The sequence below is a fragment of the Diceros bicornis genome, chromosome 6, assembly GCF_020826845.1.
Source record: "Diceros bicornis minor isolate mBicDic1 chromosome 6, mDicBic1.mat.cur, whole genome shotgun sequence".
Classification (NCBI taxonomy): Eukaryota; Metazoa; Chordata; class Mammalia; order Perissodactyla; family Rhinocerotidae; genus Diceros; species Diceros bicornis.
The window spans coordinates 83,982,628-84,126,806 of NC_080745.1; the positions used below are offsets into that span (position 1 = coordinate 83,982,628).

General features: G+C 45.7%; 1 protein-coding gene across 17 annotated transcripts; it reads right to left on the reverse strand.

Annotated features, from left to right (window-relative positions):
* Positions 1–5,669: 5,669 nt before the first annotated feature.
* Positions 5,670–110,876, reverse strand: FGFR2 (fibroblast growth factor receptor 2). Of its 17 annotated transcripts, none has more exons than XM_058544148.1 (19): positions 110,624–110,876; positions 106,407–106,696; positions 84,664–84,930; positions 83,721–83,798; positions 73,196–73,365; positions 63,504–63,611; positions 62,298–62,421; positions 46,359–46,549; positions 45,092–45,239; positions 41,283–41,479; positions 31,223–31,374; positions 28,197–28,318; positions 25,823–25,933; positions 23,960–24,150; positions 14,730–14,852; positions 14,079–14,149; positions 12,029–12,166; positions 10,328–10,433; positions 5,670–7,342 (listed from the first exon to the last, which is right to left on the reverse strand). In XM_058544148.1, exons 2-19 carry the CDS (start codon positions 106,570–106,572, stop codon positions 7,190–7,192), a joined length of 2,616 nt encoding a protein of 871 aa, XP_058400131.1. In that variant the 5' UTR covers positions 106,573–106,696; positions 110,624–110,876; the 3' UTR covers positions 5,670–7,189. The 17 variants fall into 17 exon arrangements, with proteins under 17 accessions (XP_058400131.1, XP_058400121.1, XP_058400120.1 ...); XM_058544138.1 differs by lacking the exons at positions 45,092–45,239; positions 110,624–110,876 and adding exons at positions 43,568–43,661; positions 107,354–108,094; XM_058544137.1 differs by lacking the exons at positions 45,092–45,239; positions 110,624–110,876 and adding exons at positions 43,517–43,661; positions 107,354–108,094.
* Between the last annotated feature and the right edge of the window lie 33,303 nt (positions 110,877–144,179).

The following is a 144,179-nucleotide window of genomic DNA, read 5'->3' on the forward strand; positions in this document are numbered from 1 at the left end:
TATCTTTCTGATTTTGTTTCAATTGTTTCAAAATGTAAGAACATTTCTCAGTTCACAGGCGGTACAAAAGCAGGTGGTGGGCGGGGTTTGGTCTGCGGGCCTGTTTGTCCATCCCTGATCTACGGAAGAGCAAGACAGGCTTCCCGACTCACCCCCAGCCCCAGAGATATTGTTACCAGTCGATATCACTGCCTGTTTTGTGGTTTAAATGTTTTGACTTTGCCTTTTTCGTTCACAGCTCTGGCTGCTACTGGGTGATGGCCAGCAACGAACCAGGAACTTCTGCATTTTGGTTAAATCTAAATCCAGTAGGAAGCTTCCAAAGGGCTAGTCTCATGGGGAGTAAGGACGAGGCCAGGAAGGAGACAGAGTCCGATTTCCTCTCCTGCCATGTTAGTGTATGCAAAGATACACTTAGCCTTGTTCCAGAAGAGGCAGCAAGTCAAGTCACAGAATAATTTTACGTTTTTAAATTTTTTTTTATGAGGAAGATTCGCCCTAAGCTAACATCCTTTGCCAATCCTTTTTTTCTTTTTTTTTGCTTGAGGAAGATTAGCCCTGAGTTAACATCTATGCCAATCTTCCTCCATTTTGTTGTATATGGGACACCGCCACAGCATGGCTGGTGAGTGGAGTAGGTCCGTGCCTGGGATCTGAACCAGCGAACCTGGGCCGCAGAAGCAGAGCGCGTGGAACTTTAACCACTTGGCCATGGCGATGGGCCCGACAGAACAATTTTAAAAGGCAGCTGCCAGTCTGCATACACGCTCCAGCCATCTTCTCCCATTTAAACTCCTGCAGTACACACTGCAGGAACAAGACTCGCCTGTAGTTGACCAGAACCCCTGATGAACTTCCCCACGGAACAGAAAGCGTGTACTTCAACCTTTCCAACCCTGTCGGGTAACTGATACTAATTTCACAACTCCCAAAGAGTCAGTGGACGGCCCCTGAACAATACACAATCGTAACCTTGGGGAACACTGCACCAGGCCTCCTCTATTTTTCCATGTGATATTTCCTTTTGTCACGGTACCCACTTTGATTTGCTTGTAACAACATTGCACGCGGAGCCAGAGAGCAGCTTCCTTGCAAAAACCTTCCCGAACTTTGGTTCTGTTCCGGTCTGCCTTTTTGACTCTGGTACTTAAACCATTCACCAGCTTGGTCCTTACAGTTCTAAAAGCGTTGAACTGTCCCTTAAAGCTCGTACAGGGCATCACCTGGCAGTGTTTATAGAGAAATGCTTGTTTAGAAAGGGGAACATAACAGGTTGAATGTTGTAAACACAATTTCATGATTTTTAAAAAATTTTGAGCATTACTTTCACTGACTTTAAACTTATTAAATGTTTTTTGTTTAAAAAGCAGGGGGAGGGGCCGGCCCGGTGGTGCAAGCGGTTAAGCGCACTCTGCTGCGGAGGCCCAGGGTTCGCCGGTTCGGATCCCGGGCGCGCACCGACGCACTGCTTCGCAAGCCATGCGGAGGCGGCGTCCCATATAAAGTGGAGGAAGATGGGCACGGATGTTAGCCCAGGGCCAGTCTTCCTCAGCAAAAAGAGGAGGATTGGCAGATGTTAGCACAGGGCCGATCTTCCTCACAAAAAAAACAGGGGGAGACACGGCTCTAGTGAAATTCACAACTGACTAGCAATTTCATGAATAAATTTCTTCAGAACTGACAATTATATATATATTATACATATATACACATACACATATTTTTCTTTATGTCTCTATATCTACGTCTACGTCTACATCTATAATTATAGATAGACAAATTAGCAGCAAATATTTAAATGCCATAGAGAGCAGGCAGTGTGTTCAGTGCTTCCCATGTAAAATCTCATTTAATTCAACAATCATTTGAGAAAAGGATCATTTGTCACCCGACTTACAGACCAAGAAAATGTTTCCTCCTCTAGTCTTTTCTTTGTTTTTTTTTTTGGTCAGGAAGATTAGCCCTAACATCTGTGCCCATCTTCCTCTACTTTATATGGGACGCCGCCACAGCATGGCTTGATAAGTGGTGTGTAGGTCCACGCCTGGGATCCGAACCTGCGAACCCCAGGCAACTGAAGCGGAGCACACAAACTTAACCACTATGCCACCAGGCCGGCCCTTCCTCTAGTCTTAATTTATAAATCCATAAGAGTCTCTGTCCCTTTCCAAGGACATCATGCTGAGGATTGTCACTTGCAAGGGATACAGGCAAGATTCAGCAAAGTGTCCTCAACCAAGGAATTAGAGGAAGAGAAAGAGCCTAAAAAGACACAACCCAAAAGGAGGCAGTGTCTGAGCCACAGGAGGAAAAATCACTTACCTGCACATGTATTTTAAGCCTAATTCTGTCACTGAGCTGCTACATACCCTAGGGTTCAGCTTCGCAAACAAGAAGAAATCCACTGCCTTTTATTTCAAAGGTCCCGAGAGGATGGCAGGGCCTGCTGGAGTTTCCAAATGATTGACATTGCCCGTTCTCATAGCCACTGTCTTCTCCAGCACCTCATGTGACCTCTGAGATAGGACTAGGAGGCAATTTTGAGGAGCCCATCAAAACCCCAGAAACCCTGAGGAAAAGAGGACACAAGAAGGGCCCCATTCCAGAATGTCACTAAAGACGTAGACGGCTTCTGCAGCCCCTGCCAACCAAGTCACTTCAAGGCTTCCTGAGGATGAAATGTGAGAGAAGATAAACTTTGCTTTCATCTTTAAAAACATCGAAAAATAAATAACATCAAAACGCAGGCTGGAAGAGGGCTCCGACGTGCACACATAAGTAATGGTGCAGTAATCAATTCCACTGGGTTGCTCAACTCACTAGACTTCATTTGGTATAAAACTGGGGAGATGGGATTAGAGATGAACCAAGCATCCCAGCCAGAAAAAATCTCCATCCCTTTGCATCACTCGGTAGCGCTTCTTTCCTGTCTCAGCCAAGAGGAAAGAGAGGGAATTCATCAATTTCTCAACCCCTCCACTCCATGAGGCTCCACGGGGGCCTCTTGGCTATCTCGGCCATTTTAGAAGTGGCAAAGCCAGGCCAATTAATTGAAGTTAAGTATCTTGTTCTAGAAAACCCCATAAGGTGTTATGTATCTTGATCCATCATCTGAGTGGTATCTTCTCAGCTATTAAATTCTTAGGAAAACACTTCACATCCACTAGGATGGCTATAATAAAAAATACGGATAATAACAAGTGTTAGTGAGGATATGGAGAAATTTGAACCCTCATACGTTGCTAGTGGGAATGTAAAATAGTGCAATAGCTTTGGAAAACAGTCTGCAGTTCCTCAAAAGTTTAAACACAGAGTAACCATATGACCCAGAAATTCCACTGCGAGGCATACACCCAGGAGAAATGAAAATATATGACTACACTTGTAGTTTTGTACATGAATGTGCCTAGCAGCACCGTTCCTAATAGCCAAAAAGTGGAAACAACCAAAATGTCCATCAACTGATGGATGAACAAAATGTGTTCTATATCCACACAATGGAATATGACTTGGCAATAAAAAAGGAATGAGTACTGAGATATGCTACAACATGGATGAATCTTGAAAACATTATGCTAAGTCAGAGCAACCAGACACAAAAAGCCATATATCATATGATTCCATTTATATGAAATGGCTAGAATAGGCGAATCTAGTCTCCTACAGGTAGCCCTCATGGTGAGACCACAAGGCTGGTGATAGCCAGTTTTACAACTGAGGAAATGAAGGTCCAGATAGAATCCATGACTTGCCCAACATCACTCAGCTCTAAGAAATAAACCAATCCAATTCTGTCCCAATCCACCATCCATCATCTTTCTCCTGTTCTGTGTAAGGCTGCAGTCTTGTTTTTTTTGGCCATTTCCCAGCCACATGACTCAGGAACCTCAAGCCGAGCCTCAAGTTCCTAATCTGCAATAGCAGTGATCTCTGTACCCTGCCCTTCTAGGGCCTCAATTATACGGTACAAGCCAGCAGCCCAACTTCTTGTCTCCAGAATGGTGGTGTGGTCCTCAATCCACAGCTGTTCAAGTCTGTCTGATGTTTTACTGGTAATTGCACATTTTAGTTTTCTGTGTGTGGGATCAAGGAACTTCCCAAAAGATCTATGAAGGGAAGCTCTGCAGATGCAGGAGCTGAGTAGTGGATAAGGGCGCCCTGTCCCAAGGGAATCCACTGAGCTCTTCTGAAAGCCCTACTTCTCCACCCTGCTCCTCTATCCTCCCCATCCTGCCTAAGCCACCACCAGTTGGACTTTCTATGGTAGCCTCTTGAATATGTCCTTCCCACTGGGAGATAGCAGGGCCAGGCACTACCCCTTCCCCACCAAGATGCCTGAGACTCTTAGTTCTTTGCAAATGAACTGATCTCACATCTCAATGACAGTCACACTGTGGTCCAACTAATTCCCATTGCTTTCCTTAGGTCTAGGAGAGAAAGGCCAAAAGACCCAGGACTCCTATCAAGCCCTGCCTCTGTCTAATTGGGGCAGGTCTCAAAAGAGAAGTATTTCCTGTCTTTCTCACGGATCGTATACCGCCTTCTTTCCCTTGATGACAAATCTCTCTCTCCAAATAATTCTAAAACTAAAAGGGCCAAAAACTAGTATAGGATTATAACCTACATTGTCTACTAAAAAGCCATAAACTGCCCCTTTAGTCTCCAAAGTATAGAACATGCACCATTGATCTTCACAGGGAAGAACCAGCATGGATCTGGAGCCCCAGCAAGTCCTTCCTCCAGCCTGGCCAAGGGGATCGCACGGGTTAAAATGCCCTGAGGGCTGCAGCATCATCATCCTGTACGTTTAGGATTGAAGGCTGCTTTCACATATCTTATTTTCCTAAATCCCATTATTTTGTGGGATTATAACCTTGCTCTACTGATAAGAAACGGTAGCACAAGAGGTTGACAAATGCAGAACAGGACTGCAGGCCACTCTCTTGATGCCTGGTGAGACTCCTGCTCTACCACTCAAGGCCTCAAACACAACCGAGACCAACGACGGCGCTTTTTAACCCATGGCCACATAAGGTTCTGACAGCATGGCTGAGGTTCAGGAGAAGTCAGGCTATTTCATCTCCCTTTCCTGGCGTGGAGGCTGGCAAACAGATCTAATGAAACCTTAAGAGTCAGAGATTTGCACTTGCTAACAGGCGAAACACAATTTCCCTCTCCAGATTGTTGGTGGCATGGAAATAAGTAAAATTATTTTAAAATGTGTTCATGTTGTCTTTTTGAAATTTTGAAGCAAATTCTACTCTCTGTACATCACAAGGAAGCCAGCCTAAAAGGCTTCAAGGTCCCCAGATCTTCTGAACATCTCCCCTCTCAGTACCTCCCATCCTTAGAACACCTCCTCGTTTGCAAAGCCCTCGCCCATGTCATTCCTCATCATTTGCTCCTCTGGGAGCAGCTGGGGCCCAGAAAGGAACACAGAGTCCCCGGGGACCCCAAGAAGCACCTGAGCCAGGGCTTGAACAAACCTCTTCTGATTTTCTATTGGATCGACCTGTCCCAGGTACTGCTGGTCCCGGCCAACCCCTCTGGCAAGTCACCTGTTTGTAGCAAACAACGAACCTTCCCAGCTCTGCCTTTTGTGCAATCCCACCAAACAGCACTGAGTCAACACCTCGAAGTACAGGAAACCATTTGGTAAGACACGAGGATTAAAAAGATAAGCTGCATGACATTTATTTTGTCTTGTTAACATTAATATCTGTAGAAACATTTTTATTGTCAGTATAAAAATTAACAGGTTTTATTAAATACTTTCTCCAATTTCGTAACACGTAAAATCAGTGTAATCTGCATTCATGTTGCATGGCTATAAGAAAGTGAGTAGGTGTTTTGAAAGCAAAACACAATACTTTAAAACAGAACGAACAACATGACGATATTCTGTCTGACATTGGTATTAGGCCAGATCTGTTGGTGAGGTCCTGCCAGAATTAGACGGAAGCAATCCCTAAAAAGATGGAAGGATCCCCACAACTATCAGCAGAACGACTCAGTGTTTCAATTTTCTATGATGAGACGTGAAGATCCTAAAAGGCTTCTCCACTGCCAATGAATCTGGAAGCCATTATCAAAATTCAGTGAAGAGAATACAGGCTAATCTGATTAATGTTCAACTCAGGGGCAGAAGGCCAGCTGCCAGAGAGAAGTACATTCTGCTATCCTCTCAACTAAGGTCCATCCTCAAGGAACGGATTAAGGCATCTTTTTTAAGAGGACGCTGGTACCATTTGTCTTGAGAAGTCCTGTTCAACCTTACAGGGGCCCAACGACAGAGCTGCATACCCAAACAAACACCTTCTTATTAATGGGTTCTTTTAATATGGGCATTTAGATGGTTTAAGAACAATTATCTGACAGCAGAGTTTAAACACAAATAAATCAAAATTTCACTTTCCGCAAATTAGTCACATCCTGTAAATATTTCTTTTCAAAGGATCTGATAACTAGTTAAGTCCAAGCAATCGATTAACTAGTCTGATGCGCTGCCTGCATAGAAATGCCACTTAAATTACAAAAAAACACTATAAATGATTAATTGTTTTGTATATTACCAATTCATTAATAAATTAATGTTATACCATTTTCCCTGAAAGCAAAAGTACTTTTCCACCTCTGCTTGGTGAAAATTAAGAAATTCTGTGTAAGAACAGCATTTAGCAAATAGCTATTAAAAAAACAGAGACCAATTTTCTAGGTGCATTGAGACATCCATTTAAAATCAATACAAAAAATAATTCCTTGTAAATATATAATATATATTTATACATAATTTGAATATATTTACATACATCCAGCACCTATGTACTGCAATTGTGCTCCGTAAGTGTGTGCTGACATATATTTTCTCCAATTATTACAAAATTCACAAGGAAGGCAGAACATATGTTTGCCTTGAGTCCGGCTGGTCCACAGCCAGTACCCACATTGGGTCATGGGCTCGTGGGGGCCCATGGCAGTTCATTGCCCCAGAAACATTCTTCTTCTCCTGGTGAAGATTACAAGTTCCAACTGTATAAATTCTTTACATGTGTGCCGATTACTTTTCCAATTATTTACTCCTCTGATCCATATATACAAGCGGAGACAAGCTCCTGGAGGCATGGCCTCCTTGCTCAGTGTAGCTAGGTTCCTGGTGCTGTCCTATTTGGGGACAGGCAGACAAGCTCATTCATGTTTTAACACTGCCGTTTATGTGTGGATACTGAGGAAGGCATGGGTCGTAACACAAGAAAACAGAATCATCTCCTGAAGAACATGAACTCCTTGTGTCAGGGTAACTAGGAGAATACTGTTCGAGAGGCTGACTGAGGTCCAAGTATTCCTGAAAGAAGGGAAGAGAGACGTTTTATTTCATCTTGGGTCAGGATAACAAGGTGAATACGGTTCGAGAGGCTGACTGAGGTCCAAGTATTCCTGAAAGAAGGGAAGAGAAGACTTTTATTTCAAACGCAGGCTCTGGAGATGTTGATTTTGGAGTTGGGACAGCCCGGGGGCACCCCTTGAAGGTTCAGAGACCCAAGCCCACCCTGGCTCCCACAAAGACCTCCTTGAGATTCCAACTCTATTAACTCGAGGCTACCCTTAACTTTTCTTTCACAACCCATCACAAATGATTGGCAGGTAGGGAGTGCTAAAACCTAGCTGGACTGTAGGCGCTGGGTGGTCAACTCCGCTTGCACAAATGACCTGCTTGCTCTGTGCCTCCTCGCTGGAGCACACAGTTTAAATCGAGCCCCAGCAAAATGAAAAAATGTAACATGTTGTGGATTCTCAGGCCCCCTTTAAATAGGTGAGACCACGAATATTTATTTTACGAATGACATTTTACTATTGTAGTTTCTAGGATAATTTAAGGGGAATATGTCTTCATTCAGCGGGTAATTTCACAGATGTGATTCATTACTCTCAGAAGCTCTCCGAGTTGAAAATGTAAACAGGTTCAAAAAAGGCTTGGATATGCCCGTGTATCTTAAACCTATAACGGGCTGTTAAAAAAAAGTTTAGGAAAATAGAGGTTAAGTTTCAAAGTTTTAAAGGTTTGAAATTCAAAAATGGCTCTTCTGCTTCCTAAAGCATCCATTAGTGTTGCTGTCGGAGAAGAGATGGCCCAACATCCATTTCCTCTGACTTATGACAGGGCGAGAGCCCACTGCCTATTCTTGTATGTCCCAGGAGCTAAGAATGGTGTTTAACATTTTTCAATGGTTGAAAAAAATCAAAAGAAGAAAAATATCTCATGGCATTAAAATTATATAAAATTCACATAAAATGGAAATTTTAGGGTCCATCAAGTTTTATCCAGAACACAGACACATTCATTTACATATTGTCTGTGGCTGCTTTCTCGTCTCAAAGGCAAAGTGGAGTTGTGACAGAAACCGTACAGCCCAAAAAGCTAAAAATATTTACTGAGTGGCCCTTTACGGAAAAGGTTTGCAGACCTCTGCTCTGAAACTATGAAAAGATCTCTAAACTGGGGGACTTCTGGGTCTCACTGCCTCGACTGAGCTGCCACGTTGGGGTGGCTCTGCTCACACACCCAGAAGCCAACAACTATTCTATGACACGTGGTTTTGCTGAGAGGGGCCAAAAAGTGCAGACCACAGCACAACCAGCCTCAGCGCTATCAGAAAAGAGCCCACAGAATGTTGGCAACCATACGATTTAAAAGACAAAAAAAAAAACCAACCCACTATAATTTATCACCAGGGTTGGCAAGAGAAAGAGTCCCTCTCTGAGAATGGGGGATGTGTCAGTTCCAACAACATCAGCATTAACCGCACAACTGGAAACAAACACGCCCACCACATCAAAAGAGAACTTTTTGCTTACAATGATAAAAATGAAATTTTGTCCTAAATGGAACCATTTTTCTCGAGCATATGGTAATGATTTTCAGAAGGAAAGAAACTTCGATTTTTATATCCGTTCGACAACATGGCATTCTGCTTTTTTATTTTAGGATACTAGATGTAAATTTCAGTCTGAACGGGCCCACTTTAAATGTAAATATATAAATAAATAGCATTGAGCATGGACATAGGATCGTTAAAACGGGACTTTAGTGCTTTTCCTAAATGAAGCTATAAATGTTTGGATCTGATAGGGAAAAAGTAGGGATATCAGTGGATTCCAAGTCTAGGGTTAAAAGAACTTATACTGGAAACAACAATTTTGGCAGGAGAAGAAAGTTGTTTTTTTTTTCCCCTTAAACTGTTCCTTTCCTTTCAACTTCTGAAGGTCAGCTGTATTCATTTAAATGCAATCTTTCCCTTTATCAGCCACAGTCAGACACACAAGATAATGTTGCTGGCTTAAGGCTTCATATCACAACATTTGATTATCTTTTTAAAAAAATCACTCTAAAACTATTAAATGCATTATTTAAAAATAAATGCATTATTTTCCCTCTAGAATATCTGGGTGTTTTTAACCTTTTTTGGTGTTGTTAAGACAACTGTGGGGTTTTTTTTTTCCTGTTTGAAGGCACACTGCTCTGTAGCTTCATTAAACATCTCAATTCACTCACTAACAATTTCTCTCTCTCACGGGTTTTTTCTGGCCTTGATGGGTTTATCATCTTTCCCGCTCAGATCATACTCTTTCCACGACCACAGAGACCACTCTATCTGCACGCGAAAGCGAATTCGGACAGTGAGCGACAGAAGAGTGCTTCTTTTGTTGGTGTAGATTATAAATATTTTATGGAAAATAAATATTTCAATGAAAGGTACAGGCTTTCACTTAAAAATCGTGTAAGTCATTCATTATAGGAAACTGTATGTTTACAGACACATAGATGGAGACCACAAGCCACACGCCATTACCAGACAGGGTCATGTAGGGCTGTGTCATGTGTTATTAGAAGCTAGAATCGCAGAACTTCATGGCATCTGATCCACCTCATGGGCCACAGGACACCAGCAGCTCTCACACTGTACCAGGGCACGGAGTCCCACCAGCACTAAAACCCACGCTCCTTCCCAGGCAAACCCAAACGCTGCAGCTGGACAATTCTTTCCTCTCCCCACACACACACACACACACACCCTGGACCCACCACTGAAAAGCCACAGGGAGGGGTGGCCTCAAGTAGGGCCCCCAGTCTTTGGTTTCCTAAGTCAGAACTCGCAAAATATAGTTCTGAGAAAAATCAAGATTTGGGAGGAACACATAGTTTAACTCTGTCTGACCCCTGTGGAAAAATGATCAATTGTACCACAGACTCCAGCAAGGGAGACTGCATTTAGAAAGCCGCGCTGGTCTCCCGAGCAAGGACCGCAAGCTTTGGGACGGAGGTTCCTACCTCATTGGTTGTGAGAGTGAGAATTCGGTCCAAGTCTTCCACCAACTGCTTGAACGTCGGTCTCTGGGAGGGCACTGCATGCCAACAGTCCCTCATCATCATGTACCTGGAAGAAATGGGTTTCCCTGGTGAGTTAATTTCCTAAGCACTAGGTACACGGCTACTAGCCAGTGTTAATAGGCAATATGGAGATCCATCCTAAATTACGAAAATGTATCACAGCTTTCCAAGCAACTAAATTAGGAGGTGGTTATTCATTTTCCCAGAAGATTGACTGCTTGGTTCCTCTGAAAGGCACTTTGATTTACAAAAACATCACTTTACCCAAAATGTTTTAGGAAGGTAGCTACACCATCAGGAAAGACACTTCTATATGCTTTCACTGCTGGCTTCTGGCAGCCCTGCAGCAGTGTCACATCACAGTGGTACCCCTCTTTCACGGCACTTCTGGATGTTGCAGGAAGAGCCACACAGCAGCAGGCGGGTCTCCAGTCTTCCCTCCCCACACGCCCCTGCCGGGACCAGAGCAGCTCTACTTTTACCTGCCTGACACTTTGGGTTTTGTTCCAACTATTCTACTGGACAAAGGTTCCTCAGTTTAAAAAAATGAAGTTTGAAAACCACAACTTTAAGGTAAGGTTTTTATGAATTAATCTGCCACCCTGGGCTGCACATTAACTTCCTGATTAACTCTTGGAGAGGCCCAGGTTCCCAGGCCTTATCTTGATTATGGGTTTTGACAGACCCTCTGTATTAGAAAAAGCAATAGGAATGACAGGAGCACAATAAATGCCTTTATATAATAGACTATAAAATGTGGCCATTCATCAGATGTCCACTGTACAGCAAAAAGCACTCATGGGATTACTGATATAAAATCCCCATGAAGCGACACACAATAGACCGTAGTCTCTGGGACAATCACGCTTCTTAGTTAATTCTGGGGGGCTGGGAGGAGAGACTCCTTTTCAAAGCACTGATCTTACTGCACAAACGCATGTCACAAACATAACATAATTCCACTTAAAGTGTGAGGTTGGTTTTTCTAGAAACCAGCTCAAGGTTTTATAGGCAGATCTGGTGCTCTAAGGATGGCACTCGGACAAATTTTTAATCTCTGGGTAAACTATAGGTAACCAGACACTAGATCATTTACTCTGAGGAAACGTGGTCGAGGTCAATCTAGGATAGCAATTTTCAATGGTCGCAAAGATGCTGCAGAAGCACCCACCCTTCACACACTGTCCTGGGGCCAAGCACAGCCAGTGAGGAAAGGCTGTGTCAGTTCTTTAATCCTACCCTCTGCGAGGGCAGCCCCCTGGTTTTCTAGCTTGTGTATGGAAGGCCAGAGGTGTCTTCCTGTCACTCTGAGAAGACAAGAGCAAGGCCCAGCACAGTGGCCCAAGAAGACCACCCCACTCGCTCTGTGAAGTCAGGAGCCCTAGGCCGGGCAGCCTGACACCCTCTGTGATTTAAAGCCCATTCCATACACCTCAGAATGATGTTCCCTCATTTGGACAGTCATGGCTGTCAGTGTAGCTATCTATCTCAGTTCTGGGATTGAGCCCAGAAAGCTTCAGCAATCCTTCTTCTTAGAGCACGTTTAGAAAATCAGGGGCCTCAGAAAACCGAAATAAGTCAGGAAAAGGGTTACTGGCATGGTGGGTCCACCACGGCATCAGGAGAGACAATGGCCCTTACAGTTCGTTGGTGCAGTTTGCCGGCTTGTCCATCCTGTGTCCTTCCTTAAGCAGCTTAAAAAGTTCCTCCACGGGAATCCCTGGGTAAGGCGAGCCCCCTAACGTGAAGATCTCCCACATCAACACCCCGAAGGACCAGCTGCAAAGAAGGGAGAAAACAACAGCATCACTAACCGATCTGAATCCAGAAACCTAAACAGATCCAGTTAAGAAAATAAACACCCACTCACTTCTACGTTCAAAGACAAATGACCTGAGGCCTCCTGCAGGTCATCCTACATGCCCTTCCCGCCCCAAGGAGCATCCCCAAATGATGACGAAGTGGGGATGTCCCGATGGAATCTTCTATCAACAGACAAAAAGGTAAACCATCATTACTCTTTTCTTCTCTTTGGTGGAGATTTGGGGTTGTTGTTTTTTCCATCACTCTCAAATAAAGTTATTCGTCTTAAATGCAGTATTAGCAACGTGAAGATCTCAACTCCTAAGCTTCAAGGCTCTTTATGCTCCTGTCTGACTCGTCCACCGGCCTACAGGCCTGAGCTGGGGCTGTGACCTACCAGTATGGACAGTGGACAGAATAAGGCCAGAAAGCTAACTCTGCAAGGTACTGGCTCCCCAATGCGGCCAGTGGAGCATCTGAGGGCACAAAAGGTGCACGACTTACTAAGGTCATCAGGCCATTGAGCACTGGGCTGGAATCAGCATGGAGGAATCCTGTGCCCCAGATGAGTTTCATACAACAGAAACTGAAAGCTTCTCACAGGGTACAATTTATGCCTGACCTCACAGAGACCCACAGGTGGACTTTCTGAGCCTCGTTCAGGAGACTCACAATTCTTGGGATAATTAAGCAGAGAATCCTGCATTTACCTATGTCATTGTGGCTTTGGAAATACACCCTTACTGACTCTATTAGGGTGAGTTTCAGAAATGAAACTGTCCCCAGTTTTGTGTGGAGGAAAGGCAGCAGCACTCACAGGAAGTTTGCTCGCTGCAAAAATGGGACTCAATGCCTTCCTTCTAGGACTGCCGAAGAGGACTGCTGTGACAGCACAGAACCAATGCCCACCCCAGAAATCCTCCTGCTCACGCAAATAAAAATAGCTCAACTGGGGCCAGCCCAGTGATGTAGTGATTAAGTTCGTGCACTCTGCTTTGGCATCCCGGGGTTCACAGGTTCGGATCCTGGGCACGGAACTACACACACTGCTATGAAGCCATGCTGTGGCGGCGTCCCATATACAAAATAGAGGAAGATGGGCACAGATGTTAGCTCAGGGACAATCTTCCTCAGCAAGAAAAAAAATAGCTCGATTTTTTTTTTTTTACTTTTTATTTTAGAATAAATATAGACTCACGGGAACTTGCAAAAACAGTACAGAGAGAGCCTCTGTACCTTTCACCCAGCTTCCCACAATGGTAACATCTTTCAACCAAATTTCTAAACCTAAAATTCCAAAACACCAGTTGAAGCTTGACCCTGAGAGTATTTTTAAGTGTATCATATTAGAAATATTACATAGTTTTCACTATGTTTCTGTAATGTTATCAAGGATGCTAAGACAAGATCAGAATCTTTTCAAAAGATCAACAGAGTGAGCAGGCCCCAAGATCATGTAAGCAGATGGTGTCCTACTCAGCCTCCCCTAGAAGGACAAACCTGGGATGGGGGAGATAGCAGAAACCACCCTCCAAAAGGAAAAGTTTCAGGATTCCTATTTTAAGGGAGCACAGAACATGCCAACAGCTTGGCACATCAGATAGTAGCTTTGTAGTTGTACGTCGTGAATAAGTTCAAGAGGGGGACTTCCGCTCTGGCAGGAGGCGGCTCGAGGTTCCACCTCCCATGCGCTTTGAAGCCAGGCAGATTAGTAACAGAGCATTGGTTACCAGCCTACCATAAAATCCGTCCTTTCTAAGGTCGGCTCCTGCACCGTCTATGAATGTGTGAAATGCAGCAGGCACCAAAGAATGAAGAAAGGCGAAGAACATCCAATACTATTGCAACTCAACCCAACGGAGAAGCCAGAGAAAAGGGAGTTACTTACACATCACTCTGATGGGTGTACACTCGATCAAAAAGAGCTTCTGGAGCCATCCACTTGACGGGAAGTCGCCCCTGTAGGTATGGAAGAAATGCAAAAACCAATATATTAAAACCAGTTTACTTTAGCAGGCTCAACAGGGCTGTGCTCTGCTTATTTTAAGAGCTGACACTCATGGTTTTCACTGGTCAGTCATTAGAGCAGAAATAAGCTCCAACAGGGACTACACATAATGTGTGAGAGGCACAGATACGGGCACATTAATAAAACATTGTTTCCTTGGATTCTCATTATCATCCATCTCCCTAGCACACAGACACACCCTGACCAACTTTTAGGCAAAAACTAACCCAGAAACTCCCAAGCTCTAATCCTTGCTAGGAAAGTTCTTGACAAAGAGTTTTATAAAGATCCTAGAGGCTGCTGATTATTCTATATAAGACTATTTCACATTTACTAAAAGTATCTTAAATATAGCCTAAATTTGCTTATTGAGAAGTTTGTACGGAATAAGGCAAAAGAATAGGAATGAAAGGTAGAGGAATGAGCCCTCATCAGTGCTTCTAGCTCTGAGCAGCTATCATCTTTCTTCTGGAACATTCCACACCACCCCACACCACCCCTCTTCCCGCGATATCACTGCCATAGACTTACATTTGTGGTCTTTTTGTAATAGTCTATATTGTTGATATCTCTGGCCAGTCCAAAGTCTGCTATTTTCATCACATTGTTTTCTGTTACCAAAACATTTCTGGCTGCTAAATCTCGATGAATACACTGAAATAGAGAAAGAACGCATTTCAAAATGCTTCAAGAATAAAAAGGAAACATACTGCTTACAACGCAGTCAGAAAATACATCTTAAGTCGAAAACTGGCATTTCTTTTCTAAACAAAAATACATAAAAAACCAGGGCCCCAACCATTCCACATTCTCTTTTATCTGCAGTTGACCAACACCGGCATCCTTCATACACGAGCTGTATAGATAGTCCTAAAATCTTTTATCTCAACACTTGCTCTCCTGCCCTTTACAGCCGAACTCTCAGAAGAGCTGGTTCAACTCCAGCATCACATCTTCTTCACCTCCTGGTCACTTCTCAAACACTCTAACCTATTTCCATCCCTCCCCCGCTGAAGTTTATGAAGAACCTCTTGTCAGACCCAAACAACCTCTTCCAACACCTCAATTTTTCCTCCCTGTAGTTCCGAACACTGTTGACTTCTGGCCCATTTTTGAATACTGTCCCCGCATTGAGTTCTCCCCATCTCTCCTTTTGGCTCACTCTCTCTCTCCCTCTCCCCACCCTCTCAGATTCCTTGGCTAGCTCCTCTCTTCCTCTGTCCCTCAAAATAGAGGAATTGTCCCACTGATTTTATATATTTCCATATATTCTCATGGCTCCAATTCTTAGATACATACAAAAGATCTGCAAATTCCTATCTCTATGCTGACCTGTCTCCTGGGACCCATGTCCTCATTTTCAACAGGCTATGGGACATTTCCACACTGACATCCTTTGGCTCCTCAAATTCAAGGTCTCTACTTCCCTAATTCTTACCCTCTTGGTCTCTCTCTGTCAGAGGTATACACCAGAATTTTTCACACACTCCTTCCAAGTTCTGTTGATGTCAACCCCCAAGTCCCTCTCCAACTATCCACCTGCTCTGTTCCCACTGCTTAGTGCAGGCCATCATCACTGGCCGCCCCCTCCCCGCAGATGGCCACGCCGCCTGTCTCACAGGTCTCCAGGTGTCCAAACTCAGCCCCATTGTATCTCCTACGCTTCCCACGAACTGTTTCTGAGAGAACTGGTCACGTCCTTTCCTGGCTTAGATCATGGCCAATGCCCATCTGTCCACAGTCTCAGTCCAGTCCTAGCACAACAGAAGAAGTCCAGTCCTGGCCCACAGAAGGCTCACCCTGTGTCTGCCACACACACAGGGGCTAGATGCTCAAATGCTCCCTACAGGACAGCTGGTCTGTGGTCCTAATACCAACTCTTTGGTCTTGGAAAGTTCTAGTTATTATCACTTCTGTCTTTCCTTTCTATAACTGATATGCTTTTGTAAGCTGTTCTAAGTGTTTTAGTTGCATTTTAATACAGATCTTTATCACAAGAATTTATCATGATACATGGTAATTAGTGTCCCAAATCATCGCCCCCTATTTTTGGAAGAGGTAAGGCATAACAAAGAAGCAAGGCATAAACAATCTAAGCACACGCTTTTAACAGAGGTTCCTGGCAAAGGTCACTATCACATGAAGGACGGAGCCCTAGCCATCCATCGACAAAGGTGACATGGGCTAATCTTAGAGAGCCCTTCACGAAACGGCCAATTCAAAAAGGAGAAGCCAAATGATCTCTGAAGAATAAATTAGCAATTGTTTTTTCTGCCCACCCCCAACTATTCCTTGCTTTCATACGCTCCTGTGGCCCCCTAGATGGGCTAAGAACAGAAGTGGGGAAGCAGGAAAGCCCTGTGCCTGGCCAGACTGGAAGCAGGAAATTCGACAGCTCCCAGAAGCCGCCTGGGGATCGGCCGGGGCGGGAGCCATGTTCCTGGTTTCGGAGGCCTCTTCAAATTGAACTTCCAAGCCCTGGGCCAAACTCTTCGGCAGTGTGCTCCCTGCTGACACGAGCTGTGTGTTTGGCAAGCTGTGTGGTCAGAAGAATCTGGCTTCTCATGCACTGGGCTCCGACCACACATTAGGGCTCCACTCGGACAGACACCCCGACAGCGACCTCTACCACCTTCTCGGCAAAAGCCAGACTCTAGCGCCACCCACCCCCCGCACCCCAGAGTGCCAGGAAACCCCGAAGCCCACCCTCTGGGCTGAACAAGAAGAGACTTGGAACTAATACCCAAGAAAAAGAAAATAATTAAAGTCAAGCCAAATTCCCATCATCGACAGAAATCTGAGTTGTTCTCCAGCACAGAGGGCTGACCATTTTACATGAGCAGGGCCTGGGACTGTTTGCTATTGCATTTTTTTTATAGGTGAAGGTCAATGGGTCACTAAGGGAAGGAAGACTAACATCCCTATGACACAGAGAGTGTGCTGGATGCCTCTGCACAGCTGATCGCATGAAATTCCCATGGCAACATATGAGATGGGTATTACTGTACCCACTTTACAGGCGGGGAGCAGAGGCTTGCTTTAAAAAAAAAAAAACAATAACAAAAAGCAAAAAAACCTGCTCAGGTTTAACACCCTGGAGGTTTAACTAGTTTTGGGATTTTGTAAAAAAAAGAAAAATTAGTGTACCTTGAACTAAAAATAACAAGGCTTTCAAAACTTGTGTAAGACTCAAATACCCCATTACCTAATTTTTTTTTTTGAGTTTTTATTTTTTTATTTTTATTTTTTTCCCCAAAGCCCCAGTAGATAGTTGTATGTCATAGCTGCACATCCTTCTAGTTGCTGTATGTGGGACGCGGCCTCAGCATGGCCAGAGAAGCGGTGCGTCGGTGCGCGCCTGGGATCCGAACCCGGGCCGCCAGTAGCGGACAGCAGCGGAGCGCGCACACCCAACTGCTAAGCCACGGAGCCGGCGCCCCCATTACCTAATTGTATTACTGTATACATCACGGTGTTTCTTTATTTGTGTGCCCCTCCACGCACACACCTGAAAGCTGCTGAGGACAGGCACTGCGTGTTCATCTCTACATCCCCAGCACTGACCACAGAGCCTGACCCAGCAAACATGTAGTGAGCTGAATTCACAATCACACGCCATCAGGAATGAGCCAGAGACCTCACTCAACAGCTCCTTAAGCGGCTCTCTAACAAGCTCATCACTACCCACTACGGGAACGGGGGTGGGGAGGCCAGGATCTGATCCTTTCCCTGCTTCTCCATCCATTCTCCACCCTCAGGAAGAAGCCCTCCATTTTTGGAAGCAGGTTCCTTCCAAGGGAACCATTCTTAAGATCTCCATCTACCACTTCAAACCTGTTCTATGGCCTTAATTGCAGGCGGCTGTCAGCTAGGGGCTCTGGAGCCCTGCAATGCCCTAAAGGCAACACACCAGGTCTACCCCACCCTGCCTGCCAGACACAGGGCATCTCATTGGTCCTCCCCTCAGTCCACAGAGAGGAGGGATCACCTGAGAGCAGGAGAGGCTGGGAGCGGGATGGCTGGGTGAAGAACCAAAAGGCCACATCTCGGACCAGCTACTCTGTAGACCTCTAAGTCCCCATCTCAAAAATAAGGAGAGTGACTCAGACACACTCGGGCTCAGAGCTTTCCTGGCACTGGCTAACAGTCTTCAGCATCCTTATTCATGAAGTGAGGATTTAATCACACCTACTTCAGAGCTGTTCTGAGGTTATGGCCATACCGTATGTAAGATGCTAGCCCCGCACCTGGCAGATGTTAAGCTCTCAAAAACTGACACTGATTAGTAATAAAGATAATTACTATCATCACAACACTATTAATAAGGGTATTTTCAGTCTGTCATCCTAAAAGGGATTCATTCACCCTATTTCAAAAAGTTCTTATTCTTAGTTCTCTCTCCACCACACGGAGTAGCTCCACAACAGGAAGGCTCTCAGAGCCCTCAGGGCTGGGGTGCGCTGCGGGAACCACCACCAGCTCCAGGAGCCAGATCCAACACACTGGCTTCTCTCCTCATTCTGAGCAGAATGACACACAGCTGACCACTCCCGTCTTCCTGAAGCTCCTCTGTGGCCTCTGTGAACACAGCCTGGGTTTCCTCCCATCTCTGACTGTGTCTCAGCCTCCACTGCCATTTCCTGTGCTTTTAGCCAATCTCTAGGTTTGAGAGTGTTCTTGGGGTTTGCCTCCAAGCTTCCATTTCCCCTCTTCTCTGCCTACTCCCCCTACCATGTCCTGGTCCATGGCTTGAAATTACACCTTCCTTTGCAGGCTCCCAACGTGTGGCCCCGCCCTCAGAGCTGAGCTTCAGCCTGCAGCCTCCTGCTCGACATCTGCCCTTGAATGACTCTCAGACGTGTTCAAGACGCACCTTGGATTTTCCACCAAAATCTATTTCTGCCATCCTCATCCCCCAACCTCCTCCTAAAGTCTTCCTCATTCTGGTAAACTGCACCATCATCCAATTTCTCAAGCTGGAAATTCTTGATCCTTCTTTCTCTTCTTCCTATATCTAGTCAATCCATTAACTATCCTGATAGCCAAACATCTCCGAAATCAATCTACTTCTCTAGGGTCTTGGAGCCAATCACCCCAGCCCAACCACCACTGCCTTTCCCAGGACTCAGAGCTTCCCACCAGCCACGCGGGGATCAGCAGCAAGAGTGATCTTTAGAGCACAACCTGCTCACGTTACTCCTCTCGGTGACTTCCTAACGCGTCGAGAGCGTGGTCCAGTGTCCTTGCTGGGTCTGCAGGGCCCTGAAGGAGCAGGGCTTGTCTCTCTCCAGCCACATCTCACACTCTCCTCTCCACACGCTGTTTCCCTCCCTAGAAACTCTGCACAGCTCATCCCTGTGCTCACCGCCACCTTCCCTCCCTGACCACCCGCGTCCCCACTGCTCCTCACCCACACCCCATTTCCTCCACGGCACGTGTCTCAGCTTTTCACATACTTATTTTCGTCCCCACATTTATTGTTGCTCTCCCCTGCTGTCACCCATGGTTCCTGCTCCAAGAGGTCAAAGACGATGTCTGTTCCAGCCACCTCATATGGAAGCCTGACCTAGGGTGGGAGCATCAGAATCAGGAATGCTCAGGAATGTTCATTAAAGGATTAACAAAATGACCAGGCCAGCCTCCTACCACTTTGGTATTAGCAGCAGCGCCCTGGTGAGTCCAAAAATGCTTCCCCCTCTCCCACAGAGGGAGGGCACAGAGTAACCAAGACCAGAGGGTCAGAACAGGCAGTCTGCAGACAGGCCACACTCTGCAGTGTTTTATTTAGGAAGATTTCAAAGTTACGGGAAAGGTGAACTAGTACAATGGATGTCCACGTCTGCCAGATTCACAGGTTATGCTTACTTGCTCTTTCTCTCCACACTCAACCTCCCCATACATAAATACACATGCGTGTGCACACCTTTTATGGCTAAACCATTTAAAAGTGAGTTGCAGACCTCAATGATACTTGATATCTAAATACTTGAGCATATATCACCTACCTTAACACAATACCCCAAATTTAACACTGATACAGTCATGTTATCTAACAAGGCATACCTCATTTTATTGCGCTGCTTTATTGTGCTTCACAGATATAGTGTGTTTTTTCCCACAAAATGAAGGTTTGTGGCAATCCTGCATCGAGCAAGTCTATTGGCATTATTTTTCCAAGAGCATTTCAAACTTTTTCATTATTACTATATTTGTTATGGTGACTTGTGATAAGTGACCTTTGATGTTACTGTTGTAACGGTTTGGGGCCACTACAAACCATGCCCATATAAGACAGTGAACTTAATCTATAAATGTTGTGTGTGTTCTGACTGCTCCATCAACCGGCCATTCCCCTGTCTCCCTCCCTATCCCCTGAGACACAACAATATTAAAATCAGACCAATTAATAACCCTACAATGGCCTCTAAGTGTTCAAGTGAAAGGAAGAGTCACACCTCTCTCACTTTAAATCAAAAGCCAGAAATGATTAAGCTTAGTGAGGAAGGCATGTCGAAAGCTGAGAGAGGCCAAAAGCTAGGCCTCTTGCGCCAAACCATTAGCCAAGTTGTGAAGGCAAAGGAAAAGTTCTTGAAGGAAATTAAAAGTGCTCTCCAGTCAACTCATGAACGCGAAGAAAGCAAAACAGCCTTACTGCTGATACGGAGAAAGTTTTGATGATCTGGATAGAAGAGCAAACCAAATACAACATTCCCTTAAGCCAAAGCCTAATCCAGAGCAAGGCCCTAACCCTCTTCAATTCTGTGAAGGCTGAGAGAGGTGAGGAAGCTGCAGAAGAAAAGCTGGAAGCCAGCAGAGTTTGCTTCATAATGTTTAAGGAAAGAAGCTGTCTCCACAACATAAAAGTGCAAGGTGAAGCAGCAAGTGCTGATGTAGAAGCTGCAGCAAGTTATCCAGAAGATCTAGCTAGGATAATTAATGAAGGTGGCTACACTAAACAATAGATTTTCAGTGTAGACGAAACAGCCTTATATTGGAAGAAGATGCCCTCTAGGACTTTCACAGCTAGAGAGGAGAAGTCAACGCCTGGCTCCAAAGTTTCAAAGGACAGGCTGACTCGCCTGTTAGGGGCTAATGCAGCTGGTGACTTTAAGTTGAAACCAATGCCCATTTACCATTCTGAAAATCCTAGGGCCCTTAAGAATTATGCTAAATCTACTCTGCCTGTGCTCTACAAATGGAACAACAAAGCCTGGATGACAGCACATCTGTTTACAACAGGGTTTGCTGAATATTTTAAGCCCACTGTTGAGACCTAGTGCTCAGAAATAAAAGATTCCTTTCAAAATATTATGCTCATTGACAGTGCACCTGGTCACCCAAGAGCTCTGATGGAGATGTACAGTGAGATGAATGTTGTTTTCATGCCTGATAACACAACATCCATTCTGCAGCCCATGGATCAAGGAGTAATTTCAACTTTCAAGTCTCACTATGTGAGAAATACATTTCGTAAGGCTATAGCCGCCATACATAGTGATTCCTCTGATGGATCTGGGCAAAGTAAATTGAAAACCTTATGGAAAGGATTCACCATTCTAGATGCCATTAAGAACATTCACGATTCGTGGGAAGAAGCCAAAGCACCAACATTAACAGGAGTTTGGAAGAAGTTGACTCCAACCCTCGTGGATGACTTTGAGAGGTTCAAGACTTCAGTGGAAGCAGTAACTGCAGATGTAGCAGAAACAGCAAGAGAACTAGAATTAGAAGTGGAGCCTGAAGACGTGACTGAATTGCTGCAATCTCTTGATCAAACTTAGATGAGGAGTTGCCTCTTACGTATGAGCAAAGAAAGGGGTTTCCTGAGATGGAATCTACTCTTGGGGAGGATGCTGGGGAGATTGTTGAAATGACAATAAAGGATTTAGAATATTACATAAACTCAGTTGAAAAAGCTATGGCAGAGTTGGAGAGGACTGACTCCAATTTTGAAAGAAGTTTTTATCGTTGATAAAATGCTATCAAACAGCATCGCATGCTATAGCGAAATCGCGATAGCAATTTCACAATAGGAAGAGTCAATCGATGCAGCAAACTTCATTGTTGTCTTATTTTAAGAAATTGCCACAGCCCCCCCCAACCTTCAGCAACCACCACCCTGCTCAGCAGCCAACAACATCGAGGCAAGACCCTCCACCAGCAAAAAGGTTATGACTCACTGAAGGCTCAGATGAAGGTAAGCATTTTTTAGCAATAAAGTACTTTTTAATTAAGGTATCTACATTTGTTTAGACATAATGCTGTTGCACTTAATAGACTACAGTATAGTGTAAATATAACTTTCATATGCAATGGGAAACCAGAGACTTCACGTAACTTGCTTTACTGCGATATTCGCTTTATTGTGGTAGTCTGGAACCGAACCCGCAATATCTCCGAGGTATGCCTGAATACAGTCCACATTCGAATTTCAACTGTTCACAAATGTCCTTTATTAAAGCTGTCCCCCCACCTCCCAGCCCAAACAGGACCCAGTCCAGGATCACACATGTACATTTAATTGTCCTATCTCTTAAGCCTCCTTTAATCTGGAACTGTCTCCCCAGCAGTTTTTGTCTTTTGTGACGTTGACATTTGGAAGCAATGTCTTGTCTAATGTCCCACATTCTGGATCTGATTGTTTCCTCATGCCAAAGACTTTTCCACTGGCAAACTCCCGTGTGTACGTGCACATGCCCACAGTCACAGATATCTGAAGAAGCCTTAAACTCCAGACTCTCTTGAAAATAAAAAACAAAAGAAAACAAAAAAACAGACCATGTGGCAGCTCTGGCCATGTTCCTATGTGGCCACAGACAGCAGGGCTGAGGCGAAGCTACACCCCTCACCCCTGCCCCCAAAATCCCTACACTCTGCGTGATGTGACAGGGGCTGCCTCATTCATCACGTGACTGGCATGGTCACGACCCAGCCCAGGCCCCCAGGTGACAGAGGGTCCGGGTCCATGTGTGCTAGAGGCTCTCACTTCTCTGGGGACCTGAGAATTCCTGAAGCTCCATCAAGCTCCATCACAGGCAGAAACAGGCCCCATCTCTGCCCAAGGAGGTAGGTCGACACCTCCCCCTCTCCAAGTGTGGGCTAAGGAAGGGTGCCTTGTCATTCAAAATACCCCAGAGGCCATCTGGGCACCTGTCTAACTGCTTTCAGAATAACTTAGATGCTTCGAGTTCCACTGCACAGAGCATGCTCAGAATGCTGGCGACTCACCTCAGGGGACCTGGCCAACTTCTAACCGCAGTGGTCACCCCGCCAAATGAGACAAAATAAACTCGGATAACATCCAGGACTCCACGTTACTAAAATACCCCTTCACTTGATCTTTATTCTTAGACTATTTAATGCCGTTTCAAACTCAAAACTGTAAACACAGCACTCAGTCTATGTCCAAAAACTCAATAACCACAAAACGAAACCAAACATCACCAGAATTAGAGGCAGCACTCCCTAAACCAGCTGTTCTCTACCTGGAGAACTGAATCCGGGGAGGGTCACACCCAGCGCTGTCTCAGAGAAGAGACATTTTTCTGCTCATCTCTGTAGTGTCCTTGTAGGTTTATGAGGCTGCTTCAGCTTTAAAGAGTTCGTTAAACCCTAATGTGAATAACGCAATAAATATTTTCCAGGTTGTCGAAGACATGCAAGGGCTTGATTTAGCAAATGAGCATGTCCAAACTGCCCGTTGTCTTCAAAGACATTTTCCACTTGAATCCACCCAACCAAGGAGAATGTGAAGGACTCACTTTTTGGGAGGCCAGGTACTCCATGCCTCTGGCCAACTGGTAGGTGCAGGACACCAAGTCCTTGAAGGTCATCTGCTCCTCGGGAACACGGTTAATGTCATAGGAGTACTCCATCCCAGGCGGCCTCCGGGCTCGGAGGTATTCACGGAGGTTACCTTTCGAGGCATACTCAACTATGACGTAGAGGGGGCCTATTGACGGAGAAGACAAGCTCGCTAAGTCAGTGAACCCAGGATCTCCCCTCGGCCAGCTCAATAAAGCAGTTTTACTTATCACAACCTAGTAATTTATTTTTTTACTTATTTAAACATACAGAAAATCATACACAAAAATATAACACCTACATTCTAATCTCCTCAAAATGATAACCGACACCTGCTCAAGACAGTCTCAAGTCTTTAAGAAATAAAACAGAGACACGGTGAGCATCCTTCCCCTCTCACTCCCATTCTCTCACCTATGCCCTCTTAGAAAGCAATGGCTATCACAAATTTGCTCCTTCCAGTTCCTTTTAACTATTTTACCTATATATATGTATCAACAAACAATATATTATTTTTAATCACATAAATGAATAATAAAGATAAAGCTCTGCCTCATTCTTCCCCTACATATTATCCTTGTAGAAGCCAGTTAGGCTGATAAAAATAAATCTAGATCTGAGGCCAGCCCGGTGGATTGTGGTTAAGTTCGTGTGCTCCACTTTGGTGGCCCGGGGTTTGCAGATTTGGATCCCAGGCACGGACCTACACAGTGCTCATCAAGCCATGCTGTGGCAGCATCCCACATACAAAATAGAGGAAGATGGGCACAGATGTTAGCTCAGGGCCAAGGCTCCTCACCAAAATAAATTAATAAATAAATCTAGATCATTCCTTTTATCAGCTACACATATTCTGTAATATAAATACAGCCCAGTTTATTGGGCTGTACTCGTGGGCATTTACATCGCTTCCAGGTTTGGGCCATAACAGTGTACAATGAACATTCCTGTGCACGTTTCCTTACCCACTTGTGCAATCAGTTCTCCATGGTATAGACAAGGGGTTGGCGAACTACAACCCGAGGGCCAAATTCCGCCCACTGCCTGTCTTTGTAATTAATTTTACTGGCACTAATTTTACACGGCCAGGTCCGTTCATGTCTGTATTGTCTGTGGCTGCCTTCTCACTACAACAGCAGAGATGAGCAGTTGCCACAAAGACCGTAAGGCCCACAAAACTGAAAATATTCACAATCACCCTTTACAGAACAAGTCTCCCGACTCCTGGTATAGACCTAAAAGGGAAATTGCTGAGGCAGAAACATAGGCATTTTCAAGTTTATTAATTATCATCAAACTGATTCCCAAAGGGCCAGTTAGCTACCCAATGAGAGAAGGCAGAGGTCTCTCTCCCCTAAGGAAGATGACGTATCCCTTCACACTACTTTCTCTTCCTGAAGCTATTCTTGGGAGCCCAGCCACCTGCTGCCCACAGCAGGACATGGCTCCCTCAATCCTCATTTTGTCAACCAAAACATAGGATCTTATTTTGAGAAATCCCTCTTAACACTTACAAAACAAAAACAGAAGGAGATTGCCTTTTCCAAACACCCTCCATGTTATGACCTAACCAGCAGGACCCTATAGGCCCTCATCCAAAGTCGCCCAACGCCCACCTTGCCCCAGTCCCCTAGGTATGGTTAACCAAGTCCCCTTTACGTTCATGGCCGGGAACACCCTCCCAAGGGGATTTTAAACAGAACTTTAAACATGTACTCGAGGCGCCCTAGGAGCAAGATCCAAAATCCCACCGCTTCTAAAATGATGCTAACATTGAGCTGCAGATTATTTGAATGAAAGCATTTCTTCCTCTTACTTACCATCCTGAGTACAGGCTCCGAGAAGATTTATGATATTTTTGTGTTTTCCAATCATTTTCATCATCTCCATCTCTGATACTAGATCAGAAAGGTCCTTCTCTGTGGCATCATCTATGAAGATTAGGTACATTAAAAATCAGTTCATTTCCTCTAACCTGTTGGTTGCCACTGCTAGTTGCTGAAAACTTAGTTGAAACAGCATGAAATTGAATTTTAGAACCAGAAAGGACTTTCCAAATCATCTCCCCCACTTTATCGGTGAGGGGGCAAAGGCCCAGATGGGGAATTACCTTGCTCCCTGTTAAACAGCTAATTTGGGGTCAACAGGGTCAAAAGTCAGGACTAGAACACAGGCTTCTGACGCTAAGGCCACTTCTTTTCCAGCAAACCTCACAAACGTGGGGGTGTTTGACTCTATTGGGAAATAATTCCATCCTCTGGCAGATCTAAGGTGCCTGAGAAAACCACATCAAACTTCACGGTGCCTGAAAGCAAGTCTGGGGACATCAGAGAGGAGGAGGAGGCTGGGGGCATCACATCACCACAGACTTCTCCAGAGCAAGTGTGCTAACCCCAGCCCTTGTAGCCCTTAGAGCATTCAGACCGGGCACCCTGTAACTGTGTACAAAAGTGTGTGTGCATGTGCATTTTGAGCAGGTGAAAGTCGGTGCCTTCTTTGGGCTTCTCAAAGTGGGCTGTGATTCTCATCCTAAAAAAATAAAAGTTTTATAAACTTCTGCTCTAAAATTTCAAGCAAGAATGGCTTAGGCTCTGCAAACATGGGCTTACAGTTAGCTGTGCCCCTCTTCAAGCTAATTCAAAATGGAAAAATCTGGACTTAGTAAAAAAATGAAATAAGGGCATGCATAGGAGCCATGTTGCAAAGAGCTTTTTAGCTTCACAAAAGGAAGAGCGATACAATTGACTGGAGCGGAAAACCCACACTGACGTGCTTGGAGGACTGAGCTCCTGCCGTGCGGGGAAAGGGGGCACACGTGTGAGCACACTGCTCAGGGTGTTCTCCTCCAGGCTCGGGGCCACCCTCTGGCCGTAAAAAAGGACACTGCACAAGGGCTCTGGGCTAACGTCCGTCTCCGTCCTGAGAGGGAAGGCCAGCCTGGGCATAACCAGTGATAGAACGCCCAGAGCTCCCTTTCTGCGATAAACCCAGGTAACCCGGAGCTCATAACCCAAATCCGAAGTTCTGCCGAAAGAGACTCCAAGTTCGGGCCTTCCCCACACGGCCCAGCACACCTGCCACACAGGAGAGCACCCACGGCAGGCCCAGGCCACGCAGGACACAAGCCGGAAGGCTGCCTCTGTTGGTGGAGCCGAGATGCACGGGGTGAGAGGGCACAGTCCTCCCTGGCGGCAGACTCCAAGGTGGGGAGCAGCTCAAAACACCCTACTTTTCCTTGGGAGCCATTCAGATCAATAGCTACAAAAAAATCACCATCTTTTTGACTATTTCCACCCGCGACTTCCTCTCGGGGACGAGAGGAAGTGTTAACTCCCACGAGTTCCACGAGAACTCGCGAAGTGTTAACTCCTGGAGTGCCCTCGATGTGTCAGGCACCCCACATCCCGAGAACAGACCTCTCTGCCTCGACACGTGGGAAAAACTCAGCTTGGGATGTCTTTCTGAGATCCCTACAACAGGATTTATAATGTGACCGTTTCCTATAACTCTTCTCATAAAAGAATACTGCGAGAAAAAGAAGTTAATGGTTAAAAGCTCTTTAAGCTCCCTGGACACAGGCATGAAGCAGGTTAATGTAGAAATGTTCGGATTCCCACGAACGCCACTCGATGTTTATATCTCGGGGTAATTGTTTATATGTTCCAGAAGGTTCTGCCCCAGCACCAAGCCTGGTAGGTCCCTTTTAGCTGTCTCTCCTAAACCAGTGTCATTTCTGCTTTGTTCCTTTTGCAAATGAGAAGATGTGGCCTCTTCTCCCTATGCCGCCTTGCTCCCTCCAAAAATGCCAATTTTCCTTTATTTGTGAGTCCTTTGGGTCCGGAATCCAATATACCAACACTTGTCTAAATTAATCAGTGATGTGCAACATGATACTTTCTAAGCACATACAAATATAGAGAAAACGAAGAATCACAGTCATCCCCAAGAAGTCGAAGAATAACATAGTCTAGAAGGCTTCCTAACAAAACCGGCTTTTCTTTTTTATAAGTGCACACAGCTCAAGATAAATAGTCTGTCCAAGATGCTGATTTATACTGAAAACTTCTCAACCCCCGGGTCAACTATGTGCTCTCTGACCCCCTGCCATGATAGAGTTCACATGCCACAAAAGGAACATTCTTGATAAGACTTTCCACCCTCCTCCCACCCCCACCTATCCCCCTCCCCACTCACCTTTCAACATCTTCACGGCCACAGTGACTGCTTCCTTGGGCTTCTCTTTGTCGATTCCCACTGCTTCAGCCATGACCACTTGCCCAAAGCAACCTTCCCCCAGAGGTTTGCCCAGCGTCAGCCTAAATGTGTAAACAGGGGATTAGTGCACAGCATCTGGTGAAGGGGTGTAGCGAGGGACATTCCAGAACCAAATATAAAAATCTTTCAGCGGCCTGCATAAGCATGGAGCATTTATCATATGGAACTAATGAGACGGGGTACACACGTGCTGGAGTATTTTCTTAGTGACGTCTTAGAGAATGTCAATTACTGGTGGAACAGCTATTAAATTTCACATTTGTATTCTCGATTTATTTTCTTTATGGACAGTATCCCTGCTAGTGAGGCGGTCGGCTTTCCTAAGTGCTAACAATGAGGAGCTTTTGATCTTGAGCCAATCGAATATTTGTAATTTAGAATGTCTCAAAGAAAACCTTAAAGCTGTTCTTATTTTTTGTCTCTGTTAAGAGATGTCTCTAAAATCAGTATTATTCAAATACCAATGGATTTTATGGTCACATTCCTGACCAAGTTACGCGATATAAATTGTAAAGGCATTTCAAGGAATCTCTAATTTTTGAGTAAAGGAAAACGAAAATGCTAGAAATTGGGGGGAACTTTTTTGGATGTAACAGTTTATAAAGCCTTATAACTATCCAGAATTAATAATGAAGAAACTCCAAAGTGAACATAAACTAAATTTCTAAGCCCAGGAATTCTAAGTACATCATACGAATAGTCACATATCCTCCTTGGGCATTCCAGAAACCAACAGACTGGAGAAGTCTTTGGAATACTTATGAATGTGGTTTTTTCACTTAAGCATAATACAGCAAAGAACTGAGCTGCCATTAGTACACAGTATTTATGGCACGTACACAATGGTTTGCAAAAGCTAAGCAAAGATTGTGGTCAGCATATGCTATGCTGAGGTCATTTGCTTCTATCCAGAACTAAAATTAAATTTAATATCTTGGCAGAAAATAAACATTTGCATTGGAAAAATGGTTAATTTATGTCCTATTGCCCCACTACTCCAAGCATAACAATCCTTTCTTTGTGTAACTTCTGCCTCAGATCTAATAAACTGCTTCTAAATAGCCTTCATTCATTGGAAATCTGCTCCACCTACGTTTGTGCTAAAAACACTGTTTTGAAATGCTTAGCGCTCAGATTTTCCGCACTCAGGGTACCCCCGGGTGGGAGCTAACGGTTCGGCACATACAGACTCCCACTGTTGACTGTTGACTGCGAGTGTCACAGGTGGCAAAAACTAGGGACTGAACCTGAGAGCCGCAGTTTCCTAAAATATGATCACAGCTCCCCAAGTCAGTCCTATATACATAGGAATGTGCACGTGAACCCAGCTACTTGTATAACCAAACCAGGGAGCTGGGAGGGCTCATGAGAAACACCCCCTTTCTCTCTCTACATTCTACAGGTAAAGAAACCATTCTTTGTGTTTTCTTTGGCGCCTCCCCAGTAAATGTTCAGTAAACAAGTCCTGAAAGAATGAATCAATGAATGGTCTTTTTACTATACTATACAAATGAGCTGGAAATTACTTTCATTAACACTAAGAGAATGATATCTGTACAATTATTTGGCTCTAATTTACAGTGCACATTAATAGCTCTAAATTGGCTGTTGGGAAACAAAACTGGTTGGAGTCATGTGAATCAAGATTACAAGCGCTATGTAAGCTACCTCTCTGTCCCAGCAGAGCTCGTCATATTCAGTCTCTGGAAGAGCTTATCTGTGTATTTCCAAATTTGAGTATAGTTCTTTCTATAGTAACTAAACACTTCTCCGACATAATCTCAAGGAGATACTGCAGATGTCAAGACAAATAGGCTAGCTATATATAAGCCAGTCAAGAGTTTATTCCAGTTGATTTGACGCAGATGTATAGTCAGTGACTTCCACCTTCCATTACTCTCAAGCTATTCGGACTCTAATTGCTATAAAAGGTACCCCAGAAGCAGGCTGACGGCCCTTCAGCGACCACCATACTTCACTTCTGAAGGTGGGTCTGGGGGTTGGTCCTTGCCTAGAAGATGGAGGGCTGGTAGCCCAAGATCTGTCCCCCTGACTTCACCTAGGCACCACTATCTTGCTGAGGTTCACAGTTCAGGGCTCCCAAGTTACCAATACATGTAGGGAAACGGAAGGGAGGGAAACTCACATGAGCCAAGAATTGTGCTCGGTACTGAGAGGTCTGTACCTTCATTTTATAGTAATGAAGTTCAGAGCATCAGGTAACTCACACAAGGTTGCCCAGCCACTGGCTAGCAGAGGCAGAATTCAAATCCAGCCCGACAGAGCCCGAAGTACATGGACTTGAAGCCAGACCAAGAGAGAGCTCCTGACCGTGCCCTCACCAGAGCCCAGCTGGTCACGCTTTCACTGAACATCTGACTGGAACACCTCTATGTCACCCAATAAGGAAAATATTAAGGGCCACAGGAAATTCGATGTCAGGACCATATTTGAAGCTTTTTTGCCCAATATTACATTAATAAACATTAAAAAACAGCAACATTGAGTACAGATTATTAAGGTAATTTATATTCTACACCTAATTTCTCCAAAGAAATGAACTACAGAACAGTCATGTTCTAGCGACCAGAAGCTGGAATGTCAGATCTGTTTTTTAAATGGGATAATTCCACTTTCATTCCATTTGACTGGGTTTGAATTGTCTAGAAAGTAAAAAAAATGCTGACAAGGTACCATCTTGCTTGGGGACCAGCTATGGCTTAGTAGCTCTGTTTTAAAAGAACTACTAAAGAGAGAGAGAGAGAGACAATCAATTCTTTTCTTTTCCAGGAGTTGGTTATTTAGAAATACAATCTCACTCACTCCTACTGACATCATCAGAGCAAGATCTTTGCAGTTAAGGGTCATAAAAAGAAACTGTCAATCCAATATCCCTGTTTAGACCTAAGCCTCCACCCAGGGATGTGCCCAACAGAAGTACTCACTTATCTCTTGGAAACTCCCATTTTGGATCTTCCGGCAGTTCGTACTCAGAGACCCCTGCCAGCATGGGGGTATCTGCTGTTGAGGAGAGGCGTGTTGTTATCCTCACCAGCGGGGTGTTGGAGTTCATGGAGGAGCTGGACTCGGCAGAAACCTGGATACAAAATTCAAAGACACAGATGTAATCCTGGCCCCACCTGAGAAGACTGGAAGGCAGCCAGAGCCCAGCCAGAGGGTCAACTCTTACAAAGGAAGAAAAATGGAGGCTTGTCAAACTCATGGATGTAGGACCAAATCCATTGGATTCCAACTCCTCCGTCCTCCCATCTATGCAGTACTAGATTTCATCTAAATTAAGACCAGATTGTCAAACAACATTTTCAGACAGTGCCTTATCAAAATTTAAATCTTTCTGTCTTAACTCCTCAAGACAGTCACTTGAGGACACAGAGATAGACCCCACAGGCTTCATTATCGTCTTTTTGCTCTATCTGTACCGGAGTCCCAAATAATCAATATCACCATAGACCAGCTCAGATCATGTATCAATTCTTTGCTTATGAAATTCCATAAAAACTTATGAACAATCAGCTCTTCAATATTTTTTCTGTCCTTTGAAATGTAAAGCAGGATATCCCAAGGAACCTGCTCTAGGATTTGAATGTGAGAGGCATCCCAGTAGCTCCAAGTGCCTTTATTCAAAGGAACCTGAGACCCAGGCACCTGGGGCCATTCTCCGCTTCTCGCCAGTCCATCTGGGAACCGGTTGATGCCCAGGCCATTCAGTAAAAATCAACTGTCTCTCGTCAACTTTGGTTTCAGAAACTAGTGGATTGAACATGGGGGACAAAGAGTCAAACACATCTTTCTTCACAATCACAGGGGAAGTTCCTCTCCCACCCGGCAGCGTGCAAGGCTTCAGTGAGTTTTCTCGTTTCCCCTCTGTCTGCATCTGATAAAATGGTTATTTCTTAAATATAACGTCTTCTCTTTGCTGGTTTCTGTGAAGGAAAACGTGTGCAGAGCCCACTTGAAGGCCACTGCTGAGGAGTACTACACAATCTTGGCCCAGCCATGGGCTGCTTGAACACCACCTTCTCCTAAATCATAAACAAGACTTTGGCCCAAGAGAGTTGGATTATGGGGTTAAACAGGACCCGTCCATGCAGCCCACCTGCCACCTCCGTTCTGTCCCCTGCATGACTCCCCAGGTCAACCATACTCCCCAGCAGTGCTTACAAACGCCTTTTAAATCAGGGAGGCAAAGACCAAGTGCAGGTGAACCAATTTAGCAGGGATGAACTTGCACAGGGTGGAGCTTGGACCGTTCCCACAGGGAACCAAAGACCTACACTTCCCAGGGAACGTCCTATTCAGAAAGCCTTGATTCTTTCCTTTGGAAACCCAGATTGCCCTTAATGCAGGTGGGAAACCCAAGAAGATGCCCAAGAACAGATTGAGGGGGAAAAAAATCATTTTTTGAATAGGAAGTTGGGAAAAAATCAATTTAAGAATAGGAAGTTGGTTTCAGTTTTAAATAAGAAGGAGGCAACTTTTAACACAGAATTTCTACTATCTTTTAAAATGTACATGAGTACATTTCTGAGACTTCTGAGCGGTCTTTGGCAGGGGAAGTTATTCCTAAATTTTATCATGCAGATAGTATGAGAAATGTTTATTCATTGTGAGCATCATAAACAAAAGCTTTTTCAAGAAGAAACTGAGGAATCGTTAATTTTGGAGCTGAGAGGTGTCATGGACAAACTAGGCTCCAAGAGGCTGAGGTCTCACACCAAAGTGTCTGGGCCGCAGAAGCAAATGGCAGAAGCAAGGAGGAAGAGACAAGAAGGTAAATGTGTGAACACCTATGGAATTCACCTCTGCGCCCCACTAATGATACAGATGAGGCAGGGGCCCCACCTTGGCCAAACAGACAACAACTTCAAAGACCCCATCCACAGACTCCACATGGGGCCCAATTCACTGGTAATGCACTGACATTGGCCGCAGGAGCCCTCAGAAACCAGGATCTTTCAGAACATTATCAGGATCTCCACATTCCCCACTGACCACATAACCATCGTGAGCTCCATCCACAAGGAAGGGCTCAGAAAGATTCGGGAATGGGTTTGGCCAAAGATGCTTCCCAAAATCTTAATGTTCTGCATCAGGGCCACGTGCTATGGATGCAAAAGGAGGCTGGTGTTTCCAAAGACAAAAATCTAGAAGATGCTCCCACAAGAAGAGGCAAAAATCACCGCTCACTGTAGTGAGAACTTGTGCTTGAAGATCACAAGCAAGAAGATTCAGAAAACCAGTACAAGTTAGCCTCCCAGGGAGAAAATACAAACCCCAAGTGGCCAAGATCCGGTAGATTTCACAGCCAGAATAGCCCCTGCAAGTCCAGCAGCATAGCCCATCTCCACTGGACTCACAGGGCTTCCAGAATTCCACGATCAATGCATGGCGTACTGTGACCAATGGAGAGGAGGAGGAACCAACGGGGGCACAGTTCCAGGTGAAGAGGCATGTCCCTCTTCCCTGCCTTGTTCTCACAAATCACCACTCTCATCAGGGAGCTGACACAACATGATGTGGGAAGGCCGCCTTCTTTCCCACGGTGAGGTATGAGAACACAGGATTTAAAAAAACTTTCAGGAAGGATATATAAGAGACAGCAATGGCCACCTCGGGGGAGAGAGATTAGGGGTTGAGGGAGAGAGTAGAAAAAGTCTTATTTCAGAACTTTCTAAACCATTTGAATTTCATTATCATGTATATGTATCTCTTTTACATTTAGAAAATGTACTTTTTCTAACCATAAAAATATTTTTTAGGGGCCAGCCCGTTGACATAGTGGTTAATTCACGCACTCCACTTCAGCGGCCCAGGGTTTATGGGTTCAGATCCCAGGCACGGACCTACACACTGCTCATCAAGCCATGCTGTGGTGGCATCCCATATACAAAGTAGAGGAAGATGGGCACAGATGTTAAAATGACGAAATCCTTGCTTTCACCCCTTCCCTGAGCCACCAGGCTGAGTTTTGCAGTATCTCTGCATCATCCCATGCGGGTACCCCAGTGACTGCCCCCAGTCAAGCAGCCAACCCTAGTTGGTGCCCTTCCTCTGCTAATTGTTGATGATGTAGGCCTCCTCGTAGGGTGGCGGCATCCTGACCAACTGCATCAATGTGGGGCTCTGTGGTCCAACTGTCGGGTCCGCATCCCAGTTCTGACTCTCGCTAACTGTGAAAGCTTCACGAAGACACCTAACCTTCCTAAACTCGAGTTAAAGGAGACAGGAACAGTTCCTACCCCACAAAGGTTACTGTGGGCTGAACCCATAAAGTGTGTAGTGCTGAGCCTCGCACCTGCTAAGAACTCAGTTACTATCTGCTACCCACACCACAATCGTTTCTCTTAGCACCTTTTTAGAATCATTTGCAGCCCAGATCCAAGGAAGCTTATAATGGGCACCTTCTCTGGGGAACCCAGAGCATTTGGAGCCTAGGGCTGTTCTGTGTGTGAGATGCTGTCACACTGCGTGCAAAGGGATGAAAGTAAGCCTGCCGGGGTGAGGGACTGACTGCAGAACAGGATATGCTTTACTGGCTTGGAAGGTGAGACCCTCTGCTCTCAGCCAGAATGGGCTGGGGCTCCAGCGAGCAGAAGAACAAACCCAAGAAATATAGGATCCTCGAGTCAGGAGGCAGTCCCAGGGCAGGAGGAAAGCTGGAGCGTAAAAACGTCCTCTTGACAAATACGGCTTACAAGCTGCTTGGGAACAGAACAACGCTAGTCAGAAGTTAACCGTTCTGCAGCTGACCTAGGACCCAAAAGGAACCTTTGCCCACAAACCTGTGGCAGAAGTTCACAGTCATACACGTCTTCCCCCAGAGTGTTTCAACAAGGTTTCAATGTGAAAGCTTTTAACATGGAAAACCTTCACAAACTTTGTTGCTGTGATTAACATAAAAAAAAATTGTATTTACAAAAAGGATTCCTTATGGAAATTTTGTTGAGATTAAGTGTAGAGGTTTAGAGTTAATGTACAGATCTGGAAAATACTTCTGTAAAAAACAGAAAAGGAAAAAAGGTAAGAAAACGCCAAAAGTATAAGAAACTGCAAAAGTCAATTGCTCTGTCTATGGAGGTATATCTTAATTTTACCTCCATGCATTTTTACTATGCTTTTAAAATCCCCTCCGGGACTGTAAAATATGACTGGCTTTCTCTTCACTCCGCTTTACTCCCAGAGCTAACGTGTTTCCAGGGCTTGGCACGATCCCTCACAGGCGATTCCACCGTGAACACCAAGCTTCCTTCCCCCAGATCCCGCCCCTCCAGTAATTCCCACTGCCCACCTTTGAATCCTTTTACTAATTTACTATTAGATTATCACTTTTTTTCCCGCAGAAAATCATAATCTCCCCTATCATATATTCTTTTTCAATTCCAGGGTTTCCTTTTTTATCTAATTCAAAAATATTCCACTGACAGTGATGATTACATTATTTATAAACAATAAATGCTAACACTCTAATAAACTGTCTTCCACTCCCAAAACCTGGTGGGCACTTTTTAGCGAGTATTTTCAGTCTCCAATTCAGCTTCCTCACTTTCCAGAATCTCTTTCCCATGCATCATAAATCAAGCTTTTGACTAAATGTGCTGTCTGTATATTTCCACAATACATATGGGAGATTAAGCATGGAGGTAGGTTTTTTCCTTTTCTTTTTAAAGGGCCACCAAGAAATGGTGTTATCTCTTTATACTAGATTAGACTGAACAACCAGGGGACCTCAGAAAAGCAGGCAGAAACAAAGATGTCACAGAGAGAGGGATGAATATTTGTGTTTATTCCTGAGGACTACAAACACCCGAGACCACAGCCAGCTAGAGAAACCCGCTGACTCCCAGGCTGTGGATTCACGCTCCCAAACCAGAACATAAGGCTCCAGAATTAATATACTTTTGCTCTAAGCCCTGCCCACCACTCCCCGATGGCCAAACAAAATGCTTTCACCACCTCAAACCAGGTGGCTGAGACAAAAGGTTCAAGGGGTTTCTGGGGTTGGATGTATTTTTTTCCCCTCCATAACAAAATTTAGGTAATTAGGCAAGGTACTTTATCAGACACTCGCTTTTCTCCCTTACCAAGTCTCCACCTCCCCCAACATCCTCCCAGGACTCTAGGAGTAAACCTATGAGAGCAATGGCTCACCAGTCCCGGACGGGCTGGTTCTTCCCGGAAGATCGCATCAGGCAAAACGCAAGTCAGATCTTAGTCAAACTGTCCTGTCGTTTGGAGGCTGAGAGGAGAGGACGGCCAAACAGAGGCCGGGGAGGGAGGGACCCTCACACGAAAGGGCAGATTCCAGTTAAGCCAACCATGACCACTCTAATTACCCAAATGTTTTCTGGAACCAGTGAGGTTTCATTAGACCTCTTGATTGACCGAAATATGGAGAATGTTCCGAGATCACGCTGTTTAGCTGCTAGGTAGTAAATGAGCTTCTAGAAGTGGAACGTCCCTTCCCGGAATCTGGGGTGTTTAATAACCACTAATACATGGCCCCAAGAGCTGGCTCCTGAATCACACACACCTGCCTCCCCGATCTTCGCCCTGATCATGACATCCCTGGGAACATGCCATTTGCCTCAAAGATGTTGTTATAAAACATGACCTTGATTGCCCTTGATTTTTCTCCGGTTTTCAATCTACCGGTATCAGCAACCAAGGAGGTAAAACTAAAGACTGAGAAAAAATAGCCTGCAGCCCCTTCTGAGATGCTGATGGTGGTGGGAGAGAGTAGGTGCTGCATGCACGTGTGCGTCTCCCCACGCTAGCTGTTTATGGAGACAGCTAAATCTCCACCCTGCCCTATGGAAACCGCTAGCACCAGAAAAAGAACCTAACGTACTCACTTTCTGAAAAACCGATTCAACAAACCCAGCACCACAAGCCTCCTGAACGCCCCCCCGCCCCGCCCCCGCCCAACTGATTTGTGCAAAACACGGACAGTGGAGCCCCTCCTCGTGCATGTGCAAAGGCTGCTTCACAATGACCACGCTGTCCACTGGCGGCCCTGGAGACCTGTGTGAGAGCTGACAAGCTCACAAAGACACTTGACTGACAAACACCCCAGGACCACAGCCAGCCAGAGAAACCCTCTGACTCTGGCTGGTCCCCCTTTAACACGGTGGATGTGAAAGGAGTAGGAGCAGGTAAGCAAGTGCCTGACAGAGTGGCCGAGCACCCAGCACTGAATGTGGGGTTATCCCTGTCAAGCGAAACAGGGAGAAGCCCCGTGTCACCCACCTTCCTTCACCAAAAAGTTGTTTCTCTTTTCTCAAGCATCATAGCGCACACAGAGTCTCAAAAATTCATGGTTACTGGGAAATGATCAAGATTTCTTCTTAGGTACTGGAGAAAAATATTTTTGTCTCGGAAAAAAACAACAAACTGAAATGTCTGTCTTACACCAGTAAGTCCAGTACGGATTAGTAAATGTCAAGAAGGAAAAACTCACAATGGGATTAAAAAAAAACAACTTCTCTTGTTCTAAAAGGAGAACAATGACTGAGTTGAGTGAAATGCTGTGTGTATGCATGTCAGGGATGGGGGAGGATAGGGCCAAGAAGATAAAATTCGGACTCCATCATGAAGACACCGAATGCTACCTGGGCACAGAGGAGGTTGGGCAAACACAGCGTGAAAAGTGGCCTCGTAAATGCCTGGGAACAACTCATCCTTAAGACATCTGATTACAGGCTCACCTGTAGCCAGGTAAAGGCATGCTTGGCATCCCTGTGGTATTTTCTCTGTCATCAACATATCTGCTGGCCTTTCTGGGACTTTTCATTCCAGCTACAGTCCAATAACTCCCTTTTTTCCAGATACCTGATAGGCATCTCCTCTAGCAAAGGGGCCGTGCTCACTGACGAAGCGCTCTTTGTGAAATGAGCATTTGTGAAATGCATCCCATTTTGACATATATGAAGAGCAGAGGTATATCGGCATTCCCCCCAAAAAAATCAATCTCCCAGAGATTTATTTTTCAGGGGACTGGTATTTGCCCACTTTCTCTGCTTCCCTTATACTACTTGACCCTACTGAAACACAAGGCAACTACATTTCAAATGAAGGCCCCCAAAAAACCCTGGAGCCACTGGCAAATGTGACAGGCCATGTCTTCCACGGAACCTGGGTTAGACCAAGTACTCAGAAAATCGTGATGAAGGGAGGAAGGAGGGAGGGAGAAAAGCAGGAGGAAGAACCCTAATGTCCCCTTCAGTTACACAGGGCAGTAGAAGAAAAATTACCGACTTAGGTGGATGCGGACAATGAAGAAAAGCCAGTCGGCCAGAAAGAAAGGAAAACATGATGACCAGGGTTGAGTCAAGGGGATTCTAAAGGCATCTGCCTCTTTCATATTAAATAAAAAGAAGAGCTTGCAACATTTGCAGAAAAAAAAGAGGAGGAAGTAATTATGGGACAACGGTCTAGCTACACCAAATTACAAGTTTCCCCTAGAAGGTAGCATTTTTCCCTATTAAAAAAAAAAATAGGGGCTGGCCTGGTGGCATAGTGGTTAAGTTCACGAGCTCCGCTTCATTGGCCCTGGGTTCACAGGTTCAGATCCTGGGCGTGGATCTACACACTGCTCATCAAGCCGTGCTGGGCCGGTGTCCCACATACAAAATGGAGGAAGACTGGCATAGATGTTAGCGCGGCGACAATCCTCCTCAAGCAAAAAGAGGAAGATTGGCAACGGATGTTAGCTCAGGGCCAATCTTCCTCCCTGAAAAAAAAAAAATACTAATAATAGAGACGGGAACATCAGTCCCTTTTTCAACTCCCTGGGGCCAGGTTCTCAAGACAGTGCTATAAGAACGGCCCAGAGGGGGCCGGCCCAGCGGCGTAGTGGTTAAGTGCGCGCGCTCTGCTGCTGGCGGCCCGGGTTCGGATCCCGGGCATGCACCGACGCACCGCTTGTCAGGCCATGCTGTGGCAGCGTCCCACATAAAGTGGAGGAAGATGGGCACAGACGTTAGCCCAGAGCCAGTCTTCCTCAGCAAAAAGAGGAGGATTGGCATGGATGTTAGCTCAGGGCTGATCTTCCTCACAAAAAAAAAAAAAAAAAAAAAGGAACAGCCCAGAGGCAACTGGTAAGGAGGGAGGGAGGGAGGGAGGGAGGGTGGGGGAGGGGTGGCTATACCATCTGAAGGTCACTGAAGGCATCATCTAGCCGTGCCAGGCAAGCAGCCCCATCACTGCTTTCCTGGCCCCAAGAATGACAGTGGTGTCATTTTAAGAACAACAGCATTCTTGGTGGCAGGAGTAACCCAATGGGCAGCTTTTTTCCCTCGCTCTTAACACAGTTCGGGGATTCACCTGTGCTTGACATACATTCCAAATGGTATCCTCAGGCCCCATGAAGAAAGACTTGCTTAAAACATGGCTTCAAAGAAGTCAGCAAGGACTCATTCAGCCCGGAGTTTGGAGCTGAGTTGAGAACAGCCAGATCCGTGCCAAAACTGCCACTAACCAACTGGTTTCTAATCCTCCCTAAGCCTTGTCCAGAAAATGTTATCGCCACCTGAAGTCCCAGGAGGGGCATGGCTGGGATTAACCCAGAGTTTCTCAAAGTACATTTCAGAATCACCTAAAGATTTGCTTAAAATGCAGATTTCTGGCCCCATTCAAGACCAACTGAACCAGAATCTCTAGGGCTGAGACTAAGAAATCCTCAATTTTAACAAGCACCCTGTAAATTCTACTAAAATGCACATTGCAATAGAGCTACTGAACTAGCCATTGTACCCGCTGTTTCAAAAAAACACCTTTATCAGAACCAACTTCCAAATACTTCTGTAAACACTTTGCATTCACATCCGCCTTCCCTTTCCATCTTCAGGAAAACAGAGGAAAGAGTCGAAGCATTTCCTGTCCTAGTCAGCTTTGCAGGGCTTTAGTTTAAGGCAGAGGTGTAGGCTCCATCTTCTATCATCTCTCCAAAGCAAAATTAAACCACATACAAGCAACAAGTTACCACCAAAGACCAAGCACAAGGTTAAAAACAACCTATTGCGTATTCAACATGAAAATCATCCTACCACCAAATCCACAGCCGCACTTGTGAACGACTAACAATAACATAATATACGCATACAATTCTATTTTAAGAATCAGAGAGGCGGAGCCAAAATTCAATTTAGAAAGACATCATGGGCCAGTTTAAATCAAGTAGTAATTCAGATTCACCTCTGGGACAAAGGTTTCTGACCTCGATTTAAAAAAACAAATTAAAGAGAACTAGAGTCCTTCCCTTTCCAAATAGTGGCATAAGCCTACCTCAAAAAAAGCTAACATCACAGGTGACACAAGTGGCCTATGCTCGGCCCTGCGGCTTAGCGGTTAAGTGCGCGCGCTCTGCTACTGGTGGTCTGGGTTCGGATCCTGGGTGCGCACCGACGCACCGCTTGTCCAGCCATGCTGAGGCGGCATCACATACAGCAACTAGGAGGATGTGCAACTATGACATACAACTATCCACTGGGGCTTTGGGGAGAAAAAGAGGAAAAAAAAAAAAAAAAAGGAAGAGGATTGGCAATAGATGTTAGCTCAGGGCCAGTCTTCCTCAGTGAAAAAGAGGAGGATTGGCATGGATGTTAGTTCAGGGCTGATCTTCCTCACAAAAATAAATAAATAAATAAATAAAAAATAAATAAAAGTGGCCTATGCTTCGAAGAGACCACTGCACTTGAGTCTCAAACACACAACGGCATCGCCTCCCTGTGTTATTTCCAGTCCTGCTGGTGAGCTCTCTGACCCTGACACCACTGTGCTTTCTTGCCCTTGGAACTTGATTCGGTTGCCCCCATTGACACATCAGGACTCGACTCTCCAAACTCCAAACATTAACTGCATGGTCACCAAGAGACACGTGGGACGCTCACAGAAGTAATGTCATGGGAGCAGAGGAAAAGACCCAAGAGCTGGCTGGGGCACAGGGAGGAGTAAATTTCTTCAAACTCTTTATCTACTTTCTGTTACCTGTCTCCGCAAGGGGATGCGCTTGGTCAGCTTGTGCACAGCCGGCTGGCTGCTGAAGTCCGGCTTCTTGGTCGTGGTCTTCATTCGGCACAGGATGACCGTCACCACCATACAGGCGATTAAGAAGACCCCTATGCAGTAAATGGCTATCTCCAGGTAGTCTGGGGAAGCTGTAATCTCCTTTTCTCTTACGGGAGCTAGATTGCAGATCACAGGGAGGAACAGATAAGCAGGCCACAGAGTTAGGATACCGGACTGATCCATCCTGACATAATTAAAGGGATCAAAGGGACAGAACTATTCCCATGGATGGGCTTCCTGGTAACTCAATGCTGCAGAATGGCATGGTCCATGGCCCCGCCACACACCTCTCCCAGGTGCAGGTGAATAACCAAGGGCTCCTCGCTTTACCACCAGGGCCCAGGTGGTCACTATCTCTAGCCTCACTGGGCCTCTACAATCCAGCGATATATCAGACGCCACCAAGGTAAAAAGGGCAGGCTACGAGGCCACATTTTGTTAGACATTTGGGCAGAATAGGACAGTCAACCACACACACAACAAAAAGGCTGTCTTCCACGACGGCCTCTAAAAATTCTAAAATATGAACAATGCCCACTTTTGTTTCTGAAGGGACAGTGACAAGGCCTCCAGCTTATTTGAGTGGGCTCTTCCAAAGGAAGATGCGACAGGGTGATTCCCCAGATGAACATAGTTCCATACGATAGGAAATAAATATTCATCTAGTAGGCTGGCCCGAAAAAGTTTCAAATTCCTTAATATAGTCCAGCATATTATTCAACTAAACAAATTCATTTAATAGAAAGATTGAATTGCTTATAGCAGAGAATCATAATGTCCATACTACAAAAAGTTTGTAATATTCTTTAATCAATAGCCATTTAAATTTTTGTGTATCTGGTTACACATCTGGTTACATTGATGTTACTACAACTTTTCTCTTAAAGAAAATATAGAAATGGTATTGCATGCGAGTATACATATAATTACTTAATTTAGCACGTTCTTATATCAACTTCCAATAATATCTGCTCCTTCTTTAGTCCTCAACGGTCAATTTACAGGCAGTGTATTTCCAAACAGTACTTTTCTCAAACTGCATTCTTAGTTAATGCACTAGTCATGTCAGGCAAATTGGTCAAGAAGTGCCAATTAGGCACTTCCTTCTAGAATGCAGTACTGTAAGTAAAAGCAAGCTCAATGTAAGAGGCATCTAATTGTTTCAAAGCAAATATTCAGAGCAGACTCACAACAAAAGGAAAAATGGATGCAATGGTATTATTTAAAGCTTATACATTTTAATCAGAAAAATACTTGCAAGATAGTCAAAACTCTCAGCAGCACAGCACATGATGAAATGATCGATTCATTCTTACTAGATATAAAGTAAGCATGCAGGTAGGCACTGTACTCTAAAAATAAGGAATTAATAACTGGAGTGGAACATCATGAACTAGCAAACCATCATCTATGCAGTTTCACAAAGGAAATGACCAAGAGGCAGAGGCATCACAATAGATAGTGATTATCAAGAAAGTTTGGGATAGAGATGTCAGTTAAAGATTCAGACAGTAGCAATATTTAGGCAACAGGGCTTCGCAGATGTTGATTTCTCAGAGGGCAGAAATAACATCAGGCCCAAGATGGCAGGAGCATGCTTTGTAGTAAAGCAAACTGAGAATCCCTTCTATCGCATCATGCAGCAAGCCACCGATTCCCAGGGAGGTAACACACTGCTTCTGTACAGCCTACATTTCGAGGTGCTTCTTCCCAGGCACCTCAACATACATCCATCTATTTACATCTCATTAAAAACAGAAAGCGGAACAAAAGTAATAAAAGTACATATGGGATTGTAGCAAAATGGAATTCGAAATGAGAAAAAATTACTTTGAATTTTCCAAAGTAATTTCAACTTCTTCCTTAAAAGAAATGGGGATGGGTGAATTTATACATTGACTCAATGACTCACTAAAAATATAAGATCCCTTTGGGTTTTAAGGGTGAAATTTCACATAAATGTGAGTGTGGGATCTCATTGTAAGTGAATTTCCAAGGCACCCTTCTTATCCCTGGGGGATAATTTTAAACATTTTTTAAAAATCTTTATGTAAGGATAAAAGGGGCCATTTCTGAGAACAGAAGCTGTGTTAATTTTATAGCAATCAACCAAGAAAAGGAAAAAAACCATGGAGAGAAAGAGCAGTATATACCTGGCAGAACTGTCAACCATGCAGAGTGAAAGGAGATCCCAATAGAATTACCCGCCAAGCACGTATATTCCCCAGCATCCTCAAAAGTTACATTCCGAATATAGAGAACCTCAATCTCTTTGTCCGTGGTATTAACACCGGCGGCCTAGAAAACAAGGGAAGCAAGAGAGAAGGCTAGACAACAAGGAATGATTGTGGAGGGGGCCATGGAACCATGAGGCGTCGCACCGGAGGCTCCAGCGGGTGCTGGCCACCAGAAGATTCCGATTGCAACCCATCCACAAAGCCCACAACCGAGACACTGAGCAACACTGAGCAGCTCACCTCCACAGGCCCGTCACCACACTGGCTTCACCACCTAGACAGGCATGCAATCAAACACATGGAAAAATCAACCCACAGGAATCCATTCTTTTGCCCTTTGCTTTGGATTTGAGGGTGGTTTTCCAAAAGGATAGCACCCAAGAGGCTACGTTGGGTTCTGGTTCTGTTGGCTGCAGAGTCCCTCCTTGAGAAAAGGATGGTTCGGCCTAACCTGTTGTGTTGTAAAACAAACACTGCAGATAAGCCCAAGTGGACACCTTGCACATCCTTCCAGCTCTGTGGGAACCAAGCAGGATGGAAGGTCATGTTGGTTACCAGGGTCTGGTTATCTTTACCCCTGCATAACCATCTTAACTTACATTGCATTGAAAGAAAATGGAAGAAAGCATGATCTTGGTAGCAAAGAAACTGACTCTTATTTTCTTCTTTAATATAAGTATTTTTTTTTTAAAGATTTTATTTATTTATTTTTTTCCCCCCAAAGCCCCAGTAGATAGTTGTATGTCATAGCTGCACATCCTTCTAGTTGCTGTATGTGGGACGCGGCCTCAGCATGGCCGGAGAAGTGGTGCGCTGGTGCGCGCCCAGGATCCGAACCCGGGCCGCCAGCAGCGGAGCGCACACACTTAACCGCTAAGCCACGGGGCCGGCCCAATATAAGTATTTTGAATGTGAGTCATGACAAACTAAGAAAGTCAACCTGCTGCCTTCAATAGCATCCAGCAGTACATTCATTCAGTAAGATGGACAACCCCCAAATCTGGGCTAGCAAAGTCAAGGACAGTATTTACTATCAATCGACAACCAAGGAAATGATGCTTTGTTGGACAAATACTATCGTGCCAATATTTCTTTAAAAATTTGGGGCAGAAGGAGGTATGAATTCTGTTGATGCACAAATGCCACCCATTTACTAGGCATGCAAATGTGTACTTAAAATGGTGTTTAAGTGTAGTAATGATGGGAAATGTGCAGCCCAAACAAGATAAACCAGAAGGAACAACTTAAAAACTGGATGGAGGTGGAGGGTAATCTTTAGAAGAAATTAGAGCAAGCACTTTGAACATTGTGGGCATTTTTCCATGGCTGCTGGCATCCTGCCAGCTGCATCACCCAAGAAAGATGATTACAAATATACCAAGGCCACAGAGTTATCCTATAAGCTGCCTGCAGTCTCCCAAAGCACCAAGTCTTTCAGCTTCTATATCCAGCCTTCTTTTAAAAAAAACAAAAAAACAAAAACGTTGTTACCTTGCTGTTTTGGCAGGACAGTGAGCCAGGCAGACTGGTTGGCCTGCCCTATATAATTGGAGACCTTACATATATACTCCCCAGCATCCGCCTCAGTCACATTGAACAGAGCCAGCACTTCTGCATTGGAACTATTTATCCCCGAGTGCTGGAACAGACACAGGAGAACAATGTAATGGCCAACCGGGAAGGACTTCGCACTGTCTAGGGTCCCACCACCAATACACCACAAAAAAACAACCTCCATTACATCTAAACAGCAGCATTAAAGGGCTGTGGGTTTAGAAAGAACAAGTCAACTGGTGCACAGTGGAAGTGAGCCAGTGCTCTTGAGAGGGGTGGAAGGGTGTGATCAATACCTAGCAGAATGGATTAGCAGTACCCCAGGATGGTCATCTTTGTACAGCTCTTTTGATCCTTGGTATTCTCAGCTGGAGAGAACATCTCATTGGTTGAGAGTTCTTGGTTGAGCGACCTACGGTTCTATGGGAAGACTGTTCTTTTTAAGGACATTCTCTGTGAGCAACTAAATGTGGGAGACATGGTGGGCAGTGGGCTAAGAAGTTGTACAGACTTAGCTGCCGTTTGCTATCACCATCCTGAAGAGCAAGACAGATCTAAAAAATAAAGAGGCTGATGCTATTAACACAGGGACTTGCAAGGAACCAAATAAGAAATACAAAGAGAAAGAAAGTTTCCTGTTCAACATTTCACGAGCACAGAAACATTTTCTAAAGTTTATTGTCTAAACCGCGTGTGAATGAATCTCAAAGACTAAGAGATTTCCTTTAAAAGGAAAACCTAAATTGTTTCTAAAAGGTGGCTACTAAAATTTGACCCTAACGTCATATTAAAACAACAGCAGCGTAACAATCAACATTGGCACAATGCCTAGAGTTTACAAAGCTCCTTCCATCTACTCTATCCCGTTCACTCTGCACAACCGCCCTGTGGGGGAGATATCATCATGGTCCCCACTTTCACAGATGTGCAGCTAAGCCTAAACATCTCCTCTAAGATCTCAGAGCTGATAAGTAGCTGAACTATTCTGACTCCAACTTTAGGGGTCCTTTCACTACCCCAAAGTTCCGTTCTGAAATTTTACTAGCAAGCCTAATGATCTGCTAATTCTCCAACACACTCTCTACTAGCCAGTGAAATGGGAGAATCATCTTCTCTCAAATTCAACAGGAAATCAAAAAACCTGTGGCCAAACCCATTAAGGAGATCGCAGTTGTCGGTACCTTCGGATTCAGAAAGTCCTCACCTTCAGAACCTTGAGGTAGGGCAGCCCATCAGGCCCGTATTTACTGCCGTTTTTTTCCACATGTTTGATCCACTGGATGTGGGGCTGGGCATCACTGTAAACTTTGCAGACAAACTCCACGTCACCTCCGACCACGGTGGAGGCATTTGCTGGCAGTCCAGCTTGGAGGATGGGCCGGTGTGGCGATCGCTCTGATGGAGAGAAGGAAGAAAGGGGGAGCAGCGATGGGAGGGGGAGAAAGGAATAAATAAGTTGTGTTGTCCAGAAGGCTGTTCGTGAACTCAAGCCAAAAAGGCCTCAAGTCTGCTGGCTGACTCCTTTGAAATAACACCGAGGCCCAATGCATAACAAAAACGACTTCAAAGAAGACTGCTGGAGCACAACCCTTGTAAAAGGGTCTTATTTAGACCCTTATTTAGAAAACCGAGAGAAGAACTTATTTAGAAAACCGAGAAAAGAACTTATCATATCTCAAGTGATTGGTTGTCCATGGCCACCTAATGAACAAAGAGATTTTATTTTGACAATCTCAAAGACAAACGTCAGGGGAATGGGTGCCCCTTCACTTATTCCATTTGGGATAACACTGGAAACTCACCTTGACCATAGCTTAATGTCACAGGTAAGTGACAAGACTAACTTTAAGGTCACCCTGAATACCAACATGCTCCTCAATGCGGTGTCTCCCAATACACTTCGAAGATGCTCTAAGAAGACTTCCATCCCCTGTTTTAAAAAGAAAATAAACTAAAAGCTAAAGCCCAAAGTTATGAACATATCAAATGAACAACTAACTGGTTTCATCTCTTTACCGTGGAATTTACTCCATTCATTCTTTGTTCTATTCATCCATTCATTTCCTTCATAAATATTGTGTTACTGTGTGCCAAATGCTAGATGCACAAGTAGACATTCCTTAGCATATTGAGATGTGGCATCGAAAGAAACAAAGTGACATTGGTTAAGGAGGCCCCATAGAGGGTATGCTAGCAGTTACTTCCCACTCTCACTCGTCTCACCTTTCTCTCTAGGGAAAAAGTCCTCAACAAAGACCAGCCCCCCTCTTATCTTACGCCTGGAAAGGTTCCTCCCCAGTTTAGAGGTGGTCTCTGCAGAAATCTTGTAGAGTCAACTATGTCAAGGTGCATGAAAAACTACACACAAGGGTCTTCAAGAATCAAGTAACAGACCAGCCTGCTGTATGATTTTGTCCAAAAGGCACTATAATCACAAGTGGACTGGAACCTTCCTACATGGCAGCTCGGTCAAGAGCCACCCATACCCAATCATCTGTCCACTCACAGTTATCACCCCAGCCCCACATACCTGCACGTACCAGTCATCCTCCCGTCTCCCTCCCCACACTGTGGGTACCACGGCCTTTAACCTCCAGCTTAAAAAGTTGCCGAGGGAAACGACAAGATCCCAACCAGCCCAACACACCAAGGATGTCTCCACACTGCACCTGAGTATCCCATGCACTGGGCTGGAAACAGCAAACGAGAATGACAGATATCTAAGCCTTTCTATATCTGGGCCTTTCAGATTAAAATGTCATTTTTTGGAATTTGTTGGACAAGAGCCAGACCATGTGCAAATTGATTTTACTGCATAAGCCTGTCACTGGTCTTTAAAAATTTTTTTTAAAAAAACGAAGAAAAAGTGCTAGTGGTTACTCTTAGCACATTTCATTCCAGAATCTCCCATCACTTCACAGGCACCTACATTTTCACATTAAAAAGATCAGGATTTCAGAGCCCCAAAGAAGGCTTTCGTTTGTCCCACTATCATCCACATAGGTTGAGCAAAAACCTAAAAGTTGAGACTCCTAGTTTTCGTGGGCAGAAAAATCTCAAAGCTGGGATCCCTTCTAACATCACCAGAAATCCTCACTCTCTGGCTGATACACCATCCCAGCGATGGGCCACAGCGAGCTTCCTGGTCAGGCCTGGCAGCCAGCTGGATACCACAGGGACCTGCGTGCAGCTGGCAGGGATGGAGGTCTGGTTTAACCCCAGCTGGCCCCATCCACGTGAGAACAACAGAGTTAAGTCCATGCACACACTCTCCTCACCAGGCCTCCTCTCAAGAGACTTAACAGCACGAGGAGAGCTGTCCTCTGGGCTGGATACTGCCAGCCAAGCACAAAAACTATGCTTCTTTGTACCGATCAAATATTGAGGTGGTTTACTCCTTCCCATAGAGAAGTGAATTTTAGGTATCAATTCTTTCTCTGGCTCAGTTTTCCAGTTTTACGTGCATGTGTTTGCACGTTCAATGATAAACATTTACAGTGGACCTAAATATTTATTCTTAGAAACAAAGGTACTATAAAATCTTAAATGTCATAAGCCAGATCAACTGAATTTCAAACCAAGTGCTCTTTCTTAAACATACTTGTTTCTATAAATCGTTTCACAAGCAAACATTGTCCATGTAATACCAAATAGCGATGCCCCGCGAACAATGAGTGCTTTCATACGGCCCAACATCTCTGGCCTGAGCCAGCCTTCAGCAGAGAACTTAGTCACTGGAACAACACTGGCAGGACCCGCTACAGAGCTGCAGTCTTGTTTTACTTGTGGTCAACGTGCTGCTGAGCTCCAGTTATTAAGTTATTCCGTGGCTATCCGGACTATTTTCACACACACACGCAAAAACCTTTGCAATGGTTTCATGTTATTGCATTTGCAAATTACAGCATACCAAACGCTACCCGCCTGCAGTCTTGAATTCATCCTTTCAAATTTTCTCACCTTATACCAAAAAACCTCTTAACCACCCCCCTTCCCCCTCGACCCTTTCTCACTTTGGGTACAAAAACTGCAGGCGAGATCGCTCTGTAATCGAAACCTTACACCGTCTTCCAAAACTTATTACAGCTGCCTTCAGCATAAAATGAAACCTTAGAGAATGTTATTTAAAATGTTTTTAAAAAGTCAGTAGGCCTCATGTTTCGTTTCTCCACATCAGGCTTTGATTTCCTTTGCAACCTTATTCTCTGCCCTTAAACAAGTCAGAGAACGAGGCCTGAAACATCTTGGAAGAGGTCCTGGGATGCCAGCGTCTGCTGCGCATGGCGCTCCCCCCCACATCCGTCAGCCATCACTCTCCCCTTGGTGTCCATCAGACCCCTAAGAACAGCGATCACTAGTAAGTGGGACAACAGCACCTGGACTCCTGTTCTAACTTCTGAAAAATTGGGGTGAAAGCAGGGTGCAGATGGCAGCCGGCGGAGCAGGCTGGGTGGCACTCCTGCAGAGAGCGGCAGAGCGGGTGGCCCCCGTGGCTGGGCCCAGTGGGCACCTGGGAACCACTGCAGAAGCAGGGCAGTGACAGTGATAATGAAGACCCTCCAATGGCTAAGGTGCTCTCCCCAGAACCTCACCAGGCCCTGGGCAAAGTGAACCCCTTGGTTTGCAACTTTTTTTGGCGGAAGGCTAATATAAAAAGAATTGGCCAATGAGTTATCTCTGGATGAGAGAATAAAACCCAGAGCTTGGCCCATCTCCTGTTCTCCCATGTGATAACAAAAATTACATCTTGCCACTAGGAAGGATTTAGTTTTAGGCCAGGTTCTCTTAAAGCATGCTTAACTCGCAGATATTATACAAAACAGACTTTCCTCTTTACAGAGGGAGTGAAATAAACAGAGAGAAAACAGAGAAACTGGCGAGCAGCTCACCTCTGCGTCTTTACCGCAATTTTTAAAAATATATATTCTGAGTTCAGCAGGCTGCAGATGTACAGTACCTGGACCTGAAACAGGATGAGAACCTTTAAAACAGCAATTCTGAGCTCCCTGTGTGAATTCCAAATTAAGACAGAGTGGAAAACGGTCCAAAGGGTGGGGCAGCAGCCGACGGGACAGTTGGCTGCACTGCTGGAATGAGGTTCCACCAAATAAATGCGTAGTAAACACAGGCTGAAGTGCTCTAAAAAACACATTCTCTCCCGTGTTCTCTCTCTCTCTCTCTCTCACTCCCTTTCGTCAAGTGCTCCAAAGGAGTCCACTTTACTAATGCAGAAGGTCTGGCAGCTAGGAGTCTAAATATCGGGACAGACTCCCCCAAACTCTGCTCTGAAGCTGGGAGCCACAACCACGAGGGCAGGGGAAAAACAGCCCACTCCATTCCAAGGGGTAATCACTGAGAACCAGAGAGAGAGAGAAAATACCTGAGTGACAAAGAATAAATCTCTGTTAATTGACCATTGAAACTTTATAACATGCCAGTCCTCCTCTGGACATAACAATATGTTTGCTCATAAGAGATCTACAACTTTTGCTCCGACACAGCAAAGGCCATATAAAAAGGTCCACCGAGCAGAGAGGCCTCATGTCTACAGGCTCAGTAAATTGCATCCTGGGATCAGAAGGAGACCAGGTTCTTAAATTACACCTATAAATTAATCAAGCCCAGAATTGCTGGTTTCCCAGCACACACTGGTCTTCTGAGTATTTCTCCCCAAAAGTTAAGCAGCGCTTGCCACAAAGATCCATTTCAAAACCGCCCTCTCCGGCAGCAAAATACCAAGAGACTCAAATCACACTGAGTGCCCGGGACTGATCTGGAAGCAGCCAGTCTCCTGCTCCTGGGCACCCATCCATGTGAGGAGCATAGAGAACCCGCCTGCCTTGTCTTTAAATTAAAATCAAAATTTAATTACTCTTCCTCTAAAATGGCAGTTTCTTAACAATTCCAAGGGGCTGAATAGGGAAAGAACATTCTGCGATCTGGAGGACAAGGGAAAACAACCGAGAATTTTTTCTAAAGCCCAGCCTAGCTTTTTTTTCTAAAGAGGAGGCGGTGGTGGTTGCTTTTGTTGCATGAAAACGCACTAAACCAGTTAGCATGAGGCATGGTTATTAGGGGAGGCCGATCAAAGCCCTCTGAAGTCTGAGGCACCCAATAACCTGCTAAAGACCTCACGCTAATTACAATTAGTGGAATGAGTTCATTGCCTTGTCAGGACTCCACCTAATGCACTCAAACCAGACAGGCTCAATCCAGTTGGGGTGTGAGGTTAGTTTTCCCTAAGCTTTCTCCAGCCTCCGGAGACTGGCACAAAAGGAGGGCAGAACTAAAAATGACCAGTGGGAAAAAGTAAGGTTGGGATGTAGGCTGAGAAGGAGCACTACCCTTTCAGAAGGAATCAAAGTACCCATCACTGGTATTTTGGCTTGACATCTTCTAGAACAGACTAGTGGGGCCTGGGATGCTGGACACTTGAAATTATTTTTCTTTAAAAAAAAGGGAGAATGCCTTTTTGTAGAAAGTGACTGGTTTGCTGCTCTTTCTCCGTCCTAGGCTTAGCTGAGCCTCGTTTTCCTCCTGCCTGGACACTCGACTCTGGAAAGTCTTGCAGAACTGGGATGGAGATCCAGCTTCCTCCAAAACATACATGTTTCTCTGCAGAGAGAGCAAAGTCGGCGTGTGGAGCAAGCTTCTTTGGGGCAAGCCCAAGTGTCTTCCCTCCAGCACTGGGGTTCCTCAGTGACTTATGGAGGCTGCACCATGTGAAATGCTAGAAGCAAAACACCACTAATTCCTTTGTGCCTGCTCGATGAGGTGGAGAAGCCAAGTAAAGTGCTGGTTGAGGCGGGCGGCCTGGGAAGACCAGAGCAGGTGGAGGCAAAGTGCCTTCCCTAATTAAAGTCAGAGGATGTATTATTTGGCTGGGAGTTGAGTGGCTTCTACCAGCTGGGTGTCAATTTAGGTCTTCTTGGGCAAATTACAGGAGCAGGGCTGTGTGTTATTTACACCTCAAATGTTTACGATACCCTGAGCTCTATGCCTTCAAAAAGTTAAACCAGAACTGAAGATCCACTGGTGACCACAAAGCTACATTAAATTTAGGTTCAAAAATGCCTCTCCTTTTGTTAAAAGGAGACATGGTTTTGGGATGATGAAAAGTTCTGGGAACGGAGAGTGGGGATTGTTGCACAACATTGTGAATGTACTTAATGCCAATGAATTGTACACTCAAAAATGGTTAAAATGGTACATTTTATGTTATGTATATTTTATGACAATAACAAAAGGCGACAAAGGGCTGGCCCAGTGGTGCAAGCAGTTAAGTGCTCGTGCTCCGCTGCGGCGGCCTGGGGTTCGCTGGTTCGGATCCCGGGCGCACACCGACGCACCGCTTGGCAAGCCATGCTGTGGTGGCATCCCACATATAAGTGGAGGAAGATGGGCATGGATGTTAGGGGTCAGTCTTCCTCAGCAAAAAGAGGAGGATTGGCAGATGTTAGCTCAGGGCAGATCGTCCTCACAAAAAAATAAAAAAATAAAAATAAATACAAAGACTCCTATTTATAAAAAATAAAAAAGGCAACAATATCACAGAGTGAACAAGATATAGTTGTAGGGTCACAGAAAACCTGCCTTCTCAATTAGTTAAGTATATTCATCTTGTCCAGTTTATGAAAGGAGAGCTTTCCTCTCTCCTGACACCAAGACTCTGCACAGGATCCCTCCCTATATTGCGCACGGTTTTCACGCTGATGTAAAAGTCAGACGTCAGTCTCCTAGGCTCCCTCCAGAGGAGCTGGGGTAAACACAGCTGAGCAGTCACGCCGGGGAGCTACAGCCCAGAGGCCCAGCACCCTGCCACTTGCCACAGGGGGTGCAACATCTTTCAGGAATGCAGGATTATCAGCTGGTGTCTGCATAGCTGGGTTCCTTCATGGGAAGAGTATGCTGGAAACGTCAAAAAAAAAAACAGTCCAGGAATTAAACATACCCTCTTATTACACAGGCTGAACTCTGAATGAGAATATCTTCTCTTAAACGATTTGCAAAGAAACTAAAAGAGAGCTTCTTTGGGAGTCCCCAAAGACAGCAGCACTCAGAATGAGGCTCTTTCGGTTGAAAATGTTTTGTTGGACTCTATCGAAAAGGATCTAGTTAGTCCACCTCTAGAAATTTGTCCTAGAAAAGTATTCAGCCAGGTGCCCAACAAATAGGTATATGTGAAGCTTGCCACTGTAGCCTTTTTTGTAACTGGAAAACAAAAGACATGTACAACCTCAATATCCACCAATGGGAGAACAATTAAATAAATTATACTATGTCCATGACAGAACAGCATATGGACCACCAATAAGAATGAATGAGATCAATATGTACAGACACGGAAAGATGTCCATGGTAATAATGTTGACAGGTTTCATCAACTTTCACCATTAAAAAGCCTTACTTCTAGAGGAAGTCTAGAAAAATCTATCATGCTAATCTCTCAGATGCCTTATTTTGCTCCTGGGGCGGCTCAAGCAGAAGCCAAAGCTTTCAGCCCATCTAAGCAAACAAGAAATGCCTCCCTTTGGTACTGAACCACCCGAGAAGTTGAACAATAAATCCTCATTTGTTTTCTCAGAGGCAAACTCAGACACTGAGAATAAAAGTGATTCTAGATACCCCCTGCTAGACACATCATCTAAAGAAAAGCTTCAAAATAGTCAACCAGCTCTCAAACGCTCCAGTTGGATTTCCACGTCTCTTCTCACTGTCCAGGCCAGATGGGATGCCTCAAGCGAGGCTGCAGCCCAGCCCACTCCCTACTGAACATTCAGAGATGGTTTCACACAGAGAATGGTTTTCTTTGTTTCTTTTGGCCAAAGCGTAAACTTTAAAGGACTACATCCTTCACCTTTCAGTCCCAGTCCAGAGTGTACACTGAACCAAACAAAATGAGGACTTCCTTTTTCAAATAAAGCACAACTTCCAAAAGATCCTTCCAGAATCATATCCAATGCCTGCCTCGCAAAAGATCACTTTCACCCTGATACGATGGAGACTATGTCTGGGGCACAATCTGACCTGTTGATTTGTACACTTATTTGAGATGGACAGAATTCCTACAGGCCTTGTTTGAGAGACTCCTATAAGTGGGAGGCTCTGGGAGAAAGAAAGAAAAAGTAGAAGTTCTATTAAGATCCAGGAATCTCCATCCCTATTTATCATCATCTCACTGTGGCAGTTTGGGGTCTTTCATGCTGTAACATGAGAACTCCAAGACGGCAAAGCCCATGTGTCATTCAACTGATTGCCACGTCACCTCTAGGCCAAGTACAGGCTGCGCCATAGATAGGATTAATCATTACAATACGATAAACAGAGATCATCCCTGCCTGAGGGCTCTGTTCTGTACTCTCCCTCCAAACCAAGGCAGTGATGCTCTCACATCCTCACCTCTCTCCTCTCAGAAAGAATCAGAAAACCTCCCCCACAGGAACACCAATCACTCACCCTCAGCCACCTCTTCCCCATCCCGCAACCCGCATTTGATCCACTATGGTAAAAGATGTGACAGTGACTCCAGAAGCCACCTCTCCAACTCAAACTTGCCCTCTAAGTTGGAAGCACATCCCTGTTACAACACTAGGTCACTTCTGCCCTACCTTCTCCTCGACTGTGAAAATAAACCAGACACAAAAACCATGAATACAGCAGTGGGGTGTTCTAAGGGAGGGGTAATCCATAAAAGCAAACTGGTAGATGCATCATTTAAAAAGGCAAGAAGATGGGGGCCGGCTTGGTGGCGTAGTGGTTAAGTTCGCGTGCTCCATTTCAGCGGCTGGGGGTTCACAGGTTCGGATCCAGACACGGACCTACACACCGCTCATCAAGCCATGCTGTGGTGGCATCCCACATACAGAAAAGAGGAAGACTGGCACAGATGTTAGCTCAGTGACAATCTTCCTCAAGCAAAAAGAGGAAAATTGGCAACAGATGTTAGCTCAGGGCCAATCTTCCTCACGGCCCCCCCCCAAAAAAAGGCAAGAATATGATGGCATTTCTACACTCACAGCTTAACAAGAGTTGGCATAATACTTCCCAACTGGGGTCTTTCAGTTTAAAAAGGTGATCATTAACTGAAGCTGTATGAATAAGTGAGTTTAGAGAGAAACATTGAAGATTGCTTGCTTCAGAATTTGCAATATGTTAAGAACCACAAATCCCCAAACATAAGTAACTCATTAAACTGCTTTTCCATTATTTCAATTCAGCACATACTGATAGAAATCTCACTAAGTTCTAGCCCATTACTGGGCGCTGTGACCGCCATCAATGAATTCACCTCTTCATGCCAAGCTTGCTTGCCCGTGCTCAGAGAACAGCAGCCCTCTCCCTGCCCCGTGCCCCCACCTGAATTATCTCCAGGTCTGGTGAAGAGACCTTCTTCTTACAAAACACTGTAAGATATTAACTTGTCTGTAACACTTCTACATCCTCTCTGCCCACACCATAGACGATGCCAAAGACTAGATAAGAGATCAAATATTAGCCCTCTCCCCAGCCACCTCAGCCAGGCCGCCTGCCAGAATCTAAATCAATAAGGTTTCCTTCCTCACCCATGGGGCAGAGAGCAATTGACACCTTGCAGAGAACATGGCAAAAATGCTGATATTGCAAAGTTCTAACATGCCCCATCAATGCAGGCGTGTGCCTGCTCCAACCCCAGAGCTGGCACCCACAGACAGCACGTGTTCTCCATGCCTGGAAGGAGTAAGTTCTTGCTGGTACCAGTCCTGCAGGAAAGCACTTATCTGCTGGTCAATACATCTGGGGTGATGCAGCCACCCACCGACCAGCTTTTGCCCCCTGGAACCCCTGTTGTGAAACAGGTATGAAAAGCCACTCTGTAGCAACCAAAAGCTCACTAGACAGTAGCTACCAAAGGAAGTTTTGAAATCTCTGTCCTGAAGGAAAGGAAAAGATTGACCACTCCGTTAACCAGGGCTGGGCCTAACGTGCCTGTCTCAGTCTAGACATACAAGAGGAGGCGTGGGACCAAATAACAGCAACTAACAATCGCGTGGTACTATTATTTACAAGCACTGCCCTCCTACCTCATCCTCCCAAAGGTGCTACAAGGAAAACGTGTCATCACCCCCATTTTACAGATAAAGGAACTGGGGCTCAGAGGTTCCATGATTTCCAAGGCCATAGACTAGCAAAGGATAGAAACAGAATTTGAACTGCCCTCCCATGTAATTCCCACCAGAACCTTCAGAGGTGCTACCCGGCCCGGAGTGGCGATGCGGGAGGGTAGATGGGGTAGCAGGGGTGAGGAGAAAAGAAGGAAGTGGCTGCCGAAGCCACAAACCCAGCAACAGGACTTTGCCACCTACTTGATTCCCTCTCCAGTTCCACGATTCTATATGAGCTAGACAAGCCCACTGAAAAAGGCACTCGCTGTGACCTATTACCTGGCCTGACACCTCAATCCGTTCTCAATAGAGGGGCTCTCTGCCTCCCTCCAGCTAGATTTCACAACTCTAGAGCTGGCATCAGACACCAAGTCTTGAACTTAGAGCAAAAAATGGAGAAGAATCAGTTGGCAGCAAGATCATGAACATGGAAAACCAAATGAGACTGGCCAGGAAGTCTCTAGGTCAAGACGCTTCAAATTCAGGAGCCCAAGGGGCTCTGTGGAGCTGAGGCCTGGTGAGGGCCAGGGAAAGGCACAAGTGCTGCAACTTGGAACCCAAGAGTCAGGTGTTCAGTGCATTAAAATGTCCGGATACATGGTGTTGTGTAGTTTAAACACTACCGACCACCACAGCCACCCCTCACCCCACAGAGGAAACAAAAGCTTTGTCCAGAAGCCATGGTGTGATGAAAACTAGGATAGAGAAGGGACTTCCATAAGGAGCAAGTGAGCAGGAATGATCCTAATTTTGACAGCTTCAGTAATAAACCAAGTGTAATAAACCAATTAATTAACAAGGCCACATTTCCTCATTTATTTAAATGCTACTTTGTTCCAAACCCAAAGAGTCCAAAATCCACACTGGAGAAGTGTGGTCTGAGGGACTCTAACTTGCCTCAGTCCCTTCCTTCTGCTCAGGGATCACAGTGGAGCCTTTGTCTTCCCAGGACAGAGGCTGCCCCAAGCAGTAAACAATTCATGCAATTTCGCCTTCTCCCACTGGGGACGGGCTGCCAAAAGCTCAGTGCCAGGTGTCAACCCCACAGTCAGGCTTATCAGTCAGTGCTTGGAATAAAAGCCTCTTCATTCCTCCTCAACACACACCTGAGGGGGAGTCACCACTGGGACGGATTCCTTTGTGCTTTCAGGCTGTGTCCCATCATGTCCGGAGCCGAGTTACAGCAGATTTATGTCAAGGGCTAGACCACAGTGCCATTCTGGTCTGCCGCCAAGCAAGTCGGGGCTGGTGAGGAGACCTGAGTGATTTCTACCCAGCCAGAAGGGATACTTGGCCCTGATCGGCTCCCAACCATCCACTGAGACACTGTCTGTCGCTTACAGCTCTTGTCCCCCTGCAGGACAAATTTCTGGGAAGTTAGATTGATAGAAGGGAAGGCATGGCTGCCTCAGCAAATCCAGAGGCATTATTTCCCCCTCCACCGCACTCTGCACCCAACATATCCAATGCCAGGTGAAAAGCTCAAAAGTTATCTGATGGTGTCTGGGAATGCAGAACTGGACACCCACAAGGAGAAAAAGTTCATAATTCAAAGCCAAAGAAAGGGTCTGTATGAGTAAGAAGGAGCAACTGGTCTTTTGAACACTTCCATCTCTCCCTCTCATGTTTTTGTTTTTTGCAACAAAGAGCTGAACATGGAGTAGGGGTAAGAGCAGCCCTTTTTAGAGTCTTGCTGAGGCAGTCATTGCTGGTCCACACCACAGTAAACCTAAAACAGAGATGTCAGCCTGTGGTGCACAGAGCATTGCTCTAGGACTCAAGAAGACCAGATGGAAGTTCCAGCTCCGGAGTTCCTCCAAGTCCTCAGCAAATCACTAATCCCGCTGAATCTGAATTTCCTCAACCGTGAAATGGGATGAGAGGTGGAGGTGGAGGCCAACCCAATGACTTGGAGCCCTCAAACTCTATGATCCTCTTCTGCAAGTCCAGCAACCAGATCAGTCCTGGGACAGCCTTAATGACAGTATCAATCAAAGGTGGAAACCTCAGCTGGACACGTGAATGTCAGCCATTGGCCAGTTCTGTTGGTCCCAACGTGGCATTCAGTTTGCTTAATAAAACTTCTGATTGAGTCTAATAAAACCTATTAAAGATGCCTTCTAATTCACAAAAGAATCCAGGTTTGGAAGGGAGGAAACCAGCATTTGTTGCTGGCCACCTGAGTGCCAATTCAGTGTTTTCATCTGTTAACCCAACTAATTCCTCATAACTACTACAGTGGGTTCGATGGTGGCTCCCCCAAAATTAATAAGTCTGTGTCTTAACCCCTGGAACCTGTGAATGTGACCCTATTTGGAAACAAGGTCTTTGTAATTAAGTTAAGGATCTTGGGATGAGATCAGCCTGGATTTAAGGTGGGCCCTAAATCCAATGACAGGTATCCTTATAAGAGAAAGGCAGAGAGAGATTTGAGACATACACAGAGAGGAAGGCCTCAGAAAGACAGAGCCAGAGATTGGAGTAATACGTCTACAAGCCAAGGACTGCCGACAGCCACCAGAAGCTGGAAGAGAGGCATGAAACAGATTCTGAGAGTCTCCAGAAGGAACCAACCCTGCTGACACCTTAACTTCACACTTGTGGCTTCTAGAATTGAGAGAGAATAAATTTCTGTTGTTTCAAGCAATCCAGTTTGTGGTGACTTGTTACAGCAGCCCCTATGAAACTGATACAACCATCAGAGGAATGAGGTAAGTATCACCATTCAATTTTACTGATGAGGAGAGAGGGGCTCAGAAAAGCTCAATTATTTGTCCCAATTCTCTCGGTGCCCCAGTGCGTGGGCTGACAGCCCTGCCACTCTCTCCACAACACCAGGCTGCCTTTAATATTAATGAGTCTCTGCTCCCTCATTTTCAGAGACAAGGAGAATGAAACCAAAAGTTAAATGACTTATCCTAGGTTGCAGCTTCGAGGTGGCAGGGCCCCCATCAGAATCCAGCGCTTCTGCCTCGTTCACTGATCAACTATGGCAAGATTTACCACCTCCCAGAGCCAGCTACCTTAGGGGAGCCCATCTTATCATCGACACAATTACCCAAATGTCCAGCTTCACACGAATTTTCCCTTGCAAGTAAATGGCAGAAAAGTAATGGTGTCAATTTTAATGAGGCTCAAGCAAGCTCCTAAAAGGGCTCCCATAAACGAAAGCACTTCCCTCACACACAACAATGGCTTGCTGTTTAATTCCAGAACACGAGAATGTCACTTAAATTACATGGCTTTTACACTAAAGTGCTTATGGGAATGCCTTTCCAAGGAAGAATTTCAATAAAAAGATCTCACTCAGTTTGATGCTTCGTCATATCTGCACTACAAACCTATGTATCATAGCAACAAAAATAAAACCTCGGAGAATGTGAACAGGAACAGGACTTCACTTTAGCTGGGAAAATCTCAGATTTTCTGTGAAACAGAGATGTTGCTGAGAAGCTGTTATCATGCAGCAATATATTACACTTGGACCTGTGGGCGACCAGAAATTCATTGTTCAAGGCTGAATCCCTTTTGTTGCCACTTGCTGAGATGTTCAGAACAACTGTCTGCCAACCCTGTAAGTCTGCATGAGACTTCTTTAGCTGACTCAATTCTTATTTTATTAGTGCTTCTCAAAGCAATTACTAGGGTTTTGAGCAAAGATGAGAGTATTTCACACCTCTGTCTTTCCTGAAAATGTCCTCTACTCCACTGACTTTTGGCTTCTATTTATAAAGAAGGTTCAAGGCTTGGAAAATTATTGGGGTTGAGCTTTAATGGATATTCCTAACCAGCATTGTGTCATTATTGGCCCACGTTGAGCTGGGCAATCTCCCAAATTTGTGACATAATCAGGCCTTTCTCTGCATTACTCCATACACTCCATGCTCCCTCTACATTACACCACTGAATCATACGCTCTTTTCAACAAGACTGATTGCCAGGGGATTAACATTAGACAGCACAATTCCATTATTCAGCAGCCCAATTCAAATCCAGCCCTAAACTCTAAGAGAGATTTCTGGGCTTCACAGAGATGAGCTGCCAGAAAGCTCAAAGCGGGGGTGGGGTGATGGGCTTATGAATGTTTTACATAACAACTCAACCTAACCCCTGCCGTAAGCAAGAGCCCATGGCTAAAGTGGCCAAGATATGACTCCTGATTCTTGGAATGGTCCCAACCAACCTGAACGATTTGTAGACCTAGGCAAAGCCAAAATCCCCAAAGACTGCTAGAGCACAATTATTTTATTCCCACAATAAATTACTTATTTTCGAAATTAGGTATTTAGAACTTTTAGCCCAAAATCTCTTTCCTTAAATAGAAATACTTTCATGTCAAATTCAGGACATGTGAGGCCCAAAGTGAAATTCAAGTCATGTACTCTTTGATCAATGGATTTATGGTACATCAATGCCAAAATAAATGTTAACCATTTTCTTCTCATATTTGAGTGTTACTTCTCTTTGTGTTTGTTTTGTAAAATATCTATACATAGTAATTCCCACTAAGAAACATTCCACAAATATCTCTGTGAGAAAAGAGGGCTCTCAAACTCAGCCTTTTATACATATCCATAGGATCTACATCATACAAAAACCTATCAAATTTCACATTAAGGCTTCTGAATAACAAAAACAAAATGTTACAAATACTTTTTTCACTGAATACTTACATACAAATGGAAATATGCTTTCTAAGGCAGAGTTTCTTATGGATTTAATTTAACTTGATAGAAAATCTAAATCATTTTCTGTTTAATTTTCAGTTAACCTAAGACTTCAATTAACCAAATCTATGTAATTTGGTTAATCAAGCTTTTGGAAAGTTTTTTCATGGCTCTTTGGGCAATTCAAATATCTATGAGGTCTCTCTCTTCAAAAGAGTTTGTTTTAGTGGAGAGGAAGAAATGCCCACATGTGAATACCAGGGAAACATGCATAAAAAATGATGGAGGAAAGCCTTTGTTTATAGATGCATAGTGGGTGGGCAGGAGTTTGTGGAGTTACAAAGGGTCACATTAAGGCAAAATGAATCGAGATGAGCTTTGACCTGAGACTTTAGCAGGAGTCAGCAATCTGCAAGTGGAAGTGGGCAAACTGATTAGGTAACCCACAGCAAGGACTCAAGAACAGGTGGCGATATTGAGAGGGAGGGTAGATGACAAGACAGAGAAAAGATGGCTTCTACAAAGAAAAGATCTTAGCCCACCACCCCTGCAACAATGAGACATACCCTAGGTGTAGCTCCACATGTTATCAAGCCTCCGACAAGACAGAGAAACATCCTTTCTTCATCAGTTATGACAAAACCCATCGTAACAGACCAGACTTGGGAAGAAATTTGAGTTTCCAGGACAACAGGCTATGTGATCTTAAGATATTTAATTAAAATAGCCTACCATCTGAGTACTTTGATTAAAAGGTATTCATAAGCCCATTAACACAGTTCCCTTTATACAGAAGAAATAGCTTCCAGGAACAGACATTGAACTTGTAGTGTCTTATGACTTTCTTCTAAGGGAAATAAAGGGCCCCTTGACATTAACCTTCCTCCAGCCTGCTGTAAGTTCAGTCATTATAATACTCTTTCCTTTACTCTTCGGCCAGCATTATACAGTTGCCCTTCTTCAGATAATATTGCCTCTCTTTTAAAAACAAAGTTCTCCAACAGCATATCTGTATCCTTTCCCTGCACACACTAACATTTTTCAGAGTAATCTCAGCTTCCAGAATGTCAGCACATTTCATACCACTTTTCACAAGATGACGCTTGGGAACCAAAAGGATCACGCAAAACACATAAAACCTGGCTAATCAGGAAACAGAACATTGTCAAATGACAGAAGAATTCTTCTCAAATGACAGCTCATATTTAGAAAAAATGAAAACGAACCAACTCTCCTTAAATCATGGGGAGAAACAAGTCTCACTTTCACGATTTCAAATGAGTCACACTACAGCAGGCCGGCATATGGCCGCCACTCTGGGAGAAGCAAACTCACCAACGACGTCGAGGTGGTAGGTGTGATTGATGGAGCCATACTCATTCTCTACCACACAGGTATAATTCCCTTTGTCGGATGGGACCACGCTTTCCATAATGAGGCTCCAGTGCTGGTTTCGTACCTGAAAAGATCAAAGTTAAAGGTGGTTATTTAACACACTTAGCACAGGATACCAGGTACTTTGCTTTCTTGATTTAACAAGAAGTTGGAGGAGACAAGGAAGGTAGAGAAGAGTCATCTGAATTCTAAATTTTCCTCATAATAACTATTCACAGTGGTGACAAATGAAAACAATAATTATCATCATGGTGAACATCTAGCAAAAGGATATTGACAGGTTCAGATACACAAGAGTATGTGGTGTGGATCTGTCACTGTCATGGGTTTGCGAGTTCCTCCAGGAGAGGCCAAGTAGCCGGGGAATCTGAACACAGGCCTGCACAGTATCAGTGCCCCAGGACAGGTGAGCTACCAGGTCGCTCATCCACTGGGAACCTCAGCCCCTATAGCACCAAGGAACCCTCTAGAGCGAACCCTAGTGAGCACTTACTATATGTCAGGCAGTGCTCTGAGCACCCCTTCCTGCCTTAGCTAATTTAATTCTCCCAAGGAGCCCACAAGGTAGGTGCTGTTACTGTTCCTGGAGCCTTCCAGTTTGAAAACCCCTCATTTCTTTCCCCACAGCCCTCAGATGCTGTCTGGAAGTCTCAAGAAGTTTCAGCTGGGAATGTAGGTCGCCACCCCACCCCCCGACTCTGGTGCTGGCTGAATAGATGCTACATGTTCCGAGAGATATACTCAGAATTCCAAATATGGGAGCAATGAATCCTTAGGAAACTTAAGTCATATAGCCATCTGTTTACAAACTCCTTGAGACTTTCCAAAGATAAGCAACACACGTGAAAATAAGTTATTGTGATTCCTCCTCACAGTTCTGTCAACATACAGACAGACTAGATTCTAATGGACCCACGTTGCTTTGAAAATATTTTAACAGATTCAAGTTTTCAAGCAAGCATGATTTTTCCTTACTAGGACCAAAATGCAGATTTCATCTTTTGGGTTCAAGGCTTTAATATTTCTCTCCTAATCTAAATCATTCTTTAAAGGTATTTTGGACAAGGCACTTTGGAGAAATGGAAAGAAAAAATAAAAAGCCAGGGCCTACTAATCTTAACTATCATTTCAGGAATTTTAACTGACCTTCTGAATGATTCTCTGAGCACTGCGAGTGTTTTCTGCCTTAATCACATAAAAACCGATAATACCAGCAGAGCCTTCACAAGCACTTGAGTGATTCAAGGAACTGAACTAGAGAATAAAGAACTTCATCTCGTGAATGTTCCCTTATAAAACAGGAGGCAGAGCAGCTGTCCACTTTGAAAAGCAGAGGCAGCAGAGGTAAGGGATTATAAGAACATGCTATAGCACAACACTTTTCATGTCAGGCGTTCAGTTCTACACAAGCCATTACTGCAGAGTGGAGATATTGATGCTGAGTTCAAAAACAAGACCACAGCTCATCACTGACAGTCTTACGAAGGATCACAGGGGTGAAGGCTGGACTCCTTCTTAACAGAGCAGAAGCGCTGAATCAAGATTGAGTTCTGGGCAGACAGTTACTTTGCTTCAGCCTGTCACTGAACCCCTGCACAACCATGGAGGTTGTTTCAGAGTCTAACATCACGGAGCAGATGATGGGAAATGCAGTCTCATGGTCACAGGTGAAATGTCTGGCAGTAAAATGAATCTGAAGCCATCAGATCTACAAGGGAGCAAGTCTGTACTTGACATTGGGGAAGACTCGCTTTCTGCTCTTGGCTGGGCCATGGACTTGTAGGAGAACCCAAACAAGAGGCGAGTTCTCCTCTTAGGAGGGATAAGCACCTTCTAGGAAGTGCCTCCTGAAGGAGGAGAAGATGTGCATGCAAAATTTTCTAGTGCAATGAGAATGCTCTATCTAAATCCAGACCCCCTGAGTGCTACCCTGGAGCCACATCCTCAGAGCACGGAAGAGGAAAGTACTAGCTCCTTGATTTAACTCGAGGTAGATGGGCCCACAATGAGACCCACCTCCTCCCCAAGCTCTCAGGGGTATCAGGAATGGGACTCTCCTGGCCTCCGAGGAACCAGTCACGTGGAGGGTAACTTAGGGATGAAGCCACAGGCCCTAACGTCACCAAGCCACGTAATCCAGCATTTAGCCCTGCTGTAAATGTTCAGTTCTTTGAGCCCCCGCTCAAATGTCATGCCCATAAGCCCTTAATCATGGCTAGCGCCTGTCTCTGGACCCCATCCAAACTGTCAATGTCTTTCTTGCGCCTGGATCCAGATTTGGCACATGGCTTATTCAAAATGGAGCTAAACCTGAACTTCACAGGGAGGGCATCGTCTGCCTCTGCCCAAGACATTAAATCTTGGCACATGCAGCTCGGCATACCGCTGCTGTTTTTAACCCTAGGGCATATGGTCAGCTCCAGTCTCTTGTTGGGGCTATGGCATTCCACGTAAGAGCCCTCTTCAAGGGCATGTGCTCCCTGCATATTTACCTCCTGGAGATGCACTACAAATATTAATAAGTTAATATTTATAAAATGCTTTCACAATGAGAAACACATTTACCAAACAAGGTGTTGCTGCCCTTCCAGAGACCTTGGTCCTCAATCAATACTGCCCCATGCAGTGCTGTTAATATTTATTTTCTTATACCATTGCTCCAGAATTTGGTTCCTTGACATATCGCCAATCCCAAATTTCATGAGCTGTGGCATTTTCCAAATGGATGCCCTTAGAAGCCACCAACAGTGGAACTGTTTGATACTTTGGTGGGGGACATCCTACCATTAATTAGTGGTTGTTGCTTAATGACAAGCTAAGAGATGACAAACAGTAGCTCCATGAAGATGGGGAACATAGGCACAGATATTTTCGTGTTTTTTTTAAACACTCTGTTGCCATACCAAGATTCACTTTAAGAGTAAAGAAACTATCCTTCCAACAAAAGTGTAAGATGTCCTCTTCAACATGTTCTTCTAAATCCTCAGCTTTTTTGTGCTGTAAGTTTTCTGCCACTTAGGTCAAATGCTCATAAACCATCTTTGCTTTCCCAGAAGAGGGAATGTAAATACCCAATAAACATATGAAAAGATGCTTAACCTCATTAAGGATCAGGGAAATGCAAATTAAAACAATAATGAGACACTGTTATTCACCAGCTGATTAACAAAAATTACAAAGATCAATGTCATTGAGTACTTGGTGAAGGTGTAGGGAATAGAGACTCAATCGGAGAACGGGAACGTAAATTGAGGAAAACCTTTTTGTAAAATAATTTGGTAGTACCTATTAAAATTAGCAACACTTTTTTTTTTCCTTTTTTTTCTTTTTTAACCCAGTTAATTCCACTTCTAGATATCTAGCCTACACAGAAAACAGCAGGATAACTTCAAGGCACATAACAAGATCATTGCTTCAAGCCCTGTTTATAACAGCAAAAAACTGGAATCTGTCAAAAAGAGAGTTATAAATAACATATAGTTCACCCTAAATGAATAGTTCATTGCAACAGAATAGCATACAGTCATTAAAAAGAATGAGGTATTCTTACATTCAGACCTGGTAAGATATCATTAATAGTTATTGACAAATGAATAAAAGCAGGTTGAATACAAATATGTATATTCATGGTTCCATTTTGTAAAAAATACACACACACACATGCACAACCCTATAGGTACATAGAGACCTGAATCTACAAGCATGATTGTATAAACATAGCTAAAATCAGAAAGAAAATGTACCACATTGTTAGCAATATACTTTAGATAATTAAGTGGTGGGGTTACAAATGTTGTTTACTTTTTTGTCATTTTCACTTTTCAAATTTAAACAGAAATCACACACACACAACACAAAAGTAAAATAAAACAGCTCCCTGTGCCTCCCTAGGGGAGCGGCTGCTCTGCGGCAGAACCCCTGCATCTGTAACTCAGGCAGACCAGACACGAAAGCCAGGGCGAGAGAAATCCCACACCAGCCGACACATGCACAATTCCTTCTTTTCATTCCTGCCCATGGCCAGATCTTTGTGGAATTCATCATTATTTTTCATCTGCCAAGGCACAGAACAAGAGAGCATAAGGCTTCAAAACTATGTTGGCTAAAGACTTTTAAAAATAACATTTCAATACTGAAACAGAGCAGATTGAAGCTAATGGCCTAAACTCGCTTACTTGTTATACAAAAAGTGGATTCCACCAACATTCCACACCCTGTCATTGCAAAGACAAAAGGTGGCCCAGACAGGTTTTTTCGGAATTCCTCTGCTACCTAAATCTCCCAAGGTGCACATTAAACCCTCAGCTACCTTCAGGTGACAACTGGGAATGCAGATTTAGTTTGGATGACACTAAAACACCTAGGTGAAAGGTGAAAGGTCAAAGACCCAGGCTGTCACCTGGATGTTTGGTCTCCACGTTGCAAAAAAAATCTGGACATTTCCAAATACCCAGGTGTTCTATAACAAGTGGAATAAACATCCAAAAGCTGGTTGGAAAGTTTTACTCTGTGCCAAGTCAATGAACACTGTGTCCATGTGATGGTAAATACTCGCAAGACTTCCTTCCACCAGCATCAGGGCCCAATTTATGGAGAAAGACAGCAATCCCTTTTAACCTTGGCCTTCCTTCATAAAGGCACCCCAAGAACTACAATTCAACATAGACCAGTAGTCATTAGGATGCATAAAATCTTTCTATCCCATGCCAGACTCCCATTGTCAGCAGGTTCCTGGGATCTCCAAACCATCCCTCTTGGATGTGTGTGCACGAACTGAGCTCACATGTGTCAAGGGCTGTGGCACTTACTGCTGCTTATCACCATGCAGATGTGGAGGCAAACACCAGTTTAATGCTTAAATTCCAAGAAGTTTGCTTTTCAGGAGGTGTCCAGAGAACAGGGCTGGGCAAGCTCTAATCCTCTAGGACCAGTGGCAGAAACTCTTCCCTCCACTCAGTCAACAATCAATGGATCTCTCTAGACAAAGTGGGAAGCGAATTACAAAATGCAAAGCTGTTCTCTTGAGGCCCGTTCCCTGAAGGTGCTCAGAAAGGTGCTCTGGAGGCAGACTGCCGGCAGGGCATCCACTGCCTTTTGAATTTAACTCTTTAAAAGTCTCATGACCTTCCTCAAAAAGCTAAACATAGTAACACCATATAACCCAGCAATTCCACTCCTGTAGACCCAAAGGAATTGAAGGCAAGGACTCAAACAGATACTTGTACACCAATGTTCATAGCTGTACCATTCACAAGAGCCAAAAGGGAGAAACAACCCAAGTGTTCATCAACAGATGAATGGATAAACAAAACATGGTATATCCATATAATGGAATCTTATCCAGCCATAAAAAGGAATGCAGTTCTGATTCATGCTACAACACGGATGAACCTTGAACATATTAAGTGAAATAAGCCAGATATAAAAGGACAAATATCCTATGATACCACTTATATGAGATACCTACATCAGGCAAAGTCATAGAGACAGAAAGTAGATTAGAAGTTACCAGGACCTGCGGGGAAGAGGAATAGAGAATTATTGAGAGTTCCTGTTTGGGGTGATGAAAAAGTTTTGGAAATAAATGGCAAATTTTATGTTATGCATATTTTACCACAAAAAAAAAATCTCACACAGGTCATGGAAGTTGGGAGAACAGCATCATGCTCCCAACCTTGCTCTCAACAGTACATTTGGGGCCAGCTGATATTTACATGCTCTTGGGAAGCCATTATCTTCTCTGTGTTTCTCCTTTATCATAACAGTGTTTTTATATAACATGGAACCACATTTGAAGAAAGCAGTTTAATAAGAGCATGAACTTTGGAGCAAAACCGCCTGGGTCCAAATGGCAGCTCCGCCACCTAGGAGCCATGTGATAAGCCTGATCTGTAAAAGGGACAAAATAACAGCGCCTACCTCTTTGGGTTGAGCAGGGGACTGAGTGCCGTGTACATGGGAGGCACCAGGAGTCAGGACACAGGTAAGCAGGTGAGTGTATGTTGGTATCGGCCAACATACACCTGCTCCCTCGGCACAGACACTTATTCTGAGATTAAGGCTGAAACGTCTTGGCCAAGAAAGAGCTCAACAAACTATAAATACATTACTAAGTACATTAGTACTGATTTTTCCAAATAAACATGCTTTGAGGTTAAGCATAACATTTAATCAAAAGTCTCCAGAACAACATCTAAGTAACCTAGAAAATGTAAACCTAATTAACCTACCCATCCAAACAACCAGTTAAGTTGTAATCATAAGAAAACAGTTTTTTAAGTTGTCTTTTCTTGGACCTGAAATATACTTGGAAACTAACAGTCCACACTCTATAATGCTTCACTCTGCTGAGGGGCTCCGGGGAAATTCTAACCTCCAGGATGCCTGAGCAGTGGGCTCTTGTGCCAATTCCGGGGTCACGGTGAGGGAGCCCTTTATCCCGTGATCTCTCTTGGTTCTTACGCAGTTGGTAAGTGGCATGAAAGATGGTTTTAAGAATACTCTCCCCTCTATGCCTAAGTCATTGCCCAGGAATGAGGTGGGAATTGAGGTGGTCTATTAATTACCTCAGTCATCTTGTTTTTCTGCATTAAACTGTAATAACTGTTCAGAGCCCTATGAACTATCTCACCTTAAAGGGAACCTCTTTATATAAAAAAAAAATCTGCGCTGTTGTTTAAGATGAAAAATGGTTGATGCTGCGTTATGGTTATGCCACTAAAATCACAGTTTTTAAAGCTGGAAGGGATCATGACGTTTGAGATTATCTATTCAATCTCCTCATTCTCAGGACAGGTGACCTGAAGCACAAGAGAGCTTAGACAACTCGCCCACTGTGAAGACTGAAGTAAAGGCCCAGGCATAAGGACCATTAGGGAGATGTGATTATGCTTCAAGTCAAAACTGATATTCACAAATAAATTAGTAACATCTAGTCAGCCTTTCCTACATACTAAAAAAAAAAAAAATTTTGACTCAATCACCTAAGGATGGCTCAACATGAGCTCTTTGATAAATAAGACTGAACCACACAATGCCACATAGCTCTATTGGTCATTTTAATTAAAATAAGCTTTCTGTCCCGTTTCATACTTCTCTTTGATTTTGTTTTGGTTTTGTGTGTTCCCTTCTCCCTTCATTGCCCACATATGCATACCATTTCAAAACAAGCTGTGACGCGGTGGGCCGGGGCCAAGGTGCCCGACCCATAAACAGGGAGACACCCGGGCCACTGGGGCACAGTCATGGTTTATGGAACGAGATTTATGAAGGAAAAAAAAAAAAATCACAGAAATAACACAAGTTTGTTTGTGGAAACTTTCAGGTCTTGCTTTCTGGAAAAATACATCTTGGAAAACTTGACACTTTGTTTCTTGTTAAAGTGGCAAAGCAACAGGAGTCAGAGGAGAGGGACAGTTAGATGCCAGGCCCTCCGTGTGTCACTTAGGTCTTGCTGCTTCTGGGGGAAGGGCCGAGGAACGGAAACTACAAACTATACAGTACAGTTTCCTCAGGTCAAATGTTCATTCAGAGGCACAGTTCTTTAAAAGTTTATGTAGGTAACAAAGAAAATTTCAGAAGGGAAACCTAGCATGGATGACCCAGCTCCTGACTCTGCCTTGTCCAGTCCCTGAGGAGGGCCCTGTGAGCCTGAGGAGGCCCTCGCCAGCCAGGGAGCTTGGACCAGCGAGGGAGGCCCGCAGGTGGGTATGGCCTCTTTGACCTCCAATGCCTTCACGACCTGGGGTGGGTCTAAAACACCATTAGCAAGGCTTATGCTTCAGGTAACTACATTTTCCCATGAGATAAGAGATCTCTGTCTTGCCCTTTCAGGTCCCAGAAGCCCCTGGGGCTCAATGGAATTTCTAAGAGTTTTCGGTATCCCCAAAATGAACGTCCAATGCCACAACTGTTGTGAAAACCCCTTACTGAATCCAGGTTGACCACCTTTGCATTTGACAGGGTGACACTCCTCCCCCAGGCCGCTCTGCCCCACTGCCATAGCCTCTTCTCCACAGAGAAAGCCCAGCAGGGCCAGAAACACGCCCTCGTCACTGCCAGCCTGCACACCATGTTCCAAAGGTGTACTCTCCCTTTTGCCCTTTTATTTAAAAAGCAAAATATATTTTAGATTTTTGTTCCCACGCACTCAAATTCCATTTCTCTTTCACTCCAGAAATGGCTCAAACATGAAACAACAAAAATACTTGGGTCATCTGTGCCTCCCTGGGGATAGGCTAAAGGTATTCCGCTGAAGGTTCCTCGTTTTGCTTTTAGAACATAGGTGCTCTTCGTTTAGCGCAACGTTGTCGTCAATAATTAAAACTGAACTGCACCTGTTAAAAATCAAGCAGCATTTTCTCATTAGGCACCCTTAGTCTTCCATCATATCGTAATCACTAATTCAGATTTGCAAAAAGCTCCTTACCCATAATAACGATGCTGGTCCTATTTATTCTGAGACCAGGAGTTTCTGGAGGCTCATCAACCTTTGTACTCATTTCCAAGGCTGCCTTAAGGAAGGAAATTAGTTAACCACCAGGATTTTGACCACCCTTCTTATACTTAAGTTGTATTTAAATAAATCATTGGAACTGCATCAATTATGTTTTCAGAGAGCACTTGGTGGTTAGAACAATCCCAGGGGCCACAATGTTAGTGGTTTAACTCTTCCTTCGCAAGCAGCATCACCTAACGAAATCTTTGTCTATTCACCCTTAAAAAAAAAAAATAAAAGCCAACCTTCCAATCTCATTGTACCTGGTCTGTCTAAGGACTGACCTAAGAACAGAGACAAATGCCCTCCTGCCTCCTGCTTCCACCACCAAGAGGAGTCGTGGAAGACAACTAAGTACATCTACTTCCACAGCTTCAAAGGCACCCACCCGCCTTCCAGCAGATGCTCCTCGCATCTGTTTCACACACAAACCACCCAACACACGCTTTAAGAAATTTACTCGTAGGCTTTCCCTTTTCTCCTCTGGGTTTTGCCTTCTAGATATTAATTTTTCAACATTAAAACAAAAGTCAAGAATTTTTGCAGAAGAAAATAATCCTTTAAAGATGAGTAACTGTGTGTAGTATTTCAGGAAAAGGCTCCAGGGCACTTCGTGTGGAGAGAAGTCCCATTTAAGGACAGCAGTGGCAGGGCAGGGGCTCATGCGCCATCTCAAGTGATGTCGGCATGCTAAACACAGGAGAGGTGCACCAAGCAAAGTCCTTCCCAGGACCTCACTGCTGCCACCAAGAAATCCTCTCCCACCTGGTTCTTAAGGACCTGGCACGTGAGCCAAAGCATCCTTTACTTGACCCGCCATTCAGGTTTCTCAGATGGCTCCCAGTGATCCCCACGTCTCCTGACATTCATGCCCTTGGGTAATCTCCTCCTAGTGACTTGCTTAATAACAGAAAACAGCAACAGTGGTGGGATTGGCGCTTCCACGATTAGGTTACAAAAGGCTGTGACTTCTGTCTTCCTACCACTCTCTCTCTGGCTCTTCTCATCTGCTCACCCTCAGGAAGCCAGCCGCCATGTTGTAAGCTGCCATACAGGGAGGCCCATGTGGCAAGGAACTGAGGTTGGCCTCCAGCAAACAGCCAGCGAGGAACTGAGGCCCTCAGTCCAACAACCTGCAAGGAAGTGAATCCTGACAACCACCACATGAGTGAGTCTGGAAGCAGATCCTTCCTCAGTTGACCCTTCAGATGAGACCCCAGCCTTAACTGGAACCTAATTACAGTCCTGTGAGAGACCTTGAGACAGAAGGCGCAGCTAGACTGCACCTGGATTCCCGACCCACTGTGAGAAACTGTGAGATAATGAACGTTATTGTTTCAAGCCACTATGTCTTGGGGTAATTTGTTATGCAGCTAAAGGTAACTGATGCATCCATTCATGTTTGAAATGCACTGAAGAACTTCACAGCAAGGTCCCTTAAGTCTTCGTCATATAGTAAATTCTTCAAGTTCTCCCTTTCTGCACTAAATAATTTGGAGATTCTATATCTCTCTTTCTGAGACACCCTTCCTTCAAACTCAGCCCAAAATCCTTACCTGATCTCCCTTATCCTTAGTCCCCCCAAAGACCCAACGTCATCTCTCCCTGCACATCCACAGGACAACACGCTCCTCTGACCTCACCCATCAGTGTCCTGATAGTCAGCTATTCTGTCTGCCTTCCCTGCTGGAAGAGGAGCCTCTGGGGCTTTGCTTTCCAGAGCCTAGGACAGTGCCTGCCCCAGAGGGTGCTCAAGCAACATTCGTTAAAAGGCTGAATGAAGCCTGAACAGGCATTTACAGGCATATTCAGGGAGATGGTTGTCAATTTCAACCTTCCCAGCGAGTGATGAGTCTACATTTCACCATGTTTTATAATGGGCTCTTCAGAATCCTTAAAGAGGCAGGACAGGGAGATTGCCTTTGTCATCTTGGAAGTGTTCTCTCTTAATGAGTAATATTTCATACTCTAGTCTCTAATCCAAGTCCATCCCCTATTCATACAATCCTGCTCAAATAGGGCAACTGTACTTAACGCTTCTCAAATTCTGCTGCAGTTCAAGTTTTACAGACTATAAAGCATACAGAAAACAGACTCTCAACTTTCGACCCTTCTGTTATTAAATTCTCCTCATATAAAGAACAACGCAAATGGGGATTGTACTTTAAAATTACATGCAAGTCCAGGGTAACTTTTTTGAAACATCAAACATGGAAATGATCAATTACGACAATTACTGATATTTTTTTTAAAAATTCCTTCTAGTTCCTAACCTTTGACTACTTAAAAAATGAATAAATAAAAATTTAAGAAATAGAATATTTTGAAAGCTTAATTCTACCTTATAGCCTCCGATGCGATGCTCCTGCTTAAATTCTTTCCCGTTTTTCAGCCACCTCATAGTTGGTGTTGGATTCCCCCCAGCTGGACAGCGAAACTTGACAGTATTGGCTGCAGGGACGGCATGCAGCCGTTTTTCCATCTTTTCTGTGTTGGTCCAGTATGGTGCTCCTGTTTTGGAAAACAACATTGTAATGCATACAGATGGATAGCTTCATCTCCATTATTAAACTCCTAACAGGTAAGATCATTTTATTTTGTATGTGAAATAGCAGACATTTTCAAAATCTCTGGGTAATATTTACATTAGGAAAAAATTGCAGAACTCTAATCCAGCTGGCCTGGCAGAAGGTCCCTGGAGATAGACTGCTTGTTAGATTATGTCTATTAACAGGGAAAGTGTTTGAGGCACCTTCTCTCCCTGTTCTTAGTGCCAGAATATAAGTTCATGTTGAATCATGTTTTACAATGCTACTTTATATACACAGTGACTACACATACAATAACAACAGCTGGGTCCTCCCAAAACACATCATTATAGATCGCCACACCTACGAGATGACCACACATATACACAAACAAGTGCTCAAAAGCCATATCAACTTTACACTGGAGCTTTAAAGAGTAATCAACAGTATAACTTATTATCCTAATAAGATAAAATAATTCAGGGAGGCATCATTAATTTCCCAGCACATTATATGACAAGCCAACAAACCATATCACTAAATATATTTTAATTTTTAAAAGGGAAAAAAAAAAATTTTTCTCTCCAATGGTGATTGTGAATGCCATAATTCTACCACCACGCCTAAACGGATCACTTAATAGGAGGCTACCAATTAAACGTTATGTAAAGTTGTGCCTTCTATATGGCTCTCGAAATCATAGATACTAGTGATTTTTTTTAAACTCAATAAAAGAGATAAGTTTTTAAATTGTGAGGTGAAGGACATTTTATCTAAATAAGAGCCATAGCATCAATCGGGAATACTACTGTAAATTCTTCATGCCTGATAATAACGGCTAATGATCGCTATTGACTGAGTGCCGCTTCTTATATGCCAGACATGGCTCTAAAAGCTCTTATATGTTTAACACATTAACTTTGACAACAATCCGACAAGAAAGGCACTATTATATTCCCTGTTTACAAATGGGGAAACTGAGGCACAGAGATGTTAAGTAATCTGCCCAATGCTACCAAGCCAGGAAGAAGCACAGCCAGAATTCGAGCCAAGGCAGTTTGATTCCCGAGCCCACTGTGTTCACCCCTGCTCTGGTCCACTGCTAGTAAGAACCTGCTTCTCCAAGGGGTGGGAATCCATACCTTCAACCACTCTGATGTGCGTGTGGCATCATGTGGACACCACCTATATCCCACCACCTTGACACATACATAAGCAGAAGGACAAAGAAGCAACAGCATGCCCTGATAAGAAATCCCAGCTCCGTCTTTCATAGCACGGCTATAAGAAGGCCAGGACAGTGAGCCTGGGCAAAAGGCATGCTGCCTCCTTTATTACTGCCCAGAACTGCCACTGAAATCTTGTACAGCAATTAACTTTTCACATGTATGTTTCTGTCTTAGCAAACAGATAATCAAAATCCCTGTGTTCCCCTAAAAGCACCCATCAATGAGGCCTTGAACATTCTAGAACATAGTAGAATACTGAAATTCTAGAAGACCGATTCATAACTCCTTATTTCTGATGAGAGTCAGACTGAGCAACAGCATTCACACTCCACAAACCAGAGGCAAAACAGGCCTAGGCAGGGGCTTTGTCTCTGAGGCGGATTTAGAAGTCTCCTCCTCTATTTGGTGGATGGCACAGCTTGCTCCTGGGGGCTAATGATCCCCTTCACTTAACGGCCAGACTTCCATGGCAGAATTAGGAGTTGGAATAACTGCATCCAAAACACCTACCCCTATTTGTCTCACCCTTGCTCTTGAAACCTGCTGTAAAAGGTGGAACTGGGATTTCTTAACAGGACACGCTGTTTCTTCTTCATTCTTCTGCTTACGTAAGCATCAAGGTGCTGGGCTATAGGTGGTGTCTACATGATTCCAAGACAGAGCAAAGTGAGGCAAAACTGGTCAGTCATGTATACCAGAGAGAGAAAGGCCAGAGGGAGGAGGAACCGGGCTGCATTCTTCCCTCTCAATCCAGTTGCATCTGCAATGAGTAGACAACTTGGTAGCCATCTGGCTTTGGGTGTCAAATGCCCATAAACACACCCATTCTTTTGAGGGTTCACCAGGGAATACTTGATGCCTAGTTATCACAAGATTCCCAGGGCCTGGCATATATTGAAACAATTTCAATAATCTTTTCATTTTAAAAGCTTCTACTTAGAAAAATCCATCCAGGGCCACAGCCACTAAAAAGAAACCATTAAGAGCACAAAGTACATAATGAGCTTCGTCGCTACATAAAGAGTTTTATAAATCCGACCTAAATGAAAAGCATGCCTCATGCTGTCAGGTGTCTGTACTCATGTCATTTGTTTAAGTAAACACAATAGTCTACTCATATGAATTAGCTAAATATTAACGTAGTAACTCTTTCCGATAGCATCAATTATGGCTGAGCCGATCCTTTGGAATGTCTCCCCATTTTTACATAAAAGAAATCAATAGATATGTGCTTACATACCATGAGCCATGATTTTTATGTTCCCTAAAATGTCAAAAAGTAGGATTTAGCTTAAGGAAGGAGGAATGTTGCTCTGTTCCTCTCTCCCTGGGCTGAGCCATCAGTGAGGCTGCAACCCACGCAGAGATCACCCCAGACCACGTGGGCCCGCACAGCCCCGGCCTGTGGCAAGAGCACACTGGCGTCCAGCACCTTTGTTTTGGCGCCTAAGGAATGATTTAAGGACAAGGGTGAAAGAATTTTGCTGGAATTTCTGGCAGGTAGCCACTTCCCTGGGGTGAAATTTCAATCATCAGAACTGCACCTATAAAATCTGCTGGTGCAAACCAGATGCACAGCCATGTGGCAGGGTATGGGCACCACGCTTCTCATCTAAAATCTCAGAGATCCAAGGTGGGTGGGGCTTGGTAAGTCTAATCAACACAGCACAAACTGATCACTTACATGGCCAGCTCTTGAAACCCGAATTCACAACATTCGGTAAATCGTGACTCAACAGAAAGGGCCGTGGAGCCAAGTTTTTGAAGTTCCCTGTGTGACAGTGATGGGCCACCCTCAACCCCCTGCTCAATCCCACCCCGGGTGAGTGCTAACATCACACATGACACCATAATTCCATGTCTAGGCCTTCCTTTAAGATGTCAAGCTCACAAATTTTTTTGATGAGCACAATGCTGGAGGGGAGGAATTATTTTATTTTACAATGGCTCTTCCTGAAATAAACTAGTTTTATGTGAAGCTTGAAGAACCTGGAAGGTCTAGAAAAATAATTATTCAGTCGTCCCTCAGTATCCGAGGGGGATTGGTTCCAGGACCCCCCCAGATACCAAACTCCACAGATGCTCAAGTCCCTTAGTCAGCCCTCTGTATCCGTAGGATCCACATCCGTGGATTCAACCAGCCGTGGATGGTACACTGTAGGAAGAGCCCTACTGTGTTTCCTTCATCAGTGGCCTCATGTCCCCTGCAAACTCTTCATATCTTCAATATTTCCTGCTATTTTTGCAATCTGGACATATGGAAATGCCAGGGCCCTCAAGAACTACAACACAGCTGGAGAGAAACAGGCACCAGGCTCCTGACAAGATCCTCTTCCTAGGAAGGCCTCTTTCATTCCAAGGTTACAAAAAGCATTAACGACTTTCATTTGAGAAGAAACTCACTTAAATTAATGATCTATAAAAGCAGAGATGACTATTGCACACAGTAGGTGCTCAGTATTAGATGTTCACTCAACAACTTTATTTAAAATGAATCTGCAAGCCAAGGCCACATCATGTCACTTGAAAGAAGTATATGGCATCCATCTGTATACCTTCCCTGGCATAATATTAGGGATGTGTGAGGAGTGGGTTTAAAGTCACTTAACAGAGGAGAAGTTGTGGTATAAACCTCTGATGGCACAAAAAATGAATTATACCCAATCAGGAGTAAACAAGTGACCTAGATAATAGGCGTGGATGGCCCCTTCTGCTCTGCCATTCTCGGATCTTCTGATGGAAGATGTACCAAAAGAACAATGCTCTCTTAGTCATTAAATACTAATAATGAGCAAGTTAAAGGAACAGTAAGACCCAGCCAAAATAAATAAATAAAATCCCATCATCAAGGTGTAGAATACATACTCATGATCATTTTCTACACTGAAACAGAGAGTGTATATTAGTAATAATGCTAAGTAGAATTTTAATTTAATACAGCAGAAGTCTCTTAAGATGTGGCTGGTTAAAGAGAGATTCTTAACCCCACAGAAACCTCTCTCAAAGTTCCCTCAACATAGCCTTTGTTGACCACCTCCATCCCACAGCAAAGAATCATCATTACTTCTCTGGGCCACGTCTCTGTTATTTACGTGTGTTTCCATCACTGGGATGTTTCTGTACTGAAATATATTCCTTTCGATGTCTGTTGACCAACAAGAGTACAGTGTCTGGAGAGCACAGCTTGAGATGTCTTCAGACTATAGAGGAGACACTCAAGCATTTATAGGATGGATGAATGGATAGACAGACCAGATAGACAATTATTAAAAGCTTGAGCCATAAAATGAGGGAGTTAAACTGAATGTTCTGATAAGGTCCCTCCCAGTCCTAACATTCTTTCCAGGTATCTATATTCTAGGCAGATATTGATTCTGTCAATAATGGTAGGATTAGAGGATTTATTTTGACCTTGGAGTTTAAACTTAATGAGAAAACATGGGCTGTTGAGCCTGCCACCACAGAAACCATTACATATCCTAACACTGACATCTAAGGTTTATGGTCTCCTCTCTCTCTCTCTCAAACCAAAAAGAGAGAATACAGCCCGGTGGTTTAAAGGAAAAACATGGAATCATATTACCACTGTACCAAAAGAGACCTCGGTGACCATCTGGCCCAACGGCTGATGTGATCAATGTCATCCAGAAAGGTTAAGTGATTTGATCAAGGTCACACGGCCAGAGGCCGGGCTGAGGCTAGACCCAAGTCTCCAGCTCCCTAAGCAGTGCTCTTTCAACCACTCCAGGCTGCCCTTTGAACTCTCCCATGGTAATTAAGTCAAAAGTTCAAGATTTATGTGAGCTGTGGACGCTGATGACTGCCAACTGTATTTTTATTGATGCAAAAATTTTAAAAAAACACAGCCTGTTTCAGCTCCCAGATTAAGTCTCACAAACTCCCTAAAGCCCCACTAAGGCCTCTGTCTTAAGTCTATAATTAGGACCTTTAAAAATATCACTAATCAGGACATTTGAATGCTTTGACCTTTGATGGGGAGGGGAGTATCTCTGAGAGCTCTACCCCTACCCTTGCAGGAGACTATAGTTCATCTGTTTTCGGTTTTCCATAAACTAAGAGAAAACACATCTAACAAAATATGGAGACGGGAGTGAAGTTGAGACTATAGGGGGCGGGGGGCTTTATTTGAAAAATCTCATTAAAACAACAACTCGCTGACCAGTGGGGCATTCAATAAGAAATACATTAAAACAAACCAGGCAAGTTACCCACACGTGAAACGCCTGAATCCCCTGGGAGAGCAGCTCCCCACTGGGAGTTCCCAGGATCTGCCTTTAAAAGAGAAGTCCAGTCCTTGGTTATGCTGTTTGACCAGAGGGGAGGCCAAGAAAGAAAAGATACTCAATCCGGCCTACGGGACGGCACACCAGCCTGGGCCTTTGTGATAAAATTCTCAAACTAATTTATGATGAGGTTTTCATTATAAAAGAGGTTCAAAATATTTAGGAAGATTGTATGCTTTGTTTTTTTAATTTTTTTTTTTCAATTCCTGGAAATATCAACACAACTAAGAAACCAACATTTACCAACTCAGATACAATCTCTACCAAGTAAAAATCCCATGAAAGCAAATGTGACTGCAAACTGTCATCATCAGTAGGTTAATCAACAAAAAGAGTTTGCAATTTCAGACCCAGTACCTTCATTTTCCCCAGTTCCTTCCAAAAAAAAAATTGCCTTCTCCCTGACATGGAGTATGGGCATCTGCAGGTCTCAACAGGAATGAAACCAAAATACAAAATTACCTTGTCTCTCACTTCACTCAATAGAAAGAACCACTCCAGCAGGAAGAATCTTGATACAGCTGTCTCCCTATCAATTCAATCAATTTTTTTTGTCAGTCAAGGATCTTCCCAGGAACTAAGTCTCAAGGTCTTCAGAAACATTAATGACTTAAACACAAGCAGGATGTAACAAAAAAGTACCTCGAGAAAATGGACATACATGATTACTTATTTGCTGCTAGATAACCCATTAAGGTACCTAGTAAGTAGGGAGGGCAAGGACTAGTTAAGTTATGCTTTCCTATGCTAACATAAATTCTGCACCTTTCAAAACCCTCAACTTGGATGCATTTCAAAAGTTAGCATTTGAAATAGCAACTTTCCGTCCGGAGAAAGTCTGTTTCACAAAAGGGCATATGTAGCAGCATTATTTCCTGGCAGCCAGACTTGTAATGACATCACGGGACTGTTCTGCTCAGGGAAACATCTAGCACTGGTAAGGTGTGAGGTCATCAACTAGTCAGCTGCTAAAATATGACCGGAGAACGCCCTTCACATCTGTGATGGAAGAACTCGATTTAAAAGGGGGGGAAACGCCAGATCAATCAAATCGGCCCCATTGCAGGGATTTTCAAAGCACGGGCAACAGGATGTTAATAGAGGCTCTATTTTAAAAAGGGTCCCATGGTCAGTAAATTCGGAAAATCCCGGGAAAGGACAAAATTAAACACATGTTTTACTACAGAACTTCTCCGAGCTTGCATTATGCTGATGGACACTGTAAGTCTCCAAGAAAGGGTCACAGTATGAGGTATTTTCCAAATTCATTTCAAAATACAACTCATTTTTGTCAGGGAACCCTTGGCCTAGGGTTCCGAGGGATATTCTTTGAGAAACATCGGCTTACTCTCTTAACGGACGGGTAAAACCGGAACATTGCTCTGTTTTTAACGAGATCCATAAAAGATACGTATGACGACTATAATTCCACAAAATATTCCTTCAACATCCAGGAGTGTCCTTGCCCTCCAGAGCAGTCTACTGGGAGAGGCAGGTCTGACACACCACGTGGTACTGCACGTGAGGCAACAGAATAGAACACGTGAACACTCAAAATCGAGCCGCTCAGTCTGCCTGTGTAAATGAGGAAATCCTCTACAAAGGAGCCCACTTTTGAGCTGGGTTTCATATGACAAGGTAAGAGTGGAGATAACTTGAATATTCCAGAACATTTTCTATAAAAATCAAATCAGCCCTTGATGTTAATGGATACTAGTTTCATGGCCAAAATTCAACAATCGTGCCTTAATTTCGGACTGTTATTTTTGCCACTGTATTTGGCTACCATGCTTTTTGTATGCTGTACAGAATCTAAGAAGAACTCTACTAGGCAGATAAACTTGACCTCTTACAGTTCACCACAATTAGACAAACAATAATCTAGCATACCAGCAGAGGGAATAGCCTGCGATATATTTTTCAAGTCAGAACATGTAGAACTAACATCTATCCACCCAAAAAGAGAAAAACCCTTCCCAGAAAAGTCACTGTCAACACAGGGTCACTGGAACATCATTTGTTAACTTCACTGAAGAGGAACTTTCAAACACACCCAGTGGCATTTCCAGACAATCAGAAGGCACCGAAGGAATCAATCTGCACACACGAGTGTTTTCCAGGTGGCTGAAAATGCAAAGAATTCGATGCTTCTATAATTTTCCCTATTAATCAGGTCAGGCATTTGACACTTGAGGTGGCAAAAAATTGTTTTAATGGCAACATCCCCTTCTCCACCTTGCCAATTACCCTGGCCATGGCATTCCTCTGTCCACACAGGCCACAGCTGCTTAATCTCAGCTGCCCCAGGCTGCACCTGTGAATCAGACCAGCCTAATCACACTAACAGATGGCAGAGGCCAAGTAGCCAGCTAAGAACTGCTATCACTTTAAATCGCGTCTAATGTTTCACAGGCCCCAAACAGAGGCAGTCCCCGACAGCAGTATCTCCCTGGTACAGCTAACCCAGCCCTTAATCACTGCAGAGCACCCATTTCGGGGCAGAGTTGGTGTCATTTGAGAGCTAATTACAAAGAACTCTGGTTACAAGGTGAAGGCATGGCAATTCACTCAATGTGGGCTGGCATTCATTAAATGGAGCAGTCTACTCCCTGGGCCTTCTACACAGGCACCAGGCAGTCAGGACTGACATTCAGGACGAAAACCTGAGGTCCACAGCAGGTAATCCTTCTGAGTCAACAGAGAGATTCAGTTCACTCAGCCTATTTGTTCATAACCTATACCTTGCTGTTACATTTTATTACTTCCCGTGTATCCGTGGTAACATGCTATGAGGCAGGGTAACTGATCACCAGGACAATGCTGTTCCCAGGCATGCCAACACAAGGGAGCTGACGGAATCTGATGTTCCACAATCAATACCAACGGCACCCACATGCGGGAATCACTTTAGAGCTGTAAACAACTGTGCAAGCAGCCTCACTCCACCCTCATCGTCACCCTGGGTACTGGCAGAGGAGCGCTGTGATTCAACATGCAACAGGCCTTCAACTGAATTGCAACTCTGCCTTTTGCTCACTGAATCACGAATTTCCAATCAATAAAACAGGAACAGCTCCTCTCCCCACCTTATCGGGTTGTTAGGGACATTGACTGAGCCAGCAGCCAGCACGGAGCCTGCCCAGAGCAGGCCCTCAATGTCATGGCCAGGGTCATTGCCTCCCCTGCCAGAACCAGAGAATTAATGAGAAGTGAGTGGTGTCTTCTGATGTACCAATGTTTTATTACTAAATAATAATAACCTCATTAAAAGATTGGCACAAATTACAGCAGAAAACACGTTCACTCACCTTATTTTCCACTGTTTTATGAACTAGATCTCTAACAGTCAACTCCTGCTCAAGGCAGAGCTGCATCTGTGAATCCCTAGGCCAGCGTTCTCACACTTGAGTGTACGCGATTCAGAATCACCCCCAGCTTCTAATTCAGTGGGTCTGGGGTGGGGCCTGAGAATTTTCATTTCTAACAAGTTCTCAGGTGATGTTGATGCTAGTGGCCCAGGCCCCAAGCTTTCTCTTACCAAAAGGTGAAAACTACATAAACCAAAATATTTCCATTTTTGCCCAAGCTGCTAGGAGACTCAGGGACAAATCCAATTCCCCGCTTAAGCAACACAGTATCCCAGGTGCCTGACAACATCGATTTTCTCTTCTTCCTCTAAAAAGCCCAGGGCCTATTTTAATAACTAATTGTCTTATTATTTAGGCCTTGTTTAAATTTATTAAACTAAAAATCCTTTTGAGAAAATGTTAGAATATAACAGCCAAGCAAAGAACGCCACTGACCAACATCACTTTGGGAACATTCCAGCCACGTTATTGGAAAATACAACTAATGCTATATTTTATCTTCTTTATTTATTGAACAAACACAAGCACTTTTCTCAGCACTGTACAAATATGAGCTCATCTAATCCTAACAAACCCATCAGATACTGTTGTTATTCCCATTTTACAGTTGAAGAAACTGAGGCACAGGAGTTAAATTACTTGCCCAAGGTTACCCAACTCAGAAATGGTGGAGTAGGATTCAAACCCAGGCTGCCCAGCTCCGAGAGGCCATGTGCTTACTCACCAAGCAGAGGCCTCCTACATGTCAGTGCTCACTGTTAACTGCCTTTAAATAAGCAAACAGCACTCGTTGGCCCCCTTTTGTATCTGCAAAGTAAGGCACATTTCCTTATTTCTGCTCAGCATGCAAGAATATTTAAAAAGGCCAAGGTTTCTCAACCTCAGCGACTGACACTTTAGACCAGATCATGCTTTGTTACGGGGCTGACCTGTACAATGTAGGACGTTTGTTAGCAGCATCCCTGGCCTCTACGCAGTGATGCCACTAGCATCCTCCTCCCCCTGCTGAGACAACCAAACATTGCCTGATGTCCCCCGGAGGAGGGGGAAGGAGGAGAATCTCCCCAGGTGAGAACCGCTGGGTTAGCCAAGCACCATCAACGGTTATAAAGAAACCAGGATGTTACATGGTTCCACTAGCTTTATTCTCCAAATAGTGAGAAACCAAAGGGAAAAAGAAAACCAAGGCAAGACGAGTCAGAACTGCTTTCAAAAGCGAGTGGCTACTGACACGAGAAGAAAGGACAAACAGTAGAGAAGGGTGTACAATAACACTGGTTTATTCTCAGATTTGAAAGTCAGGAGAGTAGACACAGCAGAGAAAGGCGAGGGCCGCAGGACGCAGCATCCCGAAGAGTCAGTGAGAAGACAGGTTAGGGTCGCGACTCCCACCAGGCTCTCCTCTCTCGGGGACCTCCCGAGACGGCCGTTACTTACTCTTGCTGTTACTGTTCTCACTGACAAAATCCTCGGAGCCATCTGTGTCATCCTCGTCATCGCCGGATGAGATGGCATCTGTATTCAAAAGAACACATCCACGGTTGCGTTTTTGCAAAGCAAAAGGTCACAATCATCTACAACTTAGTTCTTCTGGATAGGAAATTCAACAACCCAGGAACCCACGCAAAAAGTCTGAGGCTGTGTTTAGTTAAGACGGTTTTAATGGCTTAAATTTTCTCTCCGTGATGACAGTTGGTCTACATTATGATTCTCACTGTTTTCTGCTTTCACATTATTTAAACATGCTATAAAACTGGATATACTGGAACTGGATTTTAGCTTCAAACAGTATTCAAGTCCCCAACAAATTTAATGATTGTGATTGTGTAATATCCAAAATTCTTTCCAACATAACCTTTCAGCACTCAGGGTCCCCTTCAAGAAAGGAATTAGTCCCTAGCAAAACTTAGCCACTGTGTGGCCTTCTGACCATTTACCAACATTTTGAAAACAAAATTTTAAACTCGGCCACAAATGGGGCCTGTGCAGTCCCCCTCACTGCACAGAAGAAAAATCAAGGAAAGAAACTCTAATTTTAATAAAATCAGAAATCTTCAGCATCCAAATTTCAGTGTTATAGTCTAAGTGCTAAGGATGCCGGTGGTATGGGGAAAAAAGGTGTTTTTACTTACATAAAAGTGTGCTGTCTTAAATGAAAAATGTTATTTTACACACAAAAATCCTGTCATTTTTAACGACCAGCCTCTGTGGTACACCAGGTCCCGTGGAAGAACTTCAAAAACAGATCAGTAACAAACTGTGAAGCTCTGTGCCTGGCATCCAATTAGCAGATCCCACTATGATTTCACATGTCCAATAAAATTTTACCCAGAAAACAGCTAGAAAGAAGAGCGAGCAGAGGGCTCGCAGGCCAACTCACCTGTGACATTCACCATGAAGTAGACAGTCTCACTGTCTACAGTCCTAGCAGCAGTACAAGCATAGAGGCCGGAATCTCTAGGCGTGGCACCTTTTATCTGCAAGTATTCCCCAATAAGCACTGTCCTATTGCTGGGCCCCAAGTGTACCCCATCCTTAGTCCAACTGATCATGGCGGCATCTCTCAACAGGCAGCGCAACTCTAGTGACTCCCCGGGCACAGCCACGTAAACTTCTGGTTGGGAGATTTGGTATTTGGTTGGTGGCTCTGCAGAAAGGTGGGAGAGAGAAGATGGAGATAGATGGGAAGGAGGAAAAGGAGAGAACGTCCAACAAAGGTCAGTGGAGGCCCGTTCATTCCCAGGAGAGGCAAATTTGTTCTGCAAATGGCCCGAGCAGAAGTCTGCCTCTCCCTGCACCCCAGGAAGCGGCCCTCGGCACAGCACAGAGCAGACTGGGCATCTGAAACAGCCACCAGAGGAAGCACCCAGCAAAAGCTTAGTTTCCACTTAGTTTCCACAAACCAAAGGGCTTTAAACATAAACCCAAAACCCAGCATGGAAGGATATCATACAAGAAAACTCTTAAATCGATTCCCAGTCCAAAGGCTGCTTGTGCTGCAACACCCAGGAAATTCTATTATTGACTTTTTTTTATTTTTAAGGATGTTTTCCAACTTTTTATTCAACATAACTGCATGGTTGTGTGTCTAACACATATATTCACACACACACACACACACACACACACACACACACACACCCCTGTTTATTTGTGCTAGACTTTGCCTGTTGTCACAAAGCCAAGCTCCTTAAAATGAAATGTCTCAAACGCAAGGGAAACTCGTGGGTCCTTCTACAAAACCGTGTGCCATCTGAGTTTCACGAGCCCTCAGGCTGAGATTAGAATTTTGCTGATCTGGAGACTTAATTCTGTACTGGATGAGCTGGGACATGTTGTTTTTCTTAAAATGATAAAAAGCCTGGAGGACTGAACACTGAAAACAAAGAGTAAAATGATCCAGGTAGCTGAGAGGTGGTCTCCACCACACTTAAATGGGTCCTGAAATGAAGCCACGAAGCCGCTGTGCACCGCATGTCGGACACTCCATGTTAAGCTGGATCCCTCCCTGCCCGTCAGCCCCCACCACACATCCTGGGTCCCAGCCTCCTCAGGCCTCTGCCTTTGTCTCCTTTAGGGCTACCCGCTCCCTCACCTCCTTGCTAAACCCAATTCTTCCTTCAAGGCCCAAGTAAAGCAGTGCCCTCCTGAACGAGAGCTGGCCATCAGTCACCCTGGCCCAGAGTGAAGCGGATCTCTCCGTCCTCTTTACCAGCTCCTGGGGAGGGACCACATTTCTGATGAACATGTCCTGTCTCCCGAGGAGACACCAAGATCCCAGAGGGAGGCTCAAGTCTCAGGGCTCCTTGCGTATCTCTCCCTTCCCTGAGGCATACACATGGAAGGTGGCCAGTGTTAAACACGACCACAGTCCCCCGGTATGCAGGACAGGATGGGACCCAAGAGCACCCAATCCACGCAACCTCTGCGAATGCAGGTGAAAAGCAACTATGAGCCTTTAAGAACAGCCACAGCCACTGGCTGGGACCCACGAGGGTCCATGAATCGGCTTTCATCCATCACAGTGAGAATTGCGAATGGTACCCGGAGTCCCAGGCCCAGAAAACAAAAAGCTTCTGGCTCTGGGATGACTCCAAACTGGGCAGCATCACAAGGCAATTGTTTTGTCCTTTTGAGAGTGTTCTGGACAAATCTCCCACATAAGACTGAAATAAAATCATTTCGTGTTTCAGTCCACTGTTGAAAGAACAGTGAGGGCCTCGTGCATCTGGTTCTAGAAATCCTCCTCACCACCACCATCAACAGCCAACACAGGAGGGCCAGGGCAAAATATATGTGAGGTAGTCTTAAGTGTCAGGAAGAAGAATACAGCAAGATAGCAGCACACCCAGAGACGGTGGGTTAGGACTCATTCTAGAGCAGGAGTTGGCAAACTACGGCCCCCAGGCCAAACCCAGCCATTGCCTGTCTTTGTAAACAAAGTTTTATTGGCACGCAGCCATGCTCATTAGTTTGCGTATTGTCTGGGCTGCTGTTGTGTTACAGAGTAGAGTTGAGTAGCTGCTTGCAACAGAGACCCTACGGCCTGCAAAGCCTAAAATATTAAGTCTTGAGCTTTACAGAAAGTCTGCCAACTCCTGTTGTGTAGGATGTTCAGAGAAGGCTTCTCTACAGAGAAGTGAAGGGCAAAGGGATGTTTGAAAGACATTGTTGGGAACTTAGTTGGAAGGTCTTCATGCCTCCCAAGGCTGTTTAACTCCTACCTAATGGAGCTAAATTGAGTAACTCTGGATCCTGAGCAGAAAAGGGAAAGAAAGAGAAATGTGGGAAAGAGGCTAAGAAAGAGAAGCAGAAAAAAGAATTTAGTTTGGCCCTAAATCTCAGACCATGTCCCACTTCCAGCAACCTAGAGTCACAACATCAGGGGCCCCAAAGGCCACCTGGTCCAACCCCTTTTACAGCTGGTTAAAGCAAGGATCAGATGTCATTCACATCCCATGTAACTAGCAACTCATTATTGAAATAGCACCCACAGTGTTAGAATGAATTTACATTGGATTAGCCTGGGTCATAAAATAATCAACATTTATTAGGACCACATCGTATGATCAGCAAGTCACCAAGATTGTTATGGAACCTGCTTTCCTCCGAGCCAGATCTGGTCATCAAGAGACTACTGAGCCGGGAAGCAGCTGGACGTAAGCAGCAATGCTTCCCTCCCTTAAAGGAGAGACTGGGGCTGTGCAGCCAACCTGCTTCTGTCTTGGCCCTCAGATAAGGAAGGAGAAGCCATGTTCCTATTTCATGGAGGCAGTGGAATGCTCCAAGACTGTTAAAAATGATAAGCAAGATACCTGCAATGCTGATACAGAAAAATCTCTCTCCTGACAAAGGTGGAGTTATGATTTCTCCATTTTTAAAGAAAAGTATTTTCACTGAGCATCCTTTCCTTCACCTGAAATAGGTAAACCACAAAGTCTTGCTGAAACCAGGGTGTCTGAGATGCTATCCAAATGTCACCAAAAAGACAGCACCACCTCCTGCCGGTGGTAGGAGGAGGAACACAGCACAGTGAGGACCACAAATACTTCAGGCTGGACACACAGGAGATGCCTAATAAATGGGTGCTGCCCTGCATGAGAACAGGACGAAGCCTTGAGTTCCAACTCCACTCTGTTCCTGCTTAACCTCTCCGTCTCAGGTTCCTCCACTACTGCAGAGCAAGAATGCCCCCAAAACAGGGTATCACTTGTGAGGATCCAATGAGCCAACCGATATGAACCTGACTTTCCAACTATAACTTGTTGAGCCCATGACAGTCACTACTGCTGTCACTCTTCAAGGCTGAAGATGCTCACCATGAGCTCAAGCCCCACTATTTTCAGAGGATAATCAGACATTATTTGGATTTGTATCTCTGTAGATACAGAACAATTTTACTCATGATGGCCTCCCATCTCAATGGACTGGTAAGATGATGTACTGTAAAGAGTGCTTTTTATTGCCAGTAAAACCAGGTCAAAACTGTCACCCAGTTTTCCAATTAGATGATAAGCTTCAAAGATAGTAAAATAACTCCCCAAAATACATCAATAAGATAATGATGTTCATCCCTAAAATTAAGCCATCTGACCTCAAAGTCTGAAATCAGAAACTACTGCCATGGTAAACTCAGAAAGCGTGTGCTCCTCCCTCCTCTAAGTGATCACTCCACAAGGCTCATCTTGGGGGGTCTGTGGCAGGGAACCCCAGCAGAACCAGCAATATCCCTGCATATGCCAGGGGGACTTCAAGCGCATCTTAGGAAGGAGGGAGAATGGGTGAATGAAAGCAATAGAAAGGGGGGAAAACGGAGGAAGAGTTCAGGGAGAAACAACACTGAGAAGGAAGAGAGCAGGCGCGTCAGGGGGAGGGTGAGTGGGGCACACGGCGGGGAGGGGCGGAATGCCACACAGTCCCCTCCCAGGCCACCCAGAGGCTCCTGTGGCCCAGGTTCCTGCATCAAAGACATCTCGGACCAAGGTGTCAAGAAGATGGGCACTTGGCCTGGGACGCAAACAGCCAGCTCAGCGGAGGCAACTCTGTCTCCGTCCCTCCTGTGAGGCCATTCGGGGCTTTGGCTTCTCTCCTGTGCTTGAATCCTTCAGGTGACTTCCCTGCCTGCCTGCTGCAAACGTGCTCCCCAAGTGCTCGGCATACATCTCCCTGGCGGTATACCCCACATTGTTCCGGAGGAGCCAAGACAATCTGCCAATCCCCTCTGACATCAGCGATGCTGCGTCCATATACCCTAACTGCCTCTCTAATTTCGATCGCCTTCCACTGACACAGGCCAGTGCCTCCACCGGGCTCCACCAGGCTGCACGGCCTGCTCTGCAAAATATGATGGTTGACATAGGGCAGAGTGTTCCCTGGGAGATTTAAACAATACCTTTTATAGCAATATTAACGTTTCCTGCATTTATTTTTTGTGGCTCTGTGGCATACTTTTAACCTTTCTTATGCAGAGGCCGGGAGAAATCGAGGAGGAGCAGACAGTCCAACATGTCCCTCATCTGTTCTTGCCAAAACCCAATGGGAGGAAGGTTCCAGAAGCTCTTTGCTACATACCAAATGCTCTTTCAGAGGCTTCCACAAACACAAAACATGTCTCCACATATCTTTCATAATATAAATTAAAACTCAAAAAGAAAAGAGAAAGCTGGCACATACACCCTCGTGTTGGACATTCTTTGTCACTGTTACCTAAAATTGCTAAACAAACAAGGCGACAAGTTTACCTTCTGGGAGGGCGCAACATGCTTGTTTCTACTTGCTGCAAGCACAGGACGGGCGTGAACAGCTTGGCTGTGTAGATGTTTCGTTGCATCAGTCTGAACTTTCTCCCAGAAGTTTCAAACATTTGAGAAGTGCCAGCAGCATGTTATCACACAGCTTTCAATAAATTCACTACTCTGATATGAAAAAAATGAAAGAGATGGGCACCTCTACGGCGAGTCAAAAAGTGAACAGTAACAGCAGACATCTGTAGAGAGTCAGTGTGTAAATCCTGCCCGGAGCTGGGCCTCCCTCCCTCCCCTGAGAACCTCCTCGGGAGCTCATGGGAATTTAGAACTGAGGGGCCTCCATCTGGGAAGAGAAGGAAACTGAGGCAGGGGCCACCTGACTCCCCAAGTCCCTCAGCAGATCAGAGTAGAGGTCATGACCTCTCAGTGTGACATCATGCTGACGTCACCAGCTACGAGCTGCACGTGTTTACCTCTCAGTAAATAAACATGGAAACATATCTTTGCTGTAGTGAACAGAGCCCCAGGAGGGGAAAGCTTGTAAAAGTCAGAAAAAGCTGTGGTCCATGTGACTTCACTGGACACGTCCAGCTGAATTCTTCACCCACGTCATCGGGAGGAATTGTCTTGAGACAATTGAAGCAGATCTGGCAAGTTTGGAACAGTAAGCTATTTCAGGTAACACTTTATGCTGCCAAACCAGCGATAGCAGCACTTCAGACTGTCACTTTTTATAATGTTTGCCTATAAACTTTTCCCATGTGGTTTCTGAAATGGCGCCCAAATGCAAACAGAGAACAGATGGGAAACCCGCATCTTGCCCTGTCCAATTGTTTCACGGAGAGCGGACGACAGATTTAAGCTGTTAAGGAAGAAAAAAGCAGCTTATGCCAATGGGACAACTACCTATGTCACATTTCACAAATTAAGCCTTTTCTGGGGTTTCCTCAGGATGCTGTCTTTTCAAAAGTCAAGATTATCAAAGCTAAGAAACAGGAACCCCAGCTTCAAAGATGCAGTGGGGTCATCCCTGGAATATATCACCCCTGAAAGGCCTCTTCTTTCCCTCTAAGAAAGTCAGGGTGTTCAAGCCCTAAACACGTTTCTCCGGAAAAAGGAAGAAAGGGAGAAAGAAACCCCTCACCAGATTCCTCTGGTAGAGAAGGAGAGAAGCACGAGAGGGAGGAGAAAAGGAAAAGGAGAGAGCACAGGCAGGTTGCACATAAATGCGGCGGAGGCATGTCTTGTCAGGGGCTGTGCTGCAGGGAGAAACCTGGACCCCCGGGGCCTAGCTCAGGGCTCCGGCAGGAACCAGAACCCCAGCATTCGGGGCAAGAATAGTAAAACAGCCTTGGTTTCCTGGTGCACCCCCAAACATTCTGCCACCTGAACAAGAGGAATAAATATCACTGCTGTGGGCTATCAACGTCTTGACAGAAGAAACACACAGAACAAAGTTGCAAATGTCACAGTATCCGACGCACATGGCGAGCAAGTGGCGGCTGATCCTGTCTGCTCTGGTCAGCCTCGACTGGCCCTCCCCGTCTTGAAGATGGCCTGTAGTGGCCACGCCACAGGCCTGCTAAGAAGTTTTAATGGGCCAATACCCAACTTTCTGTCCATAGGAAGGGAATACAGAGTCCCCTCGGAGACACAACATTCCTAAAGTATTTTTTACAAGCTTGAATCGAGGGAGTCTGGAAAGACAGACAGACACCTGGCATTCAGCACAGCTTTTTAGTGACCCTTGATGTTTTACAGCACAGGGGCTCTGGAAGACCAAGTCCCCACTTTTCTATGGCACAGTTTTAGTCTAGTTGGCATCAAAATTTACCAACAGAAACATACAAAGGCACTAGGGTCCCCACAAGGAAGTCAGACACAACAGCCCCTGTGTGCCCTCCCACGGGGGCTCTGCAGACACACACACGATGAAGACAACAGCGGCAGAGCCGGCCGCTTCAGCTCAGACATCCTCAAAGCTCCTCCTGTACAAGAGCAGACTTGCAGAAGATAAAAATCCTGACATCAAACAGAGGCCTTATAAGGCAGAGGTACTACTTGTTCTTTAACGGGGAAAGGGGGAGACAAATATCCTGCACAATATAAAGACGAAAGTTCTCTACCTCAAGAAATACTGCCAACATAAAAACGGGGGACAAAAAGAAGCCAACACAATGAAACACAGATAAATAAACAGGCTGAAAGGCTGCAGTTTTCTCTTTCCAACCAATTATCAGGGTGTCTTATAGACACACATCAGGGCTTAAAACTCTCCTTGTCGGTATCACGGAGGGCCACAGCAAGCACTAATAGCTACCTCTGCCCCAGTACCTTGACTATTCCAGAAACTCTAGACTGGCTCACATTCCTCATGATCAGATGGGATGACGGCTAATGTTTCCAATACAGTAACCATTAAAAATTATAGGGGGTCGGCCTGGTGGCACAAGCAGTTAGTGCACGCGCTCCGCTGCAGCGGCCCGGGATTCGCCAGTTCGGATCCCGGGCACGCACCAACACACCACTTGTCAGGCCATGCTGTGGCAGCGTCCCATGTAAGGTGGAGGAAGATGGGCATGGATATTAGCCCAGGGCCAGTCTTCCTCAGCAAAGAGAGGAGAATTGGCAGATGTTAGCTCAGGGCCGATCTTCCTCACAAAAAAAAAAAATAGATATTTAGGCGCGTCCCTCATATAATTTAGGTCTGTCTTTCAGAAACATGGTGAACAGCTCTCCAAGTCTGAAAAGAAATTATGTTGTTGCCCATGAGAAAATAAAAAGGTAGAAACAGTAAAATGCCTAAGAATGCACCCATTTCAGAGTAAGTCACCATTATCGTCCAATATTGGCACCCAAAGTAGAAGTATTCACCCCCTAATTTGTCAGCACCCCTTCTCCTTTTGATCCTGATGTTTTAGGCTGTTAATGATAGTGTTCTCCGAAAGAGAGAGAAAGGCACAAAAGTCATGGTTTTCTCCCTGGTCATAATACTTGAATCGAACTCTTCCATTCACGAGAGCAAAATCCCCACCGGACCACCAGGACGGGAACGAGTGCCATCTGCATAAAATCCCTAGATATTGGCAGCTTTGCTTGAGCAAGAACTTCAAAACTGAGAGTTGTTCAAAATGCATTTCCCAAAAAGACAGGCCCTTAGATTATCGAGTGCCCAGGAAGCAGCAACTGGCCCTACAAGTTATGTCAAAGTAGCCCGCACCCCCTGGTCGGATGTACAATGAGGAGTCTATGTGCTCAGCCGCCTGGTCATCCAGGCCCCGAGCCTCCTGCCTTCTGGAAACACACTTGCCAGACCCGGCGGAGGAAGCTGGCGCTTCTCAAGATCTTCACGCTGTTCTAAGGAAAACCACATCATCAAAAAGCTGGCCCCGGCAACCCACCGAGACCACTGGGAGATCTCTCTTGCTCAGCGGGAAGGGTTTGTACTCCCTGTATCATCACCAGCAGGAAGGGAATTGGGGGGCCGGGGGGGTGCCTCACAAGGAAGTAAAGGAATGAAGGAATGAATGAGACTTGCCTGACTTTTATAGACACAATCTTTTAAGGTCAAGAGTGTCTTTGCAGAGGTGTCACCTGTAAAATGAATACACATCGTCTCTGGTTCTGAAAACCTAGTCCTCTGCCCCAAAAATGTTTTCATGCCCTGAGTCCTGATGACAGCAGTCAGCCTGAGGCAGCCTCTTCACTGTATCAAGGGGGAAGCCACCTTTCCAATCAGATGCTCCAATTCCCGGAGCTGTTGCCTGAGCCCTTCATGGTACTTTAGCCTTAAGGCTCCGGTCTCATTTCCGTCCCCTCCCTGGTGACTCTTCAGATAAGGCAAGGACAAGTTGCGGATATCAAAAGAACAGACTTGGAACTGACCTGAGTCCCAACTCTACCACTTACAAACTGTGACCCGGGACAAGCCCCTCGGCTTTCCAATCACTTCGTGTTTCTCCACCTGCCAATCGGGAACAATAACGAACGAGACAGTGCACAGCAGGCTCCTGCACAACGGCCGGCACTGTAAGAACTCAAGTGCACCAGCCGTCAGGAAGCCCCGCCAGCTGAAGTCAGTGTTTCTCAGCTGCAGGAGGCTAAGCACGAAAGAGGGGAAAGCCACTCACCAGGTCTTCTCACCGTGGAAGGATGGGGATGTTAGAAAAGAAAGGGAACCTTCTCTTATATTTCTAGAGCCCCTAACACATAGTTTAGTGCTTAACTGTCTACAGCGTCATTCTGTTTTCTGCTTGTGTGCTTGTATGCACACACGTGTGTGAACAGACCGTGTGCAGAAGAGGAACGTGTCGTGGAGGTCTTCTTCACCTTCCAGGAACCTCCTCCTTCCCTACACCTCCTCTAACTGTGGATATGCTCAGAATTCCACTCCTGGCTCTTCGGGTCCCTTCCCTACATTCTGATCTCCTCCATCGCTGCAGCTTTTCTCACCCCTTCCACGCCAATGCCACTCAAGTCCCTACTTGCAGGTTCCTATTTCTATCTGCCCAAGGGAACACATTACCTGGATGTCTACAGAGGTCTCATCCAAAACAAGCAAACGACTTGCAAACTCCTCCTCTCCCCACTGGCCTCTTGCTGACTGGAGTCACCACACAACAGCAACCCAACCTCCCGTCAGCTCTAGAGGCCCTCTTCTCCCCTCCTGCCTCCTATCCCATCAGTCCCCACCTCCCCGCCACTATTAATTCTCTCTCTGAAACAGCTGAAAAGAAATAAGGGCAAGATTTCACCCCACAGGTCCACTCCAGGCCTCTACCATCTCTCCAAAAGATCTCTGCGTGCCCCCTAACCCATCACCCCTGGTCCACCTCCTGTATCCACCATGGACCACCAGACATCTTCTGAAAAGCAAATCTGACCTCCAATAAAAAAAAAAAAAGGCACAGACCACTCCACACTCTGACAGGGGAAAACCCAAAGAACATCGCCCCCACTAAGGCCTTGGTTGCTCCTGGTCCCAGATCTCTCTCCACCCTCTCCCTGACACCCCACGCTTATCTGCCTGCATCCCCTGTCCTGCTATACTGCCTGGCAAGCTCCTATTCAGCCATCAAAGCCCAGCTCCATTATCATCTTCTTTGTGAAAATTCCTCTGGTTCCCATGAAGACAGACAGCATTGATCCCATCTCCAAAACACCACAGTCTTCGTTTATCCATCTTGTACAGACACAACCAAACAGTCTGCCTCCCCCACCCATTCCAACTGAGAGCTTCTCGAGGAGGGGATCAGCACAGTGTTTCTCAGACTTTATTTATCATAAAGACCACTGAGGCAGCCTCCTGGCCCCACTCCCGAAGCTTCTGGGTCAGCAGGAGTGGGTTGGGGTCTGAGATTCTGGATTTCCCACGAGTTCCCAGGTAATGCTGGTGCTGCTGATCCAAGGGCCACATTGTGAGAAGTTCAGCTCCAGTGTCCAAGGACAGGAGTGTGAGACCTGCTTCTGCAGCAATGAACCATGTCAACATGGCGGCCCCTTCACATCGCCGAGCCTCAGAGCCCTGGTTTGCAGAACAGGAAAACACCTCCGGGCTAGCCTGCTGACAGTCAAGGTCACAAGGACAAAACCAGAGGCTGCCTGGAAAGGCCTTTATAAACCTAAAGTGGGGGGCACATTTGAGAGAAAGCACCCCTCACCTTGGTGGGGGTCCCAGCCTGCCTGCGGCCCAGCACAGGCCAGCGTGGGCCTGGGTCCTGGTTTGTAAATTGTGACTTAATACTAACTGATTGGTAGATTGTTTTTTTCCATCATGTGGGAACCTCAATTTGCTTCTTCTGACTTTAAAACGGGGTTTTCTTTCAAATGAACAAATCTGTGACATCATATATATGTAAGTTACTTAACTGGGGATTTCTGGAATGTTCTCAAGTGGAACTAAACATCTAAGGATCTTTTGAGAGTCGTCATTATCAACACCCATGTACAACACCTGTTTGATTAGTTTAGTAAGGGACGAGGCCTGTGGCTTATTAGAATACCATCTATTATTCATCCATCCAATAAATTTGAGATACCCGATATTTACATGTGGGACAGGGTAACCCCCAGAGAAGTCCCTTGAGAAGAGGATCCCAGCAGGGCTCAGAGATGACTTACCGCAGCCCCACAGCATGCTGGGAAAACCCTGAACACCAAACCACAGCTCACAAGCTTGAGGACCTGAGTCACAGCCAGTGGGGTAATTGGCCTGCTTTGCAGAGAGCATGCCCCAAAGCTAGCAGTCTGACTACTTTCCAGAAGCAAGTTTTCAGGGATGGTCACCTTTCCACAATTGATGTTACCTATGGCTCCTAGAAGCTGCTGCTGGGACCAGCTCATGTCCCTGACATACAGTCAATAAATGGTGCACAGTCAAGTGAATACATTTGCCTTATAAGTCCCTTAAAGGTCAGATGGATGTCCAAGTCCTATTTGACATTTTCCCCCAAGCCTCTCCCTCAGTAAGAACTTTCTGAATACATGAATACTTTTAAAGTGGCCTCAGACGAAAGAAAAGGATAAAAGGAAGGAGGGGAGGTTAAGAGTTATTCCACGAGGGCAAGGCTGCCTCCTGCTTTTTCAACTCAGGACCTTTTGGGAGTATTGTTCAGCAAGTTTACTTAAAGGGCTTGGCCTTTCTTCTCTCAGCAGGACCCCAGCTCCAACACTCGTTCGGAGCCTGCAGATGTGTCCCCAGACTGGTCAACCAGCAGCATCCCAACGATTTGCAAATGAAGGGACAGCAGCTGGATACTAAGAAACAGATGGCCCTCCTCATTTGAATGGGTTTGATCTGGCAGCTCAGGCCTCAGCAAGTTAGGGCCTGGCCAGCGCTGAAATCGTGTTCAGGCTGAAGGCACAGATTCATCGCCCAAGGGGTCTTTAGCAAGCAGCTGGATCAGAGTGACCTCTTAGAGAGGTTTCTCTAAAGGCAAGTGTCAGGCGTGGGGGCAGGGAGCCCCTGCAGTGGGCGGGGCACCTTCCCAGCTGGTTTTGCCCCACAGGACCCAGAAAGGCAGGTCGAAGCCACAGGGATCACTTTTCTCTGCTGATTTGCAGAGAAAAGAAAAATTCCCCCTTGGGGGATCCTGTGCTAGAGGACTGAAACCACATTAATTCAGGAAATTCCAAATTAAGATAGGCGCCACCACGGTTAACCTTTCTCCCCTGCCCTAAGCCGCATATTTGCATAGAGGTAAAAGGCTTCTTGAAAACAAACTGTGAAGCGTCCCCACCTCTCAGCAGAGCCCCTTTCAAAACCCTCCAAAGCATTTGATCTTGGAAGGGTTGTGCTCAGCTCCCAAGCATCTCGGACACGGGCATACCTGGTCCTTTCTTAAACTGTGCACCCCTTCAAGACTGCGCACCCCTTTCCAAGGAGAGGAAGGGGCCTCATTCGAATCTCCAAGTCCCTGGGTGAGGCCCCCAAGAGGGGAGCAGAATTGGCGTTCACTTACCCAACCCAGGTCCACCTGGCTCCACTGACCGCTCTGCCCTCAGGCCATCTCCCTGCCTCCACATTGGCCTGGCAAGAAACTGCAGCTCCAGAAAAGTGACAGTCAAAGAGCAGGCTGAAATGACAGACTCAAGTGCAGGCTGGGGGCTGTCTGGACCACTTCCTCACTTGCCATAACTTTACGGGTGGGCACCTCTCAGTAACAGGTGAAACCTGACAGCAGAGAGGCCAAGCCCTGGACTATTCTCCAACTGGGCACAGAGAAACTTCGCCGACACAGCCGGCTGGTACTGACCAGGGCCAATGCAGCAGGTTTGCGGAAGAATCAGGTGAGGGCCCACCTCCTTGAAGACCAGCCTCAGGAAGCGCGCAGGCCCGCCAGCCTGGCCCGGGCTGCTTCTCCAGTCCCGTCACATGCCCTTCTGCTAAGGTTCCCGGAATCCACTTGAGACAAGCTACGGTACGGTTCTCCCGCAGAGCACCTGCAACTGGAACAGGCCCCTCATTTGGGTTTGTTTGACAAATGCCTGTCTCCTCCCCTCAACAGGCCCTGAGGCTGTTTTTTCCTTGCCATTCTACCCCCACAGAACCTGGCCAGCAATAAGGTTCCAAAAAACTTACTCAGGGGAACAAACTCAAAGAAGCCACACCAACTATCCTGCAACCTGGAAAGCGTGCTATACCAACGACCTCATGGTCTCTGCCCAGCTCTGGAAGTTGCCATCACCCCCTGGGCTGCAAGGTTGAGAGGGAAGCTGCAGTCTCCATCCAGCCGAGCAGGCCACAACTTGCCAACACCAAAGCCCCCTCTGAACGCCCGTGACCCCTGGGCGCTCTGCACTCACTGTGCAAGCGACCAGTGCAAAGTCCAGCTGAATAAACTAGGCTCAATTCACCTCCGCGTCTAACTAGAACCACTCAGAGTTCTTTTTTTTTTTTTTTTAAATCACCAAACTGAACTTTGTTTGCTTTAAAAGTGGGCTCTACTCCCCAGCCTCTTTTTCCCCTGGGGACAGCCTTCCTAGCCAAGGCTAGAGGAAGCGTAGGTGTTGCTGCTTCTGCCCTTTCATTCTTGGAATTTTTTATTTATTTTTTTTGCTTTCCTAGTCTCTAACATTAGAAGGGCCAGGTGGGCCTTGGCATTGGTCACTACCATGACCGCAGGTTGCAGGAGCCCCAGGCACACGGGTCTGCACAGGTAGGGGCCTTGACCCAATCACCAATCAGAAACGCTGGGAAGAAAAGTCTGACGTAGTATCAAAGTGACAACTGAAAAGGCTAACATTTAGTAGGACCCAGGGCACACCGCCAGAAGCATTTGGGACAAGGAAAAACTGGGGATGGCTCGCTCCTGCTCTTCCGAGCAAATGGGCACAAATCAGGCCAACCCTTCCTGTCCTGAACTCCTGCCATGTGACAGCCTGGGTCACTAACTGGTACTCAGAGCAGTCTCCCTTGGTCTCCTGGGCAGCAGAGAGGGTTAGCTTCTTACTAGTAAGCTGCATTCCACCAGAGGTCATTCTAGAATCACAAAGTGATAATTATTGGGCCGTTTTTATTGCCTGTGATTTTTCTTCAAATAGTTTTAGGGGAATAGGTGTAAAGATGTGGGAAAGAATGACAAATTTAGGAAAGAATGAGAGAGGCACCACAGCATTCCACAAAAGACCCTCCCGTTCAGGAAAGAAGGGGCAACTGGGAAATCTTTGTTGTACCAATAAATTCACCCAAAAACCTGGGCCCATGCTCACCAACTGCGGGGTCTTGGAGGAATCATTTCATCTCCAAGAGTCTCAGTTACCTTGCCTATAAAAATGGGAAGAGGAATACCTGGGGTTGGCTGGATTATTAAGATTAGAGATAACATACGTCAAAGTACCTAGCACCGTGTCCACTTAATAAATGGTAGTGAGAGTTATCATTACCATCATCTTCATCATCCTCATCATCCTCATCTCAGGGAATGGGCTAAAGGAACATGACCCCATCCACTGACACCTCACCCCCCTGCTATCAAGTAACCCTCACTGGGTATAACATGCAAATGATTGCTCAGCCCCGCCCCCTTCAGTACCGTGGATCCCATATCAATTTCCTCAAGCTCCCTTCCGCGCAGACTGGAAGCCCAGCGACCTGTGCACTAGGAATGCCCAACAGGCTGACCAGGTGAAGTCCCTACAGGCAAACCTGGCAGGGATGATCCTCACATGCTCCCTCACTGGCCAGAACAAAAACAGAGCATGCCACACCCCACCTCCCCCAGCCAATCCCATAACCTTCTCTCCAGCATTCTTCACAGGGCCTAATGACAATCCCTTGGAAGCCTCACACGCAAAACTCCTTCCTTGCCAAAATATATTGTTCTCATGAAGTCCATATCCCGCTGTTTGTCCATAGCTGCAAACGACTTTTTTCCACAGGGAAAAAAAAAATGTCAACCCTGAACCATTGGGACTGCAAGCAGCAAGATGATAAAAAGGATTGGACTAATCCAGGATGTAGAGGTCCTTTCTATTTTAATTAATGTAGATGCCAGCTCATCAGAAGACTTATCATTGTATATTGTTGGGTAAACATCCCTGAAATATTGGTTTTAAATCCCATATCAGGTCTTCACTTTGACAAGGAAGTGGGTGGAGTACAGAGGAAACAGCTTTTACTGAACACCCCCCATTGGCCAGGACTGCATCAGGGGCTTCATATCCCATTTGCATTTAATCTCCATACTCTCCCTTTGAGATAGATATTATCAGCCCCAATTCAGATAAAGAAAGGGAGGCCCAGAGAGGTTATCTAACTTGTCAAGGCCCCAGCACCAGCAGATAGTGGAGAGATTCCAACCCAACTTGCAAAGCTTCCAAGGCCAAGTTCCTTCTGTGAGTTTACGTCCCCGGAAAGCACATCACACACCATTCAAAATGATTTTATTCATTTATTTGGAAAAAAAGATGTCAGATGCCAAACTTAGGTTAATTGTATAGGGAATTCTTGATCTTTTAAAGATTTGAGTGATTTTAAATTTGAAACATAACATTTAGGACATATATTCGATTGTGCGCCTACCTCCCTACCTCGGTCAGCTAAGAATGCAGCACATTTTGGTGGAAATCCAGAAGGCTTAGCAGGACAGGAAGGAGGCGCCTTGAAGGCAGCCACACTCCTTTGGGGCAACTAACAAGCTGAAGTTTAGGGGTTTTCAAAGGGTTTAAACCATAAATTCACCCATTGCAAAGATCTCTATATTCTTTTTATAAGGCCTCCCCACCCCACCCCTCCACATACACACAAAGTTGGCCTTTTCAATGTCTTGATATTTTTAAAACATTGCAATCGGTCATGTATGGACAATCTTAACAGTAAACTGTCTCGTAAAAAGAGGTCACATATAGTAACACAGAAAGAGTTCTAATGTTGGAAAATAATCATGACAACTTATACAGAGTTTACTTTATTAATGTGAGAGCTCAGAGTTGAGTTCTTTCTTTCAAGGAAAGGTGCTATATAAATCATACAAATAAATACATCCCTTGTCCTCATTCCTGAATCAGTATTTTCCTTATAAGCTATTTTTTGCCCTCCTCATAAAACACGTTCACCGTAACCTGAAATTCTATATATGTGCATTCCATTCAGAAATGACTTGGAATTTATCATTCTTTAGTTGGACAAGGGGTTAAAGGAAAGAGTATGCCACAGCTTAGCTCCCTGACTCAGTACAGTCAAAAAGAATCTGAAACTTTTAATATTCACACAAAGTGGCAAAAATCCAGAAGAGGGCGTAATCTCTCACGGTATTCCAAAGTGGAATAAATGACAACAGCTCACACCCAACATCTTAAAACTTCATCATGGTGCAAGTTTCCCAAAACCAAAATCACTAAAAACCTAACGCATGCCTATTTTACTTGACCCGCACTCTTCAAGGATGACTGTGGTCCATCCCGATAAGTAAATATCCTTTTGTATGAATATATAAATGGTAAAAGCTTGAAGTTATATAAATGGAGGCCAGTGAAAGCCTGCAACCACCACACAGCACTGAAGTGGCTACCATTTTGGATTTTCCACCATGCCCTATTAAAGGGGTAGTAAGGGATCAAAGCAAGGAGGAAAAAAACTTGGGAAAAGTGTGGCCTTTGTAAATTTCAGAAGGAGACATTTCCAACACCTGCAAGACCATCCTGTGAAGCGGCCAGCAGCTTGTGCAGCCAGCCTTCTTTAAAGAACTTGGCCTCAGGCTCCCTTCCTTACACCTCCTCACATTCCCAGTCCAAGAGGGCCAGAGTGCACCTGGCTGTGTGCTCCAGGTCTACCTGGGTTAAGTAGGAAGAATTGGCCAGTGGCCAGTTTGTGGACACTCTCAGGCTGCCAGAAAGCCTTAAGGCTTCCCACGAAGATAAACATTTTCCCCAAAACGGAACACGAGTTATACATAGCTTTAAAAACTCAAATTCAAGAGCCTCTGAACAGGTCAAAGCTGAGTTCTCAGGGGCTTGCTCATCTTGGATCTGATGATGCTGAAGCAGAACTGCTCAGAAACCCACCTCTTCGGCTAAGGCCAGACACTACGCCCTTACATCAGGCTCACTGTTCAGCCACACAGAGCCCTCAACACCATCACCATCAGTTAAAAGAAACTACACTAAGAAGGCAAGCCAGAGAGAAGGACGTGGGGCAAGGGTGTAGTATGGTTAGCCATATCAAGCATTCCAACGCCAGGAAAGCTGGAAAAGCCGAGCCATAGCCAAACCTCACTTAGGATATAGCAAAAGGATAAAAAGCATGCAAAACCTAAGACTAAAGTCATCCTTCAAGGAAAACAACATAATAATAAAGACCATGGACATTTCTGCACAGCTGCGTAAAACCCACCGGGTCAGAATCATTTGTAGGAAAGCCTGAAAAACTTTCAAAAATAATTTCCAAATTGCCTACCAAGACAAATCACCCTGCCCAGAATCACACCAGCTCAGTGGAAAGCAGCACACCAGCTGTATTGCCTACCTAGTTGAACACACTGGCACCCAAAAATCAATTTCCCACGTTTTCCTTTAAAGACTAAAATTAGACATCTTCAATGTAAATGTAAAATTAAGCCAGACTTTGATGAAAGGGGATTGGTAGCCTTTTAAACTACAGACTGGAGGAGGGAGGGCTACTGCACACATTTTATTGAGAATGTGACCATTGAACAAAACTCTCCCTGTTTCAATACGATCCCAGTTAGTTCATAACCATGTAATTATTCATTAAGTCTGATATTGGAAACATCTCATATTGGACTGCTCTGGTTATTTGAATTCTCACCCTCAACCGGGTAGAAAGACTTGAAAGGAACAAGTCTTCAGCTATGGCCTACTGGGGGGCTTGTCGCACAGAAGGTGCTCAGTGTTTTAACTGGTTAAAATAAACAGGCAAAACACATATACTCACATCAAATTCGGATCATAGGGAGCCAGCACAGAAAGTATACAAATACCAATTCTCTGGGCTTGCCAGATTTTTGCTCCAGAAGTAATATTAAACACAGCTCTTTGTCTACGAATTGTGAAATACTTTATATACTAATAAAGAATGTGTACTTCATTGTGTATTTAACTGCATAAGCCTGCATTTGGTTTAATTGACCAAGAATAAGTCCTTGTTCCTAAGCTAACTATCAAGTTACAGTCAACTCTTAAATATTAACACTCATATTGAGGAACAAAGATGCAGATAATACAAAACAGAAGATTATTTTAAATCATTCACTCTTGGTATGCGGATATATTCTTTTTTTTCTTTTCTTTTAACTTGCAATTAAATGCGTATGGCTGATATTATGGCATTTACAATACTTCTAACAAAGGACTTAAACCATACTGGAAAAATCTGACTTAGAGAGGTCTCCGTGTGGATCCCTCACTCAACCCCTCTGCTACTGAACTTTGGACCAACTCAAATTGGTCCGATACAGCATCCCCCCTCAGAAGGTTGCCAAAAGACAGGTTAAAAAAAAACATGCAAACTACTTTTTTCCCAGGTTGTTGCTTTTCCGAATGACACTTTGTGAAGGGTGGGAAAGTAATTAAGGGTTTGGGGTTGGAAAAGCCCTTTTATTTTAGCTCCTACTGGGCTGGTGTAAACAAAGATGTCAGTTAATGTCAACAATGACTTAATTAACAAGAGTAGGTGACAAGTCAGGAGGAACTTGAAAGTAAGAGTCACCTCTTCCCCAGGGTAAGCAAGCTTGACTATACTTTAAATAATTAGAATATTAGTCAACAGAACTTGGCATTGAGGCCTGCCCCTCTTTGAGTCAATAACTGAGTTTACACTCTTCAGCTGGACCCCTACAACAATGAATGACCATTTAAAAATATTCATTTTTAAACTGGAATATTTAACTAAAATCTTCTGGAAATTGTTTTCTTCAGTCAGTTCTGTAGACCTAACTCCACTGTTACCACTTGAGAAAGTGTCTAGAAGACAAATAATATGTGATAGACGATGTGATATGGTGATAGATGATATGATACGATAGTATATAAACCCAAGACAATTGGAAAAGGATCCTCTAATATTAAGGCTCAGGCTCCTTCCTGAAATATAGTCACATTTTTCTCTAGACACAATCTCCTCTGGTCCAACCCAATAGACATTATCTAAATTGAGCTTTCAAATTAGCAAACCAAAAAGTCTTCCAAGATAAGACCTTGTGCAATAGAAGGTCAAGGTTGAACTTACTGTTAACCAAAGTGATAGTTATATTAACGACGAGGACAGACAAGGATGGACAGACACACACACACCTCTCCGATTCGACACGGCCAAAGCCTAAATTGGAGCTGCCCTAGTTAGTCTGCTTCCAGTTGTTAAAAACTCCTTTCTTATCTATAACTAGATCACCTTCCTAATAACCTCTGACACCTATGCAAAATGCCTGCAATGGAAGAGCTCCTCTTAGGGCTCAAATCGGTTGCCAATATTGGACAAGGGAAGTGCAGACACTACAGAGAGGGAATACAGCTGCCTGGAAACACGAAGGGCCACCTCCTCCTCTGTCAGAGAGCAATTGTCTCCAAAACCTAGATTTTTCCTAACGTTGTGGCCACTGACACGGCCAGCCCACAGGTCTGGGAAGACCCATATGGCCAGCTCACTGGGAACAATGACGACAACAGGAACTGGGTGCTTATTGGATGCTATTTGCTCTTTACACCCAGGTCAAATTAAATCTCTTAACAACTTTTCCAGGTAGATAATCAGAAGGCTTCTGAAGATATTAATATTCATAACATTAATGAAGAGACCCTAAAAAGCACCTTATCAAACTCTCAAGTGACAGAAACGGAAACTGACGTCCAGGGATTTGTATTCTTTTCCAAAGCCTCCTTTTTGCAAGGTTTTGCACCTTCCTCTAAATCTCTTTTTTTTTTTTCCCCAGCATCTCACAACCCTGGATGCAAATCTCATAGAAGCTATGAACCCAGAAAAATGCACAAAAGAACATTCACAAAATATTACCTGCAATTTCAGGGAATTCATGGTCCTCACCCCAAAGCCCAAGAGCATCCACAGATCCCAGGTAGGGAGGACCCACTTTCAACAACACTCATATTGTTAGACACGGATCTTCACACAAGGAACTGGGGGGACTTCATTTCTGGCCACTTTTCCCCTGTCTGCCTCCCCCCTTTCTCACTGCATGTACACACGTATTCTAAACTTTCTTCAATAATTAAATACGATAAAGGAAATCCTCCAGGACCATTTTACACTTTATGTTGAAATAAGCTCCAAGAATGCTGCCCTGAAAGTCTAAATGAAAAATGACAGTTTTCTCCTACCCGGGGCCGCTCCTGAGCTCACGCTGTAGGAAACCCCAGCTCAGCCGCTTCGGTTTGTGCTGAGCCGCACACTCAAGGGAAAACCAGCAATTAGGGAAACATCCATTTTAATTATTAGCAAAATTAAAGAAGTACAGGCATGACTTTCAGAAACTGGGAACATATTCCCTCACATTAAGCCCTTTTAAAATGCAGCACCACTGCAAATACATTCCCACTGATGTCACAGCACATGTCACAAGGAGGCAGTCCCATAATCGTCATAGTGAGAGCCTGTTAAAGCCTCAGACACAAACTCCTAACAGATTTTCTTCCCAGAGCCGTGGAAGCCCCTTGTGTCACCACATTTGTTCATTATAAAGCCTCCATACCTCTGTGTACGAAAAAGCACACCAGCCTCCCTCACACGATTGCTTGATTGCTTTGGATAACAAGTGCCACTGTCCAGAGAAAGATCTGCCCTATCCTTTCATGACTCACGCACAGGGTCTCATTGGAGACCCCTCTCCCAGCACTCTCATCTCGGATGGGAACACAGCTCTCCATCCCATATCGTCCTGGACGGGCCTTCTGTCCTCTTCTAGCCCAGGGTGCAGGGTGCTTTTCCAGAACAGCTGAGCTGACCCAGACCACTCAGGACCACAGTGGGCCCCCAGAGCTAAGCAGGCACCAGGTGGGCTCTCAGCAAACAGGTTCATTAAGTGGTGATGAGTGTTGGGATCTGCCGTTTTATTCTCAGATTACCACTCAAAAATCACCCAGCTACCAATATGCCCTACTGATGACAGATTTCACTGCTGCACCAAGTGGAGGCTTGGCTACCGTCGTCTTAGAAGGACCTGGGAAGGAGGGTCCAAATCTACCCGGCTAAATAATTCAGCCCCGTGTCGTGCTCACAACTGGCCTGATGCCTTTAAAATTAAATTTCCAAAGCTGAACACCGATGCGGGCTCTGTTAGATCTGGAAGTTCTCAAAGACGTGGGAGACGCCCAGGTACGTTCCTTTTCAAATTTACCTAAAATAAGAATCTGCTGCTGGGTGGCATACTGCTCAAGTATTATGAATGACAATGTCTAACACATCTCCGTGCTGAACTTCAGAAGCTTCTTTTTCTCCTTAGACAATGAAAATAAAATGTCAGCATTTCAGATGTGGGTAATTTCCCTTAGTGGCTCCTTTTGTCAGAAAACAGCAAATCTTTGCATTGTAAGCAAGACTCTCCCACCAGTAAGAATGCTGCTGCAGGAAGCTATGGGTGGCACTCATCTCAAGCCCCCCTCCCTCTAGAGCTCTCCTGGGCATTGGATAGAGGTGAACTGCTGGCAGTCTCCCTCACCCAGCACAGAGAAACGCACACACCAAGAAACCACCAAACTATACCACTCTGCCTGCAGTGTTACAGCAAAGACTCTCATAATCTCTGATTTGTGGGGAGCAGAGACCACTCTCTCTTGCTTTTAGAAGACCCATTTACAATGCTGATAGCAAGGGCAGCTGATTCTAAAACAGGCCTTGACTTCAGAGCCACTTCCCCAGACAAATCCCAAAACAAACTTGGTACCCTGAAAGCGAAATTGAATAACTTACCTTCCGGCTCTAACGTGGTATCTTCAACTAAATTGAAGGAGGGCCGGGCCAGGGACAAGGTTGCCATGGTGACCACAACCAGGCAGATGAAGCGACCCCAGCTGACCATGGTTACGGTGCCAATGCCCCGTCCTCTTCCATATCTCCATGTGGACGTTAATCCCATCTGCACACTTCCGCTACGAGCATGGACTGCCAGCAATGCCTTCAAGCCTGCGATGGGCTCAGGAAGCAAGGGGCTGCGGCAGCCACTGCCAGTCCTGCTGCTGCTTCTGCTGCTGCTGCAGCCTCTAGAGGAAAGAGATTCAGCAAGTCGGTGAAATCTTCCCCAATCTCAATTCACTGATACCCAAGTGGGCTAAGAACAGTTTTTCAGCCTCTCAAATATGCACAAACAGGTCTTTTTCATTATCTGCAAATGCTTTCCATCCGCACCTTTCAGTCCCAGGTGTCTCCACCAGACCGGTCCACAATCATGTTAGGCTGATCTTTTAGAAAGCATACTTTAAAGAAATAGAGATAAAAAGAGGAGCTACAGGACACAGACGCACACAGCCACTTCACTTAGGCAAAGTGTACTCTCTTCTCCTATCCACTGCCACCTCTACCGCCCTCAAAACGCAGAAGCAACGCGACCTTAGTTTCAAGGGCAACTACAAAAGCCAGTTAACAACGCTCAGGTTGGCATCACCAGCCTCGTTAACTTCGGTGAGGCCAACTGGGCTTTAGAAAGCTGACCAGTGGAGCCAGCTGCTTACAGACTTACTTCTCTGGGGCTGGAGCTGAGTGGTTTTCTCCACCCTCACTGTAGTTCTGAGGAAGAAAGGAGACTAGCAAAATAAAAAGAATCCCAGGAAGGCTACCAAAAACGCCCACCCATTTACACCTGTCAAGATTCACTTTCAACGCAGAAATGTATTTCAATCTTTCACCAATCAGCCACTTACGAGGAACGAACGGATCTACAATCCATTCAAAGCAGCTGATCCAAACAGATTCGAAGCCGGAATTCCTTTCCACTGTGACTAAATGGCAGTGCAGCCCTGGTAAAGATCTTCACCCTATACAGAGCAGGTTAAGAAACTGAGCAGACGCAAACTCTGATGAGTAACGCAGGAGTTTATTAAAGATGAGGATATGTAAATTAGTGTCACGGTATGTGATTGGGCCAGTAACTTTCAATACGCTAACCTATTGGCTAAAATTTCAGAGTAGAAATTTTACAAGGGGGCGCTCAAACTCACTATTCTGTTCACCCATTTGTTCCAAAGGCAAAGAGAATTTTCCAAGCTTAAAATATTTAAATAACTTTAAATGTCTTCAGTATCCTCAATTACTAAGTGTAGAGCCTAAATCCATAAACGTTAGAGAATCTGATTAAAACAATCACAGATTCTGTGAACTATATGAGTGAATCATATTTTATAAGACTGGGGGTGGGAGTGAGACCTTTAATATAAAAATCTCTAAACCCTACACTTTTTGCATGAGACTTGATGTTTCAAATTATGACACAGGATTTCAACACCGCCTGAGCCTCCCCAGAACTACATCAGAAAAACTGCTCCAAAAGCCTTGACTAAGGATTAAAATGGGTAAGGGGGAAAAGTGCACCATTTCTAGAGGAGAAATAAAGAAAATCTCTGCTTCAAACAAAGCACAGGTGAAAGGGTGTGTGATTCACAGCAAAAGCAAGGAAAGCGTGTGTGCATGTGTGTAACACCCTGTGTTTTCCGACTGCGTGAAGGATTTTTTTCCCAACTTTTCTTTCCTTTTAAAGTTAAGAGCCTCAAAAGATAATTCTGTGTCTATTTCTACATACACGTGGGAGGAAAGTATACCAACATTCTCATTGATTCACTAAGCATTTCTAGCATGCATGGGAATTCTCTGCCCCCCCGACACAACTCCAGGAACAATCTTAAATCCTAGCAGGAGATTTCGCCCCAGGCTGCCTACCCAGCCGCCTCACCCACCTGCCTCAGCCCAGAGGAGCCTCCTTTGCTCTAGGCAGAGAAAGGTGGGCAGTGACCTCCGCTCCATCTCAAGGCATTCATTCCCCCAACAGCCTGCACCAGAAACTTGAAGTATAGCCATTTCCAGGTCCAGGCCCCACAGAAGACCCCTCCCCAAATCTCTGGAAGGCAGAGGCCTAAGGCGGCAGGTCTGCACAACTCCTTAGCAGAGTGGACAAAAATATGAAGGGACCTCCAAGGCAGGATAATTAGGCCCTGAGGCGCAGTGTTGGGAACACAGGCCCAGCATGCTGCTGGCGGCCACAATCCCGGCTTCCTGCCTTCAATACCATAATCCTTCCTGGAGTCTGAGCCTCAGTGAAAGCCCCAGCGTGTTTATTTTTCCCCTTGAAAGGGAACTCTCTTCTCAGCCTGGGCGCAGGAGGAGTTGTCACCCTCCCTATGATGGATGGCTCTTCATGGCCACTCGCTCCTCTGGTCCATTTTCACCTCGGCACAAGCCTGCCCTCAAAGATGGGCAAAGTGACAAGCGAGAGAGCCTAGCTGGGGAGTGGTCACCAGGCCAGATCTATGCTGGGTTCCTCAACTTACCGGAACGTTCCCAAACCCCCCACACTCCAAGAAGGCAAGCCAATACAGTACCCGCCTGATTCGGGCTTCCACCTCTAAGAGGTTATCTGTCCTCTGCTGGCTTGGAGCTTTGTTCCTGGGTAGATTTCACATCAGGAAAGTCAACAGTGCCAGGCAAGGTTGGGGATGCCCAGGTACACCCAAGGGGCAGACCTGTCTCCTGGTTCACAGCCTCCCTACTGCTTTCCCTTCTCCCCAGAGCTGAGCAGGGGAGGGAACTTTCAAGGGGTCAAACCTAGGGAAGAATTCCTCAACATACTGAAATCTCCAAAAAGACAAAATACAGGCTGACCCAGGACCACAATCTCCCTCCCATTAACACTTCCAAGCCAAAGAGAACTCGCAGTAGCTTTGGGGAGCTCCCCACCACCAACAACCCGGTTTCATTGTAGCATTTCTTTCATTGGTTTGCCCAGAATATCCTGTTTTTCTCCCCCTTCTCGGGGCGCTAAAGAGCTCAGAGAAATCTGCATTTTAATTGACATTCCAAGGAGAGGGAGAGGGAGAGGGGCGGCTGATTGCTTTTCTATTCAAACTAAACAGGCTTTTCAGATGAAAATGAGTCGAGGCCAGTGGAAGATTTACAGGGATTTGGGACCAGGGTGACAATGGGGTTTTAAATGTTGATAGCGTTTCACACCAAACACATAATGGGTGCCCCGAGTGTGAAAGCAGGTTTGCCTTTACGGGTAGGTTTTATTGAACTGGGCGAGGGGAAGGAGGGCCGGGAGAAGAGTCTGCAAGGGAGCGGGCTGCGCGGGAGCCGCGGAGGCTGATCGCCCAGGGCCGGACCTGCGCCTGGCCCTCTGGCCGCGAGGGACGGAGCCAGCGTCTCGCAGGGCCCTCGGCTGATTCCCGTCGCGGTCCCGTCGCTGAAGGAATGAGCGCGCAAGTTAGCACTCGCCTGCGCTTTCGACATCTCCGAGCTGCTGCAGGCAGAGCAGGCAACGAACTAGAAAAAGTCGGTCCAGTTCGCCCCCTAGCCCCAGGCGCGCTGCGCTCCCTCCAGCGCCGACGGCTGCTGCGAAAGGGGAGAGGCGGCACTGAAATCGCGGAACGGGAGCAGCCCCCTCCCCGAAGGTGACACCCCCGAGCCTCGTCAACCCTACAGAGATGTCGCCGGCCCCACCCCAGCGGCTTCCTCCTGGGGAAGGGTCCCCCGCTGGGGCCTGGATGGGACAGAGCGGGCACTCCTCGGTCCCCGGAATGAGGCACCCCGAAGATGCCCCTCCGAGCCCAGAACCTGCGGGGCTGTGCCACCAGCGAGGCAGCCTCGCCGCTCGCCCGCCAGCTCTGGGGTCGCAGGATCGCGCCGGGCCGGCGGGACTGCGCCGGCCGGAGTTTGACAGGGAGGGGGGGTGTCAGCGCCAGAGGCAGATGTCAGCATCTGGATGGGGGTGGCTGAAGCAGAACTTCCCAAACGCCAGCCGTCAGCACGCACCCACCTCCCCCATCACCTGTGCAACCAAAGAGGGAGGACAGGGAGCAGCCTCCACAGTGCCGGTGCCCCGCGCCCTCCGCTCGGGGGACGGTGCACCCGGCGTCCCGGGCTCCCACGGTGCCCACTGTCCCCGCTGGCGAGCTCCCCGAGGCGCCCGACACGGCGATTACCTTGAATGGCAACGCTCCTCGGCGATCGGTTCTCTCCCCGTGCCCGGCGTGGGTCGGGATGCAGCAAGCGACGAGATCGGGGGAAACCAACAAAAAATGGTCCTGGGGTCCTCGCCGGCGTGGAGGCTCCGAGGCTTCACGCGCACCCCGGGCTGCGGAGCAGCGCGGGCATGACGCCCGCGGGCTGCCCTCGGCTTGGGGAGCGAGAGGAAGAAAAGACTCAGGCTTGGCGTCTGCTCCACCAAACTTTGCTCGCAACTTGCGAACGCTCAGAGCGCGCAGGCAAGCGGGGCCTCGGGGGCCCGGGGCTCGCGGCCGGGCCCCGCCAGCCTGGAGAGGAGTCGCCGCGCCGGGCCAGCTACGCCGCGCGCAGACCCCGCGGCGCCCGAGCTTTGTGGCGGCCGCGCTCCCCGCTCCGCACCCGCCGCCCGCCCGCTCGGCTCTCCGCCGCGCTCTCCGCTGCCGCCGCCGCCGCCCCCTCCCGGCGGGTCACGCCCCCGCTGAAACCCGAGCCGTTTCCTGGACGGCGGCGCCCGCTCTGCCAATCAGCGCCGCGCGCCCGGGCCGCCGCGAGCCCCGCGCGGCTCCCGACGCCGGCGAGCGGCCCCGAGACGCCGGCCGGGCAGGCGAGGGGCCCGGCCACCCTCGGGACGGAGAGATGCACAACATCCCCTGTGAATGAGGCCTGGTCCCGCGGCCCGCGCCACCCCCCTGCCCTCCCGTGGGAGTTAGACTGACCGCCGGTTCGCCGGGTGATTGCGTTACGTTGTTTTATTTCAAGCCAGAAAACAAATGACAGAATGCCTGCCCTACCCCTCAAAGACTTTCAGATGCGTCTGCGTGGTATTGGGGAGAGATGTAACGCAATTGAAACTTGTGGAGGAGAGGCAGCAACTTGGAAACGTTTGCAGGACAGGACTGTGCACTTTTCTGTCCTTCAAAGCAATAGCAATGAGAGAATAGAGGAGCATTTATGGCGGCCCTACTATGGGGAGGGCACACTGAAGAGGTTGTTGTTTGCAATCGGTACAACCACCCTGCAGAATAGTATTCCCAGTTTCTGATAAGGAAACTGAGGATGAGAGAGGTTAAGTAAGTTGTCCAGGGTCACACAGCTAGTTACTGGCAATGCCTGCCTTTGCATCCGCTCTCTTAAAAAACGTCAAAAATGGCAACAAAAATAAAGTGTGTTGTTTAGTAATATATATTTGGGTTAATAAAAAGACATTCAGAAGATTCTAAAGACCCAACTCTGCTATCAATCACTGTATGACCTTGAGCAAATCAATTCCTTTCTCTGAATCTCAGATTCTTCAACTGCAAAATCAAATTCCTCAACTGAATGCCAAGCTGTAACTGGTTAAAGTTCATATTTTCCATTTACCTTTTTCACTAGGCTGTGTCTCCCGGATAATTTATTTTTTAATATACTTTCTCTCCCTCCTCACTCATCCAGCTCCTAAGCAGTCATGCTTAAGTCCAAGACAATAAATAGATAAAAACCTTAATTATTTTTCCTTAGAAAAGGTCATTAAACCCAGAAGTGCTTTAGAATGCTTTAGAAGCCTGAAGATAGATGGAGCAGTGAGGACAAAACTGACTTGGAAAATCGACTTTTTCTGCATTTAGAAACGCAGTTGCTCATGGGTCGCCGACCCTGCACACTTCATAACATTTACGAAAATATTTTTCCAAGGTGCCACATCATTAGAAAATCATTTTTCTTCACAATACATGGTGGAAAACGTCTATGTAAATTACTTAAAAGCCAGGAGTAACAAATCCATTGGAATGCTTCAGGCAAATAGCTATGAAATTATATTTTGGAAATCAGACAGCAAAAATAACAGTCTGATTCTCAGGCAAAATTATCCGTCCATATGCTTGGGGGAGGGGTATGTTTTTGGTCAAGTCTTCTAACCTGGATCAGTCCCAGAACCTTTTAAGTAACTGACACTTAAGTCTGGTAACCCTTAGCCCCCCACTCCCACCTGGGTTGTTATGGACATACCAGTACCTTTTCAAGTTCTCAGACCTGGGGGTCATAAAAAAAGATGTGGCTGAATGTCTGCCTGCTCAGAGGCTGTCACTTACATCTTTATATTCCCCACCAATGGGAACCTCAAGTGTCTCAGGACAGATTCCTTTCCCATCCTGCGGTGTATCCATCAGCCATTGAAAACGCTGTTAACACATTCTCACATAAATTACTGGTGCAGGAAGCCGTCGTCCCTATCCCCATTTATCAATAGCTTTATGTACGCTGAATAAAAAGGAAGCCTTCTGCTGAAAATGACAAATAAGAACACCTACTTTAATGTCCAGATGCAGTTTGCAGAATTTATTCTTTATAGGGTTGAAAAGACACCAATCCATCAAAAGCCCCTTATTCCCTGAAGAGTGTTCATTTTTAAGTGAGCGAAGCCCACAAGCCCACAACAGCAAACTCTTCAGTTTTGAGTAAAGCAAAAGCATGTTTGGAATTTTTTTTTAAAAACCAATGCTGTCATCATATTTAGGCTTCAAGTGACCTCAGAGAGTCTAGGAAAGCTTTCACACCAGCGAGGCTTCTGAATGGGAAAATAATCTCTTTGCAGTTTTTTTCTCTTCCCTCTTCAAGTGGCTGGAACCCCTTTTGTCAATGGCCTCCTGTGAATGGTGTTGCTAATAAGCTTATTAATGAGCTTCCACAGCCGAGTGTGAATAGGTAAATAAGCCCCAATCTGTTGAGGTTCAGGGCCGAGGGCAGAAAAAGCCAGCAAGAACTAAAGGTGACAGTTTGAACTGAACGAAGAGCGCCAGCACCAGGTTTCAGCTGAAAGAACCGCCAGACAAGGCCACATTCACAACCCCTCCAACCCCCCACTGGGGTCCCTTTTCTTCACAATTTTCCCCCCTTTACAAAATGTCTTGAGTAGTCACCCTTTTTTTTTTCCCAAAAGCCCTCGAGACGCCCTTCTTTTTTTCGCTCTAGTAATGATATATCAATGGAAGGAAGAAAAATGAGGACACCAGAACTCCGATGTCCCCAGAAGTTTCAAGCAACAAATGGAGCTGCTGGCCCCATGGTTCCGGGAAGAGAAATGGGAACCCTCACTGCCACGGGCCTCTCTCCTTTAAAGATTTGGGATTTCTCTTTTAATAATTTGTTTTTTTAATGGGTGGCTGTTCCTTCACTCTATGGAAAAGTTAGATGAATAAAGGCTACTGACATCTAAGTGCTAAGGAGCCCTTCTAATGTGCTTCTGAGCTCCCTGCAAAACTATGAATTTCATTCTTTAAGCTGAATCTCAATAATGTCTGTAGCATAAAAGAAGCATCTGAAAGGAGAAATATAGAATAGTCCAAGGACTGTGGTAAGAGCAGTTACCCCTGGAATGAGGGGAGGGGCCTGATCCCCTGACAGCTCAATCCCATCTTCAGGGAGCTTGTGGCATTTAACTGAAGCAAAATCATGGATCCCATCATGGAACATCATCAATGATTCTAAACTTAGAACTGGGCCTGAATCTCAAAGCTGACTTCCCTGGAGACAAAGTCCTTCTGGAAGTCCTGCCTCAGTTGGAGGTGAAGTAGCTTTGGTTCCAACAGGCAGGGTGCGGCTCTCTTCACTGGGTGGCTGTGTGACCATGGGCAAGTTACTTAAGTTCTCTGAGTCTTCCATTTTCTCAGGTATAAAATGAGGACAATAATAGTACCTATCTTGTAGCTATTTAATAGGGTCACTAAGAGGATTAAATCAGTTAAAGTGTGACAAGCATTTAGACCTTCTTATTCAGATGCTCCCCGTGGTTCTAGAGAAAGTCTTTGTGCTCGTGGGAAATGCAATGTTTTCCTATGATTATTACTAGCCGTTGTTACTATTCCCACCTCCTGGGACTGTTGAAAGGATTAAAGTAATTCTAAGAGCCTAGAACCCACTATCGCCACCTGCATATTATTATGGACCAGGTTTGAACAGAGTCTGGAGCCATTACTGCCGAATTCCCCATCCCCACCTCTACGCCAGCTGAAAGGCCTGGCCATGCCTACCTGTGACCTTCCCGAGATGGAACGTGGCTGGGGAAGGCAACCTGAGTCATACAAATGGCCATCCAAATGGAAGGCATTGTAATGCTCGTTGTTCTGGGGACCCACTGCTCCCCAGAAGCAGTCTGTGGTGGTGGCGAGGGAGGTAGACGGGTTGGTGCTGGGTAGAAGATGCTTTTAACACTGGTTGCACAATTGATCCCCAAAGAAAGGGCTTCTTTAAAAACATGAGGAGCATGTGAAAAAAATTGCCACTATGCCTTGCTCTGACAGTTTATTGGATTTCCAAGTGGCTTGAGTGACATGGGTAGGTCTTCCTAATGAGACTGGGCCCAAAGGTGAGGAAGTATGTGTTAAACCATCATGTTGACTTTGCATTTTATGGAGGAGGAAAGCAGGGTGCAGAGAGGGGAAGTGACGGGCTCACGGCCACCCCACTGATCTCCTGGTCAGGCTGGAGTTCATTCCAGTGGCCACCAGAGCAAGTCAGCCACTTTCACTGTCTATGCCAGGTGATTCGGCTCTTTCTGGGTGATTCAGCTCAGTACAGAACTGAGATATTTTGAGTAGAATTCATCACCACCCAAAATGTTGGTATTTCCAAAGAACAATTACCCACTCAGGCTTCAGCCCACTTCTCTTTCTTCAAGTAGCTCCCAGAAGAATTTGTGTTAGGGTTATTATTGCTCTTAATGTTTCAAAGAACCTTCAAGTTCAGGCGCATAAGATTGTTGGACATCTCTTTTGCACACCTACAGTTTCATCAGCTGAATTTTCAGTCTTCAAAATAGGGGAAGAATTAAGGGCCAACATTTGTGGTTCATTAAATGATTCTTATCAGTGATATTATAAAAACAAATAGAAATGGAAGATTTTGAAGAATTGCTAAGGCTTGCGTTTGAGAAATTAAGATTTAAAAATCCGCCACACATCTACTATTTACAACTGGGTAACCAGGTCTGTTACTCAGAATGCAATGGAGGGGCAGTTTGGGAACTATGACAGCATTCTGGTTCAAGAAAAGCAAAAATTGCTATAAAAGATAGTGGGAGGGGGAATAATTGGGGAAATTTTACTCTGGCCTCAACACTGTCCCCTAGTGCCACCCCTGCCCCCATGCTGCAAGTTCCTCCCCAGCATCTGCCAATCTGAACATGTGAAGGAAAACTGATTGGTCAATTCACTGGTTGGCAAAATCAACCAGATGTAATGTCTACAATGCCCAAAGTGCAGGGTATTTGACAAGCAATGTTGTGCAGTAGAAACAGCACCAGGCCAGGGTACCCAAGACCTGGGTTTTCATCCCAACATTGTCAAGAACTATGTGGTTCCAGGACAGGCACTGAATATGCCCTCCTTCCTTGGCCTCACTCTCTTCTGCATAATTGAAGTCTCCCCCTTTTAGCTTAAAAGGTAAATTTGTCTATGATCTCCAGCCCCTCCCATCTCTGAACATTCCCTGCCTCCAGAGAAACTGAGAAGTTTGTCATTTACCCATCACCGAAGAGTGACCAGGTTACAGGAAGTCAACGTCCACTTTAAAGTATTTTGAAACCACAGTCAAGGAACCCGCCGTTGACCCCTGTCTACTGGTAACGGTACCTACCGGAAGCATCTTCTAATCCCTGGCCCAGTGCTGCTTAAGGGCAATTTATGGCGTGTCATTGCTTGGCTGCAAGACTCCACGCCCTCCCTCCACCCCCACCCTGCACTCAACCGCCACTTCCACCACCACCACACCTCCCAGCGGACTGGGGAGAAAACACGCAGGTGGTTTTAGCCAACGTGCGGCAAATTAGGAAGAGAATAACCATAACGTCCTATTGCCACCTTCTTTTCCCTCCCCTCCCACTCCCACCATCCCTGCCTAGAGCTGAGCTGTCCAATATGACAGCCAATGTGATTATTTCAAGTTAAATTAATTAAAATTAAATAAAACTTAAAGTTCAGCTCTTCAGTGGTACCAACTACCTTTCAAGTGCTCAATAGCCACATGTGGCTAGGGCCACCAAATTGGACAGCACAGGTATTATAGGAAATTGTCACCATCACAGAATACTGTATGGGACTTGCCTGGAGTGTGTCCCCTGCCTTCTGCTTCCTCCTCCAAGAAGATCTCCTTAGCCAGGGGAGTCCCCAGGAACTGCTCCTGCCTTTCTCCCCCCAGCTCCCACACACTCTCACATGTCTTGTGGTACCAGCAGGGTTTAGGGACAGGAACTGTACTCCTCAGAATGGGAAGAGTGCCAGAGAGACCCAGGATAGGTCTTTGTTGGACAAATATAATATTACCATTGACTGAATGAAAGTGAGTTTGTGCCTGTAGCATCACCTCCTGATTCTGGGGCCCCCTTGAAGCAGCCCCAGTCTCCGTGGGAGTTTCTGTGGGCCCTCAGGTCCTCTCTGCAAGGGCTGCAGCTCCCTCCAGTCCTCAGGAATTCACTGCTGTATGCTCAGAGCCCTGAACCCAGAGGGAGAAAGGCTGGCTGAACCGAGATGGCAATGCCCTTGCAGAATGCCCAATGGAAATTGACCTTGGACAAGTGTCAGGGAGAGGAGTTAATTGGGGACCACGAAATTATAACACCCAGAAAAGCCCAGCTTGTGTCTCCCATCTCTGGACTTCAGGGCCTGGGACACTGCCTGGTTAGCGGTGGGCAGTCTACTGAGCTGCCTGTGTGCCTAACTGGCCCTCGATAGAAACTTGTTGATTGATGGTGATTGTAACTTAGCCTCTTTGGGAGCTTCCTAAGTAAAGCGTCTGGGTACATTTACATAGGGTTTTGCACCTAGTCGATGAGGTATATTTAGAGGTTAGAGAATAAAAGCCATTTTAGAGCAAGGCTGACCTAGCAGCGCAGTGAGAATTACTTTTTTTTTTTGCAATGACCCGATTTCCACGGTGCATTCCTCCCTCTTTTCTCTTGGTTTCTGCGTTTGGTTTGTTACACTATTTCCCCAGGGTGTCTGTTTACTTGGTCCAAACGTGAAAAGAAGTTCACTTTAATAAACCAAAGGGGAGAAAAATGATGCTGCCAGGATCCTGGTAAACTTAGGGAAGGAGACCGAGAATACAGAGCAGGACGCATCGTAAAACCACAAACCCAGTAACCCTTTTAGAGTCCCAGAGCTCTTGTATTTTGTCCCCAGGCTGGGGAGAAAGGCCATCGAGGGAGAAGCGATTTCTTTAACAGATTTCTAAGAGCAGCGTTGAGCAAAAATGAACTCCTTCGCGGGGGCCGGATGCCGCCATGGCGCTCGGGCCCGCCGCCGCGGGAACAGGTGGCTTCAGGTGAGGGGGGCCGGGTCCCCAGGGCTCTCTTTGTTCTCCGGGCTCGGCGCAGGGCGGCGCGCGGCGGGCGCCAGCGCCCCCGTGTGGCCTCGGGCGTCCCGGGCGCGCGCAGGGCGGGCGGGCGGCGACCAGGGCGTGGGGAGGCCCGTCCGGGATGAAGGAGAGGGCGCCCCGGCCCGAAGGGGAGGCGATCCCGCCTGCGCCCGGCCTCAAGCCGAAGCCGTTCGGGCTGTGCAGGTGATGAGCGGGCAGTGTGGAGGCGTGTCCGCAGCAGGAATGCTGGCGCTCGCTGAAGCACAGCTGGGACGGAATGTCTTGCCCCGATGGCTGGGGCTCGGGATCCTGCAGGGCGGTGGGGTGGCAGCAGCTACCTCAGCCTTCCTCTCTGTCCACAGTGTGGCCTGCCCTGGGACTGCGACCCCACATTCCAGCTTGTGGCGGGATCTCTCCCCTTGGATCAACAACAGGCCTGGGAACCACCTCTGCCTCCTCGCCCTGACACAGGCTTCAACTGCTGGCCCCCTACTGAGGCTTCTGGCCCAGGTGTCCACCCGGGCTGGCCCCCTCCTGGCCAGGGGATTTCAGCTCCCCTCCCACCAAGGCCAGTCCATGTCCAGTTGTCTCTTGAAAGCCATGCACCCCATTCTTTTTGGTATGTTTTGTCCTAGTGTATTGCTGCAGCTGCCCTGGATCCCTAGGGACCTTTAGGGTTCTGGGGCAGCTTCGCCTCTAGTCTCTCTGCTCTGCCAGACTCCCTGGCCGGAAGTGGGGACCACTGTCCTGCTCTTCCATCAGGTCACTCAGAGCCTGGGTGGCTCCACATTTGCAGGAACCATGGTAACTGCTCTCAGCACAAAGTGGGTGCTTGGTGGCAAATATTTATTAGGTGCTTGCCATGTTCTAAGCAACTGTGATCATGGCCTCTAACGGATTATCACCTATCAATTACAAAGACCCATGAGGTAGGTACCACTATGACCCCCATTCTGCAAATCCGGCAGAGGAAACATTAAGAGCTTGCCCAAGGTCATAGGTCATGTGGGAGGGAGCCTAACATTGGAGCGTGGGCTTTTCCCTTATGCTGTCAGTGTTCCCTGAGCAGGTGGGCGGCAGGGCAAGGTCCAGGTGGGGCAGCAGCTTCAGCTGATGCATGGGAATATAGGCCCATGGGGCCCGTTCTTCTGATCCTCTCAGAGAAGTTGGCCATCCCATCCAGATCGTGGCCATTGTCTCAGTTTTTAGACATTGGCTCCTTTTTAAGTTGGTCTATGGGTCCACAGGTTGCATCCTCTGTGTCCTGTAGTGGCTGAGAACATGGGATCTGGAGTTCAGCTCTGCCTGCAATGCGCCTCACGTCTGCCCTTTCTTCCCACTTCCTCATCTGTAAAATGGAGTAAAACTAATAGCTGCTTAGCAGAGTTTTGTGCAGATCAAATGGGAGGCGTTAGGTAAAGTGTTCACAGCAAACGATCAATACATGTTAGCTGGTATCATTGTTTCCAGACTAGAGGCATTCAGGCCTTCCTCTTTGTAGCCCTATCCTAACCCTGGCCTTAGTTCCTGCTACTTCTCTTTGCTGTGTGACCATGGGCAAGTTACTTGGCCTTTCTGAGCCTCCATGTCCTTATTCGTAGGCTGTGAGTAGTGGGTGTAACCATGTTCAAGATTTACGTCCAACAGTGTTGATTCCAGTAGAAGCTTAAGCTGTCTAGGGCAGAGTATTTTCTCACTCTAAAGGTCCTCTCAGTATCACACAGAAATTCATTCCAGTGTTGGCTCATCTTGACAATTGGCAGATTCTTCATTTTATCCAACTAAGGCATCATTTTCTCCCATCCTCTGGGGACAAGGAAAGGACCCATCCATTTTCTTTGCAAAAACCCTCTGTGTGTTTCAAAACAGGAATCGAGACCCTTGTTAGCCTGGTCTATTCCAAATAAGACACCACTTTAAAACACCACTGGATTAGGAGCACCAAATTTAACTAATAAAAATACAGGACACCCAGTTAAATGAGGATTTCAGATAAAAAACAATTTTTTTAGTATAAGTATTCTGCAATATTGCAGACCAAATATTGCATGGGACGTGCTTATATCAAAAAATTATTCATTGTTTATCTGAAATTGAGACTAACCTGAGTGTTCTACATTTTATATGGCAAACCTACACTGGGTAGAAGCCACTGCCACAGGTTGACTGGTTGGGTAACTGCAAGAGAGGTGGGCATTCTTCCCAGAGAGCCCTGGGAACTGACTGCCTTTCCTTCCATCCTGATCTGACACCGGGAAAGCCCCCACTAAATATGAGGGGGGCAGGCCTGTCCAGAAACTCTGTAATGCTTTCCCTGGGCTTGGTTTCCAGCTCCATTGTATGGCAGACTTGGGCCTATTTTGAAGTAATTAATTTACATATTTGAATATTTGGTGATAATGATAATAATCTACTAGAAAACTGTGTTTCTTCCTGAAGCGGTAACCACAGTTTACTCTACGCAGTTGGGGATGATATGATGTTTGGTCAACAAGTGTGTATACGAAATGTGTGTCTGTAGTCAGTTCCCTGGGCAGAATCTTGCCATAGTGGACAATCTCCATGAGACCCCAACCATGTAAGGCACCAGACAGTCTCCCCATGAAGCAGACAGAGGTCATTACAAGCAGGTCCTTGGCAGCTGGCCTCTGGTGCCTGCCCTCCAGAGGAATCCTGGCCGCCATCCCATTCTCAGAGCCCAATGACCATGTCACCAAGGAATGGTATCTCACTGGCCTTCCTGATTCCTGCCTTCCTGCCTAGGGTAGGCATGGATCTAGGAGGAACTGGCCACAAAGTCTGTGACGATGGCCCTGTCAGCCGTTGTGCTTCCTCACTCAATCTCTGCCATCCTCTGGGGAGTTGGTTGATGGGCAGAACAGAACTTTGGTCCAAGATGGAGGCAGACAAACCTCCTGCTACAAATACACCCCCGGCACACGAGGCCCGTTTTTCTGGCTGCTTTCCAGGGCCAGCCCCTGCTGCTCTACCTGGCTCCGGTTCTTAGAGCTGGCTTTCTGCTCAAGCCTGCTCAGTTCCCAGCCACTTCTCATGACCCCACCAGTGTCAGTACCACCCTATACCAGCCTGGGAGATCGTGGATCCCACTGCCTGCCCTTCTTGTCCCCTCTGCCAGCCTCTGTCACGTCACATTAAGTGACACTCTCTGTATCTGGCTCACTTTATCATCCACCTTTGCCACAGACTCCCTCAGCTTCTGACAGGTAAGTCATGGACGTTGGTTTCAGTCAGCCCTGGGTTCGCATGCCAGCCCCTCCTCTGAGCAGCTCTCTGAACTTGGGCAAGGTTACCTAACCTCTCTGTGCCTCTGTTGCTACATTGTCTTATAGATGGAGTATTAGTTTCCTATGGCTGCTGTAACAAATAACCACAAACTTAGTGGCTTGAAACAACACAAATTTATTATGTCAGAGTTCCGTAGTTCAGAAGTCTGGGTGGGTTCAGCTGAAATCAAGGTGTTGGCACAGCTGTGTTCCTTTCTGGAGACTCTGGAGGAAGAATCTGCTTCCAGGCTCATGCAGATTGTTGGCAGAATTTGATTCCTCGTGCTGGCTGTGGAGCTCAGGTCCTGTTTCCTGGCTGGCCATCAGCCAAGATTCTCTCTCAGCATCCTTCATCTATTTTCAAAGCCAACAACAACACATCAAGCCCCTCTCCCACTCTGAATCTCTCTGACTTCTCCCTCTGCTGCATCTGTTCTGCACTAGCCAGGGAAAGTTCTCTGCTTTTAAGGGCTTAAGTGGACCTTGGATCCACTCAGGTAATCTCTCTATTTTAATTCTCTAATAACTTTAATTCCATCTGCAATGTCCTTTACCAGATTCTGGGCGTTAGAGAATGGATGTCTTGAGGGTGGGGCGTTATTCTGCCTACCACAGATGGGGTAATGACATTGTAGGGTAAACAAGGAGTATGAGTGTCCTAGGGCTGCTGTAAAAATGTGCCACGAACTAGGTGGCTATTTATTGGAATTTATTGTCTCACGTTCTGTTGTCTAGAAGTCCCAAATCAAGGTGTCAGCAGGGCCATGCTCCCTCTGAAACCTTAGAGGAGAATCCTTTCTCTTTTCTCCTAGCTTCTAATGGTAGCTGGCAATCCTCGGCATTCCTTGGCTTGTAGATGCATCACCCCAATCTCTGCCTCTGTCATCACACGGCCGTCTCCCTGTGTGTCTGTGTCCAAATTTCCATCTTCTTATAAGGACACCAATCATACTGAATGAGGGTCTACCTAACACCTCGTCTTGATTCCGTCTGCAACGGTCCCATTTCCAAATAAGGTCACATTCATAGATACCGGGGTTAGGACTTCAACATGTATTTTGGGGGACTCAATTCAACCCAAAACACAAGGTTATGCTGGAAAAGCACTTAGCACGGGGCCTGATCTCTGGCTGGTGCTTAACCACCAGAAGCAGTTGGCATCGTGCGAGTCTAGCCTCATCCGCTCTGGGTCACTGTGGGCGTGGAGTGGGCTGGCCAGTGCAGGTGGTAAGAGTTCAAGAAGTCGTGGCTCCTTCCTCCTGCCTTCTGACTGTCCTTTCCCATCAGCTCAGCTTCACTTCCAGCCCTTTCCTCAGGCTGCCCCCTTGCCCGTGACACCCTCTCCCTTCTTCTGGGGCTGTCCAAATCCACATCTTGGCCACTCTTCAAGCCTTACCTGTTCTGGAAGGCTGCCCCTCAGGTGCAGCGCCCGTTGGCAGGTTGGCTCAATTAACTATGGAGAATGGCGAGGCTGTGCTGCCCTGGAAATCCTGCTGCTCAGCTGGCTGGAAAAGGAGCTCCTACTAGGAAACGCAGATAGAAAGTTCAACCCTGCCAGGGAGAAAGGAAGATAAAGCAAGGTGCTGACTCAGTGGCCGAAAGGTTCAGAAGAAGAGTAATTTTCAGGCAAGAAATTGCACACTCAGTCTATCCTGGGCTGATAATAATCCATCTTGTAAACGTGAACGGATCTTCCTAGAAAGAAAAATAATAACATCCAAACATTCTTACCAAGTTAGCCTTCCAGGGGCCATAATTCTTTTGGGGTCTGCATTACATGCAAGACTCTGGGTATTGGCTGATTACCACCCTTGCACTTTTATTATTATTATGTTGGCCTGCCTTAAAATGCAAAGGAGGAAAGGCATGATAGATTTCATCAGCAGTCCAGGAATCTCACTCCATTTTTTCAGTACCTCCATATTTAATAAATTAGAATACGTGCAAATCCAGAGCAGTCCCCAGCCACAGGCGAAGTTTAGTGGGGAGCGAAGGCCTCAGCAGTCATTCTCTAGGATGACTTCCAAACATTTTAGCATCCTGACCTCTCCTCATTTCCGGAAGCGTCCTTAAGCTCACTTCCCCCAGCACAGATGGGAATAGAGCTGGGAGGACGAGGGACAGCTGTCGCTGCTGGGGGAATGGAAGAGACAGGCGGGCTCGTTTGGGGTTGAAAGATGCCCCAGAGGGAAGACACCATTCCCCCTCAAGACACTGCCCCCAGAGGCCCTCACCTTTGGGGCCTGGGCTGATCATTTTTGCATCGCCAGGGTCTAGCACAGGGCCTGGGAAAAGTCAATATTGTTTTGTTGAATGAACAAATAAACTAAGACCTAGTAGTGATTTGAGGCCACCAAAAAAGATTCTGGAAGCTACCCCCACTTGCAGTTGAGACCTGGTCTCAGCCCCACCTGGGTCCCAGAATACAGACTCTCCACCTCCTACAGGCAGCACCCCAAGGCCTGGCCAAGGGCAGAGCATGCAGGAAAATGCAACCACCTTTCAGCTGCAGGGCGTGCAGTCCTGCAGGCTGGAGCTGCGAGCCACGGCCGCATGAGGTTGGGGGAGCCATTCGCAGCTGTTTATATGATGTGTATCTGGTGAATAAATAAACTTCATTTTCCAGGGCTGCCAATCTCTAAACATGCAGCAATATACATTCGCTCAGAAACTTTAAAAAAATAAACAAATGTGGTGATGTTTGAATCTTCCTAGCGCCAAAGCCCTGGGTCCTGAGCTCCTCGCCTGTCAGCTGGTTAATAAACCTAGTTTATGGATCCCCTCCTAGGGGCCTGTGTGGAAAAGTTCCGCTCGGAGGAAATGCTCCCTGTTAGGATGTGGGGGAGGGAAAGTCCAAGTGGTCGATCCTTCCAGTACCTCTCCCAGCTCAATCAGGCAGGCCACGCACAAGCCAGGCGACTCTCCAAATGATCCAGGGGGGTGGCCACCTGCGTTCGCTGCTGCCAGCCTCAGCTCAGCCTAAAGCAGGTGAGGTCAGGTAAGCAAGGTGAGCGGCGACCGGAGATTTTTAAGCTGGGACCGCCTCTTTACTGTGACTCTGAGGCACCTTAGACAGACATCTGTCTACCTCCCCTGTCTCAGTTCCCTCGTGGGACATGCAGACAGGAGGAGGAGGAGGGAGAAGATTTGCTTCCGGGCTTCACCTCTTCTCAATCTCAGGCCGGAAGAAGGTACTGGAGATTTCATCACCTCCTCCCTTGATCTGAGCCATCACGAAGACCGTGCTTTATTCCTGCAGTGCCAGTTCACAAAGTGCATTCCCACAGCAGCCCCCTGCAGCCCTATAAGGTGGCCACTCACTCACTCATTCATTCATTGGTGCCTCAGGTTCTTGAGGACACGCTTGGGACCTGGCCCTGCTCTTGGTGCCTGTCACACGATGGTGAGCAAGACAGTGGCTGCTTTCAAGGGGCTTACAGTCCAGGGGACACAGAGGCCAGGTTGTAGGAAACAGAAACCCAGAGAAGTCTTGGGAGATTTGGCCAAGGTCTCACCTAGCAGATGACAGAAGAGCCCCAGAGTCTGGGTTTGATTCCTGGATGGAGGGTCTTCCTACCATTCAGTGGAGTCACAGCCTCTCCACACTTGAACTTAGAGATCACAGTTTTGTGTTAGGAAAGGGGAGGGGGCGGGTGGGGAGAAGAAAGAAGAGAAAAGAAGAGGAGAGAAGAGGGGAGGGGAGGGGAGGGAAGAAAGAATGGGAGGAGGAGACAGTTTAAATGGCGCAGGCCCTGTTCCCCCCCATTCTAAGTGAGGGCCTGAGGTGGGAGACAAGAAACACTGTTCCCTCCGTCAGGCTCCTGAGGGCCTGTCACAGTATCAGCACCTCACAGCCCTGAGGTGAGACTCTCGGGGTTTTTTTTGACAATATGGCCCCAAAATGCAAACTGACCACTGCCTCTGGCGTTCAAAGAACTAGAGCTCAGCTCCAGCCCCAGCCCCAGAGGAAAAGCTGGTGGTGGAGGACTGACTGAAAAGCCCCTCTCCAGAGATTTCCAAGGGTAATTTTGACTAAAAGAGGTTTTCGCTTTCAGTGCTAACCTAGACCCTAACCCCACCCCTCCATACACACCCAGATGGAAGGGGCCACTATGCCCCAACTCCCAGAAAGACGTCTGGGCCTGCTACGGCTCTCGATTTAATTTCACCTGACTTCTCGTACACGACCAGGAACGCTGCGAGGCGGTGGGTGCCGCCAGGGTGCCCTGGTCTTTCCTTGAGACCGAGGACCTCATTCCCTCAGCCACTGTGAGAGCTGGCAACCATGACTCTCAGCCGGGCCCCTCGTGGTGAATCACTCTCTGCTGAAGAGAGAAACTTCTCTTCTTCCCAGGTCGTGCCACCTCCCAGAGCAGCCCATGTCCAATGGCTGGTCATTGATAGGGTGACCAACTCATTTGCTACTGAAAGGCCCATGTGTCAGGAGCTCCGTCAGTCCTGTGATGGTTGGTCCCCCTCGTTGTTGGGTGGGGTGGTAGCCCAGAAAGGCCTGGCCCCTCACCCAGTGAGAGACAAGTCTGAAGGGCGATCCTAGCTCCAGAGGCGCCTGAGGGTTGGCTGAGGCCTTGCTGTGACCGTATCACAGTTTGATTTCATGGAGTCTGAATTCCTTCACTCCCCATGGATGTGGTTCCCAAGGACACCCACGAGGTAAGCTTCCTGTGTACCTGCGAGTCAGTTTCCCGGGAACCCAACCTAAAAGACAATAGCAAAAGCTGAATTTTGATTTGGCAGCGTGGGCTTGTTAGGTCCTACAACACACATCACAGGAGGCTCGCTCAGGGGGCGAGAAGGCAGGCCGGATCCTGGTCCACTGTTCCCTTCCAAGAGGCGTCCCATTCTTCCCTCCGTGCCTCCCATGCAGGCTTATTTGACATGAAAGTGGATTAACATCTATTTATCTCTGAGGCCTCCATGGCATCCCTAGAATTGACAGAGACATCTGGGGTGTTGCTAAAATGGGACCCCCAGAGCTTGGAGACAGCTCTAGGCCCAGGGTACCCCAACCCTCCCCCAACTTTCCCTCCTGTCAAAGACGAATAAAGACAACCTTTGGTATTTCATGGCCATAGGCACCAAGTATCTGCTTAAAAAAGCATCCTGATGTTGCTGGCTGGTTGGAGGTAGAGATGGGGAAGATACTTAAATACCATGCAATTCGTATCACAAAAATAGCTTGAGAAGATGGCCAAGGGAAAGAAGGGCTTCTTGATGCCAAAGTGAGGACAGGATTGCCAGGTGACACTGGGACGGGCAGGTCACGCTGTGAAATGCAAGGTGGATGGCAAGGCCTACGAGGGCCCCTTTGGCTCTAACATTGAAGAATTCACCATCCAGGTGCACTTTTCAGTGGAAATTTATATCCTGGCCAAACACTGCACTTCATAAGAAATGAGGAAAATCCATACCCAGCCTTCAGAAATCTTGTTAGCAAGCCCACTTTGTGTTTCTCAGTTATCCTGTGTTGTCTAACAAACCGTCCCAAAATGCGGTGGCTTAAAACAACAGCCGGTTGTTATCCTCACAGTTGTGTGGGTTGACGGGGCTCAGCTGGGGGGTTCTTCTGCTCTATGGCGATGTCACCAGGGGCTGCACTCATCTGGCAGCTTAACTGGGCTGGGATGACCGCTCGCTCATTCACTCCCCTGGCCAGCAATTTGTCCTGGCTGTCAGCTGGGAGCTCAGGTGGGCTGTCAACAGAAGCACCTCAGTTTCCCTCTGTACAGCCACCCCACAGAGCTTCTCACAGCATCGCACTGGGTTCTGAGCAGGAGCATTCCAAGTAAGTGAAGGCAGAAGCTGCAAATCTGTTCAGGCCCAGCCTCAGAAGTTACACAGCATCACTTCTGCCACATCCTATCCATCAAAGCAAGTCAGGCCAGCCCAAACTCAAGGGGAGTGGAAAGCGACTTCACGCCTTGATGGGAGGAGTAGCAAAGAGTTTGTAGCCATCGTTAGTCCACCACAGGTGCCACTGTCGGGATGGAGAATGACACTCCACTTTGGCCGCATGGTTATGGTACTAAAGACACCAGTTTGTGGGCTGAGGACTCACAACAGCCTGGGCAGGAGGATCAGTCACACGGCTCTCCTGGATTGACACTGAACTGGCAGGGAGACCAATGGCTGGTGGCACAAAGTCATGGAAACAGGAACATCTCCATCTTTCTCTCGTGGGTAAGAGTGGCAGGGGGATCGTGGCTCAGCTTTGAAGCCCCATTGTCCTGGCCTATCCATTTTTTCTTTTCTCCTTTTGGGTTTGGATGTTCTTGATGCAAACAGAAAGCCCTCATTGATTGCAAATGCCTACTTTAGTCTACTGCTGAGATCAGACCACCCACTTCCTCTCTACACTTTTCGATCTCAATCTCTAACCACGTTTTCCAGCACCTGTTTTCTCTGTGACAGGGCTGTGACCTAAATAAAGTGGAGCTTAAGCCTAGGGTTTAATTCACGTGTAGTAAATTTACATCTACCTAGATAGAGAGCATGCAGGAAAGAGAGCGAGACACGCTTGCTTTCATTTTTCAATTGATTTCTCCCATCTCTGCCTGATTTCACGTACACAGACTGCTGATATTACTTTAGCCCAGCAGGGATCTCTGAGCTGGGCCCCGAGGACCCCTGTACACCCAGAAGGCCAGTGTGATCAATTCCTGGGAAAAACAAGGGGACAGGGGGTGGGTGTTAGAAATACCTTTAAATGCCTCACAAACGAGTAATGTGAAAACACCAGATTTCCAGAAAGTGATTTCTCATCCACAAGGCAATTCCAGAGCTCAGGAAGGCAAAGCTGCAGATTGCAGCGCAGGGGCGCTGGACAGCCACGGCGTTCGCGCATCTCCATTCTCCACTGGGACTAATGGTGCAGCCAATCAGTTGTCTCAACATATTCTTCTACTTTCTTTTGCAAGGTGTTCCCAAAGCAAATTTAAAATCAAACTAAATGAAACAGAAAAGATGGTCGGTCTCCACAGCAATGCACCTCCGGGAGGTAATTGGAGCGTTTGATAAAAAGGTAATAACCAAGAAACTCCAGACAATTTCCCCTGACTTGTAGATTTGTTTATTCAGTCGTTTAATCAACATTTATCGAGCACCTGGGATGCCCGAGACAGCAGCAAGCATGTCATCTTGGGGCTTGCGGTCAGGTGGGAATGCAGGTGTTCAATAAGTAATTACAAGTGGGAAGAGGGCCATCGAACAGCTCCTTACTGCAAAAGCAAGTCATGTTATCTGCTCTGTGTATCAATAAAAGGTCACAATTTTGATTCTGCAGCTATAAACCAAAGTTCTTTCTGAAAAAGTAACACCTGGAAGAGAACTACTGCGTCTGCTGCTGCGATTTGATCGACACAGTCCCACATGTGACGAAATGACCCCACCACCAAATATCAGACAAAGCTTTGTCTAAATTTCACACCAGCAAATGGACACTTGACCACAGGGAAAAACAAGCCGCTCCTCCGTGACTCACCCCTAGAGCCCACCATTCCAGTGACTCACTGTCTTAGTGGGTTCGGGCTGCTGTAACAAAACTACCATAGATGAGGTAGCTTAAAAAACCCACATTTATTTCTCACAGTTCTGGAGGCTGGGAAGTCCAGGATCAAGGCAGCTGAGGCACTGGCAGATTGGGGTCTGGTGAGAACCCACTTCCTGGTTCATAGACGGTCATCTTCTCCTGTGTCCTCATGTGGCAGAAGGGGCAAGGGAGCTCTCTGGGGTCTCTTTTATAAGGGCACTAAGCCCATTCACGAAGGTTCCACCCTCATGACCTCATCACCTCCCAAAGGCCCACCTCCAGATCCCATCACATTGGGGATTAGGTTTCAACATATGAATTTTAGGGGACACAAGCTTTCAGTCTATAGCACTTAGTAATGCTTTGCATTTTTCTTTTGCCAAAAGACAACGCCAGCCTGGGGAGGTGGAGGAAGAGCTGGGCCTCTCCCAGAGGACGGCAGTTCTCATCCCAGCTCAGCCACTGGGGACAAAAGGCAGGTCACTACCCTTCTCTGCCTCAGCTTTCTCATCTGCAAAATTGAGTGGGAAGGACTGGTTGATCACGCTTTCACTGAACAGTTCTTCAGAAGCAACGAGGAGGCAGCTGTGGGGGGAGGAGGTCCCCTGGGGTCAGGCACCTGTCCCCCAGCCACACAGCTGTCCTCGGGACACTTCTGCTGTTACCTGCTTATCTGTGTGGGCGAGGGAAGGTTGTAGGCCCCAGGGAGGACCCCGACTGCTGGCCCCATTGTCTATGCCCTGTCTGCAGAGTGGGATTGGCTTTGGCATCACTCTGCCAAACTCTGAGCCCCCTTGTGAAAGGGGAGAAGCGGGAGAGCTTTGTGCCCCATTTTAAAGAAGGCAGGGGGTCAGAACAAGAAGGATGGAGGTGAGGAGGTGCCCAGCCAACCCCCAGAGTGGCCCAGGAGGAAGACCCTGCCCTCAGACAGGGCACCGGGTTGGGGACCCTGGGCTGGGCATCTCGAAGTGTCTCCTGATCTGGAACCCCAGGGCAATGAACTCGAGTTACATATGTCACCTAAGTTGGGTTTCTGCATCAGATTTCATCTACAAAAGAGTTTCCCTGCTAAAATAAATGTGAGAAGCACAGCACTAGGTGTCAATCTGTGAACGTCACACATTTCTACTAATGGCAGTTTTTGTGACAAAAAGTGACAATTAGTTCACAGGCAAGTGAGGCTGACAAGTACTGCCTTTAGGAAACTCAAGAAGACAATAGCCAACCCCTCAGCCAATCCCCCTCCCTCTTTCCTTCCTTATTCCTCTCTCTCCGTATTCATTCATTCATTCATCCAATCAGCCAACCTACTTATATTTTTTGCATGCCTGCCTTGTGTGGGGTTCTGGGCAAGGGCACAAGAGCAGTGAATTAGACACTATCTTTTTTTCCCCATAAAATTTACATTCTGGAGACAGACAACAAACAAGTAAATAAACATGACAATTACAGATATCAAGAAGGGTGTAAAAGAAAAGAAAGTGATGGAAGTCAAGAGTACCTGAGGGCTCCTCCTCGCTGGGCTTGGAGCCCCAGCCCTCTGCAAGGGGGCAGCCACAGTCTAAGGGAGGTCCCCACTCACCCCCAGCAGAGCCTCTCAAGCTTTGCTGTGCACACGGAGCGCCTGCTGATCTTGTAAACGTGCAGAGTCTGATTTGGTTGCTCTGGGCTGGGGCCTGAGATGCTGCATGTCTGACCCGCTTCCGCATGATGCTGACGCTGCTGGTCCAGGGACCACAGAACGCAGAGCACTCCCTGCAACCTCGCCCAAGCGGCTTGTCCTAACACAGGGCCCCCTAACACAGGGGCTGTGGGAGAGCTCAGAGGGGTCTCAACCAGTTGCCAGGACCGTTGGGAAACTTAAGCAAATAAATTTATCTTTGCCTGAAAAAAAGTCCTGTTCCAGCTGGATGTGAGGTCTGGATGGACAGCTGAACAATGGAAGGCGGGTTTCTGACGGGCCAGTTTGTGTGGACTGAAGCCGCGAGATGCATCTCTGCATTCGGCCTTCTTCCTCTCCTTGGATCTGCCTCTTTTCATTCCTGAGTCTCTGAGAGCCGTACTCTGGCCCCAGTGCCCTGGGGTGCAGTGGAAGGAGCACTAGTTTGAACTTGATGACACTCAAGCCCCGGCTACTTCACTAACAAGCATCCAGCCTCCTGGCCTTGGTGGCCCACCTGTGCATGGGCCAATAACACCTGCTTTCCATCAGAGGAAGCAGGTATTGTTAACATAATGAGCAGGCAGATATAGAAGTCTGGAAGAGTTTACCCAGCCTTGAAATAGACAGACCTGGACCCTGAGTTGGGGATTTGAACGAAGCCAATTGAGAGTCAGCGTGACGTGTAGTTCTAGGGATCCAGGGCAGCATAAACGAATCTGCAGCAGTTAGAGAGAAAGACAGCGGTCGGGAGTCATAGAGAAGCCTTGTACGAACATCACGCAAAGTCGGTGTCTAGAACAGTGCCTGACACACCGGGGGCTCTCCTTAAACGACCGTGGGTGAACACGGAACCTACATCTCCCACCGTCTTCACCCTCCTACAGGATCCCTTATTTTTTCCTTTTATCTCAAAGTCCCTCGGTTGAGCATCCAGTTGTACCTGAAAGGCTGTGCTGTCTCTTTAAGCCACTGCTCAGTCTTCCTGATTTTCTTTGGCATCAGGGTTGGGCATCTCTGGGAATCTGACCCACATCTGCATATGATAAAGAACAATTATCAAGCTGAAACATGCCTGCACCAAACACACCTACTTAATTGGTGCTTTACTTAAGCTAATGTTGCACATGACTTTGGCCTCCCCAAAGCATCACGTTGAAAAGGCAAAACTCGTTCACCACACGATTCGTTGAGGCCTGGACGGGCCGTGTACGCACCACACGTGCACAAAAGCCTCCAGTGGGAGCTGTGGGCATGGGCCTAACTAATGATGTTTTTACTTATCAGCAACAACCAACTTCACATGCAGGGCTTTTTGAACTTGTTTCTGGAAACCTCTTCTGAACCACAGGACTAGAACAGAATAACAGGCAGTCTATAAATATTTGTGGAGTGACTGAACAACATTGAGGCAGTGAAGCCTGGTGGCTAAGAGGGGTTGAGACATTGGCTTCAAACAGATCTAGGATCTGGGTCTGGTCTCAGTTCTGTTTGGCACTATTGGTGTGACCCTAAGTTCTCTAAACTTGTGTCTTCATAATCTTAAACAAATGAAAGTAAAGTGAATAAATGAAATCATATTTATAAAGCACATTATCCAGCAAGTAATAAGTACAGGAAAAATGTTAACTATTGAAGGTGACCATATACAATATTGCCCAAACAGGGACAATTTTGGTAGCTAACAGGGGCTATAATAATTACCCTAGGACAGCAGGTGTCAACCAGGACTGTCCCAGGCAAGCAAAGTCATGCGGTCTCTCTAGTTAGTACTGTTTAATACAGGAGGTCCTTAGACATCACCAAATCTAACCTGTTTGACACATGAAGCAAAGGGAGCTGGTAAGCCCAGGGGAGGGTAAGAGTAACCTGAAGTCACACTGCCTATTAGAACATAGGTTCAGGGTCACACCAGCTCAGAGCCCAGGTTCAGTGTCACACTGCGAGTGCTAAGCTCCTTGCCCTCAACTCCATGAGCATTGCTGAGAGGCGCTGTGAGGAGGTAATCTCTAACTGTCACTGAGGTTCCGCAAGGTCCCAGTTTGCAAAAGATGACAGTGAACCTCAGAGAAGTTAGGAAACTTGCCCAAGGCCACAGAGCAGTAAGTGCAGGCGCTGGGACTGCAGGCAGTCTCCTTCGAGCCCAGACTCTCTTCCACTGAAGTGTGAGGCATCGCCACGTGGTTTCTAACATCACAAGTGGTGAGTGGCGGTTACTTTTAGTTCACCCATCTTCTTCTGGCATATTTCAGATCTCACCGATTCATCCTGATTATTGATGCACAGTGCAGACATGCTGATCAGAATTCACTACCCCTTCACTTTGCTCCCATATGTGTCTCTACTGTCATATAATTACTCGTTGATTTGTCTGTTTCTAGAGACTACGTTCTGCAGAGAGAGATGCTGCCCCTAGCTTAGCAGTGGCATACTGACTCTCAAATAGAAGTTTGCTGAATGTTCTCCGTATCAGTCACATTGCTGACAACCCAATAGGAACCAACAATGACCCAACTTTACCCCTGTCAAGACATGAAAATTCTCAGAAAGGGCCCAAAACACCCCTGCCCAAATGTCCTACCTCTGGTAAAAAATGCCAAGTGACAACCCTCCTAGTAAATAACTCAGACTGGTTCACACCTAATAGGTTTCCTCATTCAGGTCTTTTTCCTTCATGCACATTTCCATTGCTGTCTCAAATCCCGGAGAATCACTGTTTATCGCATACATGGGATGCAGCCAGCTCCTCCTGGTTCACAGGAGCCAGCTGTACCCCTCTCTTGCTGAGGCCGTGTCCAGGGAAGTCACAGGGGTAGGTGGAGCTTGGCTGTGGCGGGAGTATTTACACTGCAGAAATCTACAGACGCTACAAATCAGGACTTGTTTTTTTTCTTGGAAAGCCAGTGGTTAAGCGTTTACCAGCACACCACTGCCTGATGGCACATGTCGTAATGCTCTTTTTCCACTCAGTCCTCCGATTTCTACCAACTCTCTCAATTCTTCTGCCCTTTCCTGGCAATTGTGGGCAGTCAGCACACCGCTCTACAAAAGACGGAGGTCTCATCCAGAACAGGATATTTTACAACCAAGTTTCCCTCCCAAAATGAGTGTGTTTAATATGCTGCTTGTGAAAATGTGTTTACAGAATTTCTTTTAGATCTCTGCCTTACACATGCCTTTACTTGCTAAAAAATTATCCACTTCCCCTCCCCTCCCCCCACCCATGTCCCAAACAAAGTGTGATCATCACATTTTTTAATCTCCAGCTTGCCCTGGGTCTTGTCAGGGGTCCACATATGGACCGAGTTTCTTTTAAACAGGCTAAAGTTTCTCGGCTCTCAATTCAGTCTTGACGGATCTGACTGGGGGGAAAGGTACCCACCCCTTCCAAGCGAGGCTGCCAAGAAGCGGCTCGGCAGAACCCCCCCAGCTGAAAACGTCTCCTTCTGAGGAACACTGATTTACGGAACTAAGTTGCGGCCTGACTGTTTAAATGGCTGGTCACAGACTGTGGCAAACCTCTGAGGCTGAAATTTGAGCTGCTGTTTTGCAGCCTACGTTGGGGTTTTTAGCAAGCCTGCTCTAATCGTGAAACGCTCATCTTCTCAGCACTCCCTCTCATTTCGGTGAGTTTCCATGCCGGAGGGCTCTTGGGGTAATGATACAGAAAGAAATCAACATTTCTTTACCATGGTTTTCAAAATCAGAGATAGAGTTTAACCTGTAATAGCAGTCTTCTATAACTCCACCGCCCCCCTGCCTGTTCCCGACTCTGTTAGAGATGACGGTTTGGGGTCCCGCACATTTCCATGAGACGGTGCAAGCCTCTTCAAGCAATGAAATGATCACTCTTTATTAATTTAGCTGTAACTCAATTATTTTGGAAACAAAACACAGAGACTGGAAAATTTTACTAAAAATAGTAAATCATGGCAGTGGAATAGTTGGTTTCAAGACAATTAATTATGCAGCAGTAATGGTCTTAATCATCTCTAAAGGAAACTATGTGCTCATAGCACTAGAAGAAATCAAGCAAGGCCCTCATCAGGCAGCCCGTGGAGGGCCACTTGCTTCTTATCTGGTCTTATCCAGGGAGTGCCTGGTGGAACCATGGGAGGTGGAAGCCATATTTTGCCCAGCTGGGTGTCCCAGAGGAGGAAGAATTCAGGCAAATTCCTTCAGTTGTTTTCTCCCTGCAGTGGGGAGGAAAACCCCAACACCTACCCGATCTCCCCTGCTTGTCACTGAGCCGTAGCCCTGTGCAAGAATGCACGGGCAGGCAGACTCTGCTTTCAGGAATTAATGCGTGTGTAAAAATTAGGGACCCAAAGTGCACACACCCAATAGAACCGCTTCAATCACGAGTGTTACCACAGTTCTTCACCATCATCTGGTTTCAACCCTTCATTACATAGACAACTTGCATTTATTGAGTGCTTGCTGCATGCCTACTCTTGAGCACGTCTATTTTATTATTGCGGTAAAATGTACCTAACATAAAATTTACCGTATTAGACATTTTTAAGTGTACAGTTCATTGGCATTAAGTTCATTCACATTGTTGTGCAACTATCATCATTGTCTGTCTCCAGAACTTACTTCTTCATTATCCCAAACTGCACAAATCTACTCTTTAATCCTATGTGATAGGTTGTTATTATCCCCATTTACAGATGGGGAAACTGAGGCACGGAGTGGTGCAGTAACTAGTCCAGTGTCCCACAACTCAGAAATGGCTCTGACTAGGTATAAATACAGACATTGTCGGTCTGGGGTCCACACTCACCCCACACCTCTGAGTAGATGGTGGCCATGAGAGGGAAAGGGACTCAGCCAAAGTCACCCAGTCTGTGGCAGAGCTAGACCCTTGACATCACCATCTCTTTCTGTCCCACCACTCTCCCTCCACGAATGACACCTTGAATTCAGAGACACCTGAATATGTGGGGAATATATAGTTTCTGAATTAGTGCTCTGATGTAAAGCTGTGCCCCCCTTGCAAAAAGCAGCATGTTTTTCTGACTTGAAACCACGGCTCAGCAAACTTTTCCTGCCAAAGGCCAGACAGAAATAATTTAGGCTCTGCCAGACATACAGTCTCTGTGGGAACCACTCATCTCTGCCGTTGTAGCACAAGGAGCCACAGATGACCCGTAAGGCAATGGGCATGTTGTGTTCCAATAAAGCTTGACTTATGGCCACTGAAATTGGAATTTGACATTATTTTATTGTGGTAAAACAAACATAACATAAAATTGACCATTTTAACCATTTTTAAGTGTACAGTTCAATGGAATTAAGTACATTCACACTGTTTTGCAACCATCACCACCATCCATCTCCAGAACTTTTTCATCTTCCCAAACTGAAACTCTACACAAATTAAGCAACAACTCCTCCTTCTTCCTCCCTCCAGTCCCTGGCAAGCACCTTTGTACTTTCTGTCTCCACGAATTTGACTACTCTAGGTACCTCAAGTAAGTGGAATCATACAATATTTATCTTTTTGTGTTGGGCTTATTTCACTTAGCATAATGAATATTATTCTTCTTCTGACTTTTTCAGTGACTTCAATATGTAAAAACCTTTCTGACCTCACTAGCTATGCAAAAGATAGATCTGACATGTGGGCCATAGTTTGTCAACCCCTGATCTAAAGAAGGTTTTCAAAATCCAAGACCCACCCTCTGCCCTTTACAAATGCTTGAAGTAAGGCACAGAGAGGCCGAGCGACCTGTCCACAGTAACACAGCTACAAAGTGGCCTTACTCAAACAGGAAGCTGGGAATCCACACCCCCAGTTTGGTTCGGGAGCAAAGAAGTCAAGTTCGGATCCCTGAGTTTTTTCACTGAAGCTGGTTCCATGCTGGGTGACTGGGTTAGAAGTTACCCTTGTTGCTGGTGAACACACAGAGGAGGTCTCTACTGGCTTCCCATCCTGGAGACGGATTGGCACAGCATTAGACACTCTACTCTAGAAGAAATGTCAAGTATGCACTTGTCCTTCTGACTGTCGTTCAAGTCAAACAAACCCGGCCAGACAGTGAATAGTCAGCTTATTCACTCAAACCTTCCTTTCATTGGGACATGCATTACTTTTATATACGGTGACTTGCCAGATGCTTAAAAGGCACATTTTAAAGAACAACAAACACTCCCCTGTTCCTTTCTGGTGGCCAAGGGGATCTTGGGTTTACAGCACCAGGCTCTCAGCAAACCCAGCCTTCTTCTGGCTTTCTTCTCCCCAGTCAGCCAGAACTTGCCCACGTGGGCCTTTCTTCGGGCCGCTGTTGATGGCGGGGCCGCAGGCAGGGGAGCCAGAGGGGGCCCACTGGAAAGGTGGAGGGCGGCCTTACTCCCGCCTGCACAGCAACACAGAGCACGCCAATTGCTTGAGTTGGGCTGTGAACGCAGCCGATATCCTGCACTTCTAGGTCAGTGACGGCGAGAAGGGCAAGCAGAGCTTATGTGCAGGAAAATAAATAGTTCAGGTTCATTTTCAACAGCTGTCTTTCAAAAGCTGGAAACAGAGAGCATAGGGCAAGGGGGCAAAGGCATCACAATCTTCTGCTGTCTCTTTCAGATGGTTCCACCACTTCCTTTTCACACCCTCCCAACCCAGGGGTCGGGATGTCAAATCTCTAAATGGAGGGTGTTTGTGCCCGGGATCTTGGCTTGGCTTCCGTGGTTTGGGGGTAGCCTTCCCTCTGTGACATTATAAAGTGGATCCTTGGAGTAAAGTGTCCCCTGGGCCTCCGTTCAAGCAGAACACTGGCTTTCCTGCTTTCCGTTTTCATTTAACTATTGCATCCCTTTTGGTTGATAGTCCTGGCTGGTCCTGTGGAAACTGCTAAGGAAGTACTGTTGTGAGCCCCTGCCTGGAGTTCTACCCTCAGGAAAGCCTGTGAGTAAATGTGATTTTGGATCAGTTTTTCACATGTTGTAACAAAGAATCCTTGTTTACAACAAACCTCACCCTTGAGACAAAAATGAATGGCTGGGAAAGCCCTATTTCTTCAATGATTCTGGTTAATTGTAACTTCCAAATCAGATGAACTGCATGATCAATGCAACCAACTTTGGGGAAGGAAATCCATCATCACCATCATCATCATCACCATCATCATCATCACCATCATCATCATCACCACCATCATCATCACCACCATCATCATCACCATCATCACCATCATCATCATCATCATCATCATCACCACCATCATCATCACCATCACCATCATCACCATCATCATCATCATCATCATCATCATCATCATCACCACCATCATCATCACCATCACCATCATCACCATCATCATCATCATCACCATCATCATCATCACCATCATAACACAGAGGTGTAGGAGAAGCAGCAGCAGCTTCTGCCAATTTGACAGCTATAATATGAATATGTCACGCAACCCTGTAAGGCGTCTATTCTGTAGGAACGCTTCTGCAAACCAAGTCCTGTGTTGGGTGCTCAAGGGATCCAGAGATGAGACTAGCCCTCAGAGGGGTTGCAGTCCAGGAGGGGAGATGATACCTGTACAGTAATAACCCTAACAAAGCAAAGCGTACTAAAGAGCAGGCAGGTAGAGTGCTTTGGGGACTCAGAGAAGGAGGAGATTGCCTCCAGCCTGAGGAGGGCTAAGTCAAGAAAGGTTAAAATCTGCAGGCGTTCAAGTCTTCAGAGCCCTTTTCTGGCAGCTGTTGTCCTCTGACCATCCCTGGTTTCTGGACCCTGGCTGTTGCTTTCTTCCTCATGACCAAGCTTCCTCAAACCTCACTGTCAGTGGCAGGGCCCCAGCTCATTCCCTTGGCTCGGGGCTCCCAGCTGACTCCCCAAGTTCTCCATGACTGGAGCATCGCCTTGCCCGGGAGGGATGCCTCAAGCATCCCAGGGATGGAGTCCAGACCCAGAGCCACATCCCCCAGGGGACCGAGCCTACACCTCCTGTCTGCAGGAGTGTCGCAGGCACCCAGTTGGGAAAGGGCTGCCTAGGCAGGAGGGCTTGTGTTGGTGCCTGGTGGCAGCTCCACCAGCCTGGCTTAAAGCCCTGGTCCCCTGAAGGACAGTCCTCATCTCTCTGATCTCTCCATCCACAGGGCCTAGTAGGTAGCAGGTGCCCCAGAAAAGAGAAATGGTTCACCACAGGTCACCAACATCCTGGCACTGCGGGGAGAGGAAAGCAAACTGCAGTGGAACCAGACTGATCTGAACCCTCAACAGAAAGAGGAATGCAGGAGAGTCTAACCTTTCAGGCCAAGTCTCTAGCTTCTCCATTTCCATTGTGATTAAATAGAAACTTTTGTATATTACTCTATATGCTTCCCAAAGGTTTTTAAGGAGGGTTTTGACAAATTTGGTGGCAGAAAAAAATTAAACTTTTGCACAAGGATCATAATCAAAATTAAAAGTAAAATCAGCAAAAACATTTATAAAATATAAAATAAAGGGTTACTGTCTTTACGACACAAGCAACTATCCCAAAAGAAGAAGAAACAGAAGCACGATTTTTAAAAATAGCAAAAACACAAAGAGGCAGTTCTTAAGGAAGAAATAGAAATGACTGATATGTATTAAAAAAATCAACCTCCCTAGTAATCAAAGAATTTCACATTAAAGCAACTTTCAGACACAATTTTTCACCTATAAGAAAGTTTAAGAGACCAAAGGAATGCCTTTTTAGCAACTTGTAGGGACAGGAACCCCATGTACTTCTGGTAGGACGGAAATTTGGTCGGTCTTCCTAGATGGCAGTTTTTGATATATGTCAAACATCTTTTTAAAATGTGCTTAGCATTTATCCCAGCAACTTTACATGGAAAGAAGTATGGGCGTGCACAAAAATTTATTTATAAAGCATGAATTCACGCATTATGGATTATAACAGTGAAAGACAGGAAACCGTTTAAACGGCCAAGAATGAATTAACTAAAAATAAAGAGCCAAATAATAAAAAGTACAAAATCATTAAACGTTAGGAAGAAATTTAATGACATGGAAAGATGTTCACAGTAAATTAAATGAAGAAAAGCATATTGCAAAACAGTATGGTATTGTGACATTATTGTAAAAAAAAGAAAAAAAATCCCAACCAGTGTTTCTACAGAAAAGCATCTGGAAATATGTACTCTAAGGTGTTAATGGAAGTTGTTCTGAATAGGTGGAATTGTGATTTTTTCGTTTTCTCTATTTATTATATTATCTGATTTTTCTGCAATGATCATGTATTTTTTATAAAGAAAAAGATTATTTTAATAATAAAAACATAAACACAAACAAGATTAGGAATAATATTTGCAGCAAAGAAGAAACATGTTGAAAATAGCAAAGGTAGAAAGAGCACATTTATATACGAATGCATATAAATAGAACATTATATAACAGACATTTCAACAAAGATTAATATATTACTAGTTAATAAAGATATGGAAAAACATTCCACATCATTAGTAATGAAAGAACTCCAAAATTAATAAATTAAAGGGAATAATTCCTTAATTTCCAATTAATTAAAATGTTTAAGTTTTTAAAAAACGTTTCAGTTTTTAATTGAAAAATGTTATACATGCACTTTATAAAAAGAGTTTAATCAACAGGAAAGGTTCAAAGCCACACCTCAAACCCCACCACCCAGAAATCATATGTATATGAAATACAGAAATAAAAATATATAAAATATATATATAACATTTTGGGGTTTTTTTCTCTTTTCAGTTTCCTCAGTGCCCAAAATAGTGTCTGGTGGGCCGGCCCCGTGGCTTAGCAGTTAAGTGCACGCGCTCCACTACTGGCGGCCCGGGTTCGGATCCCGGGCGCGCACCAACGCACCGCTTCTCCGGCCATGCTGAGGCCGCTTCCCACATACAGCAACTAGAAGGACGTGCAACTATGACGTACAACTATCTACTGGGGCTTTGGGGGGAAAAAAAAAAGGAGGAGGATTGGCAATAGATGTTAGCTCAGAGCCGGTCTTCCTCAGCAAAAAAAGAGGAGGATTAGCACGGATGTTAGCTCAGGGCTGATCTTCCTCACAAAAAAAAAAAAAAATAGTGTCTGGTACACAGAAGACTCTAAATAAATATTTGTTGAATAAATGAGCTTAATAATATCATATCATAATGCCATTTTAAAATAAAAAGAATGTAAATTAATTTTAATTTTACGGAAGGTAAAAAAGATGAAGAAATTTCTGAACTTCAAATAATGTTTGTAGTCCACTGATTTTCCAAAAGAAATATTAGTTCTTATAGATTCCTCCAAGTTTAAAAAAATGGTGATTAAAAATCACAAAGTGATTGGAGTCATTAAGCTTTTTTTCAAATTTTTGTTTTGACTTTGATTTCTTATTCTTAAAAAAAAAAAAGAGGAACCTCCTAGTTTTTGTTAAGTGTATTATATCTCCAAGTTCTTAATTTTAATTCATCTTTTTGGTTGGCTGGGCTCTTACCCAGAGGAGCTTACGGGTGCTAGAGGGCCTGAATTCTTGCCTGCTCCAGTGTCTGCCTGCTGCTCTCTCGCTTGAATGACAACTTGCATCGGCTTAATGTTTTTGGATTTTGCCTTCTTTGCTTCACAACACTCTAGACATTGCTCCATTGTCTTCTCTTAAGGAGTCTGGAACACCTGACTTTTTTCCCCTGGTAGGCTCCTTCTGCCTGAATGTCTGAGAAGCCTTTGTTTATCCTCCAAGTTCAATATCTTAACCAGGATACAGCTTAATGTCAGTACTTACATATTTTTTTCCTGTTGCTGTTTTGATCTAAAATTTTGCACTTTATTTCTGATGATTTGTCTCTGAATGTATTTTTCCCTAGTTCCCTTGTTGGGTCCCTAATTCAGAGACATCAATTATCATTATATCGGATCATCTTTGTCCTCCATTGCTATCATCTCCTCTAAGCTACTTTGATATTTGCCTTTTTCCTGTGCATTTACCATGAATAATTTCAGCAACTCTTCCTTGTCAATAATTTGATTTTTCAGTGATGTCTTTATTATTCCTTCCTCCTAATGTATTAAGTCATCAATATTGTTTTTTAAACTTAGTGTATTTCCTTTGTTCTGAAATCTTTTTAAATCTCATTCTATTATTTTATATCATCTCACTTTTGAGGTCTTGTCTTACTGAATTTATAGTCTTATTAAGTTCTACTATTCAAAATGTTGAGAGGCCTGGAATATGTTTTCATCCAGGACAGGACTTTCATCTATTTTTTTGCTAGTTATGTTCCCCTTTTCTTGTTGTTGTTTGCTATAACGTGTTTGCATGATTGCCATTCCATGTCTTGTTTTGTTCTAGTTTATTGAGTGCAGCTCTGTATGCTTCTATTTACCCTGAATAGTGGGGGAATTTTCCATGACACCCTTTTCACATTATCTGGGGTTCAATGTCTTGTTGGCTACAGTGTGGTGGTGGGTTTTACTAAACTCTTCACTTTTCTGTAATCTGGGGATACAGAGATAGGGAACGGGCAGGTCATCGGGTAGGGAGCATGGCCAGTAGCCTTCTCTTGGAAACCTGGACTCTGCTCTCTCTTTTGGGATGCCACTAAATGTCATAAATCAAGGTCTGTTTCATGCAGCCAAGGCTGTATCACACTTCTGTGGGTTTTGGCTTCCTGCACAATGGTAAGCCTTGGCAACACCTCCTCTCTCCCAACGTTTCAAGGTGACATTTAGGGCCTTCCAAACTCAAGGGATTTTTTCGCAGGGCTACCTACTCTTGCCTTTTCTGCCAGAGAACCCATTTCTCTCTAAATTGAAGAGTATTAGTAAAAATGCTGAATTTCATCAACCCTCTTTTTTTCTTGGAGAGAGAGGTTTGGCTCAGGAACTACACTACATCAGAATTTTCTGGCTCTTTACAAGGTCGTGATTTTTCAAGACACAAAGGTAATTCCTTGTTTGGTTACTATTTGTGTTTGTTTGCAGTGTTTTGCTTTTTAAATTTTTGTTTGTTTACTAATTTGTTTATTTCATTAGGAATTGGGAAGGATATATAATCTTCTACCCTCTTCACCCTCCCTACCTTCTTAAGCAGAATATACCAAACATAACTTTTCTGATGACCAGGGGTCTCCTTGAGATCATAATCATTGAAATGCTCCTTAGATGTGGCTGCCAGTCCAGGTGTTGATGAAGTCGCTGTAGGAGGTAGAGGAGTGAGGATCCTACTACAGGACCCAGTCCTTGATGCTGGTAGTGTCTTGCTTCTGTCTCATAAAGGTGAGATTAGCCTGTAATGCCACATGCCCCTCTGACCAGTGGGAAAACTGTACTTCCCATAAAACCAGATTCATTGGAAAAGCCAAGAGGAAGAAGCCTCTTTCCAAGGGGTTTTCCCGTTGCCCCAACTCATCATCTTCACTCCTGCTCTCAGGGTCCTTTGATGGGTCACCACTGTTGAAGATTGATCAGTGCTGCTGGCATTACTAAGTCAAATGACAAAAGCACTTCCCTGTCGGCTTGCCATCTCTCTTTCCTGTCACAGGTACTAGCAGGTAAGTCCCACCATTCTGAGACTCTAAGGTGGAGGCTCCACCAGTTAGGGTTTCTTGGTAGTGAGCAATAGGGAGCTACTCTGGCTAACTTCAGCAGAAAAAAACTCATGTGGAATTATGGAGTGCCCCACATATTCAAAGAAAGACTGAGTATCCAGACCCACGAAAGAAGGGATCAAATCATCTCCAGGACCCTGAGAGGGAGGACACAGAGGAGAGTCCTTTCTCGGCACTGCTGCTGAAATAAATCAGCTCCAACCATCTTCGCCTCCCTGTTGCTCTACTCAAGACTTAAATTCACGGAGAGAGGGTCTGGTTGGCCCACCTCTTGACCAAGTGAGAGCAGAGCACTTCGGGGAGATAGTTCTCCAAAGCAACACCAAGTTTCTGCTAACAAAACAAGGGGGCCTGGATGCAGGGCAGGCAGAATCCTCAGCTGTTTATAAACTTAGCACCAGAAGTTGATGATTCTCCCCCTGGCACACCACCAGACCATTTTTCCCTTAGAAAAACATTCGACTTTAGTGAAATATGAGACAGACACATACCCAAAAACAATAAAAATTGCACCTCAGTATGATATTATGTGATGGGTCAACTTTTCTGAGAAAATTCTAAGCTATAATAACATTTTATAGTCTGAATAACACACTCTGGAGCTTAGGTTAAAGCAAGGAAGTGACTTTGAAAGGAGAGATAAGTTTAAAACCCACCAGCCTTGTCTTTTTTTTTTTTTCATTTTAAACAAAAAGTTTATTTAAACAACAAGACGCTTGACTTGAAGGGAAAACTATCTAGGATTCATTTCTTTTAGAGTAATTTATCCCTACTTAAAGACAGATTACCCTACATGTAACAGCTACATACAAAAAAGTTATAAAGTTGTCTTTGGTTTTACAATGATAAACGAAAAACATTAAAATTCTCCAATCGAACAAGGTATGCAAGGATTTTTATGTTGTTCTTTTTTTGTTAAACAGTGAGAGCAAAATAACTTACTGGAATATAAAGACAAGAGCTGAATGAGCATGCCACTACTGGAGAAAGGGGGTATTTTCACAGAACCAGTATTTTTCCCCATCCCATCTCCATTTGATGTCAATCAAAACATACCACTGGCCATTTAGTTTTAAAAAAAAATGCAATATGCTTGTGCACATACACCAGTTACTTTAGGTACAATAAAATAATGGGGAAGGGGAAAA

What these genes read in the sequence shown, in the direction of transcription:
- FGFR2 (XM_058544136.1), bottom strand. Translation starts at nt 107,379, where the DNA reads ATGGATTGTAGATCCGTTCGTTCCTC. An exon ending in GGCCGTGAAGATGTTGAAAG is followed by an intron (nt 25,934 to 28,196) that starts GTGAGTGGGGAG and finishes TAATCTTCATAG; the next exon opens with ATGATGCCACAGAGAAGGAC. An exon ending in CGGAGCCTGTACTCAGGATG is followed by an intron (nt 24,151 to 25,822) that starts GTAAGTAAGAGG and finishes CTCCGTCAATAG; the next exon opens with GCCCCCTCTACGTCATAGTT.